This window comes from Engystomops pustulosus, chromosome 7 (assembly GCF_040894005.1).
Source record: "Engystomops pustulosus chromosome 7, aEngPut4.maternal, whole genome shotgun sequence".
NCBI lineage: Eukaryota > Metazoa > Chordata > Amphibia > Anura > Leptodactylidae > Engystomops > Engystomops pustulosus.
The window spans coordinates 48,156,983-48,286,687 of NC_092417.1; the positions used below are offsets into that span (position 1 = coordinate 48,156,983).

Below are 129,705 nucleotides of genomic sequence, written 5' to 3' on the forward strand. Positions count from 1 at the left end.
GATTTCTGCTGCGACATTCGGATGGTAGGGTCAGAATTTGGCGTCAACAATATGAAAGCATGGATCCATCCTGCCTTGTATCAACGGTTCAGGCTGTTGGTGGTGGTGTCATGGTGTGGGGAATATTTTCTTGGTACTCTTTGGGCCCCTTGGTACCAATTGAGCATCGTTGCAACGCCACAGCCTACCTGAGTATTGTTGCTGACCATGTCCATCCCTTTATGACCACAATGTACCCAACATCTGATGGCTACTTTCAGCAAGATAATGCACCATGTCATAAAGCTGGAATCATCTCAGACTGGTTTCTTGAACATGACAATGAGTTCACTGTACTCAAATGGCCTCCACAGTCACCAGATCTCAATCCAATAGAGCATCTTTGGGATGTGGTGGAACGGGAGATTCGCATCATGGATGTGCAGCCGACAAATCTGCGGCAACTGTGTGATGCCATCATGTCAATATGGACCAAAATCTCTGAGGAATACTTCCAGCACCTTGTTGAATCTATGCCACGAAGAATTGAGGCAGTTCTGAAGGCAAAAGGGGGTCCAACCTAATGGTGTACCTAAGCATGGTGTACCTAAGAAAGTGGCCGGTGAGTGAATAGAGCACCATCTGTCTCCCTGCCTGTTTTTATGTTTTAAACAAGGCGTTTTTAAAACGACATATGAAAGCATGTTTCTAGGTGCTATAGAACAGAAGATAGGGGTTTTTAAAGTGGTGATACACTGCCAACCACTAAACTTGACTTATCTCATTTGCAAATGCGATGAGAAGAGTCATAGTTTCCTGACTTTTGAAATTTTATTTATATGGAAACAGGTGAGAAATTACAGACAAGAGACAACACTAGAAAGGGCATTTCATACCCTACTTAAGGACACTATAGGCAGTCCCGGGTTACATACAAGATAGGGTCTGTAGGTTTGTTCTTAAGTTGAATTTGTATGTAAGTCGGAACTGTATATTTTATCATTGTAATCCCAGCCAGAACTTTTTTGGTCTCTGTGACAATAGAATTTTAAAAATGTTGGGTTGTCATTAGAATTAGGATAAATACTAAAGCTTCATTACAGACACCTGTGATAACTGTTATATCTGTTTATTGTAGCCTAGGACTAAAGTACAATAAATTACCAATATTCAGAGGTCCGTTTGTAATTAGGGGTCGTATGTAAGTCGAGTGTTCTTAAGTAGGGGACCGCCTGTAGTAGTGGGGTGAAACCTATTGTTCTATAAGACTAGGTTTTCACTTAGTAATGTAATATTATATTCGTCTATGCCCCATAATTTGTAAAACACTATGGAAAATGATGGTGCCATATAAAGATTATTATTGTTATTATTAACCTAGTTGATTTTGAAAAGGAGGCCATGGATAACAAATATAAGGAGGTGACCACAGTCATGGTGCCTGGAACTATGAGTAAGTGTCCCTGGTTTATTATGATGGATTTTAATTTCCTTAAAAGGACATCTACCATCAGATTCACTGCATGATGCTTAGTACTTACCTTCCCGTCTCATCCCCCTGTGCTGGAATCTTATTTTGTTATTATCTAGAACATTCCCAAATTTCAGAAAATCACTTTAGTTTGATATTCAAATTAGCACATCTGGGATTTAATGTATTCACTCCTCCAGCTCTCTGAAAACATTGTACATGCCTGTTTGCTACAGTCGGCAGAACTAGCTGAGTAGCAGTGCGCAATAGATTTACAGCTCTCGGCTGTATGTTCGCCTGGTATGTTCACCTGGTCCTGGTCATGCTAGATCCCCACGGTGCGTTGTCCGACGAGGATGAAGTCCGGCGTGATTCACTAAGATCGTGCGCTCGATATCTTGCATGTGCCGCTTCCCCGCTGAGGTCGGCTGGAGTTCACCTTCTTCTTCCCGGTGCATGTAAGTGCATGTCTTGCGACACAATTTAAATTTTAAATCCCGTGCTTAATCCGAATCAGTCGGGTTGTCCGACGGCAAAGCCCCCGCGATTTGTGTTGCTTGCAAATCCAAAATCCAATCGCATGCGCCAAAAACCCCTGTTAAAGAAGCGCTAATCGGAAATAGTAGGGAGACCCGGCGTAAATGCGGTGTGTGGACCCTTAGTAAATGTGCCCCATTGTGTGAATGTACCCTGAGTGTCCCTGGTTTATCATGCTAGATTTTGATGGTAGCTTTCCTTTCAGGTAAATTTGCATATGCTAATGTAAGGTTTTCAATACTTATAACTAGCATTGAGCCGACCCGTACTGCTAATTTTTCAGGTACAGCTTTACCTCCATAGTCCTCCATGGAGTCAACTCTTTCTGGGGGTTAAGTTCTTAGGTTCTGTACCTGGAACTGAAAAGTTTTTTTTAATTTTGGTTCGAACCTGAATTTTAATGGGTCCCCTCATCACTACTTATAAGTTGATTTTTCAGTAACAGAAAGCTTAGTGAGGTGTACCATAAGCATTCACTTGTTAGGGGCAGTTTAGTGTGTAAGAATCAAGGTGGAGAAACTGGTTCATATGACTTGTTGTTATCTGGTACTAAATTAAATTTGGGAAAAAAACACCTGTCAATGTGGTGATGGGAACTGGGGCATGAAGAACAACTAAGATGAGAAAATTCTAGTGTTTATCACAGTTCCCATTATTGAGGCTACTCGTATTATGTGGAACATGGTATGAAATTACATTGACGTCCAGTGAAAAGCTCATTGACAGGGAAAGGTTTAAAAGAGGCAGCGTTTTCTCAATACGTCATGATGTGTCTACTGGCTGGAGGCAGAAGTGTTGCACAGAAAATTCCAGTGTCTTATTTCTACAAACCTAAGTTTAGCTCATGTGTCTGTAATAAAAATACATATGACGACTGGAACCAGTGTCAGTCTGTGCAATGAGGCAAGAGAATGTCTTTTTTACACACAGCTTGTTCTACACATCTTGGTTGTTTTCCTGTTTTTGTCTGCTACTCCATTTGTTTAGGGCACTGCCAAAGGTAGCTGAATTATAGGTACCACCAGCAGTGCCATATACAGTGAATGGAGCAGCAGGACACATTCCCGACTTACTGCTTTAATCATTAGCTGAAACAAGACCCCTGTCCTGACCAAGAGGGGGCCCAGCAGTCAGATCAGCCACACATCGAAGAATGGCAATTAATCTTTTTAAAGGGTGTTCCTGCACCAAATGTAATAACGATTGCCAGACATTTGGCACCCCTACCATTCAGTCGTTTCGGTCTGCAGAGTAGAAGCTGCCCCTGCCCACGAGGCAGTGTCTGAAAAAATACAGCTGCTAAAATATGGACGATTTTGAGTTCTTCAACTACTGTCCATAGTGTACAACCCATTGATATCCTATAAATATCATATACTGTGATTACGTTTTAAAGTGTAAAATACCCTTAAAGGCCACAACTAGATTGCTCAGTAGGCCTTGCCCAGACATGGCATAATGGCTGCGGTGTGGCCACTTACAGTTATGATAATTGCAACATAGTGGTTGGGACTTAAACAAATACCATATACCGGTAACAAATATGCATATACCACACAATAATCCATAGAGCAAAGTGTGGACTTCAACAATTGCAGTGAAAAGACACTACAGTAGTCAACAAAACATACCTCCGCCTCAGGGCTCATTCTCATGGCCATCTGCAGGGACGTACATGCAGTTGCAAATTTGCGGCGGAATGTACGTCCCCATAGACGGCAATAGCGGCATGGCGCAGATACGGTATCATAGAGACAGGTTGGACTTATATCTGTGAAATGCTTTATTTTTGTTAATAACAGTGAATTAGAGAATGTGTTATTTCTTTATCCTGAGTACATATAAGAAACTTGTCTTTGTGGGAATACCCCTTTAAATAAAATAAAATGAAAATGTTAGTTTTAATCAGGGAAACATTTTATGCGGAGAAGGTTTTCATGGTTCTGTGATTGTATCCTTATATGTCTTCATTTATAGTGTAAAGCAGCTGTTTTCGTTCTATTGGCAGGTGACTGGGAATGATTATATGGCTGATTTATCACCATTTGGCATGGTATAAGTTTCACCAATGACACCGTGTTCTTAGCGTACATGCCAGTTGTGTTTCCTATGATATTTATTTGTTGTGTCCAGAGCTGTGTAAACTTTTGTCCCATGACCAGATTAAGTTGCGCACTGTATGAGCCATTCAGCAACTCTATGGCGTATCCCTGTCTCCCAATAGCAGCTGCGCGGCAATCCTTGTTTTATGCTGTACAACTTATTTCTGAACAGCTGAATGAAGACTGTGCCTCCAAGAAACTACAACTACTGTCCCGTCTTAATTAACCCCTCAGTGACCACATGCAATAAATACGAGAAACTGCTTCTCAAGGCAATAAAGAATTTATTATATATATATGCAGAATAGCCAATCTGCCGACAAAACCATAATAACCTACTAGAATAATAATACCTCCAGACCTCGTCTGTCAGATTCATTTCATTGTGTATCCCACCGTTTCTAGACAAATCAATTTGGGGTCCCCATCCGATGGTTCTTCTTGTTTATCTCAATAGCAACCAGCTCTTTGCTATCTCAAACCTACCTTATCCTGAAAAAGAATACAATTTAAATGTCAACATCTGCAAAGAGTTTGTATTTTTCCTCTGTGTTTGCATGGGTTTTCGCTGGGTCCTCCGGTTTCCTCCCACACTTCAAAACATACTGGAAGGTTGATTAGATTGTGAGCCCCAGGGGACAAGAGCAATTTGACAAGCTTTGTGCAGCGCTGCGTAATCTGTGTGCGCTATATAAATAAAGAATTATTATTATTATTTATACTAATGCTGAATTATTTAACATTTATAATGTAAACATGCTCAAAATTAAAGTTTTTTTAATCTCTCCAGTTAAGTTGTAGGTGCACGGCGCAGTGACACATTAAAATAATACAACTCTCCCTACAAATAACAAGTCATCAAACACAAATTTGAAATCTTTTAAAACACACTAAGAAAACCTTAAAGAAAAACAAACTGGCTGTATCCTTAACATGTTAAAAAAGAGGTTTCTGTCATATGAATGCATAATTTATATCCAAAAACAAATACTTGTTTTACCTGATGCCTCTGGATACACAGGTTTCTGCAGTTTTTCAATGCATCTAAAAAACAAAGGCCAAATAACCACTTTATGGCATCTGCCATTAAAGTTGGAACCTTTGGAACATCATGAGGCTGTATATTCTAGATCAGTGGTGGCGAACCTATGGCACTGGTACCAGAGGTGGCACTCAGAGCCCTTTCTGTGGGCACCCACTCCTTCACCAGAGAGGTCTCCAGGTATCTTCCTGCAGTCCCAGACAGCCCAGGACTTGCTGTGCACAGAGTTATTTTAAAGTGACAGCTCTACCTGGGACTACTGGAGGAATGGGAAGGTGTGGACAGATCTGGATTATCATTGTAGCGCTGGAGGAAAGCTACAATGATCATCCAAATTTCTTCTATTTTCTGCTTTATTGATGTCCTCAGGGTGCTGGTATCAATGAAAGCTGTGACAGAGAAGGGAGTATAAATCACAAATCACATTTCTGTGTTGGCACTTTGCGATAAATAAGTGGGTCTTGGTTGTAATTTGAGCACTCGGCCTCTAAAAGGTTCGCCATCACTGTTCTAGATCATATGGTAAACTTACACTACAGATGCATTGGGACACCATACAATGTTGGCATTGAATATTGTTAGTAGAGCACATCACTACATGTTAGACACTTAGCATTTATTGCACCTTGTCAGACAATGTACAGTGATACTTATTAGTAGGCATTACGCCTCAGACATTGGGGCCTTTTTGAGAAAATCCAAATAAAAAGATAACTGGATTCTTAATACTTTTCATGTAAAATTTGTATTATCTATTTTCATGGTGATAGGATGTGTGGGAGAGAAGGTATAAGTAAAAAAAAAGTTTGTCAGTTAGAAAGGATAGGAATGAGTTTGCAGTTTTGGTCTTGTCTAAAAATAAAAGAGAATCAAGGTTGGCTTCCTAGTAAGCTTCTTCTGGCCAAAGGAGAAAATAATAATAAATCTTTATTTATAGCGCCATCATATTCTGCAGCGCTGTACAGATTGTTTGGAATATATACAAATAAAACAAGACATTACAGAGTAATAACATAATCAGATGAAACAATAGGAGTGAGGGCCCTGATTGTAAGAGTCTTACAGTCTATGAGGAGGAAGGGGGGACTTGTAAGTTGGTTGAGGCATTTTTTAGGGGATAAAATAATTTAAAAATATGAATAAACCAGTCACTACCCTGTTTCCCAGATAATAAGACAGTGCCTTAAATTAATTTTAAAGCACTAGGTCTTATTTTCAGGGGATGTCTTATTTTTGAAGTATAGACAGTCCACGGGGTAACAATTGGATTTTAAAAATGTTGGATTGCCATAAGAACCAGGATTAACACTAAAGCTTAATTACAGACGCCTGTGATAACTGTTACAGCTGATTATTGTAGCCTAGGGCTAAAGTGCAGTAAATTACCAACATCCAGAGGGCCATTTGTAACTAGGGGTCGTCTATAAGTCGGGTGTTCTTAAGTAGGGGACAGCCTCTACAATAATTTATTGTTGAGCACAAAATCAACATTTTTTAATATACTCCAGTCATTACATCACAATCCTCAGCATAACCAGAGAAACTCTGGATTCCATCAAGAATTTCTTGTGACTCTACTTCCATGTACAACAATCTATGTTAAATTTGCAGATCCCAGTATTTTAAGACAGTTGTATAATCTTTTTCTGGAACCTCCTCATAACTTCTCAAAACCTCAATTTTATGCTGAATTTCTTGTGACTCAATTTCTTTTGTAATCATTGGCCCTAATCTCCCACATTTAGCAATAGCACTTTCCTACAATGAATTCTACAATGAATTCTATCTACCTATGTAATCAGACGTATTAAACATTGGGGGTCATTTATCTTTTTTTCCCTTCCCTTGGTGTTGTTGTGCCTATTTGCTGCGTAATGGCTGCTTTGTGTCTATTTTATGATTTTTTTGGAATGTTACGCCTCAATTCGTTGTGTAACCATTGTGAGTTGTTGCGCCCTATTTGTCATTACATTGCGCCTTTTTATAGATGTTTGCATCTTAACATTGATTTGTGCCTACACGGGTGCAAATACTTGTGCAATAACACGCCAGTCTGGACCATGCTTATGAAAGGCAATGGTATGAATTTTTTAAATTAGCGCCTAATAAGGCTCAAAAACAACCTGCATTTGCAAAAGAGCAAAATTGAGAAAGATAAATGAGGGTCAAAAATAGACTCACAACAGGCAGAAAAAGAGCTCAGAGAAGGGGGAAATAAGATAAATGACCCCCATTGTATTTACTTATCCATTAATCTTTCTCATTATCATCTATTGTTTCCTCTATCTTTCATCTTCTATGGCAGTGATGGCGAACCTATGGCACTGGTGCCAGAGATGGCACTCGGAGGCATCTCTGTGGGCACTCGGGTTGTCTCCCAGGCACAGAGTTTACCAGACATGGCACTTTCCTGCAGTCTCAGGCAGTCCCAGTAGTGCCCTGATATATTAAAGTGACCAATCCTGTGCTGCTTGGTCCTGTCCGAATAGTGAGAAGGTGTGGACAGGGTCGGATTGGAGCTCAAAGATTCTGGTAGCAATAAGTTTGTTACTGCCTAAATTGCTGTCTTGGTACTTTGGGAAAAGCTAGTGTGTTTTGGGTCTCATTTTGGGCACTCTATCTCTAAAAGGTTCGCCATCACTGTTCTATGGTTTTATCTATATTTTGATAATCTATTTATCAATTTTTGTATTTCTTTTGTGGATCTATCTATCTGTCCATTGCTCCTTCTGTCGTTACCTCTATGTATGGCCTTGTTGCCATGTGTAATGACAGCAATTTTGGATCATATTATTCTTAGAGCAACCTTTATTTTTGTCTTTTTAATGGTTTTGGTGTTGGTCTGAGCTCCGGGTGACAATGTATTTTGCCATGTGTTCTAGCATGAGTGGCCTTAATATTATCATTTTGAACCTTGTCAACATGTCCTGCAGATTAGGTTACAACACAAAACAGCTGGCTAGTTCTGTCCATAACAAGAGGTAATACTTTATGTATGAGCCTATTTCCCAGAATGCTGATTGATTAGACACACATTCTGCTAAAAACAATTCGTGTCCCCAATAAAAAATTAATTCTACTTTATTATGTGTTCACCTGAGAATTGAACTTGTGTTTTGTGATAGGACTATTTATTAATGTGTCTGCAGCTAAGAATTACTCTGAAACAATGCCCCATTTCTTCTGAACAGATGGCTAATTCAATGTATCATGCACAAATATGACAAAATTCACACCATAACTTACGCGGTGTCAGGAGACAAAGTCACTTGTGGTTTACTTGTATTGAAGAAGTTTACACAGTCAGGTCTGTGCTCCCTATGGATGGTGAAGAAAACTCTGGGATTAACCTTTCGGTTTGTATGATTGACATGACACAGCTGGGGAACAAGAAGTTTTTTTGTTGCTTTTTCTGTGAAGCATACTTGTCAATGATTGAATGTCTCTATACTTAGTAAATTTCAATGCATTTCCTCTAAACACAGTGAATCACGGATTCCATCGTGTGCTCTGTTTTGCCTTCCGAAAGTGAGATCCAGTGGGGACAGGGATAGATGGAAGGCGATGACAGTCCATTTACAGTGATGAAAATTATGTCAATACATTTATGAAAAAATGTTATATAAGGTCCCATACATCCTGTAGAATTATGTTCACTCCATAAAGCGCCTGCACATGGCACAGTATTAAATAGAGCTGCTTCCCAAAAACCAGTGCAGCTGGATTATGGCAAGAATCCAAAAGAAAATACAACTACATATTCCTCTATGTAAAAGTGAAGACTTCTACGGACAGTCTAATTTATCACTAACACCATTTAAATTAAAGGTGTTATCCGGGTAAACAGGAGTGCAAACTATTAAAGTCCATTTCCCTGCTTGAGGTTTTCTTCGATATAGACCATGGTTATGTGAAGTGCAGGAAATAGCATCACTGGGCCACTTGACGTCATGTGACCAAGAGACAGGGAGGGGATGTACGATCACTTATTCAACCCCTTGCAGTCACGTGACCTGTGATGTCAAACCAAGATGAAAGGAGGGCAAATTCACTAGGGTTGTGTTTCATATGCTGTCTGTGTGCTAGGAGCCAGCTTTTGGCTTTCTGTGCCATCACTAACCCATCCCCCTGCAATCATATGCTTAGACATGGATAATGTTAGAGACATGCCCCAGAAGAACGCTTAAAGGAAATCCACCATTTGCTTTTATGCTTTATGAACCAAACAGACCTTGAGAATGCTAGAGCTACACTGAAGCAGAAACATTTGTTGTTAAATCCCTGAACCAAGTGGTTTTGCTGAAAAAACCAATTAGAAAATGATGATGAGGCCCTGTCACTCCTGTGGCTGCCCCAGAGCTTCTCCTCTTACCCTAATTATGCCCTTCCCCAGCCTTGTCCTGCCCAGCATAAGCTGAGAATAAGTCATCAGTGTGTTGTCCCTGACAGGCAGAAGTAATCAATCGCTGCACCATCCCCCAGCTGCTGTGTATGAGTCATCCAGCTCTGGTTGATTAGTCTTGTGTGCACAGTTCAGGAAGCTCCTGTCTATGTGGAAGTAATGTGTTTATGTATGGCAGCCAGGCTTAAGCCAGCTTTCCCAAGGTCCTGAATTTCAGCACTCAGTTCAGGGATTAAACAAGATATGTTTCTGCATCAGTGAAGCTACAGCATTATCAAGATATGCTTGGTTCATAATGCATAAAAACATATGGTAGATTTCCTTTAAGTAGCTAAATCTTAGGGGTTGTCCACATGATTTCTTTCAAAAACAGTTTAAAACCAGTTTGTGCTGGTATTATCAGAGATGAATGGAGCTGACTTGCAATATCGGTACAACCCATGGTCAGGTTGGGCGCTGTTTTTGGAAGAAAACAGCCATGTTTTTCAAACTCCAGACAACCCCTTTCAGATTCTTTGTATTAGAGGAGGTGGCACATAACATAAACTTAACAAATGGTTCATTGATTTTAATGGCAACTGTAATAAGGAAAAGTATTTATATGCATAATGCCCCAAAATATATTCAACTATAATGGACTCGTAAATGAATAACTATCTTACACAAAGGGATGATCAAAATGTACATTGTACCTAATAAACATATTTGGATGCATGATCATATCTAATCTCCTGCTCTTGTGATACAGTATATACTGTATAATATATTTGGTCTGTACTGTTTTTTGGTTGAAGCAAGACAATACCATTTTTACTGAACATTCTTAGAAATTTTACACAAGTTTTCACAGTTAGTAAATCATTTTTTGTCCCACGCTTGTCTTTTTTCTTGTAGCATTTTCTTCCTGTAACTATTCAAGAATCTAAATAATTTGGGTTGTTTAAAGCCTTAAAGGGACACCCAGAGAAAGAGGTGTTTTGGGTTGTCTGTGTAATTTACAGCCAATAAGTAGAGATGTTGTCAAGTCTCTTACCAGTGACTTTCCTCGTTATATAACATAATATCCCATAACATAATACCGCAATATGGGGAGATTTCCCTTACTGTGTATCAGGTTTGCCTTTTTTGTGTCTGTTTTGTGCCTTTTCTTGACCTGTAATTTATCTTTGCTGTTGACTTGAGGCCATTTAATGGTAAGATGATAAAATTTGACATTTTGAAGTATTTTTATGTTGCATGAGTTAATTTTTCATTTGGGAAGCATAGAAATTTTTATCCAGTAATGAAAAGGGTGTTTTTTTCAAGTGCACCTGATCAGAGCAGGTGAGTTTTTGCCTTTTTTGGCGCAAAATAAAGATAGATGCCACGCAAACATCTGCAGCACACCCAAACAGGGCTGCCATCATGGGAGGCCTAGTGGGATGGTGTCCAAGGGAACCCCCCCAGTTTTTCAATCAAAAGGGATTCCCGAGGGGCTCACAGTAACCACAAGAAGTGAGGTGAGTGCAGATTTGTATTTTTAAGAGGGCCCTGCTGTGGACATTACATTAATGATGGGGGGTGGGATTTATATAGGGGGGGAATTGGGGTGGACATTTTGTTAAAATGAGGCATATAGTGTGGGCATATTACTAAAGGGGATATAGTAGAAGTGTTGATATTGATGTACAGAGGTGTATATTTACACTTGGTCCAGGACTCGGTGGATCTCCATATCCCCCAAAAAACACAGCAATGAACAATGTCCTATAAAATGACCATGTTTTTCATGGTCATTTTATAGGACATTGTTCATTGATATATTACTAAAGGGGGGAATCTGGGATGGACATTTCATTAAAAGGGGGCATCTAGGGAGGACGTTTCATTAAAGGGGCATATGGGGTGGACATTTCATTAAAGGGGGGATCTGGGGTGGACATTTAATTAAAGGGGGCATCTGCTGTGAACTGGGGGGGCTGACAGATGACTGGGTGGGCAACTATGGACTGGGGGTGCTGACTGTGGACTCGGGGGGCTGAATGTGGACTGGTGGGCTGTCTCTGGACTGAAAGGGCATGTGCTGAGGATATCTATAAACTGAGTGGGCACATGCAGTAGAGTAGGGTCCTGCCAAAAGAGTCTCGTTTGTTAAAAATGTTTTGGTCAAAAAAAATAAATTGTGTATACAATGTTATGTATCAATGTGGGAATGGATGCTGGTGGGCCAGGGGCACAAAAATCTTCCAGTCAGTGGCCCCAAAATTCCTATAGATGGCCCTGCACCCAAACACTATACGGCACAGGATCTCAAAACCACAATGTGATGTAGTTTAGCCTACACCCAAAAAAGACAAATATGCATTAGGCACTACATTATTGATATACACAGGGCAGCCATCAGGAAATTCGGGGCCCCATACAGCAAAAGTGTCTGGGCCCCAACACACCCCAAAACCGAACAAGCCTCCTGCCCCCCGCAGTGACCTTTCACAAACAGGGTTTGAGGCCTGTTGCTACGACAAGGCACACTCTTCTGGTAGATTGCCAATAGGAGTCATACTTTTGGTCAAGTATATTTATTATAGTGCAAATATGGCATCAAAAACTAAAGCATGGTGAACAGTAAACATATAAAAGTGTTTAACAGACAACATATAACAAATATAACATTATAAAGTGCAATTGCTAGGGCCGCCACTATCTTTTAATGTTTTAATAAAGAATTGTGTTAATTACCAGTGGGGGTGCTCCAGTGCACCTAAGGGCTCTTTACGTCACCCTGCCACCAGTCCTGAGGTAATCTGAAGTCCTGGTACCTGTGCCTGCTCAGCAACCTCTGTGAATCACTGCATAAGGGTCAGGACTTCATATTTCCTCAGAACCAATGGGAAGGAAAAGAAGGAGCGTTCATTGCATGCCCCAAGGAAACCTAAAGTCCCTGCACCTGCACACTGATTCACAGAGGCTGCTGAGCAGGCACAGGTATCGGGATTTCGGATCACCGCAGGACTGGCCGCTGGGTGACATAAGGAGCCCTTAGGTGCACTGGAGCACTCCCACTGCTCCTAAGCTGGTAATTAACATAATTCTTTATAAAAGCATTAAAGGATAACCATAGAGGCCATTTTGATGGAACTTACAGTGCTGAAGTCAGGGTCATCAGGTGCATAGCATGATACCTTCAGGTACTATGCTGTGCACCTGGTGCTTGATTCCCTTTAAACAAGGGATATATATAAAGACAAAATACTCATGTACCACACTATAAAAATAACTTTATTAGATGCATGCATCTATAAGTGTGTAGTCACAAGAATGCCAATAAATAAGCATCAGCATTCAATGGATAAAGTAAATGCAACTCGTACTGCCTCTATTATAGAGGAATAATGCTTCTATTTTAAGAGCACACAACTTAATACTGCCATATATGTACACTAAAAACATACTACAATACATTCTCTGATAAACAAGAATGTAACTACCATAGTACTGCCCCCTATGTACAAGAATATAACTACTATAATACTGCTCCCTATGTACAAGAATATAACTACTATAATACTGCCCCCTATGTACAAGAATATAACTACTATAATACTGACCCCTATGTACAAGAATATAACTACTATAATACTGATCCCTATGTACAGGGATATAACTACTATAATACTGACCCCTATGTACAGGGATATAACTACTATAATACTGCCCCCTATGTACAGGAATATAACTACTGTAATACTGCCCCCTATGTACAAGGATATAACTACTATAATACTGCCCTCTATGTACAGGAATATAACTACTATAATACTGACCCCTATGTACAAGGATATAACTACTATAATACTGCCCCCTATGTACAGGAATATAACTACTATAATACTGCCCCTTATGTACAAGAATATAACTACTATAATACTGACCCCTATGTACAGGAATATAACTACTATAATACTGCCCACTATGTACAGGAATATAACTACTATAATACTGCCCCCTATGTACAGGAATATAACTACTATAATACTGTCCCCTATGTACAGGAATATAACTACTATAATACTGCCCCCTATGTACAAGAATATAACTACTATAATACTGCCCCTATGTACAGGAATATAACTACTATAATACTGCCCCCCATGTACAAGAATATAACTACTATAATACTGCCCCCTATGTACAAGAATATAACTACTATAATACTACCCCCTATGTACAAGAATATAACTACTATAATACTGCCCCCCATGTACAAGAATATAACTACTATAATACTGCCTCCTATGTACAAGAATATAACTACTATAATACTGCCCCCTATGTACAAGAATATAACTACTATAATACTGCCTCCTATGTACAAGAATATAACTACTATAATACTGCCCCCTATGTACAAGAATATAACTACTACAATACTGCCCCCTATGTACAAGAATATAACTACTATAAAACTGCCTCCTATGTACAAGAATATAACTACTATAATACTGCCTCCTATGTACAAGAATATAACTACTATAATACTACATATATACACAGAAGTGAACATGCAAAAAATCAGTATTTATCATATACAGCTACAGAAAACACATGAGATCCTCACCTATTGCATCCAGTGACATCAGGTGACGTGTCCTCGGATTGTTCTCGTTCCTCTTCTCCATTAGTTCCACCATCACCTTGTCTCTTCCTCCACGTACACAGAATTCCTGCAGAGTTTACCACACAGACGTCTTATGTTCTGCACTTTCCCATTGTCCCTTCTTCTGCTACCACCAATACTGTGCCCCAAATACTGTAATAGAGCCCCCTGAAATATTAGTACCACACAAATAGTGCCCCATAATGTAACACACTGTAATGGTAAGGGTAATTTATTTCTTCTTTCTCTCCTACCCCAGACATAGAATGAATGGCCCCAGCCTACCCCAGACATATAATAAATGCCCCTGCCTACCCCAGACATATAATAAATGCCCCCTGCCTACCCCAGACATATAATAAATGCCCCCTGCCTACCCCAGACATAGAATGAATGGCCCCAGCCTACCCCAGACATATAATAAATGCCCCCTGCCTACCCCAGACATAGAATGAATGGCCCCTGCCTACCCCAGACATATAATAAATGCCCCTGCCTACCCCAGACATATAATAAATGCCCCCTGCCTACCCCAGACATATAATAAATGCCCCTGCCTACCCCAGACATATAATAAATGCCCCCTGCCTACCCCAGACATATAATAAATGCCCCCTGCCTACCCCAGACATAGAATGAATGGCCCCAGCCTACCCCAGACATATAATAAATGCCCCCTGCCTACCCCAGACATAGAATGAATGGCCCCAGCCTACCCCAGACATATAATAAATGCCCCTGCCTACCCCAGACATATAATAAATGCCCCCTGCCTACCCCAGACATATAATAAATGCCCCCTGCCTACCCCAGACATAGAATGAATGGCCCCAGCCTACCCCAGACATATAATAAATGCCCCCTGCCTACCCCAGACACAGAATGAATGGCCCCAGCCTACCCCAGACACAGAATGAATGGCCCCAGCCTACCCCAGACACAGAATGAATGGCCCCTGCCCACCCCAGACATAGAAGTAATGGCCCCAGCCCGCCCCAGACATATAATTAATGCCCCCCTGCCCGAGACATAGAATTAATGCCCACTGCCAGCCCTAGATATACAATAATGCCCCCCCAGACACATAAATAATGCCCCCTGCCAGCCCCAGATATAGAATAATGCCTCCCACCATATAAATAATGCCCCCTGCCAGCCCCAGATATAGAATGCCCCCTGCCAGCCCCAGATACAGAATAATGCCCCCCCCCCTGTCCCAGACACATAAATAATGCCCCCTGCCAGCCCCAGATATAGAATAATGCCCCCCGTCATATAATTAATGCCCCCTGCGGGCCCCAGATACAGAATAATATCCGCAAGCCCCCCCCCCTGACATATAAATAATGCCCCCTGCAAGCCCCATATATAGAATGCCCCCCGTCATATAATTAATGCCCCATGCGGGCCCCAGATACAGAATGTGTCCCCCCCTGCCCCAGACACATAAATAATGCCCCTGCCAGCCCCAGATATAGAATACCCCCCGTCATATAATTAATGCCCCCTGCGGGCCCAAGATACAGAATAATGCCCCCCCCCCCTGCCCCAGACATAAAATTAATGTCCCCTTTCTATAATTAAAAAAAAAATACATAATACTCACCCCTTTGGCGCAGGTTTCTTCCTGTCCTCGGTCTTCTGTGGCTTGGTGTAGAGGCTCAGGATAGTGACGTCACTGCCCCGCGCCTCCACACCAAGCCGCGGAGCTGCAGGGAGGGCCGGAGCTGACATGGTAAGTGCCAGCCTCCTCCACGCTACACAGGTTGCGCAATGACGTCGATTGCGCAACCTGTGTAGCTGCCTGTATACACAGACGCAGAAGCAGCGGTGCTGCGCTGCGTCTGTGTACTGATTAATAGTACCTGCATCGAACGATCGTACGATGCAGGTACTATACATTAAATCAAAAATTGTAAGGAGGGAGTGCGGGCGGCCCGGATCAGCGCCGGCCCGGCCCCAGACCGGCCCAGGACCGACCGGCCGCACCTGTGTGCAGCACAGACCGCACAGTCTGCGGCCCACCGGCCGGGCCCCCGGGCCCCCCCCCCTAGTGTCTTAGAGTCCGGGCCCCATAGGGCAGTACCAGTTGTACTGCCCTATCGGCGGCCCTGGATATACATAATGGAGCAGATACATTAATCCTCTGTAATATTAACATAACGCAAACATGGATTTAAAAGTCTAAAAGCTGCCAATTCATTATGTGACTGACCTGGATGTCAAATTTAGTGCAGCTGTTTATTTCTTTATATATAATTAGGTTGTTTACTTTAGACCAGAATTGGGGAGCATATTGGGGTTTGTTTTACATGAACTTTTTGGTCCATGAAACACCATATGCCGTCCGCATTTTATGGATTTAACATTGAAGCGGGAATAAGACTGCAAGCATTCAAAGTATATACAATGAAGGGAATACTTCTTATGGGACAACACTGCAGTATTGAAAACATAATTATTTTATATTATCCGACAGGGTGCAGGGTCGCCAAGGCAGCAGAACACATTCTAGTAAAACAAGCCACACTACTTTTTGGCAAAACATACAAACAACTTTTTTTCCTTTTAGGACCTGTCCATTTGTTGGCTGAGACAAAGTAGTGTCAGTGGTAGTTGGTTTGCATAAAGTGTCCCAGACATCTGCCCCACTGTAGGAGTTATGCCTGGAGTTTTTCTTTAGACATACTGGTTCAACCATCTTTAGCCATCTAATCATGGTGACATGTATCCTGAGAAACAATGAAAGCAATAAAAATGGTAAAGTTTGACAATTCATTTAAAGGATTGCTTACTCAGAAAAATCTCACCTCTGTGCACTATTCATAATTTTAAAGGCTTTGTCCTCAAAGTTCTCATTTAATGAATTCCTCTCAAAAATAGATAATTTTGCTATCTGGAACCTTTAAAGAAAAAAAATTGAGATTACCAGGTATACATTAAAATTACCAGATGTACAAGCTGGTTGGGGCTCCCTGCTGTCATTTCTCACAGGGACTGTGCATGTCCATCCACTGAGACTGTGCAGGTCAGGTATGTGCAGAATAGTTCACTATTCAGCAAGATGTATCCTGATGAGGTGTATTAATACACAGTTTTGTGATATGGTTTATTCAATAAGGCCGTCATACTGCCCTGAACGCTTGATATGGTCTGTTGTTAGAACCTATAAAAAGCAGAGAGCACTGTCCTGAGAAACAGGCATAGATTCTCTCCAACAGGGACCCAATTTTCTTTTTCTTCTATGGACTGTTCTTCTTGTATCCTTTTAAAGGGATAGAGCACAACTTTATTGACATGAGTGATCACCCATTTTTGAGATCAACCTCTGCTCCTAAAGCATAATTAGGACAAGAGGATGTAATACATGCCATGATCTCTAGATAAAGGACACATAAGTTGTTTGGATATTTGCTAAGGCATTGCCCCTATTTCTTGATTATCTTAAATCTGACTCCTTTTGTCCTTAGTAAAGCCATGCTGGATATCATTCAAAACTCATTTGTTCTGTTAACCAGCATTTTGGGAGAATTTAAGAGTAAAGGCTGTCATGGGACATCCCCTCTTTGAGCCAGAGCAGAGTCGGTTAAAGTTCTAGTAGAAAAGTTTCCGGTAGAAAACAAAGTAAAAAAACCCGAGAATGACAGGTTCTTCCTTATAGGAATAAGTTGTTTTCCAGGGATTTCGAGCTGCATTTAGATAGATCTGATATTTATTACACTATAACAAAACGTTGCAGAAGTTGTGGAGACTACATGTGGTACTGGTAACACATTTTCTGTATATAACTTACATTTGGCTTTGTTGGGCCTTTGACATATGTGGGTTCTTGTAGCTGGAGTTGTTGGTGTCTATCTCTTTTACGTCGTTTACATTTGCTATGCTCTGGTTGCAGTATTTGAATTTCGCTACAAAGGACAAGGCAGACTCCTTTACAACGCTTTGGAAACAAATTTGAATTGCAATTTTTTTCTGGTGACATATTTGCAAAGCCGCACATTTTCATAGACACTTATTTGCTTAACACAACCCATGTCCACAATCCTTTACCAAACTTATTTTGTATACTTAGTTCTTTGCGCTCTTAACCACTTAACCACGAAAGTTGTTTGCGTTGTTAATTATTTGGCTTCCCTAGGACTATGGAATTATTTTTGGACTTTTTGGGAATAAATTAATTGTATGAATTTCCTTTTTAGTGATGGCCCCCAGAACCAAGCCAAATCACCGATTTTTTTTAAAGTAAGAATCCGTATGAAAGATGCATCTTCTAACCCAAAATAAGACAGGATCAACCCATCTACTATTATATCTCCACAATAGCGTACAATGTTTCTGCACCTGAATGTCACTCCTACGATTTGTGAAAATCTTACCTACCTTTATGTTTCTATAATATACTACAGTTTTTCCAAACACAAATTCAGGTGAAAAAACCTGCAGCATATTTATTATGTGTGATCATATCCCATTTGTTCAACTTGTTGCTGGAGGGGTCCTCCACCACTACTCTCCATCACATCTTAACTAAGCTTTCTACAAAATTGCATAAATCATAGTGCAGATGATTATAGTAAAATTTGTAATATATTTTTTTAAAGAAATCTTATTCAATCAATTTGAGGTAATCAGAGGTAGGTCCCCTACTTAAGAACATCCGACTTGCAGACATCCCCTAGTTACAAACGCACCTGCGTATTGCTAATTTACTGTACTTTAGCCTTAGGCTACAATAAACAGCTATAACAGTTATCACAGGAGTCTGCAATGAAGCTTTAGTGTTAATGCTGGTTCTTATGGCAATCCAACATTTTTAAAAAACAATTGTCACAGAGACCAAATTAAATTTGGCTGGGGTTACGATTATAAAGTATACGGTTCTGACTTACATACAAATTCAACTTAAGAACAAACCTACAGAACCTATCTTGTACGTAACCCAGGGACTGCCTGTAATCAAGTATAAGCCAAATTTTTCAGCACAAAAAATGTGCCGAAAAACCTAACTCTGCTTATACTCGAGTCTATAAAAAAAACAAAATGTGTAATTACCTTCTGACGCCCCCCGCTCACCTCATGACGTCATGAAACAAGCGATAGCACATGGGGAGAACCCGGAGCCGAAGCATCGATGGAAAGAAGAGGACCTTCTGGGGGGTCGTCGGGAGGTGAGACCACATTTTGTTTTTTTTTCTTATAGTCTGGGTATTTCTCTGGGAGGAGCTACAGGCTATATACTGGGGGCAGGGGCTACAGGCTATATACTGGAGGGCAGGGGCTGCTGACTATATACTGAGGGCAGGGGCTGATGGGTATATACTGAGGGCAGGGGCTGCTGGATATATACTGAGGGCTGGGGCTACAGGCTATATACTGGGGGCAGAGGCTGCTGGCTATAAACTGAGGCAGGGGCTGCAGGTTATATACTGGGGGGGCAGGGGCTGTTGGATATATATTGGGGAAGGGGCTGCTGGCTACATACTGGGGACAGGGGCTGCTGGCTATATATTTGGGGACAGGGGATACAGGCTATATACTGGGGGACAGGGACTGCTGGCTATATATTGGGGGCAGGGGCTACATGCTATATACTGGAGGGCAGGGGCTGCTGACTATATACTGAGGGAAGGGGCTACAGGCTATATACTGAGGACAGGGGTGCTAGCCATATACTGGGGGCAGGGGCTACAGGCTATATACTGGGGGCAGGTGCTGCTGGCTATATACTGAGATGCAGGGGATGTTGGCTATATACTGGGGGCAAGGGCTGCTGACTATAAACTGGAGGGCAGGGGCTGCAGGCTCTGTACTGGGGCAGGGACTACAGGCTATACACTGGGGGGGGCAGGGGCTGCTGGCTATATATTGGGGGAAAGGGGCTGCAGACTATATACAGGGGGCAGGGGCTACAGGTTATATATAGGGGGCAGGGGCTACAGGACATATACTGGGGCAAAGGGCTGGCTGTATACTGGGGGCATGAGCTGGCAGGCTTTATACTAGGCTTATACACAAGTCAATAAGTTTCCCCATTCTTTTGATGTTCTTTTACCCCTTTCACCCCCTCATTTATGGCACCTCTCAACTCCCTCATCTTAATGTCATCTCTTTGTATCTCCCCCTCTCATTGTGGGCCTCCCTGATGCATGCAATTCATGATCAGCCCTTAAAAAAAGATATTTTAAGATGATGAAAAACAGCATGTGATGTACTCTGGATTTCTTAATAGAGGAAATAGATTTTCTAAGCAGCCAATTTAAATATGTAATTTACTATGCAACTTTTCTTTATACAAAGTAATACGTTTCTCGTTTTAATTTTTGGCATTAAATGTTTGCCTTCAAATCTATGGAAAAATTGTGTTATACAATGATCTTAAATACTGCTATAAAGATAAAAGGTATATTAAGGCCTAGGACTAACATCATTAAAGCATCAGTGTGTTTTGAAATAATTTTTATATTTAGTTTTCTTCTGTTTGATGATATTCTCAAACAGATGACCCGTATGAATGAGATTTCTGCATTAGTCAAAACAGAAGGCTACTGCTAAACTTCATTACACATAACAGCTGTCAAACAATGGAAAAGCAATGCTGCTGGTAATGGGCAGTGAAAATCCTATTTGCATTAATGCTGTTAATGCAAAATTAGAGATATTTTGCCCAGGCCATGCAAAAAGGGTTCACTTTAAATCCTGTATGTAATAATAAGTAATGATGTGAAAGCACTCGTCATTGGAATGATGTTACCATCTGTTACCACAGTCTTAAAGTATATTATTGTGACCTGAACTACATATGTTCCCCTCTGGATCTTACCTGAGGCACATGCCAAATCTGAAGTGAGTGATGCCATCCTTCTGTTTCTAAAAATACAGTGAGACATATTTATTTAAAAAAAAATGTTACACATTGTAGTAGATTTACTAAAACAAATGTGCCAGATTTCTAACATAGTTTGTGCCTAAAAACTGACTTTTACACACATTTGTCAGATGTTTTAAGAGAAGTGTCATGAGGATTTAGGGCCATTAACATTCACCAGCCTCTGATCCAGGATATGGACATATTATGAGATTCAACAAAACACAGGAAATAGGAAATAGCGGTCGCGCGCAGCGCCGAAGCCCCTTCTGCTGTAAAGTTTAAAAAGTGTTAAAACCGCGATACCGCGGTTTTTAACACTAACGAAAGTAAGTACCGGCACCAGCTCACCCTGAGCTGGTGCTCGGTACTTACAGCTTACCCCTACCATTCTAAATGGTAGGTTTCCTTTAAGGTAGTTTATAATTATGTATTTGTCTAATTGGACCTTAGCCAGGGTTAGACCATCGCTAGACCAGTAAGACTCTTCCTTTTAAGGCTTGTCATAAATAGAGGCCTAGCAACTAGTATTGAGCAGACTGCAAAATTAACACGCAGGTTCAGCTCAAACCCCCAACTCCTGTCATTGAGACGGGGGAGGTAGGTGGTTGCTTACACCGAGCGTGGACTCTTTAAATGCCGCTGGCAAAATCAACAGCAGCATTTTAATTGCTGTATCCGGTTAGCCAATATTAGCATGCTAGTCACCATTTTGGGGAGGAGCATTGCTCCCAGATGGCGTCATCTGGAGCAATGACTGTCCCCAAAATGGCAGCGCCACCAGCATGTTAGTGATTTCAATGCCAATGACGACTTTGCGGTATTTAAACAGTTACCACAAACAATCATTGCCAGTTACTGGTGGGGGTTGGGGTCTGGCTTCAGTTTTGGTCTAGTTTTTTTCAGGTTTAAATTAAGCATCTAATTAAGCGTCTAAGAATACTTCATATTTCATTATATTTACCGTATATACTCGAGTATAAGCCGACCCGAGTATAAGCCGAGACCCCTAATTTTACCACAAAAAACTGGGAAAACCTATTGACTCGAGTATAAGCCGAGGGTGGGAAATGCATTGGTCACAGACCCCCCAGTATACAGCCCAGCCTGCCCCCAGTAGTATACAGCCCAGCCTGCCCCCAGTAGTATACAGCCCAGCCTGCCCCCAGTAGTATACAGCCCAGCCTGCCCCCAGTAGTATACAGCCCAGCCTGCCCCCAGTAGTATACAGCACAGCCTGCCCCCAGTAGTATACAGCACAGCCTGCCCCCAGTAGTATACAGCACAGCCTGCCCCCAGTAGTATACAGCACAGCCTGCCCCCAGTAGTATACAGCACAGCCTGCCCCCAGTAGTATACAGCACAGCCTGCCCCCAGTAGTATACAGCACAGCCTGCCCCCAGTAGTATACAGCACAGCCGTGCCCCCAGTAGTATACAGCACAGCCGTGCCCCCAGTAGTATACAGCACAGCCGTGCCCCCAGTAGTATACAGCACAGCCGTGCCCCCAGTAGTATACAGCACAGCCTGCCCCCAGTAGTATACAGCCGTGCCCCCAGCAGAATAAAAAAATAAAGTTATATACTCACCGTCCGCCCCGATGCGCAGCGCTGCTCCCCCGATGGCATCGCGGCTCCTCTCCTTGCTTCAGCTTGCTGGGCGCCGTCATGTTCTTCTCGCGGGCAGCGCCTAGTATGACGCGCCGCTGCTGACGTCATACTAGGCGCCGCCCGCGAGAAGAGCATGGCGGCGCCCAGCACGCTGAAGGAAGAAGAACAGCCGGGAAGCCAGAAGAGGAGCCGCGATGACATCGGGGGAGCAGCGCTGCGCATCGGGGCCACCGGAGGGTGAGTATATAATTTTATTATTTTTTTAGTCAATTTTAGTCAGTATTGACTCGTGTATAAGCCGAGGGGACGTTTTTCAGCACATTTTTTGTGCTGAAAAACTCGGCTTATACACGAGTATATACGGTATATTCATGTGCTGTTAATCCAGCTAGTTTAATTGATTAGCTCAACAGTTGCAAAGGCTTTTTAAGTGGTAAGTTTTTTTTATCTTTTTGAAGCAGAAACTTAAATGTAGTGATTGTCACTTTTTTTTTTACTATCGCTCTTCATAAGTAAAACAGGTGATCAAAATGAAAGATGTCAGCCAAACCGAGCAACTTCTACTTTATAGTAGATTCTGTCTGAACAGTTTTAACCTATGCAGAACCCACCAGACTGCATTAAAAACTGGTGCTGCATCATGAAAAAGATCCAGCATAGTGTTGTGTAGCGATGTGTAATGCTGATGCTAACAGCTATTGTATGGGAATTAAAGCAAAATCTATTTTTATAGCACACAAAAAAATATTTGTATGGGAGAGAGTTGTGGATATGCAAAGAGAAGGTTGAAATGATCTATCACTTTTCATTCATCAACTTTGACATTGATTACACATTTGAGAACAATTGATTGATTTATACAGCAGTTTATTATGGATTTTCTTCTAAATATAATTTAATAGTTTTTTTGTGATATTATAGAATAGAGGGAACAGTGAGTTTAATGTCACCCTGGCATTGGAGCAAGTGCTGCTCCTCAGACCTTTGAGTAGTTTGCCTCCCTTATAGGTGATTCATGATAGATTTCCTTTATACCAGTTTATTGCAGTGTTTCCTCAATAACATAGCTATTGGCTGTATCCCAAGGGTATAATAAAAGTATATGCAGGATGATAAATAACTTTCTGCATGTGATATTTTGTACATTTTGACAGCTCACCAATAAATCCTGCATTTTTCAGTAAAATGTGAGAGACATGGCTCGATGACAGAAAACACTAGCACAAGTCCAGCAAATTTTCCTTCATTTCCTTCCCTTGAACTGCTAACATTCACACACCAAATTAATAATGTAATTAGAGGGAAGTAAAAACAGCGGAGAAATCCTATGTTATTCAAAATCCCTAAAATGCTTATTTGAACAAGTGGCCGTATGGAAATCTGTTTCATATTGAATGTCGTGAAGTGTTTCTGCCCCGGATTTTGGTAACTATCCTAAAGTAAACTTCTGCTACGCGTTTCATGTCAAAGGTGGGATTACATGAAATCTAGAATTAAGAAAGTTTGTTTTGGTAGCTGAATATTTCACCTGACAAAAACTGAGAATGTTCATATTTATATTTTTGGGGCATTTAGAGCTACGGCAAAAAAAATTGTAAATATTGTTGGATGGTGAGATCAGGATCTGATTAATATACTTTTAAATCTCACAAAGGTTATGTGCACTTTTGCAAACAATGTTGTATTGTTCCAAAACATCTAAAATAAAACAGAAAACAATTTTGGAAGTGAGTTTCAGTTCTGGTTCTTGATTTTATTTCCATACAGATATATTAAAAATTTAGTTGACTAAAACGTAATTTTTTATGTCGTCCTTTGTCATTCATTTGTCCCCTTATATTATACTTATACAAAGTATAAAATTAGTGATTAAAATGAAATTTAAAACTTTAAAAACTGCTGCAGCATCATGAAAAAGATCATGTATGAGATGTATAACGCTACACAACTCAAAAAAATATATATATTTGTATGGGAGAGAGTTGTGGATATGGAAGTAGGCATGGTGCAAAGAGAAGGTTGAAATGAGAACATCCAAAATACTTATACAAAGTATAAAATTATAAAAGTTCTATTACACTTATGTTATTTTGACATAAATACTAATACTGACTACTATGTTACTTTTTACATTATAACAAATGAGAGAATGGTAGAAAGTAGATTTCAGGAAGTCTATGGGGGGTCATTTATCTTATTTCCCCCTTCCCTGAGGTCTTTTTGCAACTTTTATTTTTCGCACCGTATTTGTCTTTGTAGTTTTGGCTATTTGTCAAATGCAGGGTTTTTTTGATCCGCATGGTCAGGATGGCTTGCTATTGCACAATTATTTTCCCCCATATAGGCACAAATCAGTGTTAAATAAGGCCCAAATAGCTGGAAGCAGGAGAAATACAAAGACAAATTAAGTGCAAACCAAGATTACTGCTACAAGATGAACGGGAAAAAGAGTTGTGCAAAAAGGTACTAAAATACAACCAAAAATGGCGCATCAAACAAAAATAAATCTGCCCCTATGGGGGACATTTGTCAGTGCTTCTACTCCAGTTTTCTGAAATAATCACTGAAGCACTTAAAAAATTAAAATTTCTTGCGCACTGCAGGAACCTGGGATTATTTTTGCGACTACCCACCTCCACACCATGTGGGCATGGAGGGGGCATGAAGGGGTGTGGCGATTAACAGAGTGGGTCGGTATAGGGCATTCCTGCCCCCTCCCTGTGCCCTTTCTAAAAGCCTGAGAATACTCGTTTGAAGGTTTTTATGCAAAACTATGGCAGGTTGGGCCTATGTCTCTTGATGTATTCACTGTGACAGGGTGGGCATGTGATAAATTCCCTCCCTATGTATGTATATAATGGATGGATGCTGATATGTATCTCAGTACTTTAATATACATGTATAAATAGTTTTGAAGAATTATTTCCACCTTTGCCATATGGGTGTTCACATAACGTATTACTATAAGAGCATGAAAAAGTCCTACTAAAAAGGGCCTATGTTTTATATATTCTAAATTCAGAAGGATCAAGTACAGTCAGCACCCGATCTCTGGCAGAGTAATGCCTCTGCACTCTCCTTGCTCCTCCCAAAATGAACGATGCGTCTTGCATCACTGTAAGGTTCTCAAACCCTTTCAAGCTGCAAAAGGTTTTGAATAGAGCAAATAGCCATTAAAGCAAATACTACAATAAAATAACTTGGTAGAGTAAGAGGATGGTCACCTACTCCTCCTTGCTAAGAATAACTTTGCTGTCACTGGCTTTGGTTTAATGGTCACTGTTGCTTCTGGCTCTATCATTTTGGCTGAACTCAGTTAGACTTTAAGTTGGTTCCATTGCTCAAATTAGAGAACAAATGGAAAAAATGTGAAAAAATAGTGAAAATAATACTACCATGTACCAGTTATACTACCATGTGCAACACCCCTGTCAATGTATAGGCAAAGTGGTAGTTAAGAATAGTGCCCTTTCCATGTCAGGAGCTGTTAGGGAGACCTCTCTAGTAGGACTCTAAGTACTGGAGAACTTAGTAATTCCAGCTGTAACAAAAATTGCACTGCTAAACAAAACTTGATGGTTACAGTTTGTTCATAGTATATGTAGGGGTCACTAGGCAAAGCAAGAATTTAACTCCTTAAAGAACGCTGTATCTGGATTCTACGGTGGTCAGGAAGGGCAGTTCTTCTGATGCACCAGCTTCTTGTCAGAAGAATATTGCAGGACATCGGGGACTGCAATTGCTAGTGGTGTTCTCACAGCCCAACCGCAGCACTAATACCCAGGATTGGAAAAGTTCAGATCTTGGGCGTTTAACCCCTTAGACACGGCAGTCAAACATGGACTGGGGTGTCTAAGCTGCTGCAGAGGGAGCTTGCTCACTCTTTCACCCATTTACACCCTGTGACAGTAATCTCTCGGGAACTGCTCGGGGAGGGCTCACTATTTTTTTGGTGCACTTTGTTCATGCTGCAAAATTGTGGCGCAGACTGAATTTTGGCACTTGTCAGTAATAAACGTGGAGCAAACTCCGAAAAGCACTAACACGCTGCTTGGGGTGCATATTTTTCTGTCTTGTCAGACACAGTGCAGCTGTGACATAAAACTGGCGCAGACACTTATAAATACATATGCAAGCAGTTTGCATGTTCTTTTCAGTGGAAAGTCAGTCTGAAAAATGGCACAAACGCTTTAGTAAATGTGGGCAATTATGATCTTCAGGTTCGATGATATAGGCAGAAAATTTGTATTGGAAAAAAAACTGAATGTCAGATTTGCTTTCTTTTTTTAAATATAAAGCACATAAAAAATGTTAATAAAGTTTACCAGTAGAGCATATGAATCCCAAAATTGTGCTTTTCAAAACTCCATTTCGCCCTACATAAAACAAGACCCCATACAGCTATAGAGACTGAAAAATATAACAGCTTGTCAGAAAAAAACCTGAAAAATGGCCTGGGCATTGACGTGGGAAACAGCTGCGGAGATAAGGGGTTAACAATTGTATATCTGTGAGTATAAGATATTTTTTAGTGGAAGAGTTGGTCAAGTACGCACATAGCTAAAGGGTTTTGTCAGACACGTCTCTAATAGAAATGTATTATCTCCCCAGGGTCTGTAGTTCTTCGTACAATGCTGCACAGATGTAATTAGTAGAAAATTATGACTAATTATATTAAAGGGGATTGCTTATGATATATTTAATAGCATGAGAATAAAAGATGTTATGTGTACATAGTGATACCCAACTGGAAAAGCCAACCTAAAACCTGATGCCAGGACATGCAATACCTATAATGTTTGAGTTTAATGTTTTGTATTTATTTTTAGCCCTTGAAGAAAACTGGTGTCTAGCCCGGTTCTCATGACTCTGCTACCCTGAGGCTTAGGTAGGCTGAGATGGGATCTGCACATTCTCTAACATGGAATACGAACTAACAATAGATGACTGAGCTGCTGCCTGTGCGGTGGTACATATCCTGTTCACAGGGAAAAGGAGATTAGCAGAGAGCTGAATGACTATGATAGAGAGAGCTAGAAACAGGAGCTGCACTCCAAGTGGGCTGTACGAGCCCTGAAGGTCTCCCTGATATTATCAGCAGACCGAACAAAATCTTTTCCTTTTGTACTTCTTATACCAGTAGAGACCTGCAGATGACTTGTCTTGTGCCTGTCAATCACTGTGGGCAAAGTCTGTTTCCCACCAAACTATCTTTTTACCCCAAAATACACATTGCCGCACATGTATCAAACTTTTTTGGGGGGCCTTCTCTTTTTTGATTCTTTTCATGGCACATGTGCACTTTTGCAATTTCTCCCTTCAAAGCTTACCATTGTCTTGTTTCCTACAGTGTTCTCCGAGTTATCACCTGAATCCAGATGTGAAAGAGACATTTTTTAAAAAGTAGCAAAATTTTGGTGCAAATCCACAGCTGCTCCTGACCAGGTGTAACTACGAACTGATTGCAACTTTTGGCGACATTTGTTTTAAAAAGTTGCAAATTCAATAAAGACCAAATGTATCAATAAGGAAAAAAACACTATGGGGCACTATGTATCATAAGTCTGGCTATGTACGTCTGTTTTTTGGGACATTTCTTGTCTTTTTGGTTGGTCAGGTGTATCTTTTTCCTTATTGATACATGTGGTTTTTGGTCTTAAGTAAATTTGCAAGGTAAGGCAAGCCAAAAGTTGGATATGTGTGCCGCTATGACACATGTGACCAGTAGAAAAGCCAAAAAACAGCAGACGCACCAAACCAGGCAGGGCTGCGAGCACTAGCACACCATCACCATATTGCTTTTCATCTATTTTTTGTGCGGCACAGGTTTTTGTAGTGGAATAAATACCACAATCGTTTTCTAGCACTGGAGCACTGGTCATAGGTACTCATGTAGTGCAGCGTATTGTCTGTCATGTTGCCTGGCATTGTGTATTTACTGCATTCGTATTTTAGGACTAATAGATGTGAGTCCCTTTCTGACACCTCTGGGACACACACTAATCTTCAATCCTGGCCCCTGCCTCTGGCCGCACAAAATGTGTCTGGACGCTTGGGCAAAGTTTTATAATGAATTCTGGAAGTTATATAAAAATCAGGGGCCATTTTATAATACATCTTCAATTTAGCATTATTTCATGAATCAGTGGTGGTGGTAGGGAAATTATTACATTTTAAATGAATTTTTGAAAATGTTACATTTATTGAATTCAGTGTGGGGCTGTAATAAATTGTTATACTCCGTATTTATTAATGTAAAATGTATTAGAATTGATTATTATACTCTGCGTTTGAAAATGTATTTGCGTAGGGGGAGTGTATTTTAATAGATTATTGTACTCAATAATTTAATAATGAATTTAGGGGGCTATGTTATTATGATACAATTCCTATTACACTTTAGGGGTTGTTAGAGAAGCATTTTATTCACTGTATGAAATATTGTACTGTATTGTATGAGCAATTAGATCCCCTAGTGTTCAAATACCCCAGGGGGCTTGAAAAAATCTACCGTAAGTTTTTTTTTTTTTATTAATTTTTTAAGAACACATCATAAAGGTTTTTCGGTATCCCATGTCCAAAAATTTTCAGGTCTATTATAATGCTAAATTCATTATCACATAATGTGAACACCGTAAAAGCAAATAACTTCAAGGTTATCATCAATTGATCATCAATTATTAGACTGTTTTTGCCATTTTGTTGTGCAATTTTTTGGCACAGTTATTAAATTTGTCTCTAATTTGCGACTTTTTTCATTGCAAGCAAAAGTTCAGCACGTAGTGGTTTCAAGTTTCTGCGCCTTTTCTGACATAGTGAGTGGCTGTTCTGCAGATGTTTGCACGGCATCTATCACTATTGTGCGCCAAAAAAGTTGCAAATATACACAAATACATTTGCTCTGAGCAGGTGCAATTGAAAAAAACCTCCCTTTTCATTACTGGAAAGAAAGGTCTTCGTTTCCTAGATGAAAAATTAACTCTATGCACCATGAAAAAATACTTCTGAACAGTTTTAAAATGTAAAATTTCTCAAGTAACGACTTCATCATTTTCTATAGGATCATCTTTTTTTGAGTGGGATTATTCTCCATCTAAAACATTATGAGACTCCATTACCTGTACATTATAATAAAAAAGGCAAAGACTCATTTGAGCAAGAATTTTTTTTTATACATATCTGTCTCTGCACTTACAACACAATGTAGTCTGGACATTATCTATGCAGCAAAAATTAGGCCCTGAATGTTACCTTTTCTCAATCTCATTATTGGTCTACTTTGTAGGGCAATAATTTGAGATAAATTAGGCGCATTTAATGTGTTACGCATTTAGTAACGCAAAACACCAACTAACATAAATTACAAGCCAAGAAAAGGAACAAACCCGGTGCAAAAACGGACGAACCTGAGACACACTGAGGCACATTTACTTACCTGGTCCTGTGCGTTCCCGGATCCGGACTGTCCGATGAGGATGAACTCCGGGATGTCCGACGAAAGTGCGGTCCGCAGGGCCCTTAGTAAATGAGCCCCATATGAGTAATGTCCCCCCAAATGTCTGAAACGGAAATTTTTGGTAAATAACAATCATAAATGTCATACATTTCCTGAAATGGTTTCAATGAAAGTTGCAACTCATCAAAAATTACCCTTTAAACAGCTCCATAAAAAGTGATGAATATTAGATAACAAGCCCTCATATGGTTCTGTAACTGGAATAAAAGTTCTGAATGCAGGGAGTGAAATTTGGAAACACAAAAACTGAAAAGAACCTGGTTCTGAATGGGTTCATGGTGGTCATTGTAGTTAGGTACATAATTTAATGCCCTGTGAGAAATGAATCCCTATGTGCCAAACTGGATTGTGCTCTTTAAGGAGATTAGGTCTCCCTGGATTCTACATGTCCTAGCCTGGATTATTAGGTACAATTATAATGCTGTTCTTATTCTTCATTCCTTTGAATAGGTCTTAACAAAGAACTGTCTATATCCTGTTACCCTACTGCTTTGTCATTAATCTACCTCATTTGTGTACTTATGTGCTTATGTATTATTTTTCCTTTATTCAGCTTTCCCCATGAGAGTTTTTTCGCAGATCGTTGTCACCTATTGCTTTCAAAATCCATAAAAACTTTTTGTAATGACCCATCCCTTCTTATGTCTTGGCTGTTTTATGGAATAGTTATATATGCTATAAATACCATTACTTACTTGTTGTATTATTCCTTCTAATGGATTATAAGCTGTTAGCCAAATGGGTGTTTGAAGTTTCTCCCTGCACAGTCTGACAGGATCAGCAATGATTGGACAGTGTCAGACACAAACCTTAAAGGGGTTGTCTACTTTACATCATTTTAGGTAATTCAGCAATATGTAAATCTATGAAAAGTTCTATGTCTGTCTAAGTTCTGCATGACTTTTAAGTACGGTAATGTAAAGTAAAGCCCCTTGGTTCAGCCATCAGGTGCCATTCATGTTCATAAAATGGCCACAGATCGAGGGTCTTGTGATCCTATTTGTTCATGACTAATCTACCTTCCAGGCAGGGTGTACCTAGAAGAGGCTGGGCCCCATAGCAGAAATGTGAGTAAGGGTCCACACTAGAGATGAGCGAGCACTAAAATGCTCGGGTGCTCGTTACTCGAGCCGAACATTTCCAGATGCTCGAGTGCTCGTTTCGAGTAACGAGCCCCATTGAAGTCAATGGGAGACCCGAGCATTTTTCAAAGGGACCATGGTTCAGGAATAAAATGTGTTATTTAATTGAAAAATAATGTCTTCTGATAATTTGCAAACATCTGCGATCTATTCTTCACTGTTCCGCGCGTATATTATCTCCCGACAAGTTAGCAGATGTAAAGAACAGTGAAGAATAGAATAAAAACAGTGAACACAGTGAACACAGTGAACACAGGATCATTTAAGATAAAAACACAGTGCAGAACACAGTGCAGAATAGATTACAGATGTTCGGCACATCTGCTTACTTGTCGGGAGATACGCGCGGAACGGCGCGAACAAAATAGCATGTGAAGAACAATATATATGTGTGTGAAGAACACATTGCAGATGTTTAAATACATCTGCAATGTGTTCTTCACACATATATATTGTTCTTCACATGCTATTTTGTTCGCGCCGTTCCGCGCGTATCTCCCGACAAGTAAGCAGATGTGCCGAACATCTGTAATCTATTCTGCACTGTGTTCTGCACTGTGTTTTTATCTTAAATGATCCTGTGTTCACTGTTTTTATTCTATTCTTCATTGTTCTTCACTGTGTTTTTTTTAATTAAATGCTCGATCTCGAGCAGGGGAAATACTCGTCCGAGCAACGAGCCATCTCGAGTACCCTAATGCTCGACCGAGCATCAAGCTCGGACGAGCATGTTCGCTCATCTCTAGTCCACACCCCCCTTAAAAAAATATACATGTCTGTATACTTCCACATGTGTGTTACAATGACACACACTTACGCACTCATTTATGTACACATTTATATACTTCTATACATACACATACTGCATATACACACCATATACACACATACAGTATAAACATACATGCAGTATACACACACCACATATACTAACATACAGCATATACACACACATATATATACTACCATATAGGCCCATGCAACATATAAACATCACAAATACACACATACATACAATATCATATACAGACATAAAAGCATATATACAAGTACGCACAGTATATACAAACACACACAGCATATACACACCCAATAAAAACCCAATACCCCAGATTCCGGGTCCCCATAACACTGCGGGCCCCATGGTAGCTGCTATGGCTGCTACCACTGTAGTTACACCCATGCTTCCAGGACCTTATGATAGTATTCATGAACACAAGCTTAGGCTGCATTTACATGAACTTTTGCCCACCAGACCGTAGCCAGGCGGGCATACGTCTTTTGCGATGGAGAGGAGGAAGGGTGACTCTTCCCCTCTACGTAGAAATGCACAGCGTATGGTCGTGTGGAAGTCCTATCTTTTCTCCGTGTACAGAGCGGTACGGTGCTGCATATGTGTGGACCCGTATTACTCCGTGCGGCCATTGACGTCTATGGGGGATGTATGTATGGCCTCAAGTTTGAAGCCGTACATACGTTCCCCATACCGTCGTGTGAATGCGGCCTTAAGGTTACGTAAGGCTCATTGGTCATGGATAATTTGAATCACATGTGGCCATTTTATGGACAGGAAAGAATCAGTGGGCCTTACATTACATTTCTAGAAAACGGTGCAGAACTTTTAATTGATTTATATTGGTAAATTACCCAATATCATACCCCGCACACTTTACCAAAAACTTTTATTAGTAATGCCCACTTGTCAAAAAAACTCATAAGATAATTGAATGAAAGACAAATTAACAGTACAACATCAATATACGAAAAGATGCTCCAAATTTGTTATTTCATGTGGAATGCAATATTTACTATAACAGACTCAGAAGAAGTCACAAATCTGTTAAGAAATGTCAAAGCATCAACAAATCCATGTTCTCTCCTGTTTCTCTAAATAAACAATATGCTACAATATGTTTACTCAAAGCAGACAGCACAGCGCTGTGTTGTCTCCCATACTCCACGGACCGAATGCAAAGCAGGCAAATAACATGGTAAAAAACTTCATCCACCTACAGTACAACCTGAAAGGTCAGAAATCGGTTTTCTAAGCTAACAGTGATCAGTTATTTCAATTAGAAGGACAATGTTTGGATAAACATGTAACAGATGATCTCCTATCAAGTGGAATAACATGTCTCGTGTTGAAATTATTTTTGTTTCAAATGTTTAATTATGTAGATGACAAATATCACATTTCCTTGTAAATCCTGTGTACAAAGACTAATAAGACAAGCTGTAAAAAAAAAGATGTATATTTAGGAAACAGAGAACACTTCTCAGGCTCATTAAGTGTAGAAGATTTCCTTTGGCAAATTCTTTATGTGACATTGTAGTATGCAGGGTAATGCTAGACCATCATTGAGTGAATGAATCTGCCTGGGGGAACCCTCTTTGGCTACCTGAGTCATTGATATAGAGTGTCTCGCCCAGGGTCACACACACACCGTGGGAGAAGTTCACGTGTTCGTCAGCTTAACAATAACACATTGCTGCCTAGAGTTATAAGAGTAATCTTTTTATGTAGCAGATTTAGGGAGTCGTTTTTCAAAACCCCCACAGCTGCACAGCAAAGACACAATAACAGCTGATGTAACTAATAATACGGACCTATTAATCATGGAGCCTTTTGTAAATTTACGACTTAAACATACATACAATGGTTAAAATTTGTGGGTTTTTTATGCCTGATCTATCTATATATGATTTAAGGTATTTTACGGAAATAAAAAAAGTCTACTTTCATGTTGACGCAACGCCATTATATTCCATAAGTTGTGCCTAGCAATGAGCTTGCAGTTAGAAGTACATTACACATGGGTACAAGAGGTATTATTATACTTTTAGAAACCACGGCAAATGCAAACTCTAGCACACAGCTGGAAAAAGGCGCACAAAATTGCGCAAATACCCCAATGAACTCAAAAAGTGACTAAATACAACCAAAAAGCAGACTAAAATGTCTAAGATAAATCAGGCCCCATATGTTTTATTTATTACAAACAACCCCTTTAAATAACCAATTAATGCTACTTTAAGGGAGCTGTTTACTTTACTAACATAGTAATATTTTATTCAGAAATTTTGGAGCAGTTTTTTCTTATAACCATAGAGGTGAGGTTGTACTAGCGTACAAGCCTGGAAATAGTCATAATTCATGGCCAGGAATTGTGACTATTTCTCCCCTTACACCACCTCCACACCAAGTGGACAGTTACTCCATGCCTGTGCATCTGTAGCCTGCACCAGGATCTGGTGTGGAAAAGTCTGGCAGCACAGCAGATATATCAGGAGAATAGAAAGCTATTGATATTTTCAGTCTGTGCAGGGAGGAAGGGTTCGCATCATGAGCTGGTATATGATGCAACAGCGTGTGATAAATCCCCTATTCCTCTGTTACTCTTCCTCTTAAAATGTATTTATAGGTTAAGAACCGGTCATTACCATTCCTCTTGTTGATAGGTGGTGCCTTCACAGGGTCTTGTACTGGTAGCACTTATTGAACAGTGCTTAACCCTAATTTGCATCTTCAGAACATGAAGCAGTAAGTGGGGGAGATTTATCAATCTACTTGCGCCAAAAATCTGCCATCATTTGTGCCAAAAAACTAAAATAACTTGTGTCACATTTATTAATGCATTTTGATACTTGTATTTTGACACTTTTCAGACTAGCATGTCAAGGGGGCATGTCCTTTGAAAAGGGGGAGTGGCCTTGCTGCTAAAATTCTGTGCACCAAAAAAACTAGACCACTAGGTGGTGCAAAGTAGGACAGTCTTATACTGCACCAGATTTATAAATCATCATCAGATGTGGTGATAAAAACGGTGCAGCAGAAGACTGATCTTGTGTAGCTCTAGACTGGTATAATGTACAACACATTGATAACTCTCCCCCACTTTGTGAACTTTTTGCAAGCGTTATTTTTATGGCTCTAACCATTTTTTTGGGGGCTAGCAATGTGAGGTTTGATTGGAAAAATAATGAAACCTTAATTTTATTTTATTTATTTTTTTGGTTCAAATTTTTACTGTACTTTGCTTAAAGGGAATATAGGTGTCATATACAGTAACATTACTTCTCGCTCAGTTATCTGAGGTCCTAAGGATGAATCCCGAATGTTCTGATGTTAAACCTAGTCTATGGATAGTTCGTCGGTATCTTAAAACTGAAAAAACTTTAAGGACACAGTCAGTTAAAAATATTTCAATTAGTTTTTTTGTAAACAAACAGGCTTTTATTTGTGAAGAAAAATTATGTACAATTTCATGTACAAATAAATTCTTAAAGAAGTAAATATGATATAGAATAGAAAGAAATCCACAATTTTATTTTTGTTTCAATTTACAGAATTCAACAAGCTTTACAAATCTATAGGTGTTTTATTTTTACTTTTTCAATTAAGTTTTGACAATTAATTTTTTGTGCCAATAGGTTGACAAGGGTTACATTGGCTCTGCCTTGTACAGAAAGATAAAAGGAAATTCAACAAGTGTTCATCAACCTTTGGGATTCAGTAAAATATATTCACGTCCAGTTCAATAGAAGTTTCATTTTATTTGGTAAATATTGTATTTTGACATTATAAGGGTTAGATTATTAGATTAGATTATGAGGATTTTACCAGAACTCTGGTAGATGGCTGGAATAGATGTGCATTGTAGTAGAATTTGCATAGACATTTAACCACTTATTGGTTGTTAGGTAAGCTAAGGGCACTGAGGCTTCAGCAGTTTCCCTCAATCCCCATAAGGCTGAGCTCTCTTCTATTCCACATGCAGTTCTAGCACACAGATTATTACACATTATATTATATTGTTACACATACATATACACCTATGCACACAGAAACACATAATAATCTAACACAGCCTTATGACTATTATAGACATTACCTGCTATGATGGATGTGTCAGTCAGGCTGTTCAACAGATGCTATCGCTCTCCCCTCATCCCAGGGAGAGAATGGGGAGTGCAGAGAATGGAGAAGGCATAGCACACACAAAATTAATAGGCTTCATCCTGTGTATCAGCCTGTGCTGATCTTACCCCCTTCTCTTCACTGACCCGACTGTATCCTTGTCAAAGCCTAGAGAGAAGTTGGTGTATAAAGGGAAGGCTTATGAATGATAATAGATTCTTTATTAAACTGAGCAGCTGCAGGTGGGGGAGATGGACTGTGTGTTGGAACATGAGAGCAGAGTGTAGACAGAGCAGACATGACGGAGCTGCTACTGTTTCCTGTAATTACTGAGCAGAGACCAGAACTAGTAGTGATGGCTTGTTCACGAACAAGCCGGCACAAAGAACCAGCTCATTTGACGTGAGCCGGCTCACTCCCTCAGCTCACCCCCTAAACGGCCAAGCACACCCCTTTTAACCTGCTAAAATCGGGTTAAAAGTTGTGTGGTGTGGAGTGACTGACTGGCCTGCGGCTCCCTATTATATATTTAATAGGGAGCCGTTAAGGAGCCAAAAGAGCCGGCTCATCTTATTGAGTGGAGCCTTATGAGCCAGCTCGCTAAGAAGAGCCGGACTTCCCATTACTAAGAACTAGCTCAGTGCATAGCCCCACCCCCTCACCCTTCTGTGACCTCTCTAGCTGTCCCCTTCTCTTCTACTCTATGGATCCTTCTTAGCAACCAAAATGCCAAGTTGACAAGAGAGAGGAAGAGACAGGACGACAGCAGAGGATTAGCATAGAAACTGCTGAAATGAATGTATATTGGAGAAATGTTCATTTTCAGCTATTGCAGCTATAGAATAAATCTTGATAAACGTTACAGTTGCATTTTAATGATAAAATTTAACAAGTAAACTGAGGATTTCTATAAGATCTGGCTAAAAGCTGTAGACTAATAATTAATTGTCATCATTCAGTGAGACTGCTGTATGGGTAGAGACAGCTTTGGAATTAGGAAGTAACATGTACAGGGATGCTGAGTGATAGATAACATGAGACATAAAGGAATCTCACTCAAATGTGCCTTACCACAAAGAAATCCCTGTACAACATAGGAATCACAGTTAAGTCGTCTATATTTCTTACTTACCTATTGACCTTAGTCAATAAGTGACATTGTAAGATCAGAAAATATTGTACATCTAGAAATTACTCTTTTGCATTGGAGGAGATTTGCTAAGCAAAATGTTAAAAATGAAAATACATCTGGAAAAGGTATGTGTTTTCACTGTACTGGGCTTGTCCTGTGTTTCCGATATGGAAGCTATAAAGGAAAGCTGCTTTCACATCATGTCTTTTGTATAGGCTCACCGTATACGCACCGTATGTTGAGTCTATATATATAGACATATAATTGCAGGCAAAGTAATTCTTTTTGTCACCGTCTACACTGTATATGTTGTATACTGTGGAAAACACAGGATTAAAAAAAAACATTGGGGGCAATTGGGGAAAGCTGCATCCGCCATCGGCCTCTGCTGACCATAAGCTCAGGGAGGTTTCCAGTCAAGCAACTGTCTATATAAGGACAGATACATCACTGGGGGAAACACCCTTAACATAAGAAGCAGCCAATCACTGGCTGCTGCAGATTTGAACTCCTCCCTTTTTCCGGGGTGAGGGGAAGAACAGCACAGCGAATCCCCCTTTATGTGCATACAGTAGAATACGTCTTAGCTCTCCTTTGTAAGGTAACATTGGGAATCTAACAGATGTAGCCTAAGGCCTCTTGCACACTAGCGTTGCGTTTCACGTCAGGGTGCAATGCGTGAAAAACTGACGTTTTGGCTGCGTTTTTGTTCCATTTTTCCTTGGAGTAATTAGCGTTTTTGCGTTTTTCACGCGGGTGTTGTTAGCGTTGTTTTTGCGTTTTCGGCGCATTTTTGACGCGCGTTTCAATGGGAGACTCGAGCAGTTTTCAAAGGGACCATGGTTTGGGATTAAAATGTGTTATTTAATTGAAAAATAATGTCTTCTGATAATTTGCAAACATCTGCGATCTATTCTTCACTGTTCCGCGCGTATATTATCTCCCGACAATTTAGCAGATGTGAAGAACAGTGAAGAATAGAATAAAATCATTGTACACAGTGAACACAGTGACCACAGGATCATTTAAGATAAAAACACAGTGCAGAACACAGTGCAGAATAGATTACAGATGTTCGGCACATCTGCTTACTTGTCGGGAGATACGCGCGGAACGCCGCGAACAAAATAGCATGTGAAGAACAATATATATGTGTGTGAAGAACACATTGCAGATGTTTAAATACATCTGCAATGTGTTCTTCACACACATATATATTGTTCTTCACATGCTATTTTGTTCGCGGCGTTCCGCGCGTATCTCCCGACAAGTAAGCAGATGTGCCGAACATCTGTAATCTATTCTGCACTGTGTTCTGCACTGTGTTTTTATCTTAAATGATCCTGTGGTCACTGTGTTCACTGTGTTCACTGTTTTTATTCTATTCTTCACTGTTCTTCACTGTGTTTTATTAATTAAATGATCGTTCGCGAGCAGGGGAAATAATGTTATTCTGGTCACCTAGCAACCCTTACGTTTAAAACGCATTGCACTCGCATTGCACTTGCAATGATTGCGAGTGCAATGCGTTCTTGATGCATCTCCATAGACTTGAATGGGGCGTGAAAAACGCGCGTGACTCGCAAAAATAGAGCATGCTGCGATTTTGACGCGCGTGCAAACGAACGCAAGCACGCGCGTTCAAAACCACGCTAATGGAGAAAGACCCATTGAATACAATGGGACAGAGTGCAATGCGAGTTCTGAGCGTCAAATGCACGCGCAGAACTCGCGCGTGAAAAACGCCAGTGGAGAAGGGGCCTTAGAATAGAGGCTAAAAACACAAAGAGAATGCAGCCTTAGATTGGACAGACAAATACTGCAGGTTTACTATCCAGTATCAATACGTTTAAAGGATCTTTGTATTTTCTAATTTTTAAACAGTATTCCTAAATTTGTTCTATTTTAACATTTGTCCCATCTGTTATAGAAAGAACACAAATAGATCTATTCTCCATTTATAGAGGACCTGTCACCAGGAATACATTTTTTAATATAATAAATCACTTTATTGCGGCTGCGCCCTCTTCTTTTTTATTCTTTTACAATCCGTCCTCCCAATGAAATAATATGGTCCCAGAAGTTATATGTGAGTTAATGGGTGACATAGATCATATTTTTTTTTCTTTGGTTTATTATTAAGACATTTGGCAGCTCTTTTTTGCACCTTATGTATGATCATGTCTTTTTTCTTGTGATAAATGTTCGGTTTTTCCTGTCCTGGCAGATACAAGTTTTGGGCTTCTTTTTGAGAATTTTTGTTGAAAAGTCTCAAATCCACATGTACCCAAGCCACGTGAGGGGGTTATATACAGGAGTGGACACAAGCCACGTGAGGGGGTTATATGGGGTTACAGGAGTGGACACTACTGTAAATTTTGGATTTGAGGTTTTGTCCTGCATTTTTAAGCACTCTAGTCACACTCAAGGGAGATGACGACATATGAGGCTGCTGTGGTGTTAAGGCTGAGGTCACATGTTGCATTTTGATTGCGTCTTCATTGCGTTTAAAAGACATTACAGCAGCTGAGGACAGGTGATTTGCCTAATTACATTACTGTTAACATTTTCATTTACAAAACACACATTTTAACAGGTTGTAGACACATGTGTTAACACACATGTTAACAACATGTTTACATTGCGTTTTGTAATTAGGCAATTCACCTCCCCTCAGCTGCTGTAATGCATTACAAAACGCAACCATAACGCCACATGTGACCTCACCCTTAGAAGTAACCAATAGATTAAAAAAAAATGTAAATCCAAAAATTTGTGAATTTTTAAAAACAGGTTAATGTGCAAAATTTTAAACATTTAAAGCATGAGAAATTATTCCAATTTACATGTTAAAACAGGGTGCATGAAAAAATAATCCTTCCTTTGCACCTGCCCTGGACCAGGTGCAGATTTGCGCCTAAAAGGTCACAAAAATAAGCAAAAAAAAGTGATACCTAAGAGAAAAGTTGCACAGAACATCCGGAAAATAAAGATATATAAGACACTGCACAAGAACACGGACTAAGGTGTACTTGAAAAACCACAGCTAAAGTCCTAGTGAAAAGTTACAAAAAGTACAAAAGTCGCAAAAATGAGACAATTTAACTAGCAGAGATAAAAATGTCCCCAAATATGTACTAGAGAAGGAGGCTACATCCTTATATTTTCTACTAGGGTTCGTCTTTGCTTTCTATATGAAAACAAAGTTTAAAAATCTTTAAAAATGTTTAACATAAAAGTGGTTGAAACAGGGTCATTTTCTCATGACAGATCGAATTTAAGGAAGAATATAATTGATATGTGAATGCACTTCTTCTCAATGATATAGTGTATAAAAATGTTTCATTCATCTTGTGCGATTGAAAGCAACCATGCTGCACATGTACCTGTACTACAAAGTATGTGCGGACTCCATATGGCTGTGCTAAGGTTAATCATCAAAGGAAGCCGTTCTTGTGTAGATTACTCTGGGCTAAATGGAACACCTCGCTCCTCAGCTGTCATCTCCTCAGATGGTCAGTGCTGTAAATGATGCTTGCCCAGTCTATTGTCCCCACCCAAGTGTTGGCTGATGCTCATCACTAAGTCCTTGGTCTAACAATGGTCCACACTATTTGTTCAGGACTAATTGCCAGCGAGTTACATTAGACAATAGCTTAGCTCAGAGATCATGCCTCCTAGGCTTTCATCTCTATTAGCGCTTCCCATACCTCTCATTAGGTACCCCCTAAAAGGCAAATTTCCCTCTGTGAAAATTTAAGGGATAATTACAAATCCAATGAATTAGATTTAAATAGATCTTTAAAACACACCTTGTTGGGAAAATTGAAAGGGCTGAGAAGTCTGCAGTCATCCTTTTCACTTGAGTGCACCTTTTGCTCGCTAAATTCGTTAATTTATTGGACCAATATTTATTTTTTGCTGATTATTCAATATGCTTCTTGACTAATTTCTCAGTGATTTTCCTTAAACCTTTTATGTAAAAGTCTAAAATACGTGTAAAACCCTATTTACCTGTCACTTATGAAAGCATAAGCAATATTTTACTTTAGAGGGAGTCTACCAGCTCCAAAATCACAAACACCTGCATTGTATAGGGCACTATCTAAGCTTTCCAGACACACATCTCATGTTTCTTATAATCCAGAATTTTAGAGGAAATGTAATTTTCATATTTGTGTACATGAGCACAATGGTCAGTGCCATTACTGTTGGTGCACCTTGTCACGGGTGCCCCTGCGATCCACATCTCGGAACACAGGCACACCCGGTCTCACTTACCTCTCCACGTTCCTGCTCCCCTCCCGGCTGGCCAGCATGTGCAGCACACTCCCTAGGGCCCGCGAGTGCCGGCACTTTCAAATTTAAAGGGCCAGCAAGCCGCTGATTGGCGTTCGCCACTTCCTGGGTTCTATAAAGACTGGCTGCTCCCAGCATTTCCCGTCATATCTTTGAGCTACATGCCATTGAAAAGGCTTCCCTTGAGTGTTACCTGTATTCTGACCTTCCGTTGTGACCCCAGACCCGACCATGACTTCGCTCCTTCGCTGCCAGCCCTAACCTCCTGCTCTGTTCCTGACCCTAGTATCATAGTATATAAGGCTGTAAAAAGATGCAAGTCCATCAAGTCCAACCTTTAAGAATTAAATAAATGTTTTATCCTAATTTTTTCTCTCCAGAAAGGCATGTACATAGAGTACATAGAGTCCGCCATAACAACCTCCTGCGGCAGAGAGTTCCATAGTCTCACTGCTCTTACAGTAAAGAACCTTTGTCTATGTTGATGGTAAAATCGCCTCTCCTCTAGGCGTAGAGGATGCCCCCTTGTCCTGGTCACAGGCCGAGGTATAAAAAGATCTTTGGAGAGATCCTTGTACTGTCCGTTCAGGTATTTGTACATGGTAATGAGGTCTCCCCTCAGTCGTCTTTTTTCTAAACTGAATAATCCCAAATTTTGTAATCTGTCATTGTATTCTAATCCCCCCATTCCCCTAATAATCCTGGTTGCTCTCCTCTGCACCCGTTTCCAGCTCTACTATATCCCTTTTATACACTGGTGCCCAAAACTATACACAATATTCCATGTGTGGTCTGACCAGGGATTTGTATAAGGGCAAAACTATGTCTTTATCATGAGAATCTATTCCTCTTTTGATACATCCCATAATTTTATTTGCTTTAGCAGCAGCCGCCTGGCTCTGGTCACTAAAATTAAGTTTACCATCCACCAACACCCCCAAGTCCTTTTCAGCTCCAGTTTTACCAAGTAATTGACTGTTTAGAACATAATTATACTTGTTGTTTCCATGGCCCAAGTGCATAACTTTACATTTATCTACATTAAACCTCATCAACCATTTCCCTGCCCACTCCTCAAGCTTCCATAAATCCCTCTGTAATGCTAAACTATCGACCTCAGTATTTATTATTTTACACAGCTTAGTATCATCTGCAAATATCGATAAATTAATAAAAGTATTAAAAAGAAGTGGCCCCAATACTGACCCCTGTGGCACTCCACTGGTAACGTCAACCCAATCTGAGAATGTGCCATTAATGACAACCCTCTGTTTTCTATCACTAAGCCAATTACTTACCCAAATACACAGATTTTCTCCTATTCCCAGCAGTCTCATTTTATATACCAACCTTTTATGTGGCACGGTGTCAAATGCCTTTGAAAAGTCCAGATATACAACATCCACAGCGTCCCCCAGATCCAGTCTTAAACTTACCTCCTCGTAGAAACCAATCAGATTAGTCTGACAGGACCGATCTCTCATAAACCCATGCTGACGCTGGGTTATAAGGTTGTGCACAGTGAGATACTCGAGGACAGCATCTCTAACAAACCCCTCAAATATTTTCCCCACCACAGAAGTTAGACTCACGGGTCTGTAGTTTCCAGGATCGCTATTTGATCCTTTTTTGTATATTGGTACCACATTTGTCCCACACAAGTCCCATTTTTGGGGGGGCTTTTGTCTTTGAGAACATTATCCCAGTCTATGCCTTTAAGGTCTTCCCTTATTTGCTGAAAATTTGCCCTCCTGAAGTTTAGAGTGTTGGTTGCCCCTTCCCTAATGTTCTTAGTAAACCGTAGTACAAAATCAATATTATGATCACTATTCCCCAGGTTCCCCCCAACCTGTAGTTTTGATACCCTATCAGGTCTGTTGCTAAGGATAAGGTCCAGCAGTGCCCCCCCTCTTGTTGGCTCCAGGACTATTTGCGACAGGTAATTGTCTTTTGTTGTTTGCAAGAACCTGCTGCCTTTGAAGGACCTGCAGGTTTCTGCCCCCCAGTCAATATCTGGGTAAATGAAGTCCCCCATGATAAGTACTTCACCATGCTTTGAAGCCGCATCCATTTCACTTATCAGCATTTCCTCTGCTGCCTCCATTATATTTGGAGCCTTATAACAAACCCCTAGTAATATTTTATTATTCTTTTTCCCTCCCCTTATCTCCACCCATAGGGACTCCACAATTGCATTTGCGTTACTGATGTCTTCTCGCAAGACAGGCTTGAGGCAAGAATTCACATATAAACAAACCCCTCCCCCTTTTTTATTTATACGATCCTTTGGCACCTGCCTTGACAACCTGCCTGTCCCCAACTTTGATATTGCCTGCTGATTCCATACCTCAACCTCAGCTGCCACCATGGACAAGTCGCACCTGTGGAACGACCTGGTGGTACCACGCCGCAGCAAGACCAACCTGCTTTGCGGCGGGCTCTGTTGAAGACCGTATGCCACTTAGATTCCGGTCCCAGGTGTTGGCTTGTGTCATTGTCCGCGGAGGTCCAGAGGGTTCCCTACTCCAGAAGCTTGACACACACCTTTTCTGCAGTTCCCATACCACTCAGCACTGTCTTTTACTTAATTATTAACAACCCAAAGAAAGCATAGGAAGAAGAAAATTGGTGCACCAGCAGGAAAGGTCTCATCTCTAAAACACTAGGATAGGCCTTCATCTTCCAATCCACCATTTAATTTGTTTTCTCTGCCCACTTCCAAGTTCTGTTATATCCTTTATACATCGTTGCCCAAAATTGTATATTTTATTTTTATATGTGGTCGGATATGTATAGAGAGAAAATTGTGTTCTTGTTATTTGCTGTTATGCCTTAAGCCCATGTCTTTTGTGGTACTGAGTGCCAATGAAATAGCATAGAAGCTTGCAGCAATCCAGAAGAAACAGCTTTATTCCGCTTTAAAAGAATTGGAGGAACAAAAATAACAGCTTTGCCCCAACATAGAACACTACTTTACTTCTTGAACCCTAGCTACCGGATAGGCTCAAGAAACTCTAGTGAGGTCCCTCCTCAATGCTGGTTTTTGGTCTCTCTCCAATGCCCTCTAGGTTCACATTCTTACAAAGGGTAAAATATTAGCATACAGCCATACAGTGATGAATTCAATCCCATCCACCCACTGACCAAAGATTTCAGCAGGCACACGGATAGCGAGGAAGCAGGACTAGGTCTCTAGCTGACACAGCGCATAGACATAGCGCAGTAGTAATGCTATTCCGTGAATGCAGGAGCTGGTGCTGCCAGTCACGTGACTGCCATGTCCGCAGGGGTCAATCAGAGTTGCTGGGTTTGATCAGACCCATTACAATTCTGATCAGAAATTTCAACCCACAAAGGGCCGTTTACCACTGTGACTTGGGCTCTTATAGATGCCCATGTTACAGGTGAGAAATAGAAACTGAAAAAAAAAATTTAAAATTTAAAAAAAAACCTGTGGAAATGTTCCCTTGGGGTCGTTTATAAAAATAAAGTAAAACACACACAGCATTAATACATTTTTAAAAATAAACATTAATATTTCCTAATAAAATAATAAAAATCCCCCGCTACACTGTAAAAATATTGCCATAGTCTCTGTGTTTGCCCAAGACTGTACATATTAGATATTAAAACAACCATCATTGTGAGGAATTAATGGTCATTTTGAGCTAATTTGAAAACTTAACATTACAAAAAAAGTTCTTTCTCCAATTTTTATATTGTTAAACCACAAAAAAATAAAAATTAAAAAAGGTCTCTTGATATTTTTAATTTTTAACTATCCCTATGTGTCCTAAAAACATGGTTAAAACATTTTTAAGGTATTGCCCAAAAAAGTTATGGTCCTGAGGCCAATAAGTATGAAAATTTTCTAAAAATTCCCTGGCAATTAAAACCTGAATAATCAGCAGCCCGAAGTACTGGACATGGTGTCCCCAGGCTCTGGGCTGCTTTTTCTAATTCTTTGTGTCAGGCTTAAAGAAGACTGGCGTTGGGATTGAGGTGAATAGGAGTAGCTTAACTTAGCATAGTACCATACTGATATATAGAATACAAAACAATAAATAAACTGAATAGTCTGCATACTGTCCAACCATTACAGTATAATTTTATCTGATGACTTCCCTTATTTCAATTCAGCTGACACAATACTTTAGCCTTTATTGTGACCTTGGTGACCTTGGTGGTACCTTTTGAAGTATAGTGTAAATTCTGCACTTTCAGAATTTTATTAGGACTGCTCCTGTGAATTGTCATTTCAAAATGTGCTTGTAATTTCATGCCAATGCCACAGTTTGGAATCAGATTTCATGATTTTCCTTAATGCATTTATAAATATATTTAGGAAACAATGAGGAAGATTTATTAAAGGAAATCTACCAATGAACCATGCATACCTTGAGAATGCTGTAGCGACACTGATGCGGATAAATATTGTTTAAGCCCTGAACTGACTGGTTTTGCTAAAAAAACTATTACAAAATTCAGGACCTTGGGAAAGATGGGTGCAGGCTTGCTGCCATACATAAACACATTACTTCCACATACATAGGAGCTGCCTGGACTGTCCAGACAGGACTAATCAACCTGAGCTGGATGACTGGGGGATGGTGGGATGGTGCAGCGATTCATTACTTACGCCTGTTAGGGACAACACAGTGAATACAGCGTTCTCTGAAGCTGTGAATAATTTGGAGAGGAGAAGTGCTGAGACAGCAACAGGAGAGACAGAGCCTCATTATCATCATTTTATAATTGCTTTTTCAGCAAAACCACTGAGTTCAGGGTTTAAACAAGATATGTTTCTGCATCCGTGTAGCTACATCATTCTTAAGGTATAAAATAAAAGCAAATCATATATTTCCCTTAAGACTGCCCATCACATCCAGAGTGTGACATGTCGGAATTTCAGTTATAACCTACACCAATACTCTGGCTGAGAAGTCCCCCAACCTGCCCTGTGTCCTGTGCCCTGTAAAGCTCACTTTTTCTAAAAGGGGTGTGTGGTATGGAAAAACCTCAAAAAGTTGTTAAATCTATGGTGTGCAGACAGAATTGTGACTTTTTAGAAAACTGGTGTACAAGGAATGATAAATCTACCCCAATGGTTCACATTTATTAAAGCCCCTGCGGCAGTTTTTATCTGACGTTGCATGTTTTTTTCAGTGCAAATTGCTTGTACATGTATGTATAAAGTGTCTGTGACACATTTGTTTCGCGGCTGCACTATTCCGCAACGCAACACCAAACCCTGCATTGAAAGGGCCATTCCTGTGCACAGTTGGACCGTGCGTCACATTATCAAGCAGTGTCTGACAGAAATGTGTGTTAAAGGTGCACCGAAAGAAACGTTGGTGCACTCTGTCGGAGGAGTGCAGGGGATGCCAGATTCATGAAGAACGTGGGACACATGTTATAAATCTGGCGCCCCCTGCACACTCCTCAGGCAAACTGCACATAGTACAGACCGCACTGTTTTTGATAAATGTGGGCCACAGTGTTATGTTACCAAACTAATGGCTGACAAGGTAGAAGTAAGCGAATGCTCCTATGAATATCCTCCAGGCTCTCATTGTTTATTTTCAGTGCTCCAGATGTTTAGGTGTCTCCCATCCACAGGTGCCTTAAATTATATTATAAACAAATCATTAAAACCTAAAATTGAGCAATAATCACTGAACACTCTCATTGGGCAATTCTAGCATTTAAAGAAAATGTACCTAAAAAGTGTTTGGGTAACTAATTAGCTTTTTAGTGTAAAAGGAAAAAGGGGGAGATTTTCACCACTGGTTGGCACACTTACAGAGGGCACAAACTAATTACACTCTCGAAAGTGCGGTATAAGATTCAATATGTGATACTTTAAGCATGTGATGACTTAAAGGAAATCTACCACTATGTGTGGTACATACTTACCTAGCACCGTCTTCTTACCTATCTTCGCTCATCTCGGGTAGTGACTGTGTCAACATCATGTCAACATGGTATTTACATTAAAAAAATCTTAACATATGTTAACACATCGGCACAAATATAATAAAACTGGTGCACTGTGCCTTATTTACCTTTGTACTTGCTCTGTGTAAGTTGTACCACATTATTTAATACTGGCTCTTAATTAATCTGGTCAGTTTTCGGGATGCGCACACAGTTGCACCTATTTTTTCTTAGTGCACTTGGCTTCATGCTGTTGCAGAACCAACATAACAAATACTGGTGCAAGCTACAAAAACCCTTTTTTATATGCAAATGTGGACAAAAAAACTGGTGCAAACACAATGGTATATGTCTTCCAATGCGTTTTGGAATGCGTGCGTTAAATGCACCCTAAGACTGGTAAGTGCAACTTTCATTTTATTTTCTTTAATTTTTTTTTTTTATATCCTATGAGTTGGTCTAGTTTGCTGCACCACAATATAGAATTTTCAGGCACATGGGCCTTTTTTCTGTCTGGTCATGCCCCCTAGTTAAGTCGGAAAAAGCCTAAAAATGGTCTAAAACCTTCACTAAGTGTGGCAGAGGGCATTTCAGGTGCAAATTTCTCAAGTTTTCTGGCACAGACAGATTGATACATCTCCCCCAATATTGCATTTTGTAAGCACATTTACTAAAAATGTTCCAAATTCTGCCCATGTATAATGCTGATTGCGACAGATTATCATTAAGAACGTGCTCCAGAAATAATGAATCTGACGCTTCCCTGCACTGGCCCGAGAGTTCTCCAACTTTTTCGTAGTGCACCTTTAACATAGGGCATGCAACAGACTTTGCATGTTAAATCTGGCGCATGGTCCGACTGAGCACCGGAACGCCCCCTAATTTGTGTTGCAGATGCTGCCCCACAAAAGGGTCTCGTGCAACACGTTTGTGGTACAGACACTTCTTAAATACCTGTGCGAGCAGTTTACACTAGAAAGAACGTGCAAAGTCAGACAGAAAACTGGCGCAAAGCCCTTAGTAAATGTGCCCCATTGATAGCACAATGTTAATGCTATGCAATTAGGTCAATCTCTTCTCCACATCTGTTGAATTACATTTCGAAAACGCAATGTAAAGGCCACATCTGACCGCACCCTTAGGCCACAGACTTGTACAGAGACGTAATATGTTGGTCCGTACTGCACCTCTAAATTTATATTAATGTTGGAATCGAAAATAATCTACAGAAAAATTGTGGCATTTCCATCAAATCCCAGCTCTTGGGCATTGAACCATTAGGCTCCCTGTGTACAAACGCAGCCCTGATAAATGGATGACACATGGATGTTTTTCACTGTAGTGTGATCTGCCCTGAGGTATTTAATGTGAAATATAGCACATGGCTCCAGTTATACAGTAAACTGAAGTGATAAATGGTGTTTTACACTTTTTTATTGAATTAAATGATCTTCAAAAAGACCACACAGCTATGGCGCCCTTGGCTGCAAGTACGGGGCATGTTTTGAAATGCCCAGGTAGACTTTTCTTGCCCCAGGTAGCAAACAATGAAGGTCCAGCTGATAGCAAAGTCATTGCTATCTTCATCTACTGTAATTAGTAAAGAAAGATGTTATTTTTAGGCACAGGCACTTACGCACTTGTGAAAATGTTGACCTTTTTAAATCCATGCTTAGACAGACATTTCCAATAAGTGTTGAGGAGAAGTCTGCCAGCCCCAGCTTTTTCTGCCTGATCTCTATTTTCTCTCCATCATCTCTGGGCTGAATTTAATCTGAGTTGGTTCCTTTGAGCCTTTGTGCTTACTGGGGGAGTTGTTGGCGCAAAGGGATCGCATTACAACTTTCATTTCCTGAAATGTTTGAGGGAACATCCAGGGTTTTATCCGCACATCAGGCAAAGTTGCCGGCTCAGGTTTCAGTTCTTGTCACTCAGCTGTCACCAAAACAAATGAGCCTCTCAGAGATGGAGATTGAGTGAGCTACCTGCTATTCATGACCCCTGCAGCAGGTGATCACTCATGGGAAAAGCAGGTAGAATGAATCATTTTGCTGCCTTTGTGTTTCCTCTCCTTCTTGGCTGACCCAACCATGGTGTGAAACTTGCCAGTGAGGGAGAGAAAAGTTCCCTTAACCCTCTCTTACCCAGCAAGATACCAAAATTAAAAGTTAAAGCTGGATATAAAAAATCTCAGTAATTCTAGACATCTTAGATTGGTTGGCAGGGAGTATTTTTCATTGATTTTTTTGTTCCTTTATGTATTTTTGGCACATTGTAAACAGCATTCTCTTATTTCAATCACCAATGCAGCATATTGATGTTTATGACCTACAAGATGCAGGAAGTGCTTGGCTTACAGTAGAGACAATCCCCACCTAATAAAATTCATTGTTTTTTTTCATATTTAAATTTTTATTGGTTTTATAAACAGCAAATACATACAAAAACACTTTGGGGAGTGAAATTACACCCTGAAACAAAACCTAATGTGCCAGATCTATTAAACACCAGTTTTCCCTCTTACTTTGCACTATAAAGAACAACTTTGGAGATTGCACATGTATTTAAGAAGTAAACCAACATTTGGAGAGAAAAAAGAACTGGACCGCACATTCACACTTTATACAGTGATCTATTGGCACTCGGCTACATTTCTAAAACAAACTTAAAGGTCTCAGACATTAGCTGAGAGGAAGCAGGCGGAAGTAGCTTCGCTGGTCTCCATGTGACACAAATTGGGGGGCGTTTCTTAAATTGCAAATTGTGTTGCACGCCCTATGTTAAAGGTGCACCGAAAAAAGATGGTGAACGTCGGGTCAGTGCGGGGAAGTGACAGATTCATGATTTCTGGCGCACGATCTTAGTGAATTTCTGCACCCAGCATTATACACGGACAATGCACTTTTAGTGCAGTTTCCGACTTTCTAAGTAAATGTGCCCCGCACATGTGTCAGGAATCCGATGGGCAACAACACGGTATGAATGCAGCAGAGGTAACACTTTCTTGTATGCATACATTTACTTAGTGGTATTTAACTAGATCAGTATGTTTATTTTGCTGTTTATCTTCTTCATGTGACTACTTTTACATTTTTTGTATTTGTTATATTATGTTATGATTTTTGAGAACATTTCCGTCAACTTACTGGAAAAATGCATTATCTAACCAAATAACCTACACCTTAAGTAATACTTGTTTGGCCTGTTTGAGCTTTTTAGAAATGAGGAAAACCAAAACATATGACAAGTGCTTCTGCAGGGGAATATTTATGTCATATAGCATGAATTACACCTAAGTGAACAACATGTTTTAAAATATTTAATTGAAACTTTGGTTAATTAAAAGAAACAGGTGCTTAACGACTGTGAAAATGGGACAGACCCAATACCAAAAGGAAATCTTTATATTTTTTTGAGCAAACTTTGCCCTGCCCTCTAAAACTAAAGGGAACCTGAGTTATGAAACATGAAGCCTGCAAGTAGGACATTGGGACACATTTACTAAAGGTCCGAACACCGCATTTCGGTTGGGTTTTGCTACTTTTTTCCGTTTTGCCCTGAATTGCCCCGGGTTTTTGGCTCACGTGATCGGATTGTGGCGCATCGGCGCTAGCTTGCATGCAACACAAATCAGGGGGTGGGGACGTCGGTCAAAAACCCGACTGATTTGGACAAACTGCGGAATTTAAAAAGCAAATTGTGTTGCAAGATCAGCACTCACATACACCGGGAAGAAGGTGAACTCTGGCGGACCTCAGCAGGGAAGCGTCACATGCAGGATATCGGGCGCACGATCTTAGTGAATCGCGGCAGACCCGAATCCTCCTTGGACATTCTGGATCGGTGGCGTCAATGGGACGGGTAAGTAAATGTTCCCCATTATCTACAATCTGCTCAGCTCCTCCTGCTCTATAACTATATATTTCCACTGACTGACATGCTACACAGAAATATAAGAGATGGAAATATCTCACCTGGCCCATATGTCTCTAATAGGATTAAAAAGTATATGCACTAAAAGAGAGTATAGCTGCTAAACGTGTAAATTGTTGGTGCTAAATAAATAAAAATTATTATTATTATCATTAGTAGTAGTAGACTTAAAAGGGAACCTGTCATAACACTGAACCCCCCAAGCAAACAAACTGTACCTTCTACTGTACTCTTGTATATTGTACTCCTCCTAGAGGTCTTTTTACCATATTTCTACGTTGCAGAAAAATCATATTTTATTCTTTTGTAAGATGCAGTCAAGGAGGTGGGGCTGCTTGACCAAGCAGTCAGGCAATCCCACCTTCTGACCACTCCATGCATCTGGCATGCCAGAGCAGCCTCTTAATTGTAAGGCCATTCTCCGGCTACCCGGAAAACTTGCAGATATGCAGTGCACCGATTAACATCTTGCGGGAGCGCCTCTCAGCCAGATAGCTGCAAGCAGTGCCTACTGTGCATGCGCAAAAACTCTGGATAGCCAGAGTGTGACAACAGCAAGAGGAGGCTGCAGTGGGAAGTGCCAGATGATGGGCACTGCAGTGGGCAGTGCAAACTGTGGTCAGAAGGCGGGGTTGCCTGACTGCTTGGTGGAGCTCCCCACCTCCTTGACTGCATCTTAGGAGGGAACTTTTTTTTAGAATGCTGCAACATTAAAAAGATATAAAAAGACCTCCTGTATACTTACAAACATTGGAACAAGGTACTGTTTGTGTGATTGTGGGGGTTTATTTGTGGTGGCAGATTTCCTTCAAATTGGGTAGTACAATAAAGTGTATGAATTACTTGTGAAGTATATAAATAACACTAGATAAATGTCTTGTATAACTTCTAAGTCTTAACACACACCAGGAAAAAGCCAAAATCCATTGTGCCCTATAAATCTGTATTTGTTACTTGTGGATTTTGGCAAAAAATTATTTTAAATTATTTTAGTTCATAACAATCCTAATTTGTATCTGAATCCTCAGCGCTATATTACACAGCTGGCAAAGCTCCTGTCATGTCCTGGGGCCGTATTTAATTAGAGGAGGAGCAGCTTCTAAATATCAGTCCCTGTTGTTTGTAAATAACATTACTCTGTGTAAAGATGTTGTGTGCAAGGGATTATGGGATTATATGGCTGACTAGGAGCCTTTGGATGGAAATTGGTGCTTAAAAACCTAGAAAAATAAGGACGGAAGTGTTTTTTTTTTTAATAAAAAGATAAGCTTTAAGGTTCATATTAAGGGGTCGTCTGCATTTTACAGCACAGGATAAATATAACATTACACCACTGCTTGTATAATACACAACATGTTGGGTCATCCAGAAACTGAGATGCTCCTTTTAGGTGTAGTTACCTGGAGCAGAGGAACATTGAACTGTGGATATTTGAATACTTCATCTTTACAAAGTCAGCGCTCTTGACTTTATTTTACATTAATGTATAGTGTTTTGTGATGTACATTCTGTACTGTGTCTGTAAAGACTGATAAGAAAGGATAATGAACATTGAGAGATATTTCTAACTGTGTATCTTCAACTGAAGAGAAGCTAGTAAATCTACAGTAGAAATTGTTTTGATGGAAAAAAAAAACAGACTTGTTTACTGCAAAAGTAGACAGCCTGACAGGTGTCTGGAAACTTGTTTACCTCTTTAGAAACTTACTGCCATAAAATATTACGGAGACTACTCCAGGCCTTTCCTCAGCATGAAATCCTTCTTCTGCCAGGGAGGAGATCAGAGAAGTCGGCCTTATATTTGTCTGTATTTTTGTGCACCAGAATTTCCTCAGTAAAGAAGCAGTTCACTGCAAACCCTTACTGTGTACTTATCTCCCATTGGGGTGCACCATGCATTACCATCCCTTCCGGAAGCAGCAATGCGTGGCATCAACTTAGCAGTGTCTGGTGGACCCAGCATACCCATTGACACATACTGGAAAACAGAGGGATAGTTGTTGTCTCCATCTGCTCTGTATATGACGTATCCATTGTAAAAGATAGGATGGAAAGACATAGCAAGCTACATCTTTCCATCCTCCGGATACATCGATCTGCAGGAGAGGAGGGTGACATGATGTGCCCGTAGCGCCCGCAGTACCCCCTCGCAATAACCTAATATGTTATCTGAAATTTGGGATTTAGGTGAGCAATGATTTGTCCATCTTCATCACAGACATTACTGACAAGTACTCACATATTAGTAAGTAATTTCAGGTCCCATAATACCGGTAACACATGTCAGTAACTAGTTGATTCTGTATTGACAGACTTCTGTCTTGTGTTCAAGGGGAAGAAAATGGGTAACTCCCTCATGTACCTTCACAGACTTTAGACTTGGCTCATGTGTTATAACTAAAAAAAAATCTGGGAATCCCACTCTTTAAATAGTACAGGGAGAAATCCCATAAAGGAGAACGTGCTGTAACTGATTAGGTGGTGCAGCTATTGTCATGTTACTTTTTACAATTGCTCTTATCCACTTCATGGCTTCTATTTTAGTACACACTGAACCATCGATGAATGCTGGGAAGGCTTTATGGGCAACTTCATCAAGTAATCTGATCTGGCAAATCATATCTACTCATAGGATAGTCCAGGATGGCATTAACCAGTTATCTGCTGTTCATTCTGACCTTTAGAAGGCAGCAGTAGGTCATTGATTGAAACATAATTGGCTATTCCATGAAACAATAAGCTTTGAATCATCCTTTACTATATGTTTATGGCCCAATTGTGAGTTGAACGTGTTAAAGTCTCCTAAATTCTGAGTTTATTGGTGAAAAAATTGCAGCTATACACAGAACACATTGTAGTGAATGGGGGACATGTACTATGCAGGTCTTGGTATCTCTTTCCCTAGTACAAACCTTGTTATACACATAAAATAGAACTAGGTGACAAGATATTTGTTATCAGGTAGTAAATGCTGGTTATATATTGTTTTGGCCAAAGCTAGCTGGAATTGATTTGTGCTACATACTGTTCAAATACTGTATAACCTTATGGTACCTATGTTTGCTCATATGGTTTAGTACTGAGTATGTAATGGCAAAAAACGGAACTGCAGACCTTATAGGAAGGGTTGTAAAGGAGGGTATGGGGAGTATAAGGGATATGTCAGGATGCTAATCTGAGTAATGTTAATATTTCTACCCTAAAAGGATACTATAGAGGAATAAATAAAACAGTCATATTAATTCATGGATCAGCAAGTCTTGCTCTCGTAATACCAATCATATTGACCAGACCTGATTCATTTCTATTCCACCTTCCCCTCTCTTATCATCCTACACCTGTCCCTAGGATCATCTGGCAGCTAAAACCTACAAGATCTGTACTGCCTGGCTCCTATGTGTTCAGTCTGTCCATAGTTTTTCACGGAGCAGTGAGTCATAAGGGCAAATTTACTTAGCCGGTCCTGTCGCGATCCCTGATCCGGACGATCCAACAAAGATGAAGTCCGGCGATTCCCGTAGCTCGTGTGCCGATTTCCTGCATTTGTCGCTTCCATGCTGAAGTCCGCTGGAGTTCACCTTCTTCTTCCTGGTGCTTGTAAGTGCGTGTCTTGCGACACAATTTGAATTTTAAATCGCGCATAGTCCAAATCCGTCAGGTTGGCCAACGGCCACGCTCCCCTATTTGTATCGCATGAAAGATTGCGGCAAAATCCGATCGCGTGCGCCAAAAAACCCTGTTAAATGCGGCACAAATCGGAAATTGTCGGGAAACCCGACGAAAATGCGCTCCTCGGACCCTTAGTACGTGAGCCCCATAGTGTCAGGATGAGATCAAAAACAGCCATGGACTAAGTTCTGGTTAATAGTGTTTCTCTTGTGGCAGTGGCTTCTACATTGCTGGATAATTTGCTGCATAATTTGTAGAGGTAACCTGCATCTTAAAAGAAGGTCAGAAATTGACCAAAACATCAAAAACTATGTGAATGTAATAAACACAAATCTAAACTTTATATGAGTGCCAAGTTATCTCTCTAATATTTGATTGGGTTGGTACCTTACTTGTGCACCTGTTACCCAAGTGAAGTGACGTTTATAAAGACATGCTGAAGAATGGCCTAAGTTCTGTGCTTAATGGTGAAGAGAATTGAAGCTTTACACATCAATGAGGGACATGCACCACCCGGCCTTGATACCTCTTGTCTTGGTGCAGGCCTTGTCATAGGCTGGTTTCATGGCCTCACAACAATTGCCAATAGCGGGACTGAAGTAAATTCTATATTTTTTCATGCCAGTTTTGTATTGTGAAAGATGTTAGATACCGTGGATGCCATGGCCCTACCTTTTCCCTGCCTGCATCACATCCATGCTTAGAAAGCGCTGAGGGCGCTGAAAAACCTCCATTTGCGCAAAACTTTTTTTTACCTTTTTCTACTCCAAAAACCCAGACTAAAATGGTTTATACAGTTGCTCCCCTAAGACAATTAAAGGGGTGTCCAAAACATGAGCCATTCCCCATCATGTGTTTAGAGGACACAATAAAAACTATAGGGTAAGGACGAGTGTCATATTATTCTATGTAAATCATCACAAAGCTACGATTACAAAAACATAATTAATTGAATTACAGAGATGGGTGAAGTCTACTGATGGCAGAAGTGTGAAGTTGTTCCTTATAGGAATCAAATCGATGATGTCAATTGTAGATTGTAAAATCTAACAGGTATTAGATATACAGGTGAGTAGGGCAGATTTATCAAGCTGACTAAGAGTAAGAATGTTCTTAGTTGCCCATGGCAACCAATTACAGCTCAGCTTTCATTTTACCAGTGCTCATGAATATTTTCAAGGGGAGCTGTAAGAACATTCTTACTCTTAGGCCCCTTTCACACTTGCGTTTTTCACGTGCTTTTTCTGCGCATACTTTTGACATGCAGAGCTTGCATTGCACTCTGACCCATTGTAATCAACAGACTTTTTTTTTTTTTCAGACTTGTAATTTTGTTCACACACACACGGTTTTTTTAACGTGCGTTTAAATCTCGGCATGCTCTACTTTTGCAAGTCACGGGCGTGAAAAACGCACCATACAAGTCTATGGAGATGCATCAAAAACATTGCACTCTGAGACCCATGCAAGAACAATGTAAGTGCAATGCGTTTTTCATGCATCAATTGCCATAGAAAAGATAGAGCTCAGCCCTGAGTCCTTTTCACGCGGATTATCTGCGCATGAAAAACACGTTGAAATTGCATTGAAAATGCACATGAAAAACTGAGACACTGAACAAACTCTGACTGAAAACTGATTGAACTCTGATGAAAAATGTCAGTTTTTCACTGACGTGATCTGCAACGCAAGTGTGGAAGGGGCCTTAAACCACTTGATAAATCTGCCCCATTGTCCATGTCTGTCCAGATTCTGGTGCAGTTAACCGAATCACATAGATTGTACTTTCCATGTGTCTCTGCCGTTACAATATCTGGGATGTTATTTGTAGGTGACGTAAATGCACTATGGATTTATAGAATCATTGCACAATGATACAATTACACTAGATGGAGCTATTTTACTGTACAAATGTTAAATGTTATATTATGTATACTTTGGTGAAATATAATTCTGTGGACAAGAGCTTTATGTGCAGATAAATAACAGTCCCATATATCAACCAAACAGATAACTACTGTATGGAACGGCAGTATTCATTTATATGGCCACTTTTACAGTAGTTAACTGAGAAAGTGGGAGTAGATCTAGATGGATGGGGTAATCCCTTCTATGACTGAATTGCTCCTGGAATCTACTGTATTATTTTATAGGATGTCCCACCATAGTACCAGAGGATCCTGTGACACAATGTAGAACCCTAAGGTCCACTAAAGGACAACTGCATTTGGAGCCAAATTTATTTGCCACTTTATGGGTTGATCCATAAAACAATCTATTACATGGACCATCTAACATTACCAAGCTCTAATTGAAGTAGGAACAGATGATGTGGCAGACAATACTTAAGGTTGACATGCTATGTTTGGTAGAGCTTGTGGAATCCAAAATATTAAGACACCTCCAGCAAGGGTAAAAAATTTTTCCCTCCAGAAAGGAGTGAGTTGAGAAACTGTAGGTGAGTGGTATATCCGATGCCTGGGAAAGTGAGGTGAGTATGTGAGGGCAGCAGTGTGGGAATGACATGCATTGAGCTGCCTGCAGGGCACAGAGGAAGGATGAAATGTAATGCTCTGCTCATACACAGGGCTGGGAAGCAGACACAGGTGTGAATGACAGATACATTTTTTCTCAGACCTTTAGAAAAAAAATCTAAAAGCAGCCTTTACTGGCCTTAGCTTAGAGGCTGCTCAGAAAATGGTGCTGACTTTCAAGTTACTTTGCGCCTGCTGTCCCCAGGCAGTCATTACTTGAAGTCACCTCTGTTCCCATCTGCAGATCCAGGCCACTGTAATCTAAGCTTTGGCAACTCATCTATGTAAATTCACCTGGAAACCATACAACACTTATTCACATGTGAGGATTTATGATCATAGTGGTCTGATGATCTGTATAATCTGTCAGTTTTATATTGTTATCTAAAATGGTGCAAGTTTGTGGCTCCTGTAACAAAATTAGAACATAATATATCCATCATGAGGAACATCTAATTCCATGGCTAGTCATTGCCATCAAACTTACAGAATGTCCAGAAAACAGACTATACACAAAGTTTACAAGGTTCATCCCACTTATATCTGTTTGGATAGAAAAAAGTAGACCACAGGTGTCACACGGTATGAGGTCCGTTCATGTGCTGATGACAACAGAAAAATACTGTTCAAGACAAGGACAAGTATACAGACAAGTTTTCCATGGCAGCATAATTCCCAGAATCCCCTAGTGGAGCATCAATGGCTATAAGTCTCCATACACTTGCAAGGCAGCCTTAATTGGCAAAGTCTCCTTAAGGAGAGCTCTTATTCTCTGACCCAAGCCAAGGGTAGAAATAGGACCTGAACCAAGAATAGGACCTGCTCCAAACTGTGGCCAAGTCATGGCCAAGGGAACCACAGCTGTGTGTATGAGCCCACAGGGTCGTGTGCTAGGTGCTGAAACAATTACTATCACATGGGCAAAAACAATATATGTGTATATGTCACTAAAAACAATGTATTATGTCTTGTGCATGGAATGGTGGAGAAGTACCTGGCTAATCGGTGACCCAGTAGGTTCTGCCTTAGGCATAACTCTGATTATCCAAATGTTGTAAAGTACAGTACTGTATTTCATGTACATACATATGTATGCCTTTACAGTCAGACATTAAGTGAAAGATACCGTAGCCCATATTCTTCCAACAAGGATCTATGGTCAGAAAAGGAATCTATACTAAATGCCCAGAGTCCAGAGGGTCTTCCTCAACTATTGTTCTATTTTATGGGATTATTTACAGAAATGTAAATCCAAGACAACTGCAAAGCCATCACATGCCCCCCTCTTCTATATACCTAAGTTATATATGGCCTGTCATGGAGTGTTTGCTTCCTCTTCCTCCAGACTTTATTTAAAGCTCCCCAAAGACCAGTTTATCTTCCATATATAAATATAATAACATAACAATTGTGTAACCTAATCACATAGCATACTGGATCAATTACATGTAATATACATATAAAGGGATTCTACTGGCACAATATCAAGACATAATAATACAGACTATATCCATCCATATTAAGGGCATTAATCCATATTTTAATTATATGATCTAAGGATCCTTTTTATCTTTAATATAATATTACCTTGCACATATTGCATGTTGACTCACTTTATAACTCAATGCCTCCCTTCAATACCCCACTATAGCCAATGTTTAGTTTTTACTAGCTCTGAACATGAGATGGAGAAGTCTGCCTCTATTTTTCCATCTCTCACTACCCCTATAAAGTAGGATTTTCCCAGTAACCCAATATGCCCCCTACTCTGTCATGGGCATTATAGGAGTACTTCCTCTCTTCCATAAAAAATGGATAGTTATTACACTACGACTGCACATTTCTAATAGACTGTGGAAAGTATAATTACAGTTATTTCACCCTGCAGTGTAATAAATGTGCACCTCCCATTTCAGAAGAATACATGGCTAGCTTTAAATGCAGACTACAGCATAGGTTATATAACATACACATGACGATAATACTGCGATAACATCATGATACCGCTACTTATGCAGAGCACAACCATCTGACATACAGAAAGTTAACTAATTATGACTAATACGGAGCAAACCGGAACAACATCTCAAATACAGAACAAAGCAACTCTAGCTACAAATATTTTACCATGGTAATGCACAGCAAATCAGCCATAGGAAGGGTTAAACAACTCCTATATATATTTGCCAATTCTACAAGCAATTGACCTAGTGCTGCAATGTGTGGTAAAGGGGTAGTTGTGTGAGTAGAGGCTGTTTGCTCTGTAATACCATCTGTTTATTTACTGCAATCTTGGAAAAGCTCCCTTGTACACCTATTAAGATCCTCGGATCACACAGGACCCTGCAGCTCTATGACAGTCACCCCCCGTCTCCACTACATAGGTAGGGATTTACAGTATAGTTGAAATAAAGGTATAGAAAGGTTAGATGGATGAGGTAGGTAAATAGGTTGATACAGTGGAATAGATAGTGAGTGACATTAAATACGAGAGAGAGAGAGAGAAAAAGAAAGAAAGAAAGAAAGAAAGAAAGAAAGAAAGAAAGAAAGAAAGAAAGAAAGAAAGAAAGAAAGAAAGAAAGAAAGAACAGAACGAAAGAAAGAAAGAAAATAATTCATGAATTACAATAATAATAATGTTGATATGTTTGTATATTTCTATACATAGATAATCAATAAACATACAGATAGATAAACAGAAATACAGGCAGACAAGATAGATAGATAATAGAAGAAAATAGATGGATGGATAAAGAGATAAAATGAGATAGATAGATAGATAGATAGCAATATTTTATTCCGATGAACACTGAAATCCCGATAATACACAACATACAATGTAATGTATCAGGACACTTTCACTTCCACCCTGGGCAGTGCTGTAATTCCCAGTAGCTCTATGTATTACACTCTGAATACACTTTATGATATAATTAGATACAGAATAGTGATTCCTCATCTTCCTATAAACAGCCCTGTGGAAGGGATGCATTTACTGTAATGGAAAAGGATATCAGGGATAGTGATGCTGTGCTGGTCAGTAACTGGTGATCCCCTTACTCACCCCCTCCCCAGGCGGAATTGCTGCGAGTTTCGCAAAATTTCGTTTAAAATAAGAGAAGTGAAGTTTTATGTATGACCCGACAATTACATAATAAAGGCCAGAGACGTCAATAAAATGTTGCTACTATTTATTCTATCAACCACGTATCTAATATATAGGTATCTGACATCTGCCTACCTGATATCTAGATATTATCTATCTATACATCCATTCATAAGTCCATCACATCTGTAGTGTTTGTGGTGTTGTTATTGGATAAATAACGACATAACAGACATTTCTACATAAAAAGCACAGATATCACGGGTGGTTCTTGTTCTGTAGCTTGCATAGCTTACAATACTGCACAGCATCCAGCGAGAGAACCCTATTTATTTAGGTGTAAATGGCGCATAGCAGTAATTGTCGCATTTCCTGGGAATTAATGAGATTTAAAGGCAACACCAAATGGGTGACACTCCAAATAACCTTTTACCTATATGTATGAGTGCAGGGCTATAGAAACTTATAGACATGTTAAATCGTGTATATTGAAGCGATCATGTAGATCATAATTTAAGCCATATCTTTCTTTCTATGGATTTTATATTTATTCAATTGCGTACTGTATGGCTGTTTGTGTATCTTAAAACACGTTTTCTTCTTTCCTCCATTCTATTACAGGTGAACCCAATTTCATTCTGCCTCTATCTATTGTAGTTACCTATTATATATTTATTCATTAATAATGTAATTAATATAACCTAATCTGTTCACATGTATATCCATTTCTTCTATAATATACAGTTGTATATAATCTACTGCTGTATGTGTATGTATATATGCATGTTATATGTGTTAAACCTATTCTGTTCGCTTAAATCATCTTATTCAATTTTGGTTTCCTCTATCTGTCTATTTACAGTATCTCATATCTATCTATCTATCTATCTAAAACCTATCTTTTCAATTTACTGATGGATTTATCATGTCTATGTGTGCTGTTGGATACCTATTGACATCTATCTTTCTATGTATTTTTAAATCTATCTATAATCTTTCTATCTATATATACAGTATCTCAAATCTACCTACCTATCAATGTAACTTTATATATATAATCTGTCTATCTATATATATCTACAGTATCTCAAATCTATTTATATATCTTTATATCTATCTATACTCTCTATACTCTATGTATCTATCTCCAGTATCAGTATCTCATATCTATCTATCTGTCTATCTATCTATGTACTTCTATTTCATATAACATATTAGCACTTCAGTATTCTGTTGACATGTAGAAAAAAAAAAGCAATGAAGAAGGCAAATAATAATACAGTCCACATGACATTCCGCTTGGGATCTCAGTCCCTGCGAAAAAAGGGGGATGTTTGTTTTTAGGCTAAGTGTAGGGATTGTCCCTCTTCCCGACCAGGCAGCCTCCTGCAGAGGGTGGCATCGCTCCATGTCCCCAAGCTGGGAGAGTAAACAGCGCTGCCACTTACATAAACATCTACTTAATGGTCAAAAACACCAACAAAAGGATCATTAGCTGTGCCCAATGGGACTGGTGTCAGGGATGTGCTAAGATAAATCACTGATCACTATACAAATAGTATCATATATATAACTACAATAATATTACATCTAAAAATACATATGTATAAATAATTGCCTGAACTGAAGACTGGTAGAACATCAAAGTATTTTTGCTATTCATACTGACAGCAAAGTCCTTGCATGTACTTTATTCATACTTACATCACAGAGATGGATAATAGATGGATAGATAGATAAATAAATAGTTATGAGATAGATAAAGATAGATAGAAGATACATAAATAAGCAGATAGACAATACACATGCATAAACAAACATCTTTACATAAAATACATCATACAGACACACTAACTCACACATACTTATATATATATATATATATATATATATATATATATATATATATATTCTGATATATCATACACCCACATACATTTATTTCAGATAATATACCCAAATTATAACACATGCATACACTTACTTTTACATGCTGCACGATTAGATATATTGACTCAATATTTAATATTAATACATTTGGACAGATATAAAAGTAACTTAGAGGTTAGTCAGGAAATCAGTATTTACTACAAATGTCGGGTATTATTAGGCGTGGTATATAAAAAGCAATGTCAGGAGAAATAAATAGCATATCGCCTAGATAGAAAATTTGATAATAACTAATACAGATTGAAGCAGTTGCAAAATCTCTTATATATACAATATAATATATACAATATATAATGTCACTACGATCTGGAGCAAATGATGGGATGACTGACAAGCCACTTGGTTATCGCATTTACCATGCACAGCACATTATGGTTACTACCCTTAATCGTTTTCCAATAGTAGTCAACGAGAAATACATAGTAATATGTCATGTGTATTGATGGCTTTATTGTCTGCGCCACTCCGCTTGTCATATTCGCCAATTGTGCGACAAAATAAAGACAAATACTTGGTGAATTATTTACTGATATCCCAGCAAAAAATACAAATTTTAAAGTGCAGAATCAGAGAATATACACCGGCTTTATGATTGTTGTTTGAATTTTATAGCTCAGGCTTATGGATTTACGTCCTTAATTTTTTTTTTTTGCAAAAGAAATGTGGGTAAAACTGTGCGCAGCGTTTATAATATGTATAGTGAATTTCTCTTTACTTCGGACAAAAGACATCAGGCTCTAAAGATTTTTTTTTCTAATACTGTATTTTATTATAAACTACTTTGCAATCGATGTATAACACTAAATTGTGAAAAAGAAAAATTGTAAACGTAACCTCCTCCAAACTGCTGAACTTGCGGCATTGTGAAGAGCACTCAGCCCCAGAGATGTTTTCTTTGTTTGTTAGTTTGATTTTTTCCATCATTTAGGATTTTCTTGGGTTTTGGAGGAAAACAAAAAAATGCGGATCTTCATAAATAAAGCACAATAATAATATTAATAATAATAATAGTGATAATATCCTGCAGGGTGGTATTATATCCTTAGCTTGGTAGGAGGAGGTGTCCTAGTGCCTCTGGCCTCAGCATTTGGCTAATAGCAGAAGAGCTATGGGGGTGATAAGAGCATTCGGTGATGGGGGTGAGGTGGGGGGGTCTTGTCATCAACAGGAATAGAAAAAGTCTCTTTACATATTCTTAAGTACCATGAGATGAACCTTGTCTTTGCTATATACAATCATTGTGCAGTCCAGGGCTGTCTCCATCATAGCCTTGCTTAGGACCCTAGATCCACTAAGCTGGAGGTGAGGGGTCCCAGTAGTGAGTCCTGTAGCTGGTGCTGGTGGCTGCCCAGGCCATGGCCCCCCTGAGAGCCACCTAAAGCGCTCAGAGTGTAAGAAGAGCCCCCGGGGTGGGTTAGGTTACCCTGCAAGAGCAGGACTGAGTTCTGGTCTGGGCTCTGAGGAGGGGAAAATTCTTCTTCAGAACTGGACATTAGGGATTTTCCTCCATCCAAAGGAGACAGCTGGTTCTGTTTGTTCCCGGATGTGTTGTTGTTTTCCGTGTTTTCTCTGCAAAAAAGAGGAAACAAAATATATATAAGCTTAAATGTAAGGAACTATTTAGTTAGCAAAACAAGGCTTATAGATGAAACACGTGCATATCTATCCATCTGTCAAGTTAGATAAACTACTAGTTATCTCTTTTTCTTGCCCATAATCTATCTATCTCTTAGATGTAATAATTTATCAGAAAAAGCAATTGTATGGCAAATATGTCTTGGTTCTATAGATAGATTGATAGAATAGAGATGACAGATCGATATAGATAGAATAGAGATAGATGTGTGATTATATAACGTCGTATAGAAATAATCACATTGTATATCAAATACATATTTTTAAATTACATGCATTATGTTGTTTACATAATGTATAGATAGATAGAATAGAGATAGATAACTAGATAAGAGAAAAATAAGCAGCACTCCTAACAAAAAAAGATTAGGTGAATACTTTTATTTCATATGCTATGTAGATATATAGATTAGAGATAGATGACGCAGAGTATAGAGATAATAAAATGCAGATAGCCATGTTCATGTAGGCCAGTAGGCACAGTTGGTACATATAGTATATATAACAAATGTATAGCATAAGGGAGGTATATGGATTATTGGCTTGAAGATAACATTAAATATGAAAAATGTAAATGATATTAGGAGGTGATAATGTTGCATTGCCAGCCCTCTGCAGTGATTCCTCCCTATATTCTCTGTGTTAGGCACAGGTGAGGTGTAATACTACTACCATATGACAGTCCCAGTCAGCAGAGTATGTGGTGAGCTGGAATAACACTGGACTCCACAGTCACCTCTGTATTTGTTTATGCTGCTGTCTATGAGAGCCCCACTACATGCAGGGAGATCATTACTGGAGGGGACTTCTCTATTAGAGGACGACCCCTGTACTCCTCATTCAACAAAACTGATTTAACCTCTCGTGTGCTGGGGACACTAGTGGTCACTATTCCACTGTAGACCACGTGTGGCAGCCGGAGAGGATGGGGATTCTTTGTCTAGGACCTTTTAGCCGTCAGATGGGAGGTTGCTGCATATACATGATGTATTGCTGTAGTCTGTGCATGACATGTTCCCTTACCTTTCCTTGGCTTCTGCAGCTCTGTCTCTTTGCCTCCTGTTTTTGAACCAGTTGCTGACCTGGGTGGTGGTGAGTCCAGTGGCCTCTGCCAGCTCCCTCTTCTCCCTGGGAGATGGGTAGGGGTTGTGAGCATACCATTCCCTCAGAACCCCTCTAGACTTCTCCTTAAAGCAATAACTTGTCTCTTCTCCATCCCATATGGTTCTTGGCAAAGGAAATTTCCTCCTCACCCGGTATTTGCCCACTGCCCCAAGAGGTCTCCCCCTGAGCTTCTCAGCCTCCACATAGTGCGCCTTGAGCCACAGCTGCTGCAGTTTTGGATGGTTGTGTGGGGAGAACTGGTGACTCTCCAGGATCTTGTAGAGTTCTCTGAAGTTCCCCCTGTGGAAGGCTACTACAGCCTTAGCTTTCAGGACACTCTCATTCTTGTGGAGGTGGTCACAGGCTGGCAGGGACCAGAGGAACCTGCCCAGTCTTTCCAGGTTCCCCCCTTGTTGTAGCACCTCGCAGACACAGGCTACTTGCTCCTGAGTAAAGCCGAAGGAAGGCAGCATAGACATGGCTCAGTGTGCTGGAGACACAGCCAGAAGACTGGGAGTATAAGTCCTCCACATACACTGGAGAAGTAATGCAAGTCACACAAGGTATATCCAAGCGTAAAGAAGCAGAAAAAAACACCCAAAAGAACCCAGTTTACAGACTGCTCAGCGCAGGGGATGCTGCATGTAGCTGCTACAAGTTTGTCACTCTTCTGGTAGAAGCCTCCTTAAAGCTCCACACTGCTGTGCACACTGATTGGCTGCACATATGGGGGCAGGCTGCAGAGCAGGGAGCACAGGCTGGAGGGTGGGGAGGGCAGGGGTGATGCTGCTGCCCTTGGGTGGGAAGAGAAGAAGGGAGGGGGGGGGGGGTAGACACGCCAGGGCCTTGCAACATGAGACCCTTCTCAAGTATCACCTAAGGGGACCCAAGACTCATCTCTGCACAAATCAATTATAACAGCAGAGCTCTGTGGGAAAGAAAAATCAAAAAATGTCATTGTCCAGTTCAGGTGAGTTGGTATTTAATTACCTTAATGCTTGCTATGAATAAAACATGTGCTGATGAATAGGGATGAATTATTAAAGAGCACAGAGTCAGCATGGGGGGCATGGGGGCTAAATGTATATAGAGAGATAGATGGACGATAGAGATGTATAATTCTAGAAATAATGTATCTATCTATAAATATATAAAATGTATATATATCTAGAAATACTACATATATTTTTTTTTACATTTTTTAATTCAAATTAGATGTATGATATCTGTATACATTATAACAGATAGGTAGATAGAAGATGAATAGATATGTACAGTACAATTATAGAAATAAAATTGTATATATATTTAATAAATACCTTAAATTATTATGTAGAAGTATTATATATGTATACATTATGTTAGAAAGTTAAATAAAATAATAAGTACTGTATACCTATAAATTAAATGCATTTTGCTGTTTGAATGATGTCTCTCTCCCCTCTCTCTATATATATTCCCAATTAAACAGACTGTATATATTAAATAGACTTTAAAATTTTAGAAAATATGTCCCACAAAATAAATGCCACAACAATTCCGGGAGCATCTTCTGCATTTCCTCCCTTTGGTCTATGAGACTGGGGCATTTAGCACAATGAGTTCCCAGTCTAATTATGCTAATCCTCATTTACACACCTTGCTTGAAAGCAATTATTTAAAAAAAAACTTCTCTAAAAACAATTAGGCTTTTGTAAACACAGGTAATAATGTATTGTTGGTAGCAGGGGAGGTAATAAAGGGAGACAATGCTGTGAGATAAGAGAACACAGAGGTGCTGGGAGAAGTGGATATTATCTGCCATTGTCTGTACTAAATGGCCTTTTAACTACTTTTTCCCATAGACGTTATTTTTGACACTCAACAGGTTGAAGAATCAATATTTATTTATGATATTAGTAAATTAATATTTAGAAAACAAAAACGCTACAATACGTATCAGTCTTTGTAGCATGTGATATAGATTTTAATTGTGGAGAAGATATAGAACGTTTTATGGAATATGGATAAAATGTTGCCAATATATCAGGGATCAGGGCTCGGGCTGACCTAAATCTCCCAGCTTTTAGCATACATCCAGTCCCTGTAAGGAGACTGTATACTTTCTTAGATTACAGAGAAGAATCCCTATTTTGGGAGGCAGGAGCTGGGGGCTCAGAGGTCTCCTCAGAGCACTTGCTCCATACTTCAGGGTAGGAGCTGAATTGGGAGAAGTTTTTACACTCGTTCCGGTCCCACAGCTGCCTTGTCAATAACTGCTCCAAGAGGACACATTCCTGCTCCTACCAGGAGGGCAATGCTCAGCCAGGACCCCCACCTCAAATGCTACAGCCAGTATATATCTATGTACATCTACACATATATTTAATTTTATGCACATTATATATAGTGTATGCTACATTCTCAGAACACCCTGGCAGTATAAATAATAAATACATTTTTTTTTTTATTTTTCACAGCCAATTAGAGCCATGTATAAGTTGCTTGGCATGCTGATAATTGTAGTTCCTATTGTTTGTGCAGACTTTTAATTCAGAAGTACTGCTATAGGGTTATACAATTTAAATCTACATCTAGAAGAAGAAGCCAATAATGACCCACAGATACATAAATGAATATTCTATGGCATTAAAAACTTACTTACAATTGATGTCACTATACAATGTAAATGTATATACTACGCAATGAAAAACTTACCTACAATTGATGGTCACTATACAATGTAAATGTATATATTATGCAATGAAAAACTCACCTACAATTTATGTCACAATACAATGATAATGTAATTTATCTATATACATAACAATGCAATGTCATGTGCATTCCCATAATTCATGTCTCAATGAACTATAAATACATATATATATATATATATATATATATACCAAAAATGATCATGCTATCACATTAAAAGCACAAAAAGAAATGCATCCACCTATTGCCCCAATACATAATCATAATAACGGATATATATTTAACTAAATTGTGTTATAAATGTTCCAAACTTGCTATGTATGTGTTAAGTATGCATATATCCCTGTACAGCCCATATGCACAAGATTATAAATAGATATCCATAAGGCAATATATTTTGTACCTGCAAACTATTCTAAAAATACATGCAGCCCTGTGCACACAGCCCAGTACAGAGGACACTAGAGCGGCCTAATTAGATGTTGAGCTTCTGGTGCAGATTATTTATCTCTTGGCCATTCCCGTACATTGGGTTGGGTAACACAAAACCAGTCCATTAGTAAATGAGCTTTGTGTTTGAAAGGTTTTTTTTCCTCCTTCTTCCCAACCACTTGCTGTTCTGAAAACTAGATCACATTTCCTTATCTGTAGTGGGAATCTGCAGTGTGACACCCGATCCTCTCTCCAGCAGAGGTGCAGTGCCCACCGGCCAGGCCTGTGACATAGCCAGCCCACGACCAAAACAATAAGCACTTGTATTTTCTTTCTAAATACCCTTCCCAATCCCTTAACATATATCTGTAGACTGCTGTTGTCCTGAAATAAAAATAATATAGCAAATCTATAAACTAGAGCGGCCACTTTAATGAGCTGGAGGTAATTACTAGGTAGGCACCTGTATAAACAAAAGTGAGGAGGTGATTGAGGGAAAGCGGTGGCCAGAAGACTCCTCAATTTGTCCTGGATGACTTGGAGATGCTGGTGCCATTGTTCTGGATGCGCTTTATAGCCTAAAGGCAACTGGGATGCTGCTCAGGAGATTAGTGCAAAGTTATATTACTAGTCAGGAGAGCGTAAACTTTATGTCACCTTTTTAGCCGTTGGCCTTATCTATTTAATTACAACAGACTTAATTATAAATGAAGAATTGAGGTTGGAAAGAACTTATCATTTACATGGCTTCTACTTCAGGAATGGGTACAGTTTTCAGTATACATACCATCCAATGGAGTATGAGAGGTTGGGGAATGATCCAGTGGCGCCGTATAAGAACTAGTTCTGCACCTCTTTCCATATGATGTTCTCCTCCATGCAGAATTGGGGCCCATAAGCAGAATCCACATTAGTTGTATTTAATAAATAGTCCATTTTTTTGTATCATTTACATCTAAACATTGACAACTCTAGAAAGTCACGGTGCGTCTGGCAAAATGGTGTCCTCAGTTCTGTTACATAATATATCATTTTTCCTTTCTAATTATCTTAAAAAAAATGTTTATTGCAATAAGGAATTGCATTCCAGAAAAGTTATTGGAGAACAGCAACATAAAAAGATATGACAATTCGGATGACAAATATTGAGGTTGAATTTCGAATCTGTAGTGGTCATTCTATAGAAGAGTTGCAGGCGAATAATATATATATATATATATATATATATATATATATATATATTCATATATTGAAGCCCTGTTAAATGACTACTGTATAACTTACAGTAATAGTAGTCCTAATTAGTCAATTGATGGTTCAATACTCATGAATTTGTAAGTGAAACTAGTAAGTAACTAATAGCATCTCCACTGACAAATGGTAGATTTATGGACAGTACAATTATCCTGCAGGATGGTAGACCTCAGTTAAAGTGGCTGCCCAAAAACATACAAAAAAAGAAAGATTTCCACTCTTTAATATAGTCTTCAACTGGTATACCAGTTCATGCCTAACTATATTACCATACACAGCCATTTAAAGGAACGGCAATATAAAGCATTCATGTTGTGTTTTGGAAGCTCAGCCATGGCTCCTCTATTCCTTCTCATCACCCTCCTGTTTGTGCCTGTAAGACAACTGGCTAAAGCAGAACAAAAGATCATTAAAGGGGGTTAAAGAAACTACTGCACTCAGGCATCTCCAGGCACATTGACATATTAAGTATTGTGGTTGTACCTGGTATTGCAGCTGAGCTCCATTCAATTAAATAGGACAAGGCCACATGACAAATGAGCATGGAATCAATGACCTGTGATAAGGAAGGTCAAGAAAACAAGTATGCTACCAGGTATATAGATGTGCTGTTCAAAGTCCAAGCAGTGGTGTGGTCAAAATAAAAGATTTTTTATTAAAACGTTCTGCAGTGGGACTTTAATATGGAAGCTGCATCACTAAAGAGTCACAGTATCTTCAGGGAGCAGATTGCCAGGGGTGCCGAGCATTGGACCCATGAGGTTACTTAATTTTTTTAGAACTGGAAAACCCCTTTAAGTCCTGCCCCTTCACTTACCAGTCTGACCACCAGGTGGAGCCCCTGTGTTCTCTACAGGATTTTCACAGGAAATCTGCTGCAGACTGACATACAGTGAATTAACCGTTAACATTTGAATTCAACCAATGAACATAAAGATACATTATTTAAGCTTTCTAGAGATATATGAATACATTTACAATGTGTGCAAAACCCTAAGCTACATGTTTTTGCTATGTAAATAATGGGATTGACTAATAGGACACATGTAAAGAGTAGGATGTTATTTGTACAAAGAACCACATGTTCTTGTACGTGTTTATCCCTCCTCCACCCGCAGTTATCATCACTATCATTCGCACGTGAATCTGAAACACAAACGTATCACTCCATGATCTTTTTGCTTCTGAAAATAATTTTTTTTTAAAAAAAGGTCGGTTTTGCAGCCATTGTCCGCATTGAGCTCTTTCATAAATATCTGCAGGCACAATGCATTCAAGAGACACGCTCCATGGTCATTTTAACTATTTAATTGCCGGCCAAAGAAAAACCCCCTCCAGCAGTAGAGGAAGGAAGAATTTGCCCTTGCAGGGTGAAGTCTCTGCGCTAATTTCCCTCGGAGAGAGGGGCTGCTGATGTTAATAGTATGTGACACTAAATAAACAGTTAAGTTGGCTTGGAAAGATGGAGTTAATTATGCAGTGAACTTCAGTGAATGCCCCACTATGAGGTGTATATGTTGTGACTCACAGCATAGGGGCAATCTGCATGGAGGGGGGGGGGGGCTTCTTCCCTCCTGTCTGTGCTGAGGGGGTGACCCCACAATCTCTGGGGTAGCACGTAATATCTGCAGCTCAGCCACATTATAATAAAACACATTTTCTTGTTGACTCTCTAGGAGAAAAATTCACTGCTGGCTTGCCCTCCAGTAGACCCCTCAAATCATTTTCTGTGGTCACACCCTGTCTCAAAGCAACGAGCCTAAGAAAGAAAGTAGAATTCTGCACTTTTTTGCAGCGGTTGTAAAATACTAAATTACAGGCCTAGAAGCCACAGCTATTCTGTCTGTAACCCAAGTGTTGCAGGACTGTATTATCTCCGCCACTGGAAACTAATAACGATTGTTTAGGTCACTATGTTTATACCATACGTGTAGTGTGTACTGCACTATTGTTAACACTTATTACATAGAACTAATTACACTGGGAGTCTGTAGGGAGCTTCTCCTAATTCATTTATCCCCCTTGTTATTTTAGAATTTTGTTTTCGGATCCTCTATCCCCCTGATATCTGATTTGCCTAGATAAATATGCACACAAATATATATTCTCATGGTAACATAAAACTATCAGCCCTTCTGAGATCTTACCATTAGAGGTCCCATTGCTGCCCCTCTCCCTAGGTCATTACGGTACTGCTGGTCTCTAATCAATCCTAATGCAATGGCAATTGGAGTCTTGATGAAGGCAGATCAGGTTTCTTGTAATGGGCCTACCATATTTTCCTAGAGCGCCTTATTTAACCTGAGATGCCAGGGGGACGAGTCCTTTTCAGCTTCTGATTACTTCAAGATGTCGCTCTCATTTGGAATAAAACAATGACAAAATAATGCCAAAAAGACAAGATTAAATAAAAAAGAAGGTAGGAAACAAATGAACTTTAGGTATTAGAAGACTCCGAATATTTACAAAATAACACAATAATAAAAATAGAGATTTTTTTTTAATAATTTCAAACATTTTCACATGTTAATTGGGGTAAATATCCTAGTATAGGTTTTGAGGTGGAAATTAAAAGAAATAGTTACACATAAGGCTGTAAAAAAAGCCACATTCAAGATGCTTATAATCCAACAGTGTTGGACATGGTGAACTCTTACAATATAGAGAATGTTTTTTTTTATAAACAATAAACATGAATCCATCATATACAGAATATAACATTTAATACATATACAAATATATATATATATATATATATATATATATATATATATATACTAATGTATGTGATTTTTTTTTAATGTGTGCACTGTTTTTTTTTTCTTCTAAGTCAAGTAAATGTTCTGCTGGGTTTCATTTAGTTTCAGTGATTTGTAACCTGATACACAAGTCATTTAAACGTCCAAGCCGCAGTACTCCTTAAATAAGATAATGCATTGGAATTACGTTAGAAAGTGCTGTAGACAAATTGGATCTCCCAGGTCCTGGAGACTGGACAGTGCAATGGCGGAGAATCTGCTTGCAGCTAAAACGGAGTAGTTGTTCCTGATCAGTTGTGGTTGAACTAAGGGTGATGTCACACATGGCGCTTTTGGTCCGTTTTTAAACATTCGTTTTCAGTCAGTTTTTGGCAGTTTACCATGCATTTGGCTGTTTACAACCAGTTTGTCTATTAAGATAATTGGGAAAAACGGACCAAAAACAGAACAAAAACGCCATGTGTGGCATCATCCTAAGGGTATGAAATATATAAGATGTATTAAAATTTAGTAAGTTTAAAAAAAAAAAAAAAGCATAGACTGCAAAAGAGACTATGAATATATGAGGAATAAAGATAAAATGAAGCAAATATGAAATACGAAATAATGAAAGGACCTTTTTGATTCTCTGTCATGCACAAGGTCATATTACAGCATATTACAGATCAATGTCATACAGATCTGCTATATTTTGCCTAGGGCAGTGATGGCGAACCTTTTAGAGACCGAGTGCCCAAACTACAACCAAGACCCACTTATGCATCGCAAAGTGCCAACACAGAAATTTTATTTGTGATTTATACTCCCTGCTCAGTCACAACACCTTCCCACCCCTCCAGTAGTCCCAGGTAGCACTGTCACTTTAAAATAGCTCTATGCACAGCAAGTCCTGGGCTGTCTGGGATTGCAGGAAGATACCTGGAGTCCTCTCTGGTGATTGCCTGGGTGCCCATAGAAAGGGCTCCGAGTGCCACCTCTGGCACCCGTGCCATAGGTTCGCCACCACTGGCCTAGGGGGTGCTATGTATCTACATGGTAACTGTAGATCATGTATCCACATTATACACTATTGTATGCTGTCACACAGAGGGTAGGCATTGTGTGCCACTATTCTAAGGCCCTTCTAGGGGATGGGTAATGAAAAACTGTAAAAGACAACAGTCCATCTACTGACCACAACAATGTGGATCCCACATCCCCCATTTTAACTGGAGCAGATGATATGCGCAATATCTATCCATTCAGTCTCTATAGGATGTGGAAAAGCATAAAGTACAACAGCTATCTCCATCAGTCCCAAGGGTACTTTACTCATAGATCTAGGCACTGTGACTGTGGTAATCTTCTTATATTTGTTATCCATGGCCTCCTTCCTTCTAAAATCAACGTTCATAATTATGGTAAAGCCAGAAGGGCTCTGGGGGCATTAAAAGAATCCTTCCATGCTGTAGTTTCACAGGCTGTTACACTGTCTCACCCCCTTCCAGATCTTAACCCCCCCGTTTGCCTGTTTTTATCTCACACAGTGAGAGGGGGAAGTGCTCCTTGCATGGTAACACCCCCAGAGCTATTATGGCTCATTAACATAATTTTAAAAGTTGACTTTAAAAGGAAGGAGGCCATGGATAACAAATATAAGACGATTATCACAGTCACAGTGCCTGGATCTATGAGAAAGTGTCCCTGGTTTATGATGATGGTTTTTAATGGTAGATTTTTTTTTAATGGTGCACCATAGTGCTTACAGTGCCCATGAAAAAGGGGGCATTGACTCCTCATCAACTGACGAGTGGAGATGCCATTGGTCCAACTCTTTGGAATGGTACAGTAATCATCCCGTCTGGGGATGGGTGAGAAATGAGATACAATTTTTCACCTTGGCCAATGTTTTAGCCTAATGCCTGTAGTTGATCCAAAAACACATATGAATCACATACAGATTGGCCCATTCCTTTATTCCTTAACTTGCCTTTCTTTTGAGAATAAGTCAGTATGAGGTGGTCCTACAATGAATAAAAATAAAAAAAATTGCCCACTATAAGAAAAACCAGTAAGTCATTACCATTTTCCTGTATTTTTATATTGTTTAGATTTACAATATATGAAAGTATCCATATAATGAATTTCAGATCTTGAAAAGAAATGTATACCATTACGTCCAGTATCTGTTGATTGACTTTATAATATATTTGTCTAGAGCATAGACAGCATAGTAAAATTCTGTCTGCTTGCAGCTACCACTAGGGGGAGCTTATGAGCTTTATACATTGAATACTAAACGTAAATGTTGTCAACTTCTTCTAGTGGCAGAATCGAGCAGCAGGAATTTCATTAGTCTCTTTAAAAGATTGGAGGGGGGATGTAACATGTATGACTGATGATATAACCAGATGTAATATATTAGTAACAAAGTCATATACATACTTTACTATGCTTTGTATGGTTTCTGGATACATACTGACTAGGCCGGTGACGTTGCTTTTTTTTTTTTGGTTACATTTTTGTTGTGGTTTTGCATTGGTCTTCCTTATTCAGTTCAATGGCGGTACAACTACGAAAACCACACGTAATCACTGTGATTGTGGCTTGTACATATGGTACCGCAATCTAGTTTTTGTAGACAGATTTCTTTCTTATATTGCTATTCTAGGAATTTTATAGTGAAGGATTTGCAACTGAGAAACAGTTTTTTAAACTTATCCTGGCCTCCTTCTTTGTTTGCCTCAGAACGTTCCTTTAAAATCCTATTTCCAAAAAAGTAATTAAGACTCCTATGGCTGTTCCAGGACATCTCAGGTTCATGTAGCTGCGTTCAGCAGATTTATCAGAGCCAAACTGCACTCAGATCTTTTGTGGACAGTAGTGGAAAATTTCACAAATTGTCATAAATGGTGTAATTAGCCTATCCTGCTGACAGAGGGCGCTCTCCTACAGACAAAGAAGGTCAACACATAATACTGTTCTATTGTTTATTCATGTCTGGCCATATGTCCTATTACCTGGAGCTTCTACAGTCTGACATTTAGAAAAGTGACAAATATTAGACCCTTTCTTTACCAGACAGTAGCACTGCTCTAGTGAATGAGGCATGGGGAACCATAGTGCACACAGACTTATTATTTAACATTATTATTTTCCTTAATAAGAGATATTATTGTTATTATAATGATATTATTTAGAGGTCATAAACCTGCTGAGCCCTAATACATGATCTGTACCAGCAGGACCGGATTATGGTAGGTAGAGGTCCCGGGGCGCAAAATCTAGTGGGGGCCCCTACTCAATGTAGCCCACACAGTGGTACACATCACTATTCTAAATTGTCATTAATTTTCCAACTTACATATTATCCTTGCCGCTGGATTATTTGGCACAGTGGCAGTAGTGGTGACAACTAGTCCAAGTTGACACGTCAGTCCCACAAGCCACTGCTTCCCTGGGAATTCTCTCTCCTCCTCTCACAGATCGGGTTGAGTGATCTGTGAGGAAGTAAACCTAACACTAACTAGGAGATAACCAGTATTAGGTACTAAGTGGGGTGGGGGGGTCAGGTGTCACTCTGCATCCAGCTCAGCCACTGAAAAGCACGCTGGATGAAGAATGTGATTGAGCATGGCAGAGTGGGCATGCTCCCACAGACAGAGCCAGTGAGTCACTGTCCCATCTTGGAGGCAGGTACACGTGTGGCGTGGTGACACCTCCGCTACGCATAACTTCCAGACAGAGTATTAGGAGTAAATTGGTGGGGGCCCCAGGGCGCGCACCCTTGGAGCCCTCCCTATGATCCGGCCCTGTGTACCAGACCCTCATTTATAAAGCTCATAGGTTTTTATTATTATTTATTCCTCCTAAAGGACTTTAACAAGTTATTGTGGTGCATAAATAATACATTGCACTACAATAGTAAAATGCATAATACTGTCAGTGAAACACTGATAGGCACTCTATTAGGCTGTGCCTATGATATGTTCTCATGGTAGCCATTATTAAGCTACTGTGTACAGGTATCACAACACTGCAATCTTACTGCTACCGTGGTGGGCATTGGCACTGCCTTATTTTGAGTTGACTCAGCATTTAGGATATGAATAGGCCATAGGGTGGAAAAAGGGGTTAAATCGTGTTATTCTAAAACAAAACAGGTCCCATAATAAACAAGTCCTCATATGGTTATTTCATTGGAAAAAGTAGACAAATGATGACTCTTAGATACTGGGGAGAGTAAAAAGCAAAGCAAAAGTAGGCATTGGTTGTGTCATGAAGAAATTAAAATAGAATTCTTATTTTATGTACCTTATATACTCGAGTATAAGCCTAGTTTTTCAACACAAAATGTGTGCTCAAAAAACCCTAACTCGGCTTATACTCGAGTCAACTAAAAAAATAAAGTCAAAACTCACCTTTCTGACATCACCTGTAGGTCCTCTTCTGTCTGAGACAGTCTGAGACAGTCTGAGACAGAAGAGGACCTATGGGGGACGTCGGAAAGATGAGTACAGTGTTATTTTTTTTCCTACTACAGGGGCTGGGAAGGCTGTATGCTACAGGGGCTGGGCAGGCTGTGTGCTACGGGGGCTGGGCAGACTGTATGCTACAGGGGCTGGCAGACTATATACTGGGAGGCCGTAACCAATGCATTTCCCACCCTCGGCTTATACTCAAGTCAATAGGTTTTCCCAGTTTTTTGTGTTGAAATTAGGGGTGTCGGCTTATACTCGGGTCGGCTTATACTCGAGTATATCCGGTGTGTTTTATATATGTTTTCATTTTGTATGTGTTACTTTTACAACACTGACTCAATAATTATCACCAGCGGCAATAAGCAGGGCCATGATTTTATGTGAGAAGATAAAAAGTCTTGAACTCTGGGATGTCAGACTCTATTTCCATCAAACATCTTCTGATGGACCCTCAACAAGGACCCCTCAGCTACTGGACCTTATAACAGCTGCAATGTATAGTGTCCTGGTAGTTACACCCCATACCTAGCCTAAGTAAACATCCCAGGTAACAATGGAACCTATGACCCTGTCACTTCTAAGACTCCCTACTGCTCCACTACGGGGGATAAACACGGCAGGGGGAATTCAGTGGTAAAATCCTCCAGTTACCTCAAAGGAAAACCTTGATGCTTTTAGCACATTTTGTTTATGTAACTTTAATTCTCTCCTTTGTTATTTGGAACAGCTCTAAGTGTTCAGAAATGTTTTGGAGAGCAGTAAGTGACTTTGGGAGTAAGTAGTAGGTAATGGTGTCCACTACAGGTAAGTGAGCACTCTAGCCTGATACTAACCCACCACTAGGATAAATATACATGTGTACAAACATAGTTGAGGGTGTTGCTGTACCCATGGCCTGATGACTCTCATCTCACATTTGAAGACACCAGTATTATTAACAGTATGCAATGTGACATGTCTGTGGTAAGTGAATAAATCTACATTTATATACAATCTAAGGTCACATTCGCATGGCCGTTTGCTCGCCCAGACCAGATCCCAGGTGTAGCACATGGCCGGGGGGAGAGGGGATGGAGAGTGAGCGCTCATCACCACTCTCCGTTGAAAGCCGACAGTCGCGTCACTGTCCGGCTCAGTCAATGTGCGTTAATAATAATAATTCCTTTATTTATATAGCGCCTACAGATTACGCAGCGCTGCCCAGAGCTCACCAAATCAGTCCCTGTCCCCATGGTATGTTTTTCTTGGAGTGTGGGAGGAAACCGGAGGACCCGGAGGAAACCCAAAACACCAGGTGTTCATCAGATCATGACCATGTGCCATAGACCTCTTTGGGGGCCGTGATCTGGATACAAATTGTATGGCCAGATGACAATTATGGCTGTGTGAATGGGGCCCAATAGGCAGTAGGGAGCAGTTTTAGGATGACATTGGGCCCTCTTACTTATGATATTGTTTATGCCATTGCTACATTTTTTCAACATGTCCTCCTGTTCTGTATGACTGCTTCACTCAAATTATAAGATATACATAATGTCCCCTCATGTTTAATGTTTTTATTGGACTAGAAGAAAAGTGTGTCAAGTTGTAACATATCAATGTAACTTTTTGAGCTCCTTGGTTACTTTTGGCTTTGGTGAAAATCCATGGGACAAAGTTGATTTGAAGTGATTACAAAAATTCTGACAGTTTTCACCAAACTAGGATGTGAATTATTTTACAGCAATGAGCCATACCATGAAATACAAAGAAGTAAAGATATACAAGGGGTGCCACATACAAAATCACTTTCACTATGAATTTATGAAACAATTAATAAAACAATTCTTTCCCCTTAAAATATACACATCAATAATCAGAGTCAGTGGCTCTGTTCGCGGGTCAAATCTGGCTCACGCCCTTGTGTTATCCGGCTTAGCTCTTGTTTCCCTGTCCCTATTCTGCGCTTAAAGGGAGCGCACAATAGGGGTAAAATTTGATACTCACCTTGCCTCGTTCCAACGAAGCAGCACCAGCAGCCATTTTCTTCCTCAGCTTTCATCTGCTGAATGTCCTGGCTCTGAAGCCGGCAAGCATGATGATGTCATCACATCACGTGTGCCAGCTTTAGAGCCAGATCGTACATCGGACGCAAGCTGAAGAAGGCAAGGTGAGTAAATGTTTTTTCGTTGGACAGGGGAGGGGCAGTGGCTACTGGGGGCACAGTGATTGCTCAGGGGAAGTTTGGCTAGTGGGGGTATTGTTACTGCTTGTGGGGGCAATGTTACTGCTGGTGGGGGCAACGTGACTACTGGGGGGCACTGTGGCTACTGGGGGACAGTGTGACTGCTAGGGAGCAGTGTGGCTACTGGGGGCAGATACTGGGGGAAGTGTGGCTAATGGGAACTGCTGGCGGGGCAGTGGCTACTGGGGAACAGTAATTGCTGGGGGTAGCGGCTACTGGGGAGCAGTGTGGCCACTAGGGGTACTGACTTGACTGCTGGGGGGGGCAGTGTGGCTACTGGGAGCAATATGAAGTCTGGGGACACTGTTGCTGTTGGTTCGGGGCACTGAGGCTGCTGGGTTGGGCCCTCTGGCTGCTGGGAGAGTTCAGCTTTGTGTTTGCCCTCAAATAGCTGATTGTAATGGTAATTCTGTATAAATTCTGTATAAATTTAACTACTAAATAACTCAAGTCAATATATTTATACAGTAATACAATGGCAGTCGCTCCCCTTTAAGGCAAGCAGAAGGCTGATGTGGCCCCCCGAGAAAATGAACTTGACACTCCCGCCCTATAGTGTATATGTAATGAAATGAAGGTAGGGGCACAGGCGGGCACACTGGTGCCCCACAGACTTGAGTAATTCCCAAAATACAATACAGTGCTGATCATTAGAAAGAATTAAGCTGCAAAATGATACATTGGTATGTCTGAGGGGGAATATGGGGAAAATTTGTGAAAAGTGTGTAAAATTAATACGGTGCAGATCTAGAGGAACAGGGGCAGTGTTTTTTTTAACATGCCTGGAAGTTACCTGTTGGCATTTGCACATAAGTTTATGGCGCACACTTTACTTATTTATGAATCTGGTGAACCAGAATTTAGTCGCTGCGATTTTCTTTTGTTAGTCGCACATACTGGCACCTTTATAACTTGTTATAAAATGTAATTAGTGCACTGAACCGTATGGAAAGACATATTTGTATCACATGCAAAACCTGACACTTTTATTGGTTGTCATGCAAAAAAAAAATGGTGGTGCATACTCCACCAGTGCAGGGTGCGGAACTTAAAATAAATCTGCCACACAGTTTCACACTGCTTTAGATTGGAAGATCAGAATAATAAATCCGGCATCATTAAAGGGGTTGGCCATTTTACCTTATGTTATCTGTAATGTGTGTGTAAGTGCGGGGGGCAGGAAATTAAATCATTTATTAATATACATCTATTAATAGTTCTGCTCTGCTGTATTGATATGTAATGTGAAGCCTCCTGTCTTTTACCTCATCAGCCAGACATTCCTGACCATAAAATGGCTGAAGATGGAGGGTCATGTGATCTCTATGCGCCCTTAAGCAATCACCCTGCCAGGACCTTATCATAGTATTCATGAATATAGGATCAAGGTCCTGGCAGGGCGATTACTCATGGACAGTTATAGATCACATGACCCTCCATCTGCAGCCATTTTATGGTCAGGAATCTCCGGATGATGAGGTAAAAGACAGGAGTCCTCACTTTACATATCAAGAAAGCGGAGCAGAACTATTAATAGTTGTATATTGTTAAATTATCTAATTTCCTGCCCCCTGCACTTACATACACATTACAAAAAAACACAAGGTAAAGTGGCCAACCCCTTTAAAGTCTAATTCCATATTAATTGGCTTAGTTTATGAGAAAAATGCACCAAAACTTTTGTGCACCCCCTTTTTATGAAGCTACACCCATTTTCATTAGGTCATTTCCCCATTGTCTTCATTTTCAATAAACCCTTGATAAATTTCTTGGCACAAATCAAATTAGCAAATTAATTGCAGATAAATGTGTATCAATATGTAGGTATTTTTACATGCTCAATACTTTGGCCACTGCTGTATTATCACTGGCTCTCACAATGTGTGCAGTCCAGTCAGCCCACACAGTCACTGAGGCCAATGTGTGAGGGGAGACTTACCTGCAGGAAATCTGATCCGCTGGGGTTACAACAACATAGCATGAAAACACTTTCCTTTGAAGCTTCACTCGGCCAATCTGTTTAGGAGACCCCTATCCTAATTCTAGAGATCAACTTATTTACATTCCTGTGGTTTAAACATTTCACATAGACAAGGAAAATGTTCTAAATGCTATCTATCTATCTATCTATCTATCTATCTATCTATCTCTACCTACCTACCTATCCATCTATCTAAAAGTATAGAAAAAAACAGCAGTCCAACGGGTCCAATTTGAAAAATCAGTGGATCCTTATTCCATAAAGATGCCGATGTTTCGGCTCAGCATGAGCCTATCTATCTATCTATCTATCTATCTATCTATCTATCTCATATCTTCTACCTACTGCCATTTTTCTCAATTTTTATGTAACAATCTAGATGTCTCAAAAATAACGTTTATCTATTTTTTTTTCTACAAATATCCATTTAATTTCTTTTTTCCTTTTTAAAGAAAAAAACCCTGAAAATTGCATCAGTTCCCTTTTTTATTTTCTAAAACAGAAACGTATGGCTTACCCAACTCTGAGTAGACCCCCAAATAATGTTAGAATGCCCTTGAGCACTTATTGCCCCCATCCCCTACCATGCCCCATGGCATAACAGTAAACTCCTGACATATGGAACTGTACTAAAGTCAGGCACCCAAAAATAAAAATTATAACATAGACTCTTGCGAAATAATTGACCGGTCTACTTAGAGATTTAAGGTCTAACATGTAAATTATAAGGACATAGAGAAAAGAAACTGAGAAAATAAATGGGGGGAAACAACTAGAAAACAATTAAATGTTCCTATATGGGTGAGCTGGAAAAAATAGTGAGAAGAATGAAGCCTTTTACCTCTCATTAGCGAAGCCATCAATGCTCCAGCAAGCAAGAGCTGAGGTCATGTTACATATGGCACACAGTCTGTTCAGCACTTTTAACATCAGCTTTGAAATTTTAGAGAAGTCAAAGGTCATCTTTAATAAGCTCAAGTTTGAAGGGTTTCAATGATCTCTTGCAAACTCCAGTATGGCTGTGTGGGTGTCCAGTTCTGCTGTCCAAACCTATTCATAGCTTCCCCTCATCAACCCACCCAGTGCTATTAGTGCTGCATTTATATCAGTTTTTAATGTCTGTCAGGGCTCTCTGCTGCTTGGAATACTTTACGTCCAGCAAACGTTGCTCTTCGGTCATTGTAAATTGTTCCAGAAGTTTTAGAAGTTTTGTAGTTCATTGCTTTTCACTCTTCAGCTGATTGTTCACATAATAAAAAACAGTTGTTTCCAGCTTCAGAATTGTCATCGCTTGCCAACCGCTGATTTAAAACCAATGAACAAATCTCTACTCCATATATTCTGCTTAGGTTTTACACAAAAAACATTGATAACAAAAAATGTTTTCATAAAAAAAAATATATTTAATATTAGTAATAACAATATGAATATTACTCATCACATTCACCATCCTTTTTTTTTTTTAGTGACTCTATAGGATTTAATGAATTTTGGTCATGGGAAAAGCTTCCAAAGTAACCCAAAACTAATTGGGGGATATTTATCCCACGCCGGCTCTCGTGCCGTCGCTGCTCTTTTGCAGACCAACACCGAAAGGCTCCGGCCTATTGATGTATCCGGCGGGGTCCTGCGCAGCTTTTCTCTACGCCAGGCATGTGAAAATTTACCAGCTGCAGCGAGTGCGCAGGCGGGAGGACAGGAACGCCCTGCGATGGCCCACTCCCTGCCGGCCACACCACCCCTTCACGCCCTTTCACAACCACTGGTGTGAAGGTGGCGGATTGGAGTAAATAATCACTAGTGCTAGCAATAAGCTAGCATTTGCAATTATTTCAGGGCTTCTACGTCATAGACGTGACGCAGACGCCCTGGTCAATATTCCCCCATTGGGTGTGTTAGGGCTCTTTCACATTGCCATTGGTGCTCAGCTTCGGTTGCGCATCCATTACCTTTTGGCTCCAATGTGTCTCCATTTTTCTCCCGTTTTGTACCCCATGTCCACAAAAAAATTAATGTTTAACGTTGCTTTGAAAACATCAGACCAGGTTTTTCAGTGAAAAAACCCGGATGTCTATGGACCCATAGAATTCTATTCTGTGATCCGCATCCGTGAAAAAAAATTGGTTTTATAATGTTACATAATTTTTCCACTGACAATGGATTGGTGAAAATACAAGCCAATATGAAAACACCCATAGAAATTAATGGCTTTGTGAGGCATCCATGGAAATCACTGAACCACGGCAAACAATGTGAAAGAGCCCTTACTTTTTAAGTAACCAAGCATATCTTTACCCCATACAGAGGACAATGGGGGGAATTTATAAACGCACTTGTGAGAAAGGGGCGTGTCTTGTGGGAAAACATTTGTGCGCCCAAAATTCTGGCGCACAGTTTAGACCAACTAAAAGTAGGTTTAAAGTAGGAACTGACAGTCTTATCCTACACCAGAATTCATCATCACAGTGATAAATCTAGCGCAGCAAAAGACAAAAGTGTTTTCCAGCTAGAGACTGGCGGAACGTGAGCCATTGTTAAATCCCCCCTAATGGGTGCATCAGCAGATATGGCCCAACCTCATGTGCACCTAAAAGCTAATTTGCATAAAGAAAAAGATAAAATTGTCTCTAAGATTTCAGGTCACTAGAAAGTAGGAAAGATACGTCTGAAAAAACTTTTAAGGCTACCTGCACAAGCCAACTTTTCACCACCGATTTGCATCAGTTCCATTAAAGAGTCCAACAGAATTGCAAGGCACAGTTTTCAGAAGTAAAAACTACCCATTTTGAGGGACACTGGATTTTTTGATCAACTTTAATACATTTTTATGGCACATCATACCGGGCACTCATTCATGGAAGCCTCCACAGAGCCCCCTGGCTGCCACCAGCATCCGATGATCGCAATGCATTGTGTCGATGCTGAGCCCCTGCAATCACAGCATCTGCTTCTGTAAAAGATTTGGTAAAACATGGTTGTTTTCCTGAAACACCATCTTACCTGTCCATGGGTCGTGTCTGGTCTTTAGTTCAATAGCATTAGAGCATTTGTAGAAGGGTTCGGTGCATATGTTGGAGAAAACAGTTTCAAATTCTAAAATCCCCTCTATTGGGAAGTTTCGAGGAATTTTACCAACTTCCGTTCTTAAAAGCCATTCACTATGCAATATTCCACATTATGTGATTGATAATCCAGTGTGCATGGACAGGTAAATGATAGTTATAACGTACTAGTAGTTTCCTTTGTGCATCCGTTGCGTTTGGTCTCCATTGTTTCTCTGTTTTGCTTCCGTTTCGACATGTCCACAAAAAAAATTAAGATTTAACATTGCTTTGAAAACATCAAACTTGTTTTTTAGCCTCATCAATGAAAAAAACCAATGTTTCATCAGTTCTATTGCCTTCCATTTTCAGTGAAAAAATAGGACATTTTTCATCATTTTTACCACGGAAAATGGATGAGTGAAAATACAAGCCAATGTGAAAACACCCATACAAATCAATGGCTTTGTGAGGCATCCGTGGAAATCACTGAACCACAGATGTGATATACAAAGCCGATGTGAAAGAGCCCTAAGGAACTGATACTAATTGGGTCCACACACAGACTCAAATACACAATATATGTTGTAATTACATCAGCAGGCTTACTGAAATGTGGTAAAAGCTAATGTCTACTAGTATGCGTGTTTGTTTGGACTGTTGGTACAGAAAGTATTCTTCACTCTTTTTTTCATTACAGACAATAGCCAAGAAAAACTGCAATATCACATGGCCATAAGAATTCAAAACCTTTGCTGTGACATTTATTTAACTCCTCCTGCTCCTCTTTGAGATGGTTCTACTTCTTAATTGGAGTCCAGGTGTGTTTAATTAAACTGATTGGACTTGATTAGGAAAGGCACACACCTGTCTATATAAAGACCACACAGCTCACAGTGCATGTCAGAGTACTTAAGAATCAAGAGATCGAAAGAACCGCCCAAGGAGCTCAGAGACATAATTGTGGCAATGCACAGATCTGGCCAGGGTTACAAAAAAATATTTGCAGCACTCAAGGTTCCTAAGAGCTGAGGGGCTTCCTTTCGGAAAACCACAACTCTTCCTCAACCTGGTTGTCCAGCCAAACTAAGCAATCGTGGGATATTGCCCTGGTGAGAGAGGTAAAGAAAAGCCCCAAGCTCCAGAGATGCAGTAGGGAGATGGGAGAGAGTAGCACTGCATTCATTCACCAGTCAGGGCTTTACACAGCCTCTACTTGAAAAAAATATGAAATATGGGCCGAAGGTCCAAAAGCTGCTTCTACTCAATACTGAGCAAAGGGTCTGAATACTTATAATACTTATAAGTAACTTATGAATACTCATGTTTAATAAATTTGCAAAAATATCAAAATTTCTGTTTTATTCTGTCAAGATGGGTGCAGAGTGTATATTATAGAGCAAAGAAAAGAACTTTTTTGATCTTACCAATTAGCTGCAAGGAAACTGAGTGAAAAATTGAAAGAGTTCTGAAAACTTTCCGTACCCACAGTATCTTTGCATAATATTTAATATAGTAAATATATATTAGATATAGGGGCAGATTTATCAAGCAGTCTGAAAGTCAGAATATTTCCAGTTGCCCATGGCAACCAATCACAGCTCAGCTTTCATTTCACCAGTGCTCATGAATATTTTAAAGGGGAGCTGTGATTGGTTGCCATGGGCAATTGGAAATATTCTGACTTTCAGACTGCTTGATAAATCTGCCCCATAGTTTTTCCCTGAAAAGACGCTCTAGCAGGTTTTATTTCTTTCACTGTGTGCCCCAATCACATGTCTCCTGTATAAAAAAAAAATCTTCATTTTGCCATCTTCTAATACTTTGATGTATGGAGCTGTGTGTCGTGGCATATATCTTCTGAATTGGGGCACCTAGAGTCACACTTCTGGTGTAAATTTTATTGCACATGGATTCTGTTTCTAGGTGTCAGAGAAACTTTGTTATCCGCTGTTAAAAGTTACAGTCTGAATGCAGATTTTTTATTTTTTATCTTTTTTGTAAAAAAACAAAGCATAAGAAGCTAAAAGGAGAGCAGATTCTGCCAGAGGGGGCACACACCAGTATGTCAGTGTGCTTGGTTTACAATCCTTGATCCTGGTGGAAGATGTCCTTTACATTGACACCAGACCTGTGCCATGGGTCAGAATATATATTGCTGTTTGAAATGTGTCTCCTGCAGCCTGTCAGCTGAAGGTAACATTTTTAGAGAAGGAGGAGGGAGCTTCAGGGAAGGGGGAGATTATAGATTTAATGCCATAAAAGCAGCAACATGCTAGAAATTGGGACCAATGATTCGAAAGTCAGTTGAAACATAAGAGATTCACAATGAAATTGAGGGCTTGGAGAGTTATTATGTTGTTCCAGAAGATGATGATGGCATAAATGCTTATTTTTTTTTTGGTTAAAGAATAAATGTTATTTTTTTTCCTGGATAAAAATAAGACACCCCCTGAAAATAAGCTAAAAACTACTTTAAGACTTTCTTATTTTTGGAAAAAAATGGTAGGCAGATACATAGGCTGCCCCTGGAGCCAGCCTGCACGCTAACTTACCTTTCCTGGCTCCAGCGGGGGTTCCTGCGCTCGGGCGTGTGCATCCCCATCCTAGGGTGCATGCGCCAGCTTTGAAAGATTTAAAGGGCCAGCACGCAGATAGTTGGCGCTGGCCGGCCGCCTGCCCTGATAAATTCCAGCCCCTTCCTATGTCCCCTCTTTGTGCTTCTATGCCAGAGAGAAGGCTTTGTTCCATGCACTTTGCGATTATCCTGATTTTCCGTGACCTCAATTAATTTCCTGACTTTGCTCCTGTGTTGCCTGTCCTGACCTACCACTACATCCCTGACTCTGATCCTGTGCTGCCTGTCTCGACCTCCTGCCTGTCCCTGACCACGCTTTTGCCCTACGACTCTGTACTACGCCTTGGCCCCCACCACGGACAAAGTCGCAACTGTGCAGCGACCTGGTGGTACCACACCGCAACAAGTCCAAACTGCTTTGCGGCGGGCTCTGGTGAAAACCGTGTACTACTTACACTGTGCTCCCAGGTGTCGGCTTACGTCATTGTCCATGGTGGTCCTGGTGCGTGACATATATATAATTAACTTGTAATAAAGTAGATTGCTATTGAAGCTAGTATACTATAGTATAGCTTATAGTGTACTATAAGATTAGTATTCTAAACTAACACATTTTTAGCACAGATAGTGTGTGTGTGTGTGTGTGTGTGTGTATGATATGATATATAATATAGGAAAGTATTTGTCGTATTTGAACATTTTCTGAGCCCTTTCCCTATGGCTGCTAGCAGCTGGTTACCTCATGAGAATACAGTCAGAGTCTTGCCTGCAAACAAAAGCACTGATTTACAGTTGGCTTCAGGCTAATCCTCAACCATTCATACGATGTCAAAAGTCATCCCGTATCTCATAAAATAAGAGTAACATTATGTGTTGTGTCAAAATTGCTTCATTCTGGAGAAGTGTCCCCCCTGCTCCATTTTCTGCTGTGAAAGATTACAATTAAACTCTTATCTTACATCTGGAATAACTAATCTCAGATATTCACACTCAGATAAAGCAAAGGCTACAAGAAAAACTTTTGTACATATTACATTAAAGGAAAGTTGCTTATCAAGTAGATAAGGATCTAAAAACAAAAGGCTTGAATGTAATAATCTTGCATTAAATGTTGAGGTCTTGGAAGTGCGGAGCCCTGGATTATCTGGTTTTGTAGTGCAGTGTTAGGGCCCATGTCTCTTCAGAAAGTGTTTCCAGAGTTGCTTCTAATTTCTTTTTGGTTAACTTTAAGTATAAAGTTGGTTTAACTAAGTATAATGAATCCCTTTAGAATTTTCCCCAATTATTCTGACAAATTGTAGCATTACCAGGATCTACCTGAATGGCCGGTCTAGTAAAATAAATTTGTACATAAAAGTGCTCTACAGTGGGGCACTAAAATGATGCTTATCCAACCGGTCCCCTGCCACACCAATACCACTACTTTAGGTCTCCATGGCACTTGACTTCCTGGGTGACACCCAATAACATAGGAGGCAATAGAAGACCACCACCCAGCGTCAATTACCGGTTTGAACAGTGACCCCACCCCCCCCTCAGACAGTGATTGGCAGAGTTGCCCTTTCCTTGTGCGCCCTTTACTGTCCCGTAGTGTGTGGAGCACTCAGACAATTGACTGCAGCTGAAACTCAGAGCAACATAATGAACTAGGGCGCGCTAATTAACTTTCTAATATGTTATTATTCTGTGGAAATAAATGTGCTTTTTTCATTAGCTATACCATATTATACTAAAATAATGCTATACTATTAGTATTTTTTCTTTTGAACTTGGATTTGAAACATTTGTACCAAAAATGACTTCACTCAAGGCTAACTCTGACCAGCTAAATTTTAGCACCCCTAATCCTTTGCAATAAGCAACACCTAAACTTGTCTGGTTGTTTGCTTGCCCGGGATACGGCCGGGGTGAGAACTCCCCTCCCCTCTTCATTGAAAGCCAAGCTGAAACACAGTGGCCCACATTCATCAAAAATATTGCAAACTGCACTAAATGCAGTTTGCTTTTGGAGTGTGCAGTGTGCGACAGTGCAGTGTTGCAGACACTTTATAGATACATGTGCAATCAGCTGGAATTAAAAAGAATTTGCAAAGCCAAACTGGTGCAGGGGCTTTAATAAATGTGGGTCAGTGTGTTCACCGCACTGTGACCGAGTGCCATAGACCTCTATAAGGACCGTGATGCAGCTGTAGGACATGACCCATACATTCATCTGCACAAGACCTCACACTGTACAGCAATTAATACATGGTTTGCCAATTTAGGTGGGTATATTTTTTTGAGGAATTTGTTTATTTACTTTTTAGAAGGCACTATATGGCATTGCATAATACATTATATGACATAATAGATGGATATGTAAAGTATGGTGTCAATGGGTTGATCGTCCAAGTGCACATTGATTTGGTGTTCTGTTATTCTTATACAATTGGAGTATATTGTCAGGATTTGATCTGTCATTCTTTGGCATTTCTAGTCGGTTCTCTATCACTGTGCTATGTAGCCTGATTGTCTTTTACCTGTCTTTTTGGTTGTTGGTATTTCTGCATTACCTGTTGGTGTGTTTAGGTCTCAGCTGTGTTAACTTGTATTATCCTATCAGGAGTGGCTGGGCTCCATTCCAGTTTGGTTTTGTCATTCAGTATTTGCTAGATATTGTTATATCTGCAGCTTAACCCTGGCTCTGTTCTGTAGGAACAGCTATACTTTCTAGTAGCTTGTTTCTTTGACTGTGGTTAGTGATTCTGTGAAGTTTGCCTGTTCTCTTGTATTCACTCACCACTTTCTTGTCTGCTCCCCTTTGTCTGTGTTTATTTAACCCCTTAAGGACGCAGGGTTTTTCGACTCATTTCTCGCTCTCCAACTTCAAAAATCCATAATGTTTTCATTTTTACGTGTACAGACCTGTGTGAGGGCTTATTTTGTACGTAACAAATTTTACTTTCCCGTAATGTTATTTATTTTAACATGCCGTGTACTGCGAAGCTGAAAAAAAATTCCAAATGTGGAAAAATTGAAAAAAAAAACGCACGTGCGTCACGTTCTTGTGGGCTGTTTTTACGACTTTCACTCTTCGCTCCAAATAACATGCCTACTTTATTCTTTGGTTCGGTGCGATCGCGGTGATACCAAATTTATAAAGGTTTTATTGTGTTTTAATACATTTTCAAAAATTAAACGAATGTGTACAAAAAAGAAAAAAAAAATGTTGCCATCTTCTGACGCTAATAACTTTTTCATACTTTGGCGCACGGAGATGTGTGAGGGGTCATTTTTTGCGAAATGAGGCAACGTTTTCATTGCTACCATTTTGAGGTCTGGGCGACATTTTGCTCATTTTTTATTTCATTTTTTATGTTATGTAAAAAGGTGTAAAAGTCGCATTTCTGACATTTGGGCGCCATTTCCCGCCTCGGAGGTCACCGCCGCCCGTAACCGTTTTTATATTTTGATAGACCGGGCGTTTTGGGATGCGGCGATACCTAATATGTTTGTGATTTTTACTGTTTATTATGTTTTATATCCGTTCTAGGGATTTGAACTTTTAATATTTTATTAATTTTTTTAAATTTTTTAGACCATCTAGGGTACATTAACCCTAGATGGTCAGATCGCTCCTACCATATACTGCAATACTACAGTATTGCAATATATGGCATTTTTGCACACTATACATTACAATGAGCCACATGCAGAAGCCATGTATCCTCGGGTCAAACGAAGACCTGAGGCTACCATGGCAACTGATCGCCGCCCCCCAATGACGTTCGGGGGCGCGGCGATCGTAACAAAGATGGCGGTGCCCGTGCGCCGCTGTCTTTTAAATGTCGCCGGCGACTTTGCCGGTGGCAACGGAGGGGTTAATGGCCGCGATCGGTGCAAGCACCGACCGCTGCTATTAGTGGTGGGGGTTTTCTGCAATATGCAAGAACCCCCACCTTTGTATGAAGAGGACTCAGCCCGTGAGCCCTCTCCATACATCCCTTATACCTCTGTGCGATTGTTACCCATTATTCCTGTCCTCCCTATTACCCTCCTTCCTGTATTAAGCCTTGGTTGTGTGTTTGTGTGCATGCAGTGATTGCTTGTTCGCCAAGTTTTTCTTGTAGCAATTGTTTTGTTAGGGGGGTTCCAAATTTAGTACACCAACCCCCAGTATCCGTCCTCTTCTCCATCTATATGGAAAAGTCCTCATGTTTAGAGAGAAAGAAGCTGTGGGGTCCGGGGTAAACTGACCATCTCCAGGAACAAGCTTAGCCTTCCCCGTTTCTCTAGTATTTGCTGATCTCTTAATACGGTTTCCTGCTTCCTTATAAACCGTGACATATATCATTAAATGGTGCAGGAGTCCTTCTCAGAAAAGGGAGGGAAAAGAGAAAAGCACAAGAATACAACACATAATTATATAAAATCCAAATACAGGGGCTGTTCTCAAACTCTTACAGGCTCAGGGAACTACACATATGCTATCCAAAATTCTCTCTCTAGCCACAACTGAAATACTATTTTACTTAATGCATAATCTATTATTTACAAGCTCTATGTAAAATATGGTTTGAGGTTGATTAGTAGGTGTCCAAACTATAAACCCCCACAAATCACTAAAATGGGTATCCTGAACCCATTGATTCTCCTCAATGTAGTCATTCGGTGAGTGTGAATGGAGCCACTATCACACATGGGCACGGAATAAAATGACAAAGCATACTAGATCACAAGTCCATTAAAACGCCATTTTACTGAGGTAGTGTAATGGATATGAACAGTGTGCTAAGAACCCCTGTCCTAGTGACTAGTGGAGGCCCCAGTTGTAGAAGATGACACGATCATACATATACGGCTTATACAGCATCATAGAATTAATGGTGATCTATAAATAATAATAATAACTGTAATAGTCATTACATGAAGATAGTTGAGAATATATTAAACTCTAGAATTTTGGCATCCATTTGCAACCAGTATTAGTCCCCTATACACTGCATTATAATCTGCTGCTTGTATTATCACACTGTTTTTATACTTCTTCCTAGTAGAGACGGATTAAAACTGTATGAACATTATGGCCCCTACAAGTCTGGAAATCAATTCCTACATATGATACTTATATCAAACTTCTTGGAAAATGGAGGATGCGTCCCATCTGCCTGGTTTCAATTTGTGGTTTCCGGACCTTTGGAGGACCTTCAAAGATCCTGAAATGGCTTGTATATGGGTGTATTGAGAACAGGAACAGATGTACGAGGATTTCATGGGTGAAAGACCTTCTCAGTATAAAATTTGGTAGGTTATTTTGGTGGCCATGTGCTTGGGCCCTGGGCTAATGCCCAAAACCCCAATATAATATACATATAATATATAATCTACTACTGCCTCCTAATATTATAAGAGCTAATCCCTTTTCTGCCATTTGAATTTCAACATTTGGTCTCTTGCAACATGAAATTATTCTTCATATAAAACATACTATAGACTTGTTGTTTGTGGATCGTACTTAAAGACTATATCAATGTTACCCTACACTTAGCCATAGGATTAAAGCCCACTGGTATGTTAACTCCTGCTGTGGTAGGTCACAGAATTGGCAAATCCTTCTTATATAGATGTATAATAGATTAGAAAGTATACAGTTACTTAATTAAATCCACTTAATTTGCAATGTTCTAGAATCGGTATAACAATTATCATGAGACCTAGGAGAAGAATCCTCATCTTAGAAAAACACATCAGGAATGTAGAGGTCAATTAGAAAATGTTTACCTCCATGACTACTAATCATCCCGGGATTTACAAAGAGACCCACAGAGACATTGGGGCAGCTGTTGTCTTGAATTTCTCTTCTTTATGGAAAAGTTTGGGGAGAAAAAGAACTATAAGAGCAATTGTTAAGTTTAAACATATTGGTGGTTATGTTGATGCGTGATGGATGCCAGGGGGCGCCAATCCACTTTACATACGCTTTTATTACATGCAGGATGAGTGTATTGATTATTTGCTCCTTAGTTATTTATTGCAGAAAACATGCACAGTGAAACTTCTCCAGAAGACCTCCACTTTGGGAAAATCCCCTCCTTAAAAACAATTTTTTCTGTGTCAGATCCCCCCCCCCCCCCATTTAACTCTATATAAGTTACCCTTCTATGAGCAGACCACCCTTTTGATAGACCAATTTGCGGTCAGCTCTCTTATGAGAGGTTTCAATCTATTTATTAAATTGACATGTAAAAAATATAATAATTCTTTATTTACATAGCGCACACAGATTAACCCCTTAAGGACGCAGCCATTTTGTAGCTTAAGGCTCAGCCCGATTTTTTGGATTCTGACCTGCGTCTCTTTATATGGTTATAACTTTTGAACACTGTTACTTATCAAAACGATTCTGAGATTGTTTTTTCCCCACATGTTGTACTTCATTTTAGTGGTAAATGTTGGCTGATAAGTTTTGCGTTTATTTACAAAAAAAAAGAAAATATGATAAATTTTTTGAAAAATTTGCCATTTTCGAAATTCTAAATCATTGCGTTTTCAGGCAGATAGATTTACCACCCAAATAACTTGCAGAATAACATTTCCCATTTGTCTTCTTTACATTTTCATAATTTCTGAAATGTCTGGATAATTTATTTTGAGGTCACGCGGCTTACAAATAGAATATCGCTTTTCCGGATTTTCAGAATTGACTATTTTGGGGATAAATACAGTTTTGAATGAAATTTTACATATTTAGCATCAAAACCCCCTGTACAACCAACCCATTTTCAAATCTGCACCCCTCAAACTATCAGAAACAGCTTTTACGAAGATTGTTAACCCCTTGAGATCTTCATAGTAATTGAATCAAAATGGCGGTGAAATTTAGAATGGTCAAATTGTGCCGGTTATACGTTCATTTAGCACTAAAATTTACACATTTCCAAAATATAAAAAGAGAAAATCCACCATACAATTTGTTCTGCAATTTCTCCTGAGTACAAAGACCCCCCACATGTGGCTGTGACTTGTTTTATGGGGGCACAGCAAGACGCAGAAGGGAAGGAGGGCCCTGCAGCTGCCAGGATTTTAGTTTTCTCATTGCCCCTTTTTGAAGGCTATAAAATTTTCGCTTTTTCGTTATTTGGGCCATGTGATGGCATTTTTTTTGCGGGATGAGATGCTTTTTCCATTGTTACCATTTTGGGGTTGGTATCACCTATTGTTGAAAATTTAGGAACTTTTTTTGAGGGCAGGAGTAGAAAAGCATCAATTCTGTACTGGATTTTTTACTTTTTTTTTTTTTTTTTTTGGTGTTCACCGTATAGCCTAATAATCCTGTTATCTTTATTCTATGGGTTGATACAATTACGGGGATACCAGACGTGAATATATTTTCTTACGTTTTACTAAATTTGTCAAACAAAACCCTAATGTGGGGAAAAATCTATCATTTATGTATTGCCGTCTTCCAAGAGGCATAACATTGTTACGTTTTTGGCTACGGAGCTGGTTGATGGCTTGTTTTTTGCGGGACATGTTGTACTTTGCACCAGTATCATGTCGGAGTACATATGGTTTTTTGATCGCATTTTATAGCATTTTTTGTGGGATTGAAAAGGTAAAAATCATAATTTTTGGAGGGTTTATAACAGTTTTTTTTTTACGGCGTTTATCGTGGGGGTTCAATAATGATTTACTTTTATTCTACGGGTTGTTACGGACGCAGTGATACTATATATGTGGGGTTTGTGTTATGATTTAGACTTTTTTTTTAGTTATATGTCTCTTTATATGTTTTGGGGGTTTGGGGCATTTTTAGTGATTTATGACTTTATTTTTTTATTGAATAACTTTTTTTTTTACTTTTTCACTTTTATACCATGGGACATGAAGAAGCAATCATCTGATTGCTTCTTCATGATAATATTCTGCAATACTGATGTATTGCAGAGTATTATCAGTGTCAGCCTATACACTTGCATAGGCTGGCACTGTGCCAGTAAGATGACGTCACAGACGCCATCTTACCGGCAATTCTTGCAAGTAACTCTGGGGTCCATATCGGACCCCAGAGTTGCTATAGCAACGATCGGCGCCCCCCGAAAACGGTTCGGGGGGGCCGATCGTGGGGGAAAGATGCATGTTAGATGCCGCGGTCGCGCTGACCGCGGCATTTAACGGGTTAAGCACCCGCGATCGGAGACAACTCTGATCGCGGGTGTTACACTGGGGTGCCGGCTATTAGTTACAGCCGGCACCCCGTGTTTCCCGATGCCGGTTTGGCTCTGATCCAGAGCCGAACCGGCATAAGCGCCGTGGCGGATATATCCGCCACTGAGCGCTAAGTCACTGCGCTCCGTGGCGGATATATCCGCCACGGAGCGTGAAGGGGCTAAGCAGCGCTGCACAAAGCTTGTCAAATTGGTCCCTGTCCCCATAGGGCTCACATTCTAAACAACCGTATGTTTTGGAGTGTGGGAGGAAACCTGTGGACCCGGAGGAAACCCACGCAAACACGGAGAGAAAATACAAACTCTTTGCAGATGTTGACCTGGGTGGGATTTGAACCCAGGACCCCAGCGCTGCAAGGCATAAGTGCTACCCACTCGGCCACCATGCCGCCTCAAAAAAAATAGACATTGACAGAAATTGGCATAAAGTGTGATCAAAACGTTGTATGTACCCCCATAATAATATCAATAAAACTAGAACTAACTACTAAATTAGTTATAGAAAATCTTAAGATGAATTATCCAGCTCACCTGGTTAGCTGAGGTGCCAACAGCATGTCCAAACAGGAAATTTCGGAGAAATGAACCAGCAAATCCACTAGGATAAGTATAAAATGTATGAATCCTTTATTAATAACATCTTCTTAAAACCTGCAGCAGTATAACGACATAGAGAGTGGGTCCACAGATCTTATGCATTTTGAGACATAAGACTCTTAATCATTGATGAAAATCAAAAATTTGAGCTACAGCTATCAGAATATAGCAACTCAAAAACAAATGTTTAACCTGTGCAGAAGCGGAAAAAAATATATAAATCTCGTCTTGCCATGATCATACTGATACAAGGAATAAGGGCAATTTGTTAATTGGTCAACACGGTGAACACATAAAAAAGGAAACAAAAATCAATCAACAGTGCAATAAACAAGTTTTCAGAATACAACAAGAGGAAAAAATAAGAAAGAGGTTGAATGGGGAGACTTGGCCTCCTGGGATGAGATGATGAAAAGTGTCATATTGGGTTATGATTATTGTTGATGTCATTGAATGTACTATTTGCCCCCCCCCCCCCTTCTTTCTGAATTTTGTAGAATTGTTTTACACTGTTATAAGAACGTGTACTCAGTGGTTCCAATCCCTGAACTGGAAGGTGGATTCCCAAATACTGGAGTGAACTGTTGCTGGAATAGTGGCCCAAATGAAACCTAGTGAATAATTCTGAGACCCTTCTGCTTCTTCCCTACCCCTCTCCCCTTTAGGTCTTTTAAGCTGTTGTTTATGTGGTTGACCCCTTATTAATACACTCTTTTAATTCAATAAATACAGGTAAAAGAAAAAAAGTTAAACTTTAAAAATTATTGAATTTTGTAGACAACTTTTTGACATATTTTTGTCTTTTTATAAATGTCACCATCAGAGGGGGGTAAGTGTGACTCTATTCATGGGCCTTAGGAGGAGAAGAAGCCTGCGGTCTCAAATAACCCTCCTCTATCTATCCATCACCTATCTATTTATCAATCTATCCATCTTATATCTATCTTTATTAGTATTTTTTTTAATATCTTCATGCCAGGATATTTTAATTTCCATTTTGATATATAAATCGATAGAGAGATAGATATTGGATCTCTATTATATAGGTTATAATAGAACAGATTTATGTGTTTATCTTGTTTCCATTGCTGTTTTTATGCAGTAATCTTGGCCCTGCCATATAGTAAACTTAGCTCTGGTAATGAATTTAAGTAGTAGTCTTGTTTATGTTAACGTCCTCAATCTATGTAGTAATATTAGTTTGGATCCCATATACATGTAGTAGTTTGGTGTTGTATCTATGTAGTAATCCTGGTTCTGGTCCTGGATCTTTCTAGTAAGCTTGGTACTCTGCTTTATCTTTGTACTGTCCCTGTGTTATACAGTATGTCTAGTTATATTATGGTTGCTGTGTAACAAAAACAGTAATAACAAAACTTGTGTCACATAATTCAAAAACTCCATAAGGTTGGGGAGACCCTAAACTCCTTACAGCCCAGGGTCCTGCGCATATGTTTGCGATATGGTGCAGTAGCATAAGACGGTAACTAATGTGCATGTGTGTGTGGGGTGGTGTGGACTTTAGACCCACAAAATTTGACGGTCAGGGTCCCCCGAAATTCCTAGTGGTGGCCCTGCTCCATTCATAAATATATTTTCTAAGGCAATATTTAAACAAAGTATCAAGAATAAAAATATAATATTTCAAGTATACTCCTAAAATATTCTGACAGAGAAATTCTGACAGCGCACTGCCAGTCAGAGATGACAAATTTCCATGTAGATATGGAAGCACAGGATATTATAAAGAACCAATCTAATATTGTAAAACAAACAGAACATACATTACAATAAAGAACAGTTTGTTTCTGATTAAGATCTAATGCACCAGACGGGCCCCTGTGTGATGCTGGAGGGAGATGAGCAGCTTGAAGGTGATGGCAGCCTGATAACAATATTCCTTCTTCCTTCACAGACAGAGCAAGCCCTTTGTCACCTCAAGATGCAAGTAAAACAAGAGAGCAGAATGTGCACTTATGGGCAACAGATGTTCCTACAGATGAGACCAACTGTGCTTCTAAAATGTAGGAACTGAAACAGATCAACATTGCATTCAAAAGGACCAAAGTGCCAAGTAGGCTAATAAACAGTTTTATCAAAATTATAAATATCATATACAGCATCTCCCAAAAGTAAGTACACCCCTAATTTTTGTTATAATATTTTATTATGTATTTTGATGGGACAAAACTGAACGTATGACACTTTGATACAATGTAAATGAGTAATTTGGCAATCCCTCAACTCAACACACAGTCATTTAGACATTAATGGCTATCAACATAAGGGAGTGAAAATGGCCAAACTGTGTCCAAAGTGGCGACATTTTGTGTGGCCGCTGTTATTTTCCAGCACCATCTTAAGTTTCTAGGGCATGGAGATCATTAGAGACTTTCCGTTTGAGGTTACCCCACAGGTGCTCAATAGGGTTTCGGCCTGGAGACATGCTTGGCCAGTCTAGCACCTGATTGCTGGGTGACTGGTGCTGGGGCACTGCCTCCCCACAGCTTGCTTTTCCCTCTGCGATACCTGTCTCCATTTATACTGTTATGGGAGTCGTCCAGAAGTTAAAAAACATGGCTTCTTTCTTCTAAAACTGCTCCTTTCCATTGTTAGTACATATTATTGCAGCAAAGCTCCATTCATTTCTACATAGCTCCTTATTACCACTTGCTGCTCTAGGACTTAAAATTACGGCATGGAGCGCAGCAGATGCAGGTCATGGACCCGATTGAAGGTTCTCTAAATCAGAGCCAAACCATCATCAGGAAAAACAGTGTTTCAGTGGTAATTTATTGCTGACCTCCCGGTGTAACACCAGCGGCTGGAGCAAGATCCGATCTCAGGGCTGTCCATAGTAAATACCTGTGAGGTTCTGTCTGTTACAGGTTATGTCTTTAAATGCAGACCTCAGGGTTGTCCATAGTAAACGCCTGTAAGGTTCTGTTTGCGACAGGACCTTACAGGCAGTGTGTCAGCCTATGTATCACAATGGGTTGACTGTTATAATACCCTGCAATACATCATTATTGCAAGGTATCATAATGAACAACCAAACAATTGCTTTTTCATGTCCCAAGTAAAGAAAAAAAATGTTCTTAAATAAAAATAAAAAAACACCAAAAATTAAAATGCAATAAAAAGTGATTTAAAAAAAAAAATGTATCTCCCACAAAAAAAAGTTTACAAACACCTCTATAGGCCCAAAAATTAAACGCTTTGCCACTTGGAAATGGGGATGCAAAATTTATAAATTTTATTTTCCCTCCCACAGCAGGTTTTATTCTACAAAATTAGTAAAACATAAGCATAAATATAGACCAGATCACAGCTTTCATTGAGGTCTATGGCATGGTGTGGTGAGACACCGCATGCTCACTGCGCCATTACCGAGCAGGGCGGTCATGCTGCAAAATATAGGAGATGATCTATATTTGGCCAGTATCTAGAACTCTAGAGGGGTTGAAGAAGAGCAAACGTCTATCCAGGAGAGATCAATCTTCCTAAGAGGCTTGGAAAGAGATCCAGGAAGACTTCACATGTCCTACCATAGATGGAGGAGCTCAGATCCTCCATTGAGTCCACTAAGGAAGGGGGGGGGGGGAGATTTCCATTTGACAGGGATACATAATCTTGCAGCATTTAGGCTCAATGATTTGGGCATAGTGTGCAGCGGAAAGTGAAAGGTCGAGATCCTGCTCCCAGCTCGCCAAGTATCGCAGCTCGCATTCCTACATTTTCCATGCTGTAATAGCTAACCAGAAGCTTGATACTGCTCTTACTCAGCAGAGGGTAGGCACTGTTGTTCGAGTGCTCACAAAGTAGTCCTCCAAGTTCTTCCACATTTTTTTACGATCCCCACGCCACTTACAACACACACAAAGCTTACACTGTTCTCCCAGACTACTACTCAACACTGTCCGCAGCATTGTATCATTAAAACTGCTGGTTAACTCCCTTTAAAGACTTATCCATAAGAGATATATAATATCAATATGAGATTGATGAGGTATAGAAACTTGCAGTACTCACCAATATGCCGACTCTCGGTGTAATGTGCCTATCACTGAGTTCCTATTTAAATGACATAGAAACTCAGTCACAGTCCCCAATGCCAGTTGTAATTATAGCAATGTTCTGAGGCAAAACCCATCAAAATTCAGATAAAATATTGAAAAACATAATTTTACATTCGGATACATATTGCTTACACACTATTGATGGCCAAAGGGTAGTGAAATCTCTTTACTTTTCCGGAGTCCATATAGTATTGTGTTAGGTTTCCAATCTTAGGATCTTTTGTGTTATTTGAACCAGTGAGCAAGAACGATGCTCTCAGCCCTGGATATCAGGATGGAGGCTTTGAGGACCATGAATGGGATTCTTTGTTTGCTCAGGAATGTCTGAAGTCTGGTGCTCAGGTATAATTTTACATCTCCCATCACCTTCCCTTTCTGTTCAATTGTTCTGTCCCGACATAGACTTTTTATAGACTTCCCTTTTAACTTTCTCCTCCTGCCAACTCGCAGCGATCTGTTCCACCGATTCCCCAGCAAACTAAACATCTGAATTTAAAAAAAAGAGCTACTTTACACATTACCTTAGTCAGACTTTTAGCAACGTGCAATGGAGCTATTCGCCTGGGATCAAGATCCAGACAAGTTAGTTATTTGACGTTTTATGTGTTCCAGGAAAGTTAGAGGATAAATTAAGGAAAGCAGCAACTTTTGTGGTGAACTTTAATGGAAAATACAGCAATTCCTCTCAAGTTTCCTCAAATTTAATTTTGAAATGAAATACATTTCCCCTCATCCAATGCCCCATGAATGCTAAGAATGAAAGGTATTCGTTCTCCTGAAGACTGTCGGATGGGAAGGGGGGGGGGGGCACAAAGGTGCCTCAGTCATTTAACTTCATATTCATCAGGAGGCCAGAAGAAATTGGACTTTATAGCACAAGTTAGAATCTAACCAATATGTGACACAATTCATAGTGTAGATTCAGTTGTTCCCATATTATAAGAATTCCAGTTAGTGTTGTCTTCCTATACAACTGTGAAATGTATATGTTGTAGGGAACCTATCATCAGGTTTTCACCATTAAACCTAATGATATCCAATATCTTGCGAGAAGCCTCCCGAGTCAGGAGGGGATCGTTTTCTCCCTCATTCCCACCAACTTCTGATACAAAATCCGATAATGGTATAAATAAATGAATGCAACAAAACTCAATGACATTAATCACAAAATGGAGTTTAAAGGAAACCTGCCATGAGGAATAATAATTCCTTTATTTATATAGCGCTCACAGATTATGCAGTGCTATACAGATCTTGCCAAATCAGAAGTGTATCTGATGGTAGATTCCTCTTGCCTGCCCCTCCCTGATCTGCCATTTAATAATCCTGGAACCTTACCTAACGTGTTAATTCACAAATTATACAAATAACATTTTTTTAACTGCAGAGGCTACTGGGGCGTGTACTAGCCTGGGGAGGCTGGTGAAGTTTTAGCAGAGTTTTAGCAGCTGTGCCACTCTCAAAATAGTAAAGATAAAGGGGTTTATCCTCTAGCCACTGCAGTCTTACTGTTGGAAGCCCCACCTATGTTGGCCAAGTTTTCACTCATTGATGGAGCAGAAGGTCGAACATGCATCCTGCACCTCCATTCAATTCTAATGGGGTCTCAAAAATTATCTGACAATTTCAAAGATGAGGGAAATGTATGAAAAGTGTTGGTAAATAGACCATAGTGTCAGACCCCACAGTCTTATTCTGCTGGATGATGTATGTGGAGTAGTTTAGAACTGTATAGTCCTATTTTAGACCAGCTACTAGTTCTATTCTAAGGCTACATTCACACAACCGTGTGAAAAAGGGCTGTATATACGGGTACTGAACACTCCCATTCTTTTCAATGGGCAATACAGCCTTCCATTGAATGGCCTTATTGTGCACCGCACTGTTTTTGAGACGTATAAAATGTAGAGCATGTCCTATTTTCTCATGTATAGAAGTCAATTGGCATGTATAAAAAAAAAAGGGTTGCATATGGCTGTGCACCGTATGCTGCCCTATATACATGCAGTATCCAGAACCAGTGAGGGGTGCATCCTGTCAGCCATCCATCATTTGCCAGCCCCCCGTATTTTATACAGAGCCATACGTGCACATACGGATGAAAAATGTCACGTATATACAGACTCATACAACACAGAAATACAGGGCTGGAGAAATCACACATTCGTGTGAATGTAGCCCACATCATAGTTTTCTGATGCTCAGACTGAATTTCCGGTTGCACAGGCTGAAATATTGCCATCCCTTTTTCCAGACAATGGCTTCAACCCTCAATAAAGGTGGAAATTACCTCCGAATTCTGGCATATACAGGTTGATGAATCTCCCCCATTGAATGGGAGTGTCGAAGATACTCGGAGCGCTCCACTCTGCAATTTCCAACACTGCCGAATTATTGAGGGCCTTGTGATTGTTAAGAGTTCTAGAAGTTTTGACCCCCATTTAACAGATTATTATTATACCCTAAGCTGGGGATAGAGTATGACAAAATAGCTTAATACAAACTCTTTCAAATTCTTAAAAATGAACCTCAATTACCTGTAAGGCCCGTAGCTCAGATCCCTATTATAAAGCCTATTGGGACATTTAAGTTTTAGTTGACAACCTAAGTTTTAGAAGGCAATGAATAGTTCAGTCTGGACCAGACACTGTTTTGTAAACAGGGAATAGTATATATTGGACTCCTAAAACAGTAGAACAAATATGTGGAAAATCTAGTTAGGGCAGGCACATATAGAATAAAGCAAGCTATGGTATGCGTCCCATCTATCACTCTTGAAAACAATGGTCATGTTAATACCTGCACATGTTTGGCTTGGGGACATTTAAATCATGAGTCAGCTTGCTATATTCTTCTTAAAAGGTTAGAATGAGGTTTTTTTGGGGGAATAAAAAAAAAAAATGTTTAAATCCTATTTTGATCAATATATAGACACACAATGTAGACATCCAAAACACTACTCGGTCTGCGAATCCAGAACAGAGCAGTAACCAGATTTCATGCAACATACACGGTGTCCTGGTCCAGACTCTAAAATCATATTTATATGGTTTCATAGTTTATACGGTTGAAAAAGGACACTTGTCCATCAAGTTCAACCAAGGAAGGGAAGGGATTGGATGAGGAAGGGATTTAGGGGAAACATTTCTATATAACATAACCATCAATGTTATTTGGGTGTAAAAATGCATCTAGACCCTTCTTGAAGCTCTCTACTGTCCCTGCTGTGACCAGCGCCTGAGGCAGGCTATTCCACAGATTGACAGTTCTTATAGTAAAAAAGCCCTGTCGCCTCTGGTGATTAAACCTTGTTTTCTCCAGATGGAGACCGTGCCCCCTCGTCTTTTGATTTGATTTAATCTGAAACAACTTACCACCATATTTTTTGTATGGACCATTCATATATTTATATAAATTAATCATGTCCCCTCGTAATCGTCTCTTTTACAGACTAAATAAATCTAGTTTTAATCTTTCCTCATAACTGAGATCCTCCATACCCCTTATCATTTTTGTGTTGAACCCTCTCCAGCTCCAGGGCATCCTTTTTATGGACCGGTGCCCAGAACTGGACAGCATATTCCAGGTGTGGCCGAACCAGTGCCTTGTATAGTGGTAATATTACATCCCTATCACGAGAGTCCATACCACTTTTGATACATGACAAGATCCTACTAGCTTTAGAGGCAGCTGATTGACATTGCATACTGTTATTTAATTTATGATCTACTAGTACCCCCAGGTCCTTCTCAACAAGGGACACTCCCAGATTTACTCCCCCAAGGACATATTTTGCCTTTGGATTATTAGCCCCCAGGTGCATAACCTTACATTTATCCACATTAAACCTAATTTGCCAAGTTATCCTGCAGCCTATCAACATCCTCCATAGACTGTATTACTCTACATAGCTTGGTGTCATCTCCAAAAATATGATGCAAGGAGTCACTACAAAACCTCCAGATGTCCATGGCATACCGAAGCATGGAGTCCTTGCATCACAAATCTGTCCCTTGCACAGTATTTAGGTCATGAAATCCAGCCACCAGATAGTCAAGGATTCACAGACCAAGCTTACTCATGTGCTTTTTGCCTAAGGAAGTGTTATCTATGGTGTCACAGCCGGAGTTTAATATGGTTTGTCTTGTTTGGGAAGGAGATGTATGCGATTTGGCTTGGGGCACAGAGTAATTGCAGGGGTGAACATTAGTAATCAATTCCATAGATCGGAGTTGTTTTAGCATCAAATTTATGAACTAACAAACCTGCCACAAATAAAGTCTACCCTCTAGTGGCGGGGTTTAAAAAAAAAAAACAATTCAAGGCGAGTTATTCTGGGGGAAAGTGGTTTAGGGCAACAGAATGGGAAGCCTTCATGCACACAACCTTACCCAAACGAAACACACAGACCATTGGAGAAGGGGGGGGGGGGGCACGTCCTATTTACCCCTCCCCTCTCCATAGAAAGCAGAGCATCTGTGCCAAAAATCCAGCCAGGAATAAGACCTACTCTATCTTTTGCACCAATCCTGCCCTGTCACAGTGCGGTAAGAAACAAAATGTGCTCACCACATTCTGACCGGGTGTAATCTATGGTCTATATATGGTCATTTGCATGGAGGCCAAGACACTATAATACCTTCGTTAATACAATAAAATGGCAGATCGTGTTGGACACAAACTGAAGCTAAAGCAATAAGAAAAAAATCCATCCAGTTACTAAAATTACTTACCTCCCATATGTTAATACCTTCCAGTTCACCGGTTTTCTGCACATTATCTTAATTTGGATCTTCTCGCTTGGAGCACAGAACCTTTATTTGACCTCCTTGTACATGCTGTAACCAGTCACTATGAAGGATCGCAGGTTATTTCTATAGCTTGTAACAGCTGCACCATGGTGACTAGTAAGCTACAACCAATGGGTTTGCATATTTGGGGTGCAAAACAAGAACTTTAAAAATAAAAAAGGGGAGGTGTTGCCAAGGGCGGCTGATAAGGTTGTGGGATATACTACTTTTCTAGTAATGGATTTTGGCATAAGTAGATACAACCCCTTCAGAAACATTGTGTACGATGCTGCAACATGGGCACACCGGGGTACGGCTTACCACTAACGGGTTTTATAACTAATTTTTGTTTTCTTTTCCCTGATGGAACAAAACAGAATAGAATTTATCCTTTGGCCCACATAGTTGTCCGTTTTCTAAATTACGATATTTCTAATGGCAAAAATAACAGAAGTGGAATGGATAGGGAATTGCATGCACTTTTCAGCTCTAGGTGTCAATTCTGTTATGGACTAAAGCAATGGAAATCACTAGCGGTAATGTGAATCTAGCCTTAGTCCACTGGAACACAACTGCACTAAATTCAATTCATTTAATGGATCAGAGCCAGCAAGGGTCCGTTTCTTGGTAACCCCACTGATCAACCATTTGTAGCGGCTGCAGTGCATCTTCTGGAGAGTCATCCAATAGTTACAAGCGGAAAGTCATTCAAGTGAATGCGGCCAAGTTGCTATATCTAGCATAGCCATTGTATTATGAATGGCAGTGTACTTGGTAGGAAACCAAGAGATCTCAGTATTCATCTGAGTGATACAGGTAAGGATCCTGAATGGACATGAAACAAATGTATAAATATAAAAGTTTATTCAGTATAGTGTTTAGAAAAATAAGTTCACATCATCATTTCAGAATACAATAAAACCTGGGAAGAATAAATCCCTATTACAGTACAATGAAAACAAAAAAAATATATATATATATACACGATACCTCTTTGGTTGGGTAACTGCACAGAAATGGTTTTTGACTTGAGGTTGGTACCATTAGCAAGAAATGCATCATGAAAATAAAAACTACATCAGCATTTCAGATGTGTTCTGTACTCATACATCATCATAAGGCACAAAAGAAACAAATATAAATAAAAAAAAACAAAAAAACAAAAACATGCATAAGGAAGCAGTCTGAAAACACAGAACAGAAGGCCGGATATGAGACATGCATATAAGTTAAATAAGAGATAATAAAAAAATACAACTAAAAGCCACCAATCCCCACTTAGTATTCTAGACAATGTACATCTTGTATATCTTATTGCTTTAGTTGTATTTTCCTAACGTTCACAAACCAATTAAAAAAAAAAACAAAAAACTAAACATGCAAAACAGAGGTTAAGTCAAGTAAACAGAAGACTAAACAAACAGTTGTGAAAGTAAAAGATTTTTTTTATACAAAAAAAATAAAAAAAAAATGTATTTTTCACTAGTTGGAAGGAAAGACCCCAAGAATAAATAGCATTTTGCACATCATTATAGATTTGTTTATGCAGGTTCCATGCAATAGTGAAAAATGCCTAAATAGGTTTTTTTTACTTAAAAACTGTAAAATAGTGCAAAAACAATTCATATGAATGTAGTGTAAATTCTAGGGATGAAATGTCAAAAAAAAAAAAAAAAAAAAGTAAAAAAAAATTCAGGGCAATACTTGAATCAAGAATTGATTGTCTTTCCCTTTGTATTCAGGGTTACATTACTATGTGCTTATGTTTCCAAAACTAGAACTACATCACAAGGTAAGTATCCTTCGCTTCAGGATAGAATTATGAAAAGAGAATTTTTTAGGATACATTAATGTTCTAAAGACAAACACATATTTTATATATATATAATTATATTTGGACAGATCTACTCTCTTTATTATTTTAATAATGTGCTTTGCTACAATTAAATGGCCCTTAGGCCGAAGGCACCAGGAAAGTTATTTAGAAAATTGCTATATTTGGATTAAAAAAACAAAAAAAAAAAACAATAGAATTGGGAGGATCATAGCATTGTACGCATTACTTATTTGCATATTTCTTTTGCAGTAAATTAAATCTGGAAGTATATGCTAGGATTCCAAAATTGTGTAGAATACACTTGAAGATCTTTTGACTGTTTCCTCCAATTCTTCAAATTTGACAACCAAGCCGGTAAATGTTAGTAATCGCATTCGTGATTTACAGAAACTCTATGCCAACAATGTAACATTCCAATCTGTCTATTTCAGTTCATGAAAATGTCAAGTAAATTATGCTGCTTTCGGGCGAATAGAAAAAAAAAACACACAAAACAATACAAAACATAATTCCATTGTTGTTCTCATTTGCAACTGACTTTTTTTCCAGCATATTCCCAATAATAATAACAATAATATTAATAATAAGTACCGATAATGCTTTTTTTTTTTAACCTTAAACCCAATATTTCATACAACTGAACCAAAGTACTTCAGATGGTGTTCCCTTTACTTACCTTTCATAAAAAGGTTAAGTGTGATATGGGGACAAAAAAAAAAAAAAAAAAGCAGTGCGATTCACTAAAAGTTCTAGTTCAAAACGGATAAGAGTGAAACCAAACAGTCAGAGAAAATCACCTGTAGGACGTGATCTGTGTACAGTCTATTGCATGTCTTGAATGTCTTCCACTTGAACATTCTGAAGATTGGCCAACTCTTTCTTCGTTTCAAGGTCTTCGCAGCCGGCATTGACCATACCACTTATGACATACTTGGATTTTGCATCCAACAACATAACACTCCCACTGATTGTAGTATTCTGCTCCATGGGCAGGTAATTCTCCTTGGATTCGGGTACACGCTGCAGAACCATGTTGTGCTGACTGTAATCCTGATGGGACTGTGCAGCGGGAAGATTGCCATTACCGCTTGCGGTGCCGGGTTCTCCGAGGTCTGATGGTGCAGAGGTCCCTGACAATAGGTCTTGGGCAGCAATGTAGTGACAGTTCTGCAGAGGTACAAAGTTTGCGTTACTGGTGGCTGTGACACTGGTCGTGGTGGTGGCGGCTGTGGAAATGGACTGGCTGAGAGACACCGACTGGTTCCCTGTAACAGAAGCGAGATTTCCAGAAGCAGCTATTAAAGTAGGAGCAAGAGAAAAATTCTGGCCATGAGTTCCATTGACTAAGGAAGCTGCGACAGACTGCAGGGTCTCCTCAGAAGACATGTTAATGTTTACTTGTGCTGTGTTTTGATTGACGGGCATTAACGGAGAAAAGACAAGGCTTCGATCAAGGCCATCTTGTTTTATTGAATGCGGGACAGTGTAGACAACGGTGCTGGGAGGGAGAGAGCTGAGGAACACTTTTCCTTGATCGCTGCTCGAGATGGTGTCACTTGTGAAGGTCCCTCCCTCTGAAGTACCAGGAACCACAGAGAGGTTTCCAAGATTCCCTGCAAAGAGAAATGTGTATAGTTACTAGGTAAAAAAAAAAGTTACACTTCAACAACATCTTGCCCCGAAGTGGGTATCCCCCTCTTACCAAGAGTCCAAAAAACAACCAAACAATATAACCAAATAAAAAAAATATGCACTGTCCTGTATATTCATATCAAAATCTTTGGCACTACCCCATTTACATGGGTAGTGATGCATTAATATATACATACCAGAGCAAATTTACAAGAGCCCCAGAACATGAATAACAATATTGTAGCAAAATTATTATTTTCTTTCTTTTTTTTTTAAATCCTGTTTTTATTGAGGTCATTGGAAAATCCAAACTGAATACTGTTTTTGTAATGGATTTGTAAGTGTGGGGCAGGATATTACGTACCGTATATACTCGAGTATAACCCGACCCAAGTATAAACAGAGGCCCCTAATTTTACCACAAAAACCTGGGAAAACCTATTGACTCGAGTATAAGCCGAGGGTGGGAAATGCATTGGTCACAGCCTCACCCAGTATATAGCCTGCAGCGGGGGAAGCCAGAAAGGTGAGTTTTGATTTATTTTTTTTTTTAACTCAAATAAGCCAAGTTTGGGTTTTCAGCACATTTTTTGTGCTGAAAAACTAAGCTTATACTCAAGTATATATGGTAATTTAACAAACTACAGGCAGTCCCCGGGTTACATACAAGATAGGGTCTGTAAGTTTGTTCTTAAGTTGAGTTTGTATGTAAGTCGGAACTGTATATTTTATCATTGTAATCCCAGCCAGAACTTTTTTAGTCTCTGTGACAATTGGATTTTAAAAATGTTGGGTTGTCAGAAGAATGAATATTAACACTAAAGCTTCATTACAGATACATGTGATAACTGTTACAGATGATCATTGTAGCCTAGGACTTAAGTACAATAAATTACCAATATCCAGAGGTCCGTTTGTAACTAGGGGTTGTATGCAAGTCGAGTGTTCTTAAGTAGGGGACCGCCTGTACATCTATTAATAGTTCCGCTAAACTTTCCTGATATGTAAAGTAAAACATCCTGTCTTTACCTCATCAGCCAGACATTCCTGTCCATAAAATGGCCGCAGATGGAAGCTCATGTGATCTTTACTTGTGAACAATCGCCCTGCCACGACCTTTGATCTCATATTCATTTATACATGTCAAATTCTGTTCTTAAAGCATCTAATAAAATACAACTATTATAAAAATGCATTGATTGGATAACATTTACCATAATTTAGGCTTAATTTGCACCTCTGTTTTACACAATGGGTCAAATTTATCAACAGTTGGTGCGTCGTGTATCAGCTCTTCTTGTCCCCCGCCCCCAGCTGTGAACGCCCTGCCGGATATATTGAGAACCTCTGAGCCTAGATAAATTACATTAACCTTCACCTGGAACCTTGCACTGACCATAGTAGTCCCTGGCCTGTCCGGCCCCCTCCCCACTCACTTTTCATGAAGGTGGCATAAGAGGGGAGCACGGCCAGGAATTGAGACTTTCATGGCATGTAAGGGAGAAAACGTATTTTTATATTATTGTAGCATAAGTTTAAAAAGCATAAGTACATAAGTTTATCGGGAAAGGGATGTGGCTTAAGATTATAAAAATGTGCAACAAAACCTAAGAAACTTTGAATATGAACCAGATTTCTCAGAATCTTCTAAAATTATCTAAATCTTAAATAATAGCTGAGAATTACTACTCATTTCTAATTTAGCAGCACAACCTAGGTAGCAACTTAACCAAATACATTTCACAACACAACACGCTGAAATTATTTATTAATTACATAAAACAATAAAATAAAAGCAAGAACTAAGAAGTCATAGTTTAAACACAGTGTAATGGATTCACATTTTATTGGTTTTATCTGCGCTGGCAGTCATGGATTTCTCAAGGACCACCAACATCTTCCCAAGTATGAGACCAATGTTGGCCATCTCAGTGCGAAGACCACGTATGTCTGTAGCCATCGTACTCTGGAGCTCACATAGATCTCTTAATCTTTGCTCTACACGTGAGCCTTCTCTATCAGGATGATCCTGTGTTCTTTGTTGTGATCCCTCAGGCGGCTTCATCACTTGAAGGGGATGTGAATTTGAAGGAGGGGCAGACTTGGAAACCAATGAGGAACGTCGCCTGAATTTTCTCTTTAATATTCTCTTCGGCCGGTGAAGTAACACAGGATCACCACTCTCTGATGAAGAATCGCTCTCAGGCAGGCAAAGGTCTTCAGCAGATGAACATCCAGGAAGAACCTGCTCCAAAATGGATGTTCTGCCACCCTGCTCCTCATCACATAAATAGGCACTGGTTAACAGTGGGCTTTTGTCATTTGTGCCAGATGGTGGATTTTTACATTTGGAATGATTCTGGGATCCTTCATTAATCTTGTGCAGTTTCTGGCCGTTGGTTACCAAAGGACCTCGATTTCGAGAAGATACTTTAGGGCCTTCAGAAGTAGAGTAGAGTTTTCTATGATGTTCATCGCTCGACAGGTCCCCTGTGGGAATACAGGATATTGAAAGTAATTAAGAGATTCTGAAATAGTATTGAAGGCAAAAATTATGTTATATACTTACACACTGGGGAAGCCTGTGGCCCAAGGTCCTGTAGACTGAGCTACTGCAAAGGAGCTCTGGCTGATCTCATCTACGTCTGACCTTCAAAACAAATAATTTTTTTTTTGTTTTTAAACAAGGTAAAAGAAATCTGCCAATAAATATGGCGATGGAAAGTAAAAAATGTAATTATAATATTTTAATTGATTTAAAATGCAGCAATGTAAATAATCCTCTTACCTGGACTTGAAGATCATCTATCTTCCTGATACTGGCCAACTTATAACAGGCACCTAGAACTTGTGTCTAGAGGCTGGCGATTCTCCTCAATGCTGCCATGTTCTTGATTATATGCACTTATTATTCAGACACCTTCTCGTCTCTCTTGCAGTAGCCCAGGCTTCACATAAATGCAGTGAATGCAATACAGGAATCAAAGGGAAACCACAGCCAAAAGCAATTCTAAAAGGCCACCAATTAAATAGAACAACATCCGAATTCAAAATAGAGCTTTAAGATTATTGGTCGTGGTCAAGGTCTCTTCCAAAAACGGGTTGTCCAAAAAAAAAAATAATTTAAACAAAGTATCTTTCATCCTACAACTCAAAGCATAACTTTTCAATGCTGGCAGTAAAGTATTTTTTCTTCATGTGTGCTTTGCTGTCATTACCATGATGTCTCAGCACAGCATCACAGGAACATTTTGAACCAAACCAAATTTGGACACATAAATCTTCGTAGACTCAACTACCGGAGATGTGTCGCTGAAGTTAGATTGGTGCTGCTAATAAGCAACCATCAGCAATGTGATAAAACAGGATAAGCCTCAGCATCCCTAATGTGTTCACCATCACAATTCAGCAGAACTGCCACGCAAGTCAGGTGCTTCAGAGTACGGCTAAGTTCACACTACCATCAGCATTTCCATTATTTATTCCATTAAAAAAAGGATGATCCACTCGAATAAACTGAACATAGCTAAAGACCTCAATTACTGTCCATTTTTAACATTATGACAAATCATAGATCTATATCTCACCTCCCTATATATCTGAAAATAGTGCATGCCAACACCCCCGGATGTTTCTGTCACACACACAACCCACCACTTACATCTAAAATTCTCTTTGTAACTCACATTTATCTATAATCTATCTATTTAGCTCATTTGGTCTCTAATATATATGTATAGATTTACTATATCAGTCTATATCCATATCCATCAGTTTCTAAAAAAAAAGAAAGAAACTGATGTAAACAAAAAAAATGCCACTTTGTGTCTCTTATTGACTTCAAAGTAAATATTATAAAAATTATGACATCCATTATGCAACGGTTTTTCCAAAACAAAGAAAAAGTACAGCAGCCCGTGTAAGGGATAACTGCACATAACAGATGACATAAAATTTACATTAATGTCAATGGAGCTTTCAGCCAAAGCATTAAAACTCCTCCACGCTTTACTTTAACACAGATAAGGAACGGAGATTTAAACGGTAGTGTGAACTGAGCCCTATTCGTGCTGTGGCACTTGGTACAATGCACAAACTTATAATGGGGGTCGTCCTTTTCAGTAAGATACAGTTTAGAGTGTGGGGGATTTGGGGGAAGCACAAACATCCTTGACAAAACATCACTTTAGGATGAAAATAATCCTGTAAATAAGAAGCAGGTCCCATAGAATAGCACAATAATATATCATTCATTTTTTTTTTTTTAATTAGGGGGCAGGGGGTTGGCTTGTTTGATTTATCTTAAAGGGTAATTTAGTAAAATTTTGCACAATTTTTTTTTGTTATGTTTTTTTAAATACCAATTTCTGGATTGCAAAGTTAAAAGGAAATTTACCATTTAAAAAAAAATAAAATTAAAAAAAAATCTTCATCCCAATGCTGGCGCTTGTCTGCGCTAATCCTTATACTCCAGGATCACCTAAAAAAAGAGGCTTATAAAAAGCAGGCCATAGTGCAGGGTCGCGATGTCCGGTGCTACAGTCTGCTTTTCTTAAGTCTTTTTTTAGGTGATCCCGGCGTGTCAAGATTAGCGGAGACAATCGCTAGGATTAGGATGAAGAGCAGAGTAGGCGAGTATCTGTAGTGTTTTATAATATTTATAAAATGGTTGTTTTCCTTTAAATCAGGCGAAACACTGGAAAACTTATATACCAAGAAGTTAGCAGGAAAAACCTAAACAAAAAAAAATAAAATAAAAATTATGTGATAAATCCCCCGCTTCGGCTAGGGTAATTTTCATGGGTCTATTTTTGCGTCAATGAAAAGGGTTTGCTCTAAAAGGGGAAATATTGCACTGTGATTTGCCATGTGGGTCATCCTAGTATCCCAAAGACTCATGCAGCTTGGTTGACATCTGGTGTACTGTAGGAATGCACTGGTCCCATTAGTACAGGATCAGGTTAATGACACTTACATTTTTACATTTATCCAAACTTCATAATAATGAAGATCTTCATAATTGAAGATCACAGCTTCGTACTGAGGACTGCTACTCGCTACACAGAAATATGTATATATGTTTATACACTTATTCTGGTTGTAAAGTATTATACACAGATTGTAGAAGCGTCCAGTGAAAGGACGGCAGAGAAGACAATAGGCCTTCTGATAGAAACTCTTCCATCCCGAAGTATTGCTCAGGCCAAGCGAGGTATAGAAGCACAAGCTACCCAGAAAGTCACTAAGTCAGAAGGATTAGTGCCAGCACAGGGTCAGAAGTAAGTGGCTTCCTTGTCCTAGAGGTGGATGGAGCTCAGTGACAGGACTAAGAAAGGGGCATGCCAATCAATTCGGGGGGGGGGGGGGGCAGACCAAAGGACAAGTAACACTGCAGGAATCACATTTGCACAATATGTGGCTCCACACAAGATAACTAGGTTTAACAGTTTCATGATGGGAGGTCCCCAATTATTAACAAGAACAGGGGCTCATTTTTTAAATAGTTTCCACCATCTGGATGTATGTAATATTAAAATACTGTACAAGCTGATGAACCCCTTGGTTGAAACTGGTGACCATCCACATACTGCTCAGATGTAAAGATACACAACACCAGGGAGCACGGCCCAATGTTTTGTTCATTTGTTTCAACAAAATTAATGTCTAGCTCCATTAAGAAGTCCCACTAATAGGCCGCTATAGCAGGACGGTAGGAAATATCAAACCAATAACTATCCTAAGTCCACTTCATGCTGCATCATATGAAGCCGAGCTATAAATAGCACCGGGTACAACAGCTGCAACATAAAAGTATAGCCTGAGCTCTGCCATTGTTCTCAGTGACTTCACACACATGGAATGGGTCTGCTATGCAAAGTTACATTTCCTTTTATGAAATCTGATAAATGGTATTTACAACACATCAATGTCACCCATTGGCCAGGTGAAATTAAAGCTAGGATTTACCCCTGGCCCCATTTTAGAAAGTTAAATAACTAGACAGTGTTGGCAATTTCATTTTTCTAATTTTGTACTTTTCCTCTACCTTTCACATCAGCAGCCTTATTAGGTCAATTATTGACAAATCATTTAAGGTTTAGGTCGAGTTCACACTACTGTTATGCCCTTTCTGTCCCATTCTAATAATGTCTTAAATAACAACCCAGTCTGCTGCATTTTTCAGGCTGCTCACTATACAGGTAACCCATTCCATTCACTTTCCAAATTTGGATTCTATTATGCTCTCATATAACATAAGGATTTAATGGAAAATGGAGCACTAGTGTGAATTTAGGCTTAAAAGGGGTTTTCCTACGAACTAAAGTTAGGCCCTATCCACAGGATAGGGCCTAACTTGCTGATCAGTGGGGGTCTCCATGCTGAAACCCCGACAGATCACGAAAACGAGGTCCATCAGACCCCTTGTTCCTCCGTCAGGCTAATGGAGCAGATGGCCACGCATGACCGTTCTCCTCCATTAATCTCTAAGGAGCTGACGGAGATCGGCGAGTGTGAGCTCGGCAATTTCCGTCAGCTCCATAGAGATTAACGGAGAAGAACGGTCATGCACGGCAGTCTGCTCCATTAGTCTGACGGAGCGACAAAGGGTCCAACGGACCCCTCGTTTTCGCAATCTGTGTGGTCTCAACACTGAGACCCCCACTGATCAGCAAGTTAGGCCCTATCCCATGGAAATCTACCACTAGAATCAAGGATTATAAACCAAAAACACTTACATGCAGGTGTGTGCCCCCTCCAGCAGGATCTGCTCCTCTTTTAACATGTAATGATCCAATTTTTAGAAAAAAAAAAAAGGGCTTTTGAAATAATAAAAATAAGCCTAAGAGGCTCAGGGGTCCAGAGCGGTTAATTGAGCCAGGACCCCCTCAGGCTCAATTAACAGCTATGGAACCACAAGACCCTCAGGCTTATTAAAATAATTTTAGAGCCCTTTATTGTTAAACATGGGAATAAGAAGCACAAAGAGCAGAAGATCCGGCCCGAGGGGGCACGCACCTGCTGTGTTCTTGGTTTATAATCCTGGTTTCTAGTGGTAGATTTCCTTTAATGAATTGAATAAAAAGATAACTTAAGCCATGTTCACCTCTAGTGCGGGCAGTACCTTGTTCCGATTCATTAATGGAGCAAATAACGGATACCAGCAATGCCAAAAGGGCCCAATTGACCCCAACGAAGCCCATGGGCCTTCCCATTTGAGCGCCTCCGTTATTTTATATCCATAACATAAGTGGAATCTGCACTGGACACAGAGTCTTAACTGTTCCAATGAAGCAGTTATCCAATTCCAAGATCCTCACAAGTCAGCAGAACAGATGGATCACAGAGCTTATGGGAGCATCATGACCCTGTGACTCAAGGACAGTAGCTCAGTCCGGTTTACATGGATGGTGCCGAGCAGCAGTACCAGACAAAGCTTTATGGATATGGACTATGCTTTGATGACAACCACAATGGAAAGTGTAATATATCAACATATCTCTACGAATTAGGACTGGGGAATTATTATCCACGGCTTCAATAGCACCCATTACAATTCAAAAAGATTGTGAAGTCAATATTAGCACCACCATAGGGGTGGGGGTGTATTTTATTCCAGTACAAAAAGTTATAAGTTGCTTCTCTTCCCACCCCTATACTTTCATAGAAAGAAGTTGCGGCAGACTTGAGACTCGCACTTCTCAATGTGGGCGGTTGTGATCGAGTTAAATTTTAAAAAACTAAATTAAATTTTAACCAGAGATAAACATTGCTTAGCCCTGATATACAATTATTTAAAAAAAAATTTCATCATTGTAAATTTGTGACCAATCTTCATGGAACGGAAAATCACTTTATGCCTTTAGTGTTTATTAGGAGTCTTCTATAACTAAAGTAGAGCACGGTAGCGATGACAGGTCTCGTTTTACCTAAATGTGTCACAGAACAAATACCTATCAGGTTTAGGTGTCAAATTCCAAGAAACTTAAAAAAAAACTAAACAAAACAAAAACCCAACAACGTAACAGGATACCAAATACCACGAGCCGCACATGCGCTAAGTATAGCAATTACCTTGTGACACTGCGACAGAAGGCAGCTGGAGTGTGGAGAATCCAATACTTCCATTAATGAGCTGAGCGTTTGTTCCTGAACTGGGGATCTGGACGATGCCATATGGGTTTATTTGTATGGGAGTGGTAAATGTAACAACAGTTCCGCCATCTTGAGAAGCAGCAGGCTGGATATTCTCAGTTTTGACTTCTGTAGCAGGTATTAACCCTGGGAAAGAAGGTTGTATATTTGTAGTGTACGTTGAGGAAGAATCTGTCAACCCAGCCTGAAGAACCTTAACTTCCTCAGGGGAAGACACCAAGATGTCAGAGTTCGGGACACCGTTGCTTACAATGGTTGAGGCCACTTTTGGAGAATTCAATGTCAAAGATGGCGAATTTGCCACATTTAAACCATTAAGCAGCACGCCATTCGGTCCCTGGATAAATGAGCCTCCATTTAAGAAGACTGGTGACGTACTGGAAGACACCAAACTTCCATTTAACAGCACTCCAGAAGAACCTAATGCGATCTTATTCCCAATGTGTTGCATATACACCGTATCGGTAAGGTTCATGTTGGAGACCCCATCTGGGTTAGGTAGAGGATGCGGAGATAAGTCGTCATGGCCTTTGCTCGATTCATCTTCAGTGCTGTGGTTTCCATCGGACTCACTGAACATGCAAAGAAAAGCAGACAAAAAAAAAAGAAATTATTAACAAAACTGCAATGTGAATGGAAGCGACACTACTTGACGGTACACTTTATTATTTTCCAGCAAACAAGTCGTTGGGGCTAAGCTCTTGTGAAGAGGCTAATGGATACTTCAGCTTGTGTGAAGTGCCAAGAAGCAAACACAGAAGGGCCATTTGGCAAATATATGGCTATCAAGTGGAGGCATTTGTAAACGTACACCAGTTGTTACGCAGAAGAACAAACACCGCACCGAGGAGTATAAAAAGAACACCATAAACAGGAAAAGTGCACACGGACTCATCCGAGGGCCTAGTTTACAAGTGCAAAAAAAATACGTTTTTGGCCATGTAATTATTACACAGACTTAATAATATACTTCCTAATCAAACAAGCTCACAATTCACAAAGGGTCTAGAATACCCTGGAATGCCCCAAAGGTGTGAATGTATGGGGAAGTGCTCCACAGCAGTGGGGGGAGGGTTTCCTTTAGTCAGGATCCATTAGTTTAGACTGTCCAAGGAATGTTACCTGTCTACGTCTGCCCATCCATCAAGCATCCCTTCCCCCACATCTGCAGGCTGAAAACCACAGGCTATGGAGATGCTATCTCTATAGAAAGCACATGCACCAAACACAAAACTGGCTTCTGCGGCACATGTCTGCAAGCAGACAAAGAAGGATGTCCATTGGCGGCATGCGTACACGTCACCGTATGGGATTGTCATGTCTGAAAAGCAGCATAACTGCACACTTATACTTCATGAATATTTTACAAGCTCTAAAGGTTTCATCCATGGCATAAACTTGAACATCTACAATAGTTGGTACACACTGGAATACATCCTATAAGAACAGAGTGATCAAAACCACATCCATCCAGCTAAACACATTGCAGCAGAGTGTTATGTATTCAGCCCATAGATTTGTAGATCTTCTAATTGATCTATAATCCCCCTTCCTACGGCCTAATAAGGGCTCATGCACACAGCTCCTTACTAGACATATAACGATACAATGTACATTCAATGAACTTGTCAATTTATATAATTAACACCTAGTTGTACAATGTTCCATACCCATTGGGATACATTTTAACAGACTGAAACTCATCAGTTTTTTATTTGATATACTATTGACAACGCTATTCTATGTACTATTCAAACTTCACAAGTTTTAGATAACAAGGCAAAACCCCTGGATCTCCGGCATCACCGGAGAAGAAAGACAGAATGCACATAACTTCAGCTTTTGCTGACCAACTGATGTGTATTGAAGTCTGTGGTCTTCAAATGCGGGAAGAAAAAAATATGACATTCTCCATATATTCATCATCCAAAAAACTGGATATTACAGACTGAAAAGAGTCAGTACGCTATGCTTGGAAATTATGATCGTATACGGAGAAAAGAAACTGCTGCATGAATAAGGCTTTATACTGATGCTTTAGAGGATGCATTCACACGCAGGGTTTGTGTTCTGAAACGCAGAGGCTTTCCAGATCGCAGATGCGTTTCTATGCAACGCGATCAAGCAAGCCCCTCCCTAGCGCTGAGTGTGAATGCAGCCATAGAGTCGTGTGCATCAGGTATATTCAGCCTATTGTTCCATAGGACTGTTTGTAATCTGTAATGTAATATTTGTATAGTGCTGCAGAATTTGATGGCGCTATATAAAGACTATTATTGAAATAAATTTATTAATTCGTTGGTTCCATCCACATGTGGACGACATCCTCTACACTTTGGGAGCTACTTTTAGTAGCCGTATACCTTATAACTAGAGATGAGTGACCCGATGGTCTGGTTCAGACGCCTGATGCGGACAAAATTTCCAACCTGCCAATATGTCCGGGGCAGGCTGCCGAATCCAGCTATCGGGTCCACTCATCAGTACTTATAACATACCTGTAACCCCCAGTCATCCATATGCTTATACACAGGTACTCAGTTCTGCAGAGCATGTATATAGCAAGTCCCTGTCAACAAACTTTGGTGGCAGTTTTAAAATAGGCAACACACTCTATTGCTAACTCCAACTACCAACATGAGGAACGTTACCCGAAAATTTAATAAACATTAACCAGTCCTGCCAAGATCAGCCTTAGGTACCAAGGTAGTCAAAACTTTATAAGCAAGAAATAACACGTGTTTAGCTCTTCTGTCCTAGACCCCTCCAAAAAGCCCCCTCCTAGCTGCAGAGGCCTACCACGTATATTAGAAGGTACTAGTCTCCTGTATGTAATCATAAAACTCGCTGATATAAAAGCTGTATAAAAGAGAAGGTCCTGATCCTTCTCCACGTACAGAATTAGTTCAGGATTGTACGCGCCTTTCAAGAAAAAAAAAAAAAAAAAACTCCTCAGGGCAACTTCTCTCATTAAGTTCTGCAAATGGGAGGCGTAAAGAGACAGAACAGGGAAGGGCTGAACAGGTCACCTCCACCTGGCAGGCCAAACCAGTCGCAAACCTGTAGAGATAAGGGATTTCTGAAGACGGCAATCTAACCCCTGCTAAGCCCTGACGTCCCAGACTCCATTACCCTGTACCTTGATCTCAAACACAAGAATAAAGCTCAATATACACAAAGGATAAAACTTATGGTCAAAAGAAAAATTATTTGTGCCATTGTTTATAACACATACATGTTCCTCCCATAGAGAGAAGCAGCTGCCAGGCACCACTTGTCTCTCGGGCACAGGAAAGTCTTAGCGGGCTAATAAAATACACAACGTGCCAGTCTTGGCATCTGCTACATATTCTTAGAGGGAAATTTTCTAATTGGAAAGATCCGACACGGATGTCAAACTAAGCGGATTCCCACTGAAATCAATAGGACATGGTTTGGGACGGATATTGTACAGATTTAGTCACGGAATACGCTGTGGAAATAAAACTCTGGGAACATCCCCTACATGTACACGTATTCCACTTCAAGCCACATATTTAATATGAGTAATCTACGGTCCGGAGCTTGGGCCTTGGTACTGATCACAACAATACTGGACCTCTCAGCGCAGTGTACAATGTGCCGGGATAAGGCTCATGGGAACTAAGGATTAGGCAGTGGACGGCAGTCATTTTTTGCACAAGATTTTACATCACGGCCGGTGTAAGCCATTTGGTGTCCGAAAGTTTTTTCCATAAGAAAAAGTAACTTCCAGGTAACAAAAGGATTCAAAGTAGCAGGAAGGTGTTAAAAGTGCATGTGCGAAGCCCCCTCCCCGCAAAAACAAGTGAGTGGCAGCGAAGGGGGAACAAGCTCACATCTGTTGTAACACTCTCCAGTGCAGGCAGAGGGGCTCCCAGCACTCTCAGCCCCCTCTGGCTACAAGTCTGCGCCCCTGCTACCCCCTCCTCCTCACCAGCAGAAGTGATTTATTTTGGTCTAACCACTGACTACCCCTAAAGCAGGAGGGGGACTGGGATGGCCTCTTACCTATAGCAGCAGATGAGTGGGAGATGATAGAATGGGCACCAGTGATCAGAGGGCACAGCACGAGTCACCTCTCTCTCTCTTATCTAGGATTTCAATGAAACCTGAGCTCAAGGAGTTTTAGAATCAGGTTTCAAAACACTGCAGCCGGATCCGCCATGCTGGAGGCTGCATCCAGTTTAGTAAATCATTGACTCTGTCAGAAATTAAATGTTACCCCCCGGTCCCGTTACTATGTGCCTGTGCCCAGGTGTGGGGGCTCCTGAGAAGCCCCGGCAGCAGCAGCACGGCAGCGCCATATTGCAGCGGGGGCAGTACAATGGAAAGTTGTGCGCTCACCTCTTGGACTGCGCCTCGGACGGGTTGCGGTCCCGCTGGCGGCGGTTCTTGAACCAGTTGCTGACCTGTGTGAGGGACAGGCCGGTGATCTTGGCCAGGTTGCGCTTGGCGGCGGGGGACGGGTAGCGGTTGTGCTTGTACAGCTCCTTGAGCGCGTTGCGGGACTTCTCCTTGAAGCAGTAGACGGTCTCCTCTCCGTCCCAGATGGTCCGGGGCAGCGGGAACTTCCTCCGCAGCCGGTACTTGTCCACCGCCCCCAGCGCTCTCCCCCGGGCCTTCTCCGCCTCGTTATAGCGCGCCCGGTACCACAGGTCCTGCAGCACGGCGTGGTTGGACGCCTCGAAGTTATGGCTCTCCAGCACGGAGTAGAGCTCCGGGTAGCGGCCCTGGTGGAAAGCCACCAGCGCCCGGGCTTTCAGGATACTCTCATTGCCACGTAGCAGCTCGCTCTGGGGCAGCGACCACAGGAACCGGGCCAGCCTGTCCAGGTCGCCCCCCTGCTGCAGAGCCTCGCACACACAGGCGACGTGCTCCGGGGAGAAGGCGAGGGTGTAGGGCGCCCCCGCTCCGCTCACTAGTTCGCTCTTGATGCCGTCCTCCGTCCCGGGCTGCTGTGCCGTGCGCTCCATGGAGAAGGCGGCCGCCTCCAAGGCATCTTCCTGCTTGATCTCTATGGCATTTGGGATCCCGTTGGAAGGGGAAGACATGTTTTCCCCCTTCTGTTAAAAAAAAAAAAAGTCCACCCCTCCCGTGTGATCAGGTTTCCATCGGCCGCGCAGCGATCATTACTTCCCCCCCTCCCCACAAGTGGAAACGGATCGCAGCAATGTGACTACTACACAAGTGCAAACTCCGGCAGCAGCGTCCTGGCCTGGAGCGGGGACAACCATTGGGGGAACGGGGGAGGGCGGGGCCGGCCAGGAGCGGACGCTGCTCTGCTAACCGTCACTCACAGCGCTCGCTCCCCCTCCACACACCGCACACACCAGGGGCAGGAGGCTGCACTACTACACCTACACCTGCCCCAGCCTACTACACTGTACTACTACACCTCCACACACCGCACACACCAGGGGCAGGAGGCTGCACTACTACACCTACACCTGCCCCAGCCTACTCACTGTACTACTATACTACACCTCCACACACCAGGGGCAGGAGGCTGCACTACTACACCTGCCCCAGCCTACTAACTGTACTACTACACTACACCGCACACACCAGGGGCAGGAGGCTGCACTACTACACCTGCCCCAGCCTACTCACTGTACTACTACACTACACCGCACACACCAGGGGCAGGAGGCTGCACTACTACACCTACACCTGCCCCAGCCTACTCACTGTACTACTACACTACACCTCCACACACCGCACACACCAGGGGCAGGAGGCTGCACTACTACACCTACACCTGCCCCAGCCTACTCACTGTACTACTACACTGCACCTCCACACACCAGGGGCAGGAGGCTGCACTACTACACCTACACCTGCCCCAGCCTACTAACTGTACTACTACACTACACCGCACACACCAGGGGCAGGAGGCTGCACTACTACACCTACACCTGCCCCAGCCTACTCACTGTACTACTACACTGCACCTCCACACACCAGGGGCAGGAGGCTGCACTACTACACCTACACCTGCCCCAGCCTACTAACTGTACTACTACACTACACCGCACACACCAGGGGCAGGAGGCTGCACTACTACACCTACACCTGCCCCAGCCTACTCACTGTACTACTACACTGCACCTCCACACACCAGGGGCAGGAGGCTGCACTACTACACCTACACCTGCCCCAGCCTACTAACTGTACTACTACACTACACCTCCGCACACCAGGGGCAGGAGGCTGCACTATTACACCTACACCTGCCCCAGCCTACTCACTGTACTACTATACTACACCTCCGCACACCGCACACACCAGGGGCAGGAGGCTGCACTACTACACCTACACCTGCCCCAGCCTACTCACTGTACTACTACACTACACCGCACACACCAGGGGCAGGAGGCTGCACTACTACACCTACACCTGCCCCAGCCTACACACTGTACTACTACACTACACCTCCACACACCAGGGGCAGGAGGCTGCACTACTACACCTACACCTGCCCCAGCCTACTAACTGTACTACTACACTACACCGCACACACCAGGGGCAGGAGGCTGCACTACTACACCTACACCTGCCCCAGCCTACTCACTGTACTACTACACTGCACCTCCACACACCAGGGGCAGGAGGCTGCACTACTACACCTACACCTGCCCCAGCCTACTAACTGTACTACTACACTACACCTCCGCACACCAGGGGCAGGAGGCTGCACTACTACACCTACACCTGCCCCAGCCTACTCACTGTACTACTACACTGTACCTCCACACACCGCACACACCAGGGGCAGGAGGCTGCACTACTACACCTACACCTGCCCCAGCCTACTCACTGTACTACTATACTACACCTCCGCACACACCAGGGGCAGGAGGCTGCACTACTACACCTACACCTGCCCCAGCCTACTCACTGTACTACTACACTACACCGCACACACCAGGGGCAGGAGGCTGCACTACTACACCTACACCTGCCCCAGCCTACTCACTGTACTACTATACTACACCTCCGCACACCGCACACACCAGGGGCAGGAGGCTGCACTACTACACCTACACCTGCCCCAGCCTACTCACTGTACTACTACACTACACCTCCGCACACACCAGGGGCAGGAGGCTGCACTACTACACCTACACCTGCCCCAGCCTACTCACTGTACTACTACACTACACCGCACACACCAGGGGCAGGAGGCTGTACTACTACACCTACACCTGCCCCAGCCTACTCACTGTACTACTACACTACACCGCACACACCAGGGGCAGGAGGCTGCACTACTACACCTACACCTGCCCCAGCCTACTCACTGTACCTCCACACACCGCACACACCAGGGGCAGGAGGCTGCACTACTACACCTACACCTGCCCCAGCCTACTCACTGTACTACTATACTACACCTCCGCACACCGCACACACCAGGGGCAGGAGGCTGCACTACTACACCTACACCTGCCCCAGCCTACTCACTGTACTACTACACTACACCTCCGCACACACCAGGGGCAGGAGGCTGCACTACTACACCTACACCTGCCCCAGCCTACTCACTGTACTACTACACTACACCGCACACACCAGGGGCAGGAGGCTGTACTACTACACCTAAACCTGCCCCAGCCTACTCACTGTACTACTACACTACACCGCACACACCAGGGGCAGGAGGCTGCACTACTACACCTACACCTGTCCCAGCCTACTCACTGTACTACTACACTACACCTCCGCACACCGCACACACCAGGGGCAGGAGGCTGCACTACTACACCTACACCTGCCCCAGCCTACTCACTGTACTACTATACTACACCTCCACACACCAGGGGCAGGAGGCTGCACTACTACACCTATACCTGCCCCAGCCTACTCACTGTACTACTATACTACACCTCCACACACCGCACACACCAGGGGCAGGAGGCTGCACTACTACACCTACACCTGCCCCAGCCTACTCACTGTACTACTACACTACACCTCCACACACCGCACACACCAGGGGCAGGAGGCTGCACTACTACACCTACACCTATACCTGCCCCAGCCTACTCACTGTACTACTACACTACACCTCCGCACACACCAGGGGCAGGAGGCTGCACTACTACACCTACACCTGCCCCAGCCTACTCACTGTACTACTACACTACACCTCCACACACCGCACACACCAGGGGCAGGAGGCTGCACTACTACACCTACACCTGCCCCAGCCTACTCACTGTACTACTATACTACAACTCCGCACACTGCACACACCAGGGGCAGGAGGCTGCACTACTACACCTACACCTATACCTGCCCCAGCCTACTCACTGTACTACTACACTACACCTCCGCACACCGCACACACCAGGGGCAGGAGGCTGCACTACTACACCTACACCTGCCCCAGCCTACTCACTGTACTACTACACTACACCTCCACACACCGCACACACCGCACACACCAGGGGCAGGAGGCTGCACTACTACTACACCTACACCTGCCCCACCCTACTCACTGTACTACTATACTACACCTCCACACACCGCACACACCAGGGGCAGGAGGCTGCACTACTACACCTACACCTATACCTGCCCCAGCCTACTCACTGTACTACTACACTACACCTCCGCACACCGCACACACCAGGGGCAGGAGGCTACACTACTACACCTACACCTGCCCCAGCCTACTCACTGTACTACTACACTACACCTCCACACACCGCACACACCAGGGGCAGGAGGCTGCACTACTACACCTACACCTGCCCCAGCCTACTCACTGTACTACTATACTACACCTCCACACACCAGGGGCAGGAGGCTGCACTACTACACCTACACCTATACCTGCCCCAGCCTACTCACTGTACTACTATACTACACCTCCACACACCGCACACACCAGGGACAGGAGGCTGCACTACTACACCTACACCTGCCCCAGCCTACTCACTGTACTACTACACTACACCTCCACACACCGCACACACCAGGGGCAGGAGGCTGCACTACTACACCTACACCTATACCTGCCCCAGCCTACTCACTGTACTACTACACTACACCTCCGCACACCGCACACACCAGGGGCAGGAGGCTGCACTACTACACCTACACCTGCCCCAGCCTACTCACTGTACTACTACACTACACCTCCACACACCGCACACACCAGGGGCAGGAGGCTGCACTACTACACCTACACCTGCCCCAGCCTACTCACTGTACTACTATACTACAACTCCGCACACTGCACACACCAGGGGCAGGAGGCTGCACTACTACACCTACACCTATACCTGCCCCAGCCTACTCACTGTACTACTACACTACACCTCCGCACACCGCACACACCAGGGGCAGGAGGCTGCACTACTACACCTACACCTGCCCCAGCCTACTCACTGTACTACTACACTACACCTCCACACACCGCACACACCAGGGGCAGGAGGCTGCACTACTACTACACCTACACCTGCCCCACCCTACTCACTGTACTACTATACTACACCTCCACACACCGCACACACCAGGGGCAGGAGGCTGCACACCTACACCTATACCTGCCCCAGCCTACTCACTGTACTACTACACTACACCTCCGCACACCGCACACACCAGGGGCAGGAGGCTACACTACTACACCTACACCTGCCCCAGCCTACTCACTGTACTACTACACTACACCTCCACACACCGCACACACCAGGGGTAGGAGGCTGCACTACTACACCTACACCTGCCCCAGCCTACTCACTGTACTACTACACTACACCTCCACACACCGCACACACCAGGGGCAGGAGGCTGCACTACTACACCTACACCTGCCCCAGCCTACTCACTGTACTACTACACTACACCTCCACACACCGCACACACCAGGGGCAGGAGGCTGCACTACTACACCTACACCTATACCTGCCCCAGCCTACTCACTGTACTACTACACTACACCTCCGCACACCGCACACACCAGGGGCAGGAGGCTACACTACTACACCTACACGTGCCCCAGCCTACTCACTGTACTACTACACTACACCTCCACACACCGCACACACCAGGGGTAGGAGGCTGCACTACTACACCTACACCTGCCCCAGCCTACTCACTGTACTACTACACTACACCTCCACACACCGCACACACCAGGGGCAGGAGGCTGCACTACTACACCTACACCTGCCCCAGCCTACTCACTGTACTACTACACTACACCTCCACACACCGCACACACCAGGGGCAGGAGGCTGCACTACTACACCTACACCTGCCCCAGCCTACTCACTGTACTACTATACTACACCTCCACACACCGCACACACCAGGGGCAGGAGGCTGCACTACTACACCTACACCTATACCTGCCCCAGCCTACTCACTGTACTACTACACTACACCTCCGCACACCGCACACACCAGGGGCAGGAGGCTGCACTACTACACCTACACCTGCCCCAGCCTACTCACTGTACTACTACACTACACCTCCGCACACCGCACACACCAGGGGCAGGAGGCTACACTACTACACCTACACCTGCCCCAGCCTACTCACTGTACTACTACACTACACCTCCACACATCGCACACACCAGGGGTAGGAGGCTGCACTACTACACCTACACCTGCCCCAGCCTACTCACTGTACTACTACACTACACCTCCACACACCGCACACACCAGGGGCAGGAGGCTGCACTACTACACCTACACCTGCCCCAGCCTACTCACTGTACTACTACACTACACCTCCACACACCGCACACACCAGGGGCAGGAGGCTGCACTACTACACCTACACCTATACCTGCCCCAGCCTACTCACTGTACTACTACACTACACCTCCGCACACCGCACACACCAGGGGCAGGAGGCTACACTACTACACCTACACCTGCCCCAGCCTACTCACTGTACTACTACACTACACCTCCACACACCGCACACACCAGGGGTAGGAGGCTGCACTACTACACCTACACCTGCCCCAGCCTACTCACTGTACTACTACACTACACCTCCGCACACCGCACACACCAGGGGCAGGAGGCTACACTACTACACCTACACCTGCCCCAGCCTACTCACTGTACTACTACACTACACCTCCACACACCGCACACACCAGGGGTAGGAGGCTGCACTACTACACCTACACCTGCCCCAGCCTACTCACTGTACTACTACACTACACCTCCACACACCGCACACAAGGGGCAGGAGGCTGCACTACTACACCTACACCTGCCCCAGCCTACTCACTGTACTACTACACTACACCTCCACACACCGCACACACCAGGGGCAGGAGGCTGCACTACTACACCTACACCTGCCCCAGCCTACTCACTGTACTACTATACTACACCTCCACACACCGCACACACCAGGGGCAGGAGGCTGCACTACTACACCTACACCTATACCTGCCCCAGCCTACTCACTGTACTACTACACTACACCTCCGCACACCGCACACACCAGGGGCAGGAGGCTACACTACTACACCTACACCTGCCCCAGCCTACTCACTGTACTACTACACTACACCTCCACACACCGCACACACCAGGGGCAGGAGGCTGCACTACTACACCTACACCTGCCCCAGCCTACTCACTGTACTACTACACTACACCTCCACACACCGCACACACCAGGGGCAGGAGGCTGCACTACTACACCTATACCTGCCCCAGCCTACTACACTGTACTACTACACTACACCGCACACACCAGGGGCAGGAGGCTGCACTTCTACACCTACACCTGCCCCAGCCTACACACTGTACTACTACACTACACCTCCACACACCAGGGGCAGGAGGCTGCACTACTACACCTACACCTATACCTGCCCCAGCCTACTCACTGTACTACTATACTACACCTCCACACACCGCACACACCAGGGGCAGGAGGCTGCACTACTATACCTACACCTGCCCCAGCCTACTCACTGTACTACTACACCGCACACACCAGGGGCAGGAGGCTGCACTACTACTACACCTACACCTGCCCCAGCCTACTCACTGTACTACTACACTGTACCTCCACACACCGCACACTCCAGGGGCAGGAGGCTGCACTACTACACCTACACCTGCCCCAGCCTACTCACTGTACTAGTACACTACAACGCCACACACCAGGGGCAGGAGGCTGCACTACTACACCTACACCTATACCTGCCCCAGCCTACTCACTGTACTACTACACTACACCTCCACACACCGCACACACCAGGGGTAGGAGGCTGCACTACTACACCACATTACTACACCTATACCTACACCTGCCCAGCTTACTCACTGTACTACTACACTACACCTCCACACACCAGGGGCAGGAGGCTGCACTACTACACCTACACCTGCCCCAGCCTACTCACTGTACTACTACACTACACCTCCACACACCGCTCACACCAGGGGCAGGAGGCTGCACTACTACTACACTTACACCTGCCCCAGCCTACTCACTGTACTACTACACTGTACCTCCACACACCGCACACACCAGGGGCAGGAGGCTACACTACTACACCTACACCTGCCCCAGCCTACTCACTGTACTACTACACTACACCGCCACACACCGCACACACCAGGGGCAGGAGGCTGCACTAGTACACCTACACCTGCCCCAGCCTACTCACTGTACTACTATACTACACCTCCACACACCGCACACACCAGGGGCAGGAGGCTGCACTACTACACCTATACCTGCCCCAGCCTACTCACTGTACTACTACACTACACCTCCGCACACCGCACACACCAGGGGCAGGAGGCTGCACTACTACACCTACACCTGCCCCAGCCTACTCACTGTACTACTATACTACACCTCCACACACCGCACACACCAGGGGCAGGAGGCTGCACTACTACACCTATACCTGCCCCAGCCTACTCACTGTACTACTACACTACACCTCCGCACACCGCACACACCAGGGGCAGGAGGCTGCACTACTACACCTACACCTGCCCCAGCCTACTCACTGTACTACTACACTGTACCTCCACACACCGCACACACCAGGGGCAGGAGGCTACACTACTACACCTACACCTGCCCCAGCCTACTCACTGTACTACTACACTACACCGCCACACACCGCACACACCAGGGGCAGGAGGCTGCACTACTACACCTACACCTGCCCCAGCCTACTCACTGTACTACTATACTACACCTCCACACACCGCACACACCAGGGGCAGGAGGCTGCACTACTACACCTACACCTATACCTGCCCCAGCCTACTCACTGTACTACTACACTACACCTCCGCACACCGCACACACCAGGGGCAGGAGGCTGCACTACTACACCTACACCTGTCCCAGCCTACTCACTGTACTACTACACTACACCTCCACACACCGCACACACCAGGGGCAGGAGGCTGCACTACTACACCTACACC

General features: G+C 41.2%; 2 protein-coding genes and 1 long non-coding RNA gene across 8 annotated transcripts; 1 reads left to right on the forward strand and 2 right to left on the reverse strand.

Moving 5' to 3' along the window:
- Window positions 1–63,255: 63,255 nt before the first annotated feature.
- Window positions 63,256–66,298, reverse strand: SIX1 (SIX homeobox 1). The gene is made up of 2 exons (XM_072115814.1): window positions 65,439–66,298; window positions 63,256–64,349 (listed from the first exon to the last, which is right to left on the reverse strand). Exons 1-2 carry the CDS (start codon window positions 65,996–65,998, stop codon window positions 64,055–64,057), a joined length of 855 nt encoding a protein of 284 aa, XP_071971915.1. The 5' UTR covers window positions 65,999–66,298; the 3' UTR covers window positions 63,256–64,054.
- Window positions 66,299–66,366: 68 nt separating this feature from the next.
- On the forward strand, window positions 66,367–107,215 carry LOC140069751 (uncharacterized). 2 transcript variants are annotated; one of them, XR_011848848.1, is made up of 4 exons: window positions 66,367–66,489; window positions 97,665–97,881; window positions 106,361–106,410; window positions 106,705–107,215. It is a non-coding gene; the product is annotated as an uncharacterized lncRNA (long non-coding RNA). The 2 variants fall into 2 exon arrangements; XR_011848847.1 differs by lacking the exon at window positions 66,367–66,489 and adding an exon at window positions 72,123–72,321.
- LOC140069749 (homeobox protein SIX4-like) lies at window positions 105,466–121,494 on the reverse strand. 5 transcript variants are annotated; one of them, XR_011848845.1, is made up of 5 exons: window positions 120,607–121,494; window positions 116,161–116,813; window positions 110,876–111,035; window positions 110,657–110,737; window positions 110,450–110,577 (listed from the first exon to the last, which is right to left on the reverse strand). XR_011848845.1 is itself a non-coding variant. In XM_072115810.1 (3 exons), the coding sequence occupies exons 1-3, from the start codon at window positions 121,311–121,313 to the stop codon at window positions 107,278–107,280; spliced, it is 2,151 nt and encodes a 716-aa protein (XP_071971911.1). In that variant the 5' UTR covers window positions 121,314–121,494; the 3' UTR covers window positions 105,466–107,277. The 5 variants fall into 5 exon arrangements, 3 of the variants coding, with proteins under 3 accessions (XP_071971911.1, XP_071971912.1, XP_071971913.1); XR_011848846.1 differs by lacking the exon at window positions 110,876–111,035; XM_072115810.1 differs by lacking the exons at window positions 110,450–110,577; window positions 110,657–110,737; window positions 110,876–111,035 and adding an exon at window positions 105,466–108,068.
- Between the last annotated feature and the right edge of the window lie 8,211 nt (window positions 121,495–129,705).

Excerpts from the sequence above, each read along its gene's own strand:
- LOC140069749 (XM_072115810.1), bottom strand. The coding sequence starts at position 121,313 with ATGTCTTCCCCTTCCAACGGGATCCCAAATGCCATAGAGATCAAGCAG. Across the intron at positions 116,814-120,606 it reads TCCGAGGCGCAGTCCAAGAG|TGAGTCCGATGGAAACCACA; the intron begins GTGAGCGCACAA and ends TTGCATGTTCAG. Across the intron at positions 108,069-116,160 it reads TTCTGTCGCAGTGTCACAAG|GGAATCTTGGAAACCTCTCT; the intron begins GTAATTGCTATA and ends TTCTCTTTGCAG.
- SIX1 (XM_072115814.1), bottom strand. The coding sequence starts at position 65,998 with ATGTCTATGCTGCCTTCCTTCGGCTTTACTCAGGAGCAAGTAGCCTGT. Across the intron at positions 64,350-65,438 it reads GCTGCAGAAGCCAAGGAAAG|AGAAAACACGGAAAACAACA; the intron begins GTAAGGGAACAT and ends TCTTTTTTGCAG.